This window comes from Tauraco erythrolophus, chromosome 5 (assembly GCF_009769465.1).
Source record: "Tauraco erythrolophus isolate bTauEry1 chromosome 5, bTauEry1.pri, whole genome shotgun sequence".
Taxonomy (NCBI): domain Eukaryota; kingdom Metazoa; phylum Chordata; class Aves; order Musophagiformes; family Musophagidae; genus Tauraco; species Tauraco erythrolophus.
The window spans coordinates 32,816,404-32,960,582 of record NC_141469.1 but is presented as its reverse complement, the minus strand read 5'-3'; the positions used below and the strand labels follow the sequence as shown (position 1 = coordinate 32,960,582).

Here is a 144,179-nt window from a genome sequence, read left to right as displayed (position 1 = left end):
GAGTAGATGCCGATAGATACTCATCTGGAAACATGTTTGGAAAAGCAGCTGTGAGTCACAATCAATACATTACTTTAAATCTTCCCTTCAGAAGTCAATATTTTTAATCTGGAAACTGACAACAATGAATTTACAAGCATCTCAGTAAAAATCCTACAATAACAATACAGCAGAAGAGTGGGGACATATTATTTATGACTTCTCTTACAGAATACACAGTTCTTGCCTGGAAATATTCTGAAAATGGATGCATATACGAATGAGGTAGGAAAAAACCTCTGAGAAGATAAAGAAGCTGGGGCGACACAAAACTACCCAAATCAATCCCTTCACTAGTCTTAATGTACATTTAACAGTTGTTTAGCTAGCTTAATAATGCTATTTCTTAGCCCTCACACTTGGAACAGGTGGGACGCAGCCCTCTGATCCTTAAATTAAAGAACATGCAACTTTATGCTGACCAAGCTTTTAATCATCCAGGACACATAGTCTACCACCATCAGAATTTTAATTCAGTGACATAATTCCATGGTGCGATCAGATAAAGAAAGGAAAATAATGGTATCCTCAAAAGCCCAGATTCTAGTAATCTTCGCTACTAGTCGCAAGCCAGCAGACAAGCTGAATGTAAAACAAGATAACGGCAGCAGACGATGAAAATTCTCACTCAAAGGGCTCTCTGCTGGCATTCAGTGATTTCCCAGAAGTCCTATTATTAGGGTCTCAAGTCCCTGATCTTTTTTCTTACTAGTCAGTGACAAAAATTCACTTGTCTACAGGCAGAGGAAGTGTCATTGTAAGCAGGGATGCTATTTCTTAAGCGCAGGCAGAAAGAGGCATCACTCTGATTATTAAAAAATGAATTAAATTATTAAATGCTGTATTAGGTTTACTACAGTATAAATAATAATTCCACAGGAAAATGCACTTTACCTGTGAAATCAGCAACCACTGAACATTCATTTTTCCAGGTGGCTTTTATCATTCTGTTCTTAACAGTTTGAAATGGTATTTTCCGTTCTGGTTTGGACAACTTCCATGGGTGAATGTGGAGAATCTGTTTCCTCCTTATAAAAATCTCATTGCGAAGAAATTCTCACTTTAATAAAGAAACAATGACAAAAGGAATTCAGCCTTTTCCTAGGTAGGCTTACGTCAGAAAATGTCCAATAATTATAATTTTAGAGAATCACACCATTAATACCAATTTCTCTAATTCAAGGAAAAACCTTCTTGTCACGCCCTTTGTCTGCTTTCGTGTAGTCATACCCTGACAGACTCCATTATCACAAAGGTACAGTTGCTCAATATTATTTTGTGCCTTTCTGAACGAGGGAAAAATGTTCTTTATTATTGACTGTAGCAAAACCACTCTCTGAAGTGCTACAATACACACAGAGCCATGCTTCGTTCCACCTCTCCCAGAGCTGATAAAAGCCTTCTAGAATTTTATGCATACTTTTATTTGCTCCATTGCACTCAGTGCAGCTGAACTGAACAGAGGAAGGATTATTTTGGCAGACTATTGTAGTGAAGTGAACTGATCCGGGCTGGTCATGCCCCTCTGTAGCTGACCCTAGTGAACGCAACCAAAAAAATTCGCACATACACGTGGAGAGTTCCAGCATGTCTCACATCAGTGAGATAACTCGCACGGCTCTTCTCCACTGCCTCGCTGAGAGAAGGGCACAGTCCGTCATTTTACTAGAAAACAGCATGGCGTTACGTGACACTGCTCACGTAAGGAGTACAGGGCGGTAAAACAGCAGGTGAGATATTTGCTCCATAGACTGCGTGACAGAAGGGGCAGGTGAGCTAATCTCTGTAAACTGCTGTTCAAAAGCGGTGTGACAAATGGTCTTATGAAGATAACACCTAGCATTATTCCAAAAATTGAGTTCCCTAGGAAAAGTAGATAGATACTTGTCTATCTCAGAGTTTAGGAATGTTCCTGAACTCATTTGAGTTGCAGGAGTTAAGATGAAAGCTTATAAAACAGGAGTGACTATAGTAAGAAAAAGGAAAAGATGCTATAGGATTCTTACATGCTTCTCCTACTCCTATGCATTTCATTAAAGTGAGGATTGCAGGTTTGTACTGAAATATCAGGAATGTTGAGGCACTAGCAGGGCTGATGAGACAGATGATCAGTGTATGAAAATCCTTACAACTTTAGTATGCGTTTGTTTCAAGCATCCAGGGAGATAAAGTCAGTTCTCTCTGCACCCTGAGCATCTGCCATTGCCAGCTCCTGCTCCTCGTCCCATCTCATGAAGTCATTAATTTTAAATGAGTTATTATCATAGAATCATAGAATGGTTTGGGTTGGAAGGGACCTCACAGATCATCAAGTTCCAACCACCCTGCCATGGGCAGGGACACCTTCCACTAGATCAGGTTGCTTAAAGCCTCATCCAACCTGGCCTTGAACACCTCCAGGGACGGGGCAGCCACAACTCCTCTGGGCAACCTGTTCCAGTGTTTCACCACCTTCATTGTAAAAAATTTCTTCCTTATATCTAATCGAAACCTCCCCTCTTTCAGTTTAAAGCCATTGCCCCTTGTCCTATCACTATATACCCTCGTAAAAAGTCCCTCTCCAGCTTTCCTGTAGGCCCCCTTCAGGTACTGGAAGACTGCTATAAGATTCTCCCAGAGACTTCTCTTCTCCAGGCCCAACAGCCTGTCTCAGCCTGTCATAACACGTAAAGAGCTGCTCTAGGGTACCAAGTGCTCTGTAAGTCACTGATGACAACTGACTAGAAGGGCACATGCTTCTTTGGCCATATATATGGCTCAAGCTATGTTGTCTCTGGGCCACTTTGGTTGTGGCTCAGCCAGGTGACTGGACCATCCAGGTGATGCCTCCTGGCCAAGATCGGCTCCACAGTCACACCTAGGAAAGCTGCGTACCTTCATTTATTGTATCTTTACTTTCTGATATTTACATTTAGGTCTTGCTCTGAGTTGTCCAGATCCTGACTCAGAGAAGAAAGCACTTAGAGCTCAGTAGGAAGCAGCCCTTCCCTACAGCGATGTACAGGGAAAGGGCTGGACTCTTTCCGAAATACTGCTTCCAAGTCACCTCCCTAAAGGGAAAGAAGAACTTAGCTAGTGTAAATGCAAAGATTGAGACTACTTACAACACACTCAAATCAAGCTAAGGTTTGATCCCTATTTGGCAGAGTATTTTTTTCTTTATTTGCTTGTTTTTCTTTAAAGCTGGCAGAATGACAACTTCAGAACAGCTGTTTTTTTGTAAGGGCTGGTATGTCAGGAAACCTAGCCCAAATGACCCCAAGTCTCAAAGACTGATTTCACCCTTTGCTCTCACAAAGTACAATAAACTTCAGGGCAATCTGAGTTTGCACTTGGATCTTGGAGCCCATAGATGTGCTGACCATAAACAGACAGGAATCCCCAAGTGCCAGAACAGCAGAGCTAGTCCCATAACACTTAAAAAGACATTACTGTGGTAGGAAAAAGAAGCTGTAGGAGTTGAAAAGGATTGAAGAAGTCTAAAACTCCCTAAACATCATACCTCTTCAAGACAGCTTTTCCCTTCCTTGTAATTTAATCAGTATTTCAGTTGTTTCTTTGGGGGCAAAAGTCACATGGACCTTCTATGCGTACCTGTAATTGCCCTTAGGTGGTACAGAGAGCTATTGTTTACAGGGAAGCCTCCAGTATAGCTTATTTTTAACACCCAAATTACTTTTAAAAGTCACATAGTTGGACTATAAACAAGAGGACAGAAAAATGAGAGATCTGGAGATGAGGTCAAAGGGTGACAGCTCTCAGCAAGATTTTCCACATATGCAAAACCTAGACTCAGCATTTCATAAACAGTAATAAAGAAGAAGATTCAAAGGGACGTGCAGGGAATTGCAGTGTTGGGAGGCTGTGAGGCTCAGTCACTGCAGACAGACAGACAGATGGGAACAACAGTCACGAAGAGACCGACTGGGACTTGAGTCAGGTTAAAATCAACTGCTGCATCTTTCTGGCTTGTTGGATACAGTTTGATCCAGATTAGGTCTGAGATCAGGCTCAGGACATGGCTGTCACCAGGGGGAAGGTGTATTGGTGGCTCCAAGCTGCAGCAGTGGAGGTTGGCGGGAGGGCTGCTTTTGGGGACAGCAGGCTGATGTGGGGTGGGCACACTTACACACCTCTCGAGCTGGCTAATCTCACCGACATCAAGTAAGAAGATTCATTTATTTAAAGCTGAGCACTTGCATAAACGCTTCGCTGAGCTCCAGGGAAAGAAGTGCAGGAGAATAAGAAGCTGCAAAAAGTGAACCAAGGACAGCACAAAGTCCCAGAGAAGATGAAAAGTTCACAAGTCACTGAAACAGACGAACTTTCCCAGAGAGGGAACAGCTCTTCCTTTCCCCAGAGGACACTTGTTTTGCTTATCTGAGAGTTTTGGTGTGTGCTTTCAGCTGTCCACATGTTTGGGGGCTTGTTTTCATTAATTTCTGAAGCGACAGACTTTGAGGTGTTTTGGTTTGTTGTTGGTTGGTTTTTTAAGGTCTCCAATGTTGTTGTTTTTTTTTTTTTCCTTTTAAATGAGACCTTCCTTGGTAAATATCCCTTTTTTCAGCATAACTAACTAACCTTGGAAATAGGATTGGTTTTGTAACCAGGTGGGGTCCCACCCATCTGCACTCAGCATTATTCACACTGGCCCTCATCCAGAATTTTCCCCAAGACTCTTCAGGGTGGATTTCATACCTCTTATGCTCAAAACAAAATGCCATGACCTGACCTACCCTTTATCTCCTTTCAGCTCTCCTGGTTCTTCCTGAAGGACCCACCATGCACCCATCATCCCCTGCCAAGGAGACATGCAGCTTTTCATGGTCTTAATGGTAAACACATGGTGCAGACAGAGGGATGGGGTGGGAAAAGCACTGTATAATCACAGAAGTTCCTCAGCTTGAATAATTTTTTTCCCCTCCAAGAAGCAGATCTTTTCATTTTCCAAAGGGTATTCTTTGATAACGTTGTGTGTCAACAGAGTTGAAAATCAGCTAGCCCCTAACATTTTCAGTTACTTCTTTTCTTCTGTATCTCCTACAGCCAGCAGCAACATCCAGTAAGTATTTCACTCTATTCCCCAGCACGAACTTGGCTTACAAGAATAAATCCCACTCTCCACAGGGGCAATTTCTTTCAGTTTGATCTACGCTAAGCCCCAGCAGCAGAACAGCATCAAAGAGCGGCCCCTCTGCAGCTCAGCTCTTGGCCACCCCCACCCCAGTGACACTCAGCAGTCCTGCTTCTCCTTATCTAATGACTTTGCCTTTTACATTATCTATCTTATTTTCAACTCCTGTCATTTTACCATTTCCTCACTGCAGCCCACCATGCTCGCAGGGCTGAAATTATGTCTTTTGTTCAGTCTACGCCAGCAGCAGGCAGCCAGCGGGTTTCCTGTGTGCTCATGAAGCAGGAGCCCCGAAATGATAACACAGGACTCGGCTCATGAGGCAGAATCCTTCTGGCAGCTTCCCCTCTCCTCCTCATCCTCCTCCTGGAATGGGACCACTTATGGCTTTGGCCTCTTAAAACCTCTGGGCTGTGGTGCCCGGCTGCTGGAGCTCATGGTCCAGCGTTTCAGCCTCTCCCAGCCCAGCCCCTGCCCAGGCGTTGATGCTGGGCTGGGACACGGGGGCTGACACTGGCTCGACAGCGAGGACAAGCACCATAGTGGCTGACAGCACCATCTGAAACCACCCAAGGATGTCTGTCTGTCAAACCCTTCCCATCAGCTGCCAAAACCCTCAGAGACAGCCCCGGCGTTTGAAGGCGGATGACTCGCAGCACCATTTCGGGCAGGCTCCGTTCCACTCAGGTTTGCTGGTCTCCAGGGCAGGGGCTGGGAGCTGTGGCCGCTGTCCTGCCTACTGTCACTTCAGCAGCTGGGGCCATAAAATCTGTCAAACTGACATGGTAAACACAGAGGAAAACCCTGAAAGTCATTCTTTCCATAGCCAGCTAGCCAATTCATGTGATTTTTTTTTTCCTGACAGAGTAGATAATCATTTTGCTAGACATATTTCACATTTTATGAGCACTTTCCTCACACCTGCTATTGCACATTTCTTATGGCATTTCAAGCTTCCTTGCCCAAATCTGGTACCAAGGTAGCTTCTGCCAAGAATTGGTTGCTTAAAACCCATGAATATTATAGATCGTATCCTGCTCTTGGCCATCAACACTACCAGTTTGAAGCTCAGGGTCTTTACCTTTTACTTGATAGTATAACAGTAAATATATATATTTATTAGCAATTAGCCATTTTTCTCAGAAAATATATGTGACAAAGGCAGCTCTAATAGATATCACTATACATACACACATTCTTTCGATATCTATCTATCTACATATCTCTCTATATATATATCATATATGCACATAAACATATGCCCATGAAGCAAGTCAGAATTACATACTAGCAATTCTGCCTGTCCCCAATGCTTCTTGCTCTCCCAGCTAACTGCTAGCTAGGACTTTGCCTGCAAGGAAGCCAGGCATGAAGTGACAACCTGTCACTGGGCTGAGCCCTGGAAACGAGGGCAGGAAAGTTGCCTTTACTGCAGCTGGCAAGAAGAGGAGAGCAAAGGAATTTGAAAAAGGCAGGGAACTCGATATAATAGTGAAAAAAAAAAAAATCTAAGAATACGAAATGGTTTAAATTTCAGTAAAACTCAGAAACCAGACCAAGGGCAGTAGGGAAAAACAAACACACATACACAAAACAAAGAAACAAAACAGTTACAGGGTGTTAATAATGTTTTGCATGGTTAAAAAAGGGGTGTTGCAGTTGATCAGCTGACCTTGGCCATGACATTACAAACTTGCCTCCAAAAGAGCCCTAGAATAGCCTGCAAAGGCACACGTGTTCCCACAAAAAATAGCAAACCGCTTAATCTGAGAAAGCTGCGTTATTTCATATAAGAATCAGAGAAGTTCGAAAACTCTTCTTCATTCCCTAACGTTTATGTGTGCAGAAAACACCTAAAATAATTGAACTGCGTGAACTCCCAGCTTGAGATCAGGACGAGACTGGAGAGCATTGACTGAGAAAGGCTGAAGCTGCAATGGCTTGTGAACGACTTGCCGATGCCATCGAGACTCAGTGGAAGTCTCTTCCACTGCTTTACAATCATCATATTTTATTTATCAGCCCAACAGCACACAGTAAACATTGTAATCTGCCTACAAAGTGGGCACACATGGGAAAATCTCACTCCTGGTTATTTTAAACAAAACCTACAGTATCTCCTGTTATTTGTTTGTTTTTCCCCCCAGACTAGACAGCATGTGGCTTATGAGCCACACTGATAGACGCGATAAAGCTCCTGCCAGATCTGATTGATGACCACACAAGGAAACACTGTGAAGGTCACACTGTAATTCCCTGTTTGCAGCTGCTCCCAGTAAGAAACGCCACAGCAAAATAAAATCTGGATCCGCTAATTGCTATTAACAGGGAAATTCCCTCCTTACCTCGCCTTCTCTTCTCTTCCAGATTGGAACAACGAGGATACCATAAGCATGTGTAACCAATGAGAGACCAGATAAGCTTCATGGAGATACTGAAACATACTTTAATGGATAAAAAAGATCCACCCGCAGCAGCTAGCCAAATATTGAGCCTTTATACATTTGAAGACGGTTCATAGTAGTTTAGCACAGAAGTGGCATGTTAAAGAGCTTTCACTACTTGCTTCTCTGCAAAACTGAGATAACATACCACTACATGTTCTCTGCGAAGGAGTGCTGTCCCTGATAACGTGAATTCACGAATTAAGCTCCTTTCCCAAAGTCCGTTCATTTTAGATGAACCAAGCAAGCATGCTCATTAAAAGTAGCTGCCAGTTGCGGATAAATTCAGCAAACCAGAACATCAGTCAGTCAAGTAGGACACCAAAATCTTGTTTTCCATAAATGTTCAGATGTGATTAGGACAGTGATAAGAGACTTTGGGGAATTCACGAACATGATATAATGACAGTCCCTTAATGAATAATATATATTTAGTGCAACTCATAGCAATTACCTCACATACACAAAGTGCTGTATTTCTTGGAGGTAAAATGCTGTTATCTTTGAGACATCAGCTACATTACACATTAAATTTGAAACCACTTGTGTACTGTTTTCTGGCACTTATTATTAACAGATAGAAATATTTTTATTCAGCATTTTGTACTCATAAAGATTTTGGCACAATAAGGACATTACCAACATCTGTGCTAAGAAGGACAGCCTTTATCACTCAGCTCAAAAATACATGATGGCAGAGAGATGCTGGCAGCAGAAATCCTCCAGATAGACAAAAAAATCCCACAACTATGTCATCAAGGAATGAAAGGAATAACGCACTGATTTTTAAAACGTTTATTTCTTTTTCAGCTTAGGAAAGAGATTTAAAGAAGACAGTCCTATGCAGTGTTGCTTATTTTACTGCCAAACACATACCATCAACTTTTAAGATACCACTACATGTAAGGAAGAGTATCTATACAAAACCAAACCTATAAAAAAAAGTCCTCTTAAGAGTTTCTCTCCTAGATTTCTTGATGGACAGTGGTAAAATATACAACAGATATTGATTCCTCTTTTTCACAGCCTAGTGTATTCTCCCAGGGCTACTCTAAGAGACGAGATCACCATCAGCTCATTTGGACCTTGCTGTGTGTTACGGGTGCTCAATACCGTGAGCAGTCAAATCTTACTATGCGCCATATGTCATGACCAACTTTCTGTTAAGGTGGCAGAGGGGTAATGGATGGCAGACAACTCTTTTTCCGCCATTCAGGATTTCATTTCTTACTCTATCACTGGAAAACAGAGCTTGTGTCCCAAAAGGTTTATTTATTATCTGCTATGAGATATCCCCCTTTCCACAAAACCCAGTTACATTCCTGCAATACTATTCATGAGCATTACTAGCACCAGCATGTGCTTCGTGACCTGGAGACTCAAGAGTTGAGAGTAAGAAATGAAACCTATACATACTATATGTACAATACTAGAGTGCTGTTGCATATGCCATACAAATACAAGACCTTCACGCTCAGGTAGTTGGGTAGGCACAGTCCCACAGTTGTGCTGGTGAAACACCTGCATACCACGCTCAGGGTCACCCCGCTGCAATTGCAGCTACGTGTTTTCCTACCAGCTCATAGTGTTGACAGACTGTTCTCAGTATTGCTCTACACAGACACTCCCCAAAAAGACATCAGGTATAATATTAAAAACTTATATTTGTTCTAAGGTCAGCTTAGGATGCTTCATAGTAAAAAAGCTAACTCCTCCTAAATTTCAATAGATAATCTTAGCAGATGTAGAATAAAAGCACGTTCAAGACGTAGCTTTTTCACTCCTGGTTCAGAGTTCACAGTAACTCTGTAGTCTTTTGGTTGACTTCCATTTTTCTATTATTTTTGTTGGGTTTGACTATTAGAGTTCAACTGAGAGCCTAAGAACAGTTTATATTAGAGTTTAACTGGGAGCCTAAGAACAGTTTATATTATATTATTCCAGGTTAATAATATGTAATATTATTAACCTGGAATAATATCTTCTGAGTGTGTAAAACACTCACCTGCCCAGCCCAGACAGACAGTTCCTGTGCCAGATGAAACACTATTTGTCAATAATCTGATGAATCAGAGGGAATCCAGGGTCATACCAGCAGCAAGGTGTCATTCACATCTAAACCAAGTTGAATTGCGTAACTGGAAGGGATGCATAAATTTTTTGAAAAGATGACACAGTAGGCTTTAGTGTGACTAAAACCATAATAACATGGAGTGAAGTAAACTGTAAGGGAGTTTGGAAGCGTTAAGTCTGTGCATGCGACACTCCCACTTCAGCAAGAGATCTCTTGCAAATGAACATAAAACGCATCCATTCCTCCTCCTCCCTCCCCCACCCCCCCTCGCACAACAAAGAGCACAGCTTCGAACAATGCAGTTAACCGGGCGCGCTCCTGGACACCACACTCCCATTGACTGACGTATCAGATACAAAACTTTTGAAGAGGGCCGGAAATTAAATCGGTCGACTCCAGATTGACTAAACCAGCCCTGAACCGCTGGCTTTTTGTCCTGGGGCAATGTCTCAAGGAAGTCTGCAGTGAGCAGCAGGGCAAGACAACTCCTGATCTGCCCTGACAGCAGGTTCGCTTTGCACCACTGAAAGGAATAGCACAATTAGTCATATGTGTACCAAATACAGCCTGCCCCCATTAAGATTTCAGGTTGGATTTTTTTATATATATCGGTGACAGTATCCCTTCAATTTTGAGAGCTTCAGGAGATGAAAACAAAAAACCTCTTCACTAAGGCTGTGAGATTTTAAAATATTGTGAATGGCTGACCTATTGAAGTGTCTTTGCATTTTACTCCTCCTTCTCGCCACTGCTTCAAGAAACACTGCAATTTCAACCTCAAAGATCTTCTAAATCCCTTCATCTACAAACTACCTGAGACTCAGGAACAAAGTGAGATACCACTTTGAATTTTGCTGACATATTCCTGGGAAACACCAAACAGTGCCACATACCACCAAAGGCAGCGAGTAACTGCTCATTGTTCTGTGCACGGGCTTGTCACTGCCATCACTGGGTATCCAGACACACAAAGAAAACTGTAGATGTTTCCTTTCTGAATCCATTTCAAATTCTTCTTAAACCCATACGGTATTCTATAGTTACAGAAAGATAGGACTGCTCTCTCTTTGGCTCTAATGCAGGACTCACTCTTTTTCCACCCCAGCTCCAACAGGAAAAAGGAATTGTTCCAAAGGAGTAAATAATTTTTCAGCTTTTCCCATGGAAACCACCAGGAGGCACAACGGATGACTGAGGGGCACCAAGTGCCCATATAGGAGAGCACTGATGGATGGATCCCTCTGACTGCCAAGCTGTTCCCTTGGCCCCCTGCACCTTGACCCCCTGCACCTGCTTCCCGGAGAAGCAGAGAAAAAGAACTTCGTAATACTGCTATTTTCAGAAAATAAAAAAGTGCCCTGTAACGCTCAGAGCAAACAGCAACAGAGCACCTGTGAGGGTGAGATACTACAGTTGCAGAAAATACCTCTGAGAGCTGAACCAAGCCATGCTGTAACATTTTTTCCCCCCGTGGAACAAAACAAAGAACTGCACAAAGAACAGCAGGATCTGTCAGCTTAGGAAGCCCTGGACTGCAGCACAATATTTAATTAGATCTTTCTGGCTTTGATATTTATTATTTTCTAGTCAAATCTCAGTTGTTGCTAAGGTATGATAAATAAAACAGGCACAGACACACCAAGTGTTTGCATCAAACCAAGCACATAGGATCCAGAGGGGAGATTAGCTAAATACTTCTCTGTTCCCGACATCTGTCTTGTCTTGCCTTTCAGAAGTGTGGATTCATTCACCTACACTGCCCTTCCTGGCAGGTGAACGCCTCGATTTCTGAGGGATGCCTGCCTGAATCCATTCACCTCCTCTGACTCCAGAGCTTATAGTTTATAAAGCGACATCTGCTTTTGGCTGCTCATCTGGCTCTTTTGTCGCCTATTATTTTCCTACTGGCTAAATCTTTGGCAAGTTTCCTCTCTCCACTCCTCCCGCCCTCCACAAGACACATAACGTGCACAGACCCAACAAAGTTAAAATTGAGTTTCCAAAAAAACCCTCAGTGGAAGAAATCAAAATACGTCGCTGTGAACCGAGGCGCTGCCTACCAATCGCAGGCTGCTTTTTCGTTTTAACCTCTCTGTTAAACAGGAAATCAAAAGGAGGGGGTCGGATGGGGAAGCCAATGGGACAGATCTGGAAGGATGGTTCTTCTTGCCTTTGCCCTTACTGAATTCAGAACTGTAACATGATGCAATCTCTCCGCTACGATGAAAAGGGTTCAAATGGCAAAGTCTGGAGAGAGACCACCTCTCCCCGCCCTAAAAGTCAGAAAATAATTCGACTCTTCAGCGGTACAAAGCAGCAGCCCGGGCTCTCCCGGCGGCAAGGCTAGTGCCTTTCCCCTGGAAGGGATGCGGGTCTCGGGATTGCAAACAGAGGGTTTCGCTCCAGAGGATCTCAGCCGGATTTTCGCACTTTCTAGGTCCGGGCATGGGCCGCATCCTGCGGCGATGCCAGGGCCCGGCGGGGAGCCGAGGGGGTCGGCAGCCGCCGGAGCTGCTGCCCCCTGATGCTCGGGCTGCCTCGCAGCTTTTTCCATGTGCTCCTCCCGGCCAAGAAAACGAGAGAGACTTTTTATTTTCTAGGCTTTTTTTTTTCCAGTAAGCCCACAGCTCTCCTAGCACGGGGCTGCCTAGAGCAGCCGCGGAGCCTCGGCAGAAAAAGCCCTTTCCTGAATCCAGCCCTTCCCCTCCCTCTTTTTTCTCCTCCTTTCCCTCCCCGCCCGCGGAGCTCGGGCGAGAGATGCTGCCTGGAGCTCGGGAGGGAGCGAGCGGGGCCCGCGGAAGCCGTCCTACCTTTCCGGCCGTCCTGCCGCGGCTGCCGGCACACAGCGGGCTCCGCGCAGCAGCGGGGGCGGGCGCAGCTCCGGCCGCGCAGCTCAGCGCCGCGGAGCGCAACCAGCACCGCGCCGCGCCGCGCCGGGGGCGGGGAGAGGCGGGGACCGGGCGGGAAGGAGGTACCGGTCCGCCCGCTCCCACCGCCCCCGGGCCGCGCAGCCCCCGCCCCGCGGGGAGGGGACAGGGGCGAGGCGGAGCGAGAGGAACAAAGGCGGGGGGGAGGGGGGGGCGGGTGTCGGTGCGGCATCCACCGGGAGGGGTCGGGTGCGGCAGCTCCCGGGTATAGGGCAGAAGGGGGGCACAGCATCCCCCAGGCAGGAGGGCTGCCGGGGGCGCAGCATCCCCCGGGGGCGCAGCATCCCCCGGGGGCGCAGCATTCCCCCGGGCAGGAGGGCTCTCGGGGCCGCAGCATTCCCCGGGGGCGCAGCATCCCCCGGGCAGAAGGGCTCCCGGGAGCGCAACATCCCCCGGGCCGGGGCAGGTGAGTCGGAGCAGGACAGCCTTGCCCCTGCTGCGAGGCAGATGCTGGCAGTTCAAACATGGGCCTCTTGCCTCTGAGTAAAACATCCGTGGTGGATGGAGGCTTTTGCCCCGAGTAAATGCTGGAAGATTGCGATACCATGAACTGGAGCTTCAGTGCGGTCCATCCCCTTTCCATTTATGCCCAGGAGATGCTGACACTGGTGTTCAACTTGGGGGGGGAACAACCCAAAGCATGGAGTAGAAGCACACTGAGCATGTTGCCATTCATCTGAAGTCACAATTTAAGCCTTTTTGCTAAAATGGTGTAAAATCATGCGCAGACCTAACGTTGACTTAAAACTGGGTCCTGTGCCCTTAGTTTAGCTCAAAATAAGCCAGATTTAAATCAAGAGTGCAGGGTGAGGCAGTTTATGCTGATTGAAGTTTATGCCGATTAAAAGTGCCCTCTGAAAGCTTAAAGCAGGCTCCAGTATTCAACAAAACTGCAAGTTGAACCAGTGCAAGCTTGCATATGGGCAAGGTGGGTAAACAAGTTCCAACTTTGACAAGTTCACATATATATTTTCTTCTCTGTCCATAAAGAAATTGAAAAACTGGGTCCACGGAGGAATGTTACTAAGGGAAGAACATCAATTAAGGCAATAAAATTTCTTCATCTTTAGACCATCTGGGTTTTAAAACGTCTTTTCTTTTACTTCAACTGTAACAGTTGGATGCACAAATGTTCTCTTGTAAGAAGTATTTGTGGAGCATTCTACATGCAAGTTCATCATTCTGTACAAGCTCGTAGCTTATGTCATCATACATCTTAGAGTGTACAACTTATTAAGCATCTTTAATTTTGGTGAATAAAATTTGGCTTAGTTTAATGTGGTCTTTTGTCCTGTTTTATCATCCTCAGCCATTCCAACATGGAGATACCCAAAGCAACAGGTTCAAGCAGGGAAAATTCTGTTTATTGAGCATTTACACTGCGTGACCAGCTAGGATATGCATGAGATCTTTATACCAGGAGCTCTGAATTTACAGCCTAACCTTGCCAGGACAAATTATTTAGCCTAAAATCTCACTTCCAGCTGTTCCCTTTCTTGTATGCCTTTGGGTATGGGCAGGGAAGGACTTGCCTACTGGATGAGCTCTTCTGACAGCAGCAGCCTGCTCCTACCTGCCTTTTTTCCTTAAGCTTATTGGGAGCTGGCAGAAGTGGCGTTTGGAGTAGTCAGAAGTAGTGATTTTTCTGGCAGTATTAAAGGGCTTAGTTGGCCTTGAAAAATTAACCGTAGCTCCTCTTCTCCACAGTTCAATTGCTCTCAGCTATTGCTGTCTTAGAGCTACTTGATTTGTATCATGACCTGTAAAACATGATCACTAGAGAGAACAATCCAAAAGTTTGCTGCAAAAGCACAGCCCTTGGCTGCTCTGGTGTGTAATCCGTGCGTAGTACCGCTGATTTGTATGCTTGCAGTGAGCACTGCCAGGATTTGGTGGCTTTGGTTTGACAAATTTTATTGCTCACATTACATTAAGTAACACTTCAGTGTTCAGCCTCTGCCTGCCCTAAGAGGTTGTAGGACCCTCTGCGCTCTGTAAGCAGGGTGCCTGGGTCTCGCAACACTGCAGGGTATTCCTTCCACAGAAATGTCCTGAAGATGTTAGGAAGCTGATCGGCAAAGAAACAAAGATGAGAAACAGTTGTCACAATACAGACAAGAAAAATAAGCACATTATGCCCTATGCCATATAAGAAAGTGAGATAACCAGGGGTTTGTCCTTAGGCTGTTGGACAGATTGGTAAGGACTACTTAACAAGACCAAGTGCTGGGTCCTGCACTTGGGCCACAACAACCCCCTGCAGCGTTACAGGCTTGGGGAAGTGTGGCTGGAAAGCTGCACAGCAGAGAAGGACCTGGGGGTGCTGGTCGACAGACGATTGAACACGAGCCAGCAGTGTGCCCAAGCAGCCAAGAAAGCCAATGGAATCCTGGCATGTATCAGAAACAGTGTGGCCAGCAGGAGCAGGGAAGTGATTGTCCCCCTGTACTCAGCACTGGTGAGGCCACACCTGGAGTACTGTGTCCAGTTTTGGGCCCCTCACTTCAAGAAGGACATTGAGGTGCTGGAGTGGGTTCAGAGAAGAGCAACAAAACTAGTGAAGGGTTTAGAGAACTTGTCCTGTGAGGAGCGGCTGAGGGAGCTGGGACTGTTTAGTCTGGAGAAGAGGAGGCTCAGGGGGGACCTTATCACTCTCTACAATTACCTGAAAGGAAGTTGTAGGGAGATGGAGGTCAGTCTCTTCTCCCACGTTAAGAATGACAGGATGAGAGGGAATGGCCTCAAGTTACGCCAGGGGAAATTTAGGTTAGATATCAGGAAGAATTTCTTTACAGAGAGGTTTGTGAAGCATTGGAATAGGCTGCCCAGGGAAGTGGTGGAGCCCCCATCCCTGGAGGTGTTTAAAAACTGTGTGGATTTGGTGTTGAGGAACATGGTTTAGGGACCCTGACAATGCAGGGTGAATGGTTGGACTCGATCTCGAGGGTCTCTTCCAACCAAATGATTCTATGATTCTACTTGACTTGTGGTGATAACTCCATAGGGACTAAAGAAGGGGCTATCTATCACAGAGACAAACACCAGACAGCACAAACAATTCCTCTTGAAGAAAAACTCTCCCTAAAGGTGAAAAAGAACTTTTTTCTTATTCAAATTCTTATTTTCCACAATGATGCATTTCTGCCCCCTCCCAATTATGAGTTTGGCCATATGCAATCTGTAAGCTACTTCAGCTTCAACGCAGACCTCGGTTATTCAGAGAATTTCTTTTTCATGAGTCTTAATGACACTATTTAAATACAAAATCTAATTTACAGAATTAAAAGGAACAGCATATAACTCACCTCAAAAACAGTATGATCAAAATAAATCAATTGATTACTAAGGAGTTTGTTTTATGGAAACTGAAGCCACGTCATTAATAGGAAATCTGTGGGTCACAGTAATTGTACGTCATACTTTGCACCCAATAAACTTCTTAAACTAATCATCTCCTAACATAAAGTAGCACAGGGCAACTTTGTATAAAATTCCCTATTTGAAACACACGTCCTCCGATGTTTGACAAAGCACCTTCTAGCTTCAAGTAAGACCAAACATCCACGCAATGTTCCACACACTGTATTTGTTCTCAATTACTCACAATAAATTCCCACTCTTAACAAGGATAACCTCACTATCATAGAAATAGCCTTCACAAGTTTTAGGCATGACTTGAAGCTTAGTTATAGGGATACCCTTATCTTCCTGTAATATTCTTAGTACTGGTTATCACAGAAAAGAAAATAATCAGAGCAAAAATAGAGAAAATAACCAAGTAGTCCCAGCAGTAAGGTATCCAAATATAGTTGTTTACAAGATTGGGACTTTAACCATCAGATAATCCCCAGTGTGTTGAAGGAGAAAAGTCATGACAATGACAGGCCACATTTATTATCTTTAGGATGTGCTTAGAAGAGTTATTATGCATGCTTTAAGATTATTTTTTTTTTCCCTTGGAAAATCAACATTGGATGAAATCTGAGAAACACAGGCATGAGAAAAAAATCTCCAACCATTTGTTGTGATTTATGTCTTGTAAGGAACTCCAAGCAATTTGGATTTGGCTCACTTAAATAATGTAAAAAGGCAGGAAAACAGTACTTTAACCATTTAAAAGTACAGGTCAGTTTTTAAAGATACACTCAATTCCGCTTCAAATCTGCCTTGGACTGAGTCCATAAGCAGACAACTCACTAGTTTAAGAGGCCCCAAAACCTCAGCAACATCCTGGTGAGAAAACAAGTATAAGAAAAGCTATTGGATGATGTAAGTGATGATAGGTATCCCCAAAAAATCTGCTCAATACTTTTCTGCTCAATACTTTTCAGCAAGACCTTTCAAGATGCCTCTACAAGAACATGAGTTTGTTTTTCAGTATCTTCAAGTGAAATCATAGCTGTAAGAGCCAGCCTGTAAGTTCTTGTCATTTGCTACCAGAAGGGCTGTCAACGCAATCTGCCTCTTCGGGTGTTGTTTTTTATTAGGGGGGTGGATTGAAGGCTTTTTGTTGTTTGAACAGACATAAAAAACTACAATTGGCAAAAAGTCGACTTCATGTAGAGGCCAGATACTGCCTTGTGCAGAAGACACCGAGGTGTCAGGCAGGGAAGAGGAGGGCTCCCCGGAGCGAGCCCTGCTGCGGCTGCCTCCCACCGTGTCCCACCTGCCGTATTGGCACAGGGGACACGGATGGTCTCAGGGAACAGCAAAAAGCAGGCAAATATACTGTGCAATCTGGGCTGTCAAGAGATGGAGTGACATTACAGTAATTGCCACTCTCTTCAGTAAAACATAATGATGGCAGGATTTCAAAAACAGAAGGCAAGTTATGGCTTTTTATAACAAAAATCTTCTGTTACCTTGAAACTGTGATTTTTGTGTAAGGAAAACATCAGTGTTTCTACAGCTGTCTCAGACGCTTGAGGCATTTACAAACTAGGAATAAATGTCTTTTATCCACAGCAGAAAGCTCTCAACAAAGGTTTATTTTTTACCTTTTTAATCATATACTATGATCCTGTTATTCTAGAATCTATTGTTATTAATACTCTAACACTCAGCACCATTCTGATTTGTTTTTTTAAAGAGTATCTTTCTGAAGCATCTCTTCAACAAGTGGTTTCTTCTTGGGTCCCACATACTTTTTGGGTTTGCTAGGGAAAAAAAATAATTCATATTTTACATACACTATCAAAATTAGTTTCAGGAATCTCACAGTGCTGAGTATGTATGTGTTCCAAAAGGACTTCTTATACAGGTAAAACTGAGTTTTATAGAAATGCCATTCACCTCTCTGCAGAAAGCAAATTTGAAAAAGTGTGTGTCATAAAATCTTCAAGAAGAGACATTATGCAGCTTTCATATAATGGATGTGCCTCTCCTTACTTTCTACGCAGATAGGTCTTCTCCTGTATAACAAAACTATTTGCAACTATCTTCTCTTCAGAGAGATGTAAAGTATCTTAAATCAGCTTCTTCATTCCACTACAAATTGATTTTCAATCAGGGTGAAGGAGAGAATACATAAAAAAGGGTAATAGATACTTTATAGAATCATAATGTAGCTAAAAATGATTACTTCCTATTTGTATACTTCTCTGAGCTAAACATAAACTACCAATCCCTCCTTCTGATTTCAGTTTTAGAATAAATTCTATATAACCTGATCTTTGTGGTTTTGTGCAGGTAAGATTGCCAGTGATTTCAGAGGGCTTAGCATTTAGTGCCTGACATTTTCAAAATGCTATGCTAACATCCGTTTACTCACCGCCTATTAAATCTCCAGCATCACTGAAAAGTAGCTCTACCTTTGGGTAGTACAAACTCTTTTTTTTTTTTTTTTTTTAATCTTAATCTTGTTATTTTTATTTTTATATTTATATTAAGGTTGAACACACTGGGACAAGATATCCTGTAAATCTTGGCTCCTTGTCTCCTAAGCTCCTTGCTTACTTTCAAGCAGGATTGGGCCAAAAATGGAACCTCAGCCCTTCTCAACCCCTCCCTGCATTTTTCAACAAGGTATGAAACTCTATACCTTCCTTCTCCTTTATCATCAAGATCAGGGAACAGCCAGGTCTTAAACTTCTCATCTGTCAAACTAATGTCTGTGTAATTCTGTTGAAAACCTCAACCATTCAGACAAACCCACTGTGTTGTTTTACGATATCATTACTTTGCACTTTTTTCCCTACAGAAGCACACTTCTGTAAGCACTGGAGAAGCTACTTCAAGTTCTGCCTTATTTACTCTGGAGTTGACTCCCTGTGATACAATGTCACTTTTTTACACAAGTAATTTTCTTACTCCTTCAAGAAAGCTTGGCCACATTCAGTTTTCACAGGTAACAAAGCCATACTTTTTCTGCTCCAACAGCCCTTTCCAATTTTTCCCTTTAAGTCAATGAATGAGAAGGATTTTGAAAAAAAAAAAAGACCTTATTTATGGCTGGGCTCATGCCACTTTAATACTAGCCTTTGGTACAATGTTTGGAAATTAAGGTCTTATGTCAGAGTTCAGGAGGACGTTCATTTGGGGGAGAAAAAAAAAAAACCAACAGCTTGCGATAGCGAGTATGGCTCAGGCAAGGCTTCAGCATAACACATACTTGTATTAAAAAATTCAAAGTCATTCTTACCCTTCTTCTTTCCCTGTAAAAAAAGATGTTGTCATGTTTGACATAACCCAGTGAATATAAAGCAAATACTGTAATGCCTTGATTCTGTCAGACCCCCTCCTACATACAAGGTACAATGGGCTGAGAGGAGCTTGCAGAATTGTCAAGGGCATTGCAATTTTTAGTGGAGAAAAAAAAGGGTGTAATAAAGGAGTGCATCATAGCAAGTGGGAAAAAGAGGTCAAGAGCAAATCATTCAGGACATATATGTAACAAGATTCAGAAACAGAAATCAAGGATATCCAGACTTCTAACAAATGATAAATGCATTATGGCTGAGACAGTAAACCTCTTCCCTGAAGCTTTGAATCATTATACATTTCAGATATCTCAAGTATCTAAAAAAAGGTAGTCACGCTTGTGAGCTATCAAGTAATCACAGCAGTCAAGGGTTAGTCTAGGTCTTAGGAAGCTAAGAAGAACATGACACTTTTCCTCATAAATGAGTCAAAGGGACAGGAGAAAACAAGGACACTCTGGAGCCCATGTGCCATACAGACAGCAGTGCCTGGGATCTCACCTAGCTCATCTGCAAATAGCAGAACAGTATTTTCGGGCAGATCTGTGAAAAGGCTAATAAAATGAATGGTCTGGCTTGGTCTCACTTGGGAAATGTTAAATAGATGGTTCCTCATCAGAATGAGGAATGTAAGACGAGGCATCTCTTGGTATGAACTGTTATCTTTTTTCTTCATGTAAAACTAGCCTTGTCTCAGAGGGTTGTTGGATTCCAGGTAGCTTCTCACAACTATGTATTTTCTTGTTTCTGCAATTCCAGTTTTCAGAGTTCTGACCTGAATCGCAAGAAAAAGAAATAGCAGAAGGTCAGACAGAAATGTCCAGCCTTCTCAGACAGCTATAATGATAATCTGGCGCGCCTGGTTTCCTATCTGGAATTGTTGGTCAGATATTCTTCCACAACCACAAAAATCCATGTGTTCCTTTGTCTCAAAGACTATGATGATGAAATAAGTTGGCTCTTTCATCGCTGTGTTTGAGACATGCCTCCTTTAAAATACATGAGGTGAGAATCGGGTCATACATCAGGGTTGTCATGAACAGCTAAGACATACAACTCAGATCCAAGTATAAAAATGAAATCTCTGACAGAATTCCCTTGCTTCTTGTGTACGTATCAAAATAGGTTCCTTCAAGAGTTATATTGATCCTTTTGAGTTTCATAGCCATATCCACACCTACCAAACTGCTGAGAGACAGCATTTCCTTGAAAACAAGACTATGGAACAGTATCTTAATAACTCTAAAAAGAATTATCTAAAAAACAGCCCATAATTTGTTGAGACTCTATTTGTTACTGCCAATGCTGGACCACACTATCAGATGGAATATTCTGGCAAAGATTTATCTTCTTACTCTGAAATGTATTTTCCATTTCATAATGGTATTTAAGATTAGCATATGGAACTCTAGAAATAAACCAGAACACTGATTATGCACGTTAGTCTACTCACATTTAATAAGATGCTTAAGTTCCTGAAAGAAGACTACATGACTAAAATGCCAATTTGCAGTTTTTAAATGAGGAAAATACGATAAATTTTAGAACCAGAAATGTTGTATTCTCTGGTTTATATATAGTTCAGGTGGTGTTCAGAAAACACTTAGCAGTGAAGTGAATTACAACACTACTCACTTTATGGCCCTTTACACTGGTGTATTTGGCTGATGCCAAATTCAGCACACAATATCATATTGTAAATGAAAATTTAGTTAGGTTAGAAAGCACAACTAAATAGGTCCCTACACAATATGACAGTAGATTCTTTAAATATAGAGTGATACACCGACATGTATCACCTGAAAAACAGGAAAGCTTATTGAGCTATGCCACCTTTGCACAGAACAGGCATCTGCAGACCATTGCAAACTTTCAGGAAAATGAAATAAGAAGGACACACAAGAGTACTTGTTCATCGAATGTCAGCAAAGGTTTTGTGTATGGAAGCCAAAATTCCTTTTTGGTTTTGGCTGGTAGTAGGAACGTAAGTTGATAAACTGACTGTCTTCTAAAACATTTTTGCGTGTTTGGCATTAAATACCTGCCTGTTTGGTGAAGAGCATAGTGAACACAAAGAATTACTGTGTGAAGGCATTTTGTAAGATCTGTGCAATTCAAAGTACTGTCCTGCTGGCTTGAAAGTAATTTTGCAACACGGTCCAGGAATTGCCAGCGGTTGTAAGACTGGTATTCCACCAACTTGGTAAAATCTGGCTTATTCTTTTCACTTATAGACTGTAGGCATAGAATTAATTTAATTTAAGATTAGATAGCTTGCAATGTATACTTCTGCAGTTGGATTGGCTTTCTTTATATTCAGTGAACAGAAATATGATAGTTGCAGTGTATAAAACAAGTTTTGAACATTAGGATGCGATTGAAGTGCTTTTTTTCTTTTCACTGACCATAAAAGGGAGTACAGAATGACGGACAGACTTGTGAGCAAATACAGATGACAGGGTAGCAACCCTAGGTACAGTTGTGCATTGAGACAAGAACTGATGCTCATGAGACAAAAAGTCTACATGGGGTTTTGTAAAACAAGAGTTTTATCTGATTTAGCTCAGGTAGGACAAGGACCTTCGGGAGACACTTTTAAAGCTGTTGACATTATAACAGACTAACTGGCTCACAACAGTGTAAATGGCTCAAACAGAGCTCATGTGCTCTCACTGTCCTCACTTATCAGCCACACATCTGCATAATACAGTACAGCAGCACGGAGGTGTTGATCATGTGTTGATTAGTAACGCACATTCTCCTTACAGCATAGATTGAATCCCACACCAGTACAATAACTGCTGTGGTTAAGTAATTTTCAAATTATTTATGAAGATCCTCATTGAACCTGATCTGCACCAGTATAAGGATTTCTTTGATCAACAAGCAATTTTTTTACTCATTGAGAAGATGCCTGTAATCAATCTGATGTCCCAGGAAGGTGTAGATGAGAAGAGTGGTCTTCACCCACATCAAACTTACTCATCATCATTCTCCAACCAATTGTTCTCCTGGATTTAGATTTTCATAGTACCAATGGACCTTGCTGACCACGTTTTGGATTGGGCTGTTTCAGTGTGCTGCCAGTTTTCACATGTAGGCAAAACATAACAAGTCATTCTGAGGTTGAAGAGCACTATGGATGCGGTCTACAGGTGATCAAGAGCTCTCAATTAAGATGATTAATGGTTCTGTACACTGAACATCACCATGAAGCAGCTTTTGCTTGGTGAAATGTACCAGTTGCTAGATGGATTGTTTAAATCATGATCAACTTTACAGTAACTTGACATTCAGAGGTACACTTAACACTCTCCTCCTCACTGAGCAAATCTAATGCAAATTACATATTATTTACATTAGTATCATGGGAAGACCTTAACCAGAGAAGCAATGCAACCTAAAAATTATACACACATTAGCAAAGTCATCCAGTTATGTCTTTGTTTTAATGGATTTTTTAAACATTTGTATCATCAGACAAAACATTTAGATCATGAGAAAATATTTATTTTCAACAGCATGGACTTTGAAAGTTAGTTGGAAGAAGGCATGATCAATGCTATGATTTTTCCAATGCTGGGTCAGTTGAAACAGTGTGTTGTAGTGCATATATTAACCAGTTACTTTAAGGAAATGCAAAAAGACATAGTGAAGTAGGAAGTGAGTACAAACATTCAAGGCAGTAAAAATGCAGAATACTGACACATGGCTGAAAAACGTACTTTCTGTAATGCTCTTTTAGAATCACACAAAACTAGCAACTCACTTTAAATCATTCTTTGTCAGCAACCATACTTCTGACCATATGAAATTATTAAATTTAATACAGTCTTTCAGCTGGAAGAGATATTAAGGTCTAACGCTCATATCAAACGCCTAGATTTTGTTAGCTTTGCTTGTTATTTAAGATATTTTCAAGGTACTGCACCAGTAGCACACAGTTGGTTTTTTTTAAAAATTGATTTGTATAGAAACATGCAAATAGTAATGCATGAGGGTTTCATATATTTGATTATAATTGGATGTATTATTGATAGAGCACACCAAGCTTTTTTTGTTACATTTTATGCTGAACTGTTCCATTTCCACACCTACCAATTGCCATCACAATTCTATGGCTTATCGTATAAAGCCAGAAAGTGGAGAAAGTAAGAATGTCTTTACTTAGGACACATATTAATGAAAATAATTCTTTTCTAGATAGATACATATAATTAAGATTACATGGTATTTTTCTCAGCATGAAATGTAAAAAAAAAAATTCTCCAAACATCCCAAACTAGTAGGAAAACACAGTCAACTGGCACAATACACTCTTAAACCAGTTTTGTATAAGGCTTCAGTTTTCCTGATGAATGGGACTAAATTTTTAAGTAGGTCTGTATACATTTTAGTCATTATAACTGTTTTATGTCACAATATATTCTTAATAAAATAAAAGCTCTTGTGTTGTAATTAAAGATAGCTAGTAACCTTCTAGACAAATATGATCTTTTAGAGAGTAGGCTGTGTCTAAAGTATAAGAAGTAGAATTAAGGTGCTTCCATGTTTTTGCTTTCATTCTTAAAAAGTACCACACATAAACAATTGCAGTAATTGCTTGCGGACATGCTTTTCTTTGGCTTTTACCATATTTGTAATAGCATGTGATCCCCCGTTTGAGAATTTTATATTCATCACTTACTTGATTATGTAAAAATTGCGTTATAAAACTTAATGGAACAAAATGTTGGATGCATTTACTTTGTCACAGCTACACTTTCTTCTCTTCCTTTCAGAATTTCCGTTTGCATCAAGCAATAACTGCAAGCAACAATAAATTTAAAGCTAGATTTTTTACACGTTGTAAACTGGGTAGGACCAGGAGTTACTGACAAAACCAGCTGGTCATGCAAGATTAGCAAATTCTCTGTATTCCAACGCGTTGCCATCTAATCTGTTCTGTTTCCCCCAACACATACTAACACAATGAAGCTGGACAATGGTTCAACAGCAAGTGCATGTGATAGTTCTGGCAAGACTATTTTTGTTTTGATTAAGCACATATTTTATCCAGGAGGGGCTAGAAAAGCAGGGCCTTTTTCTTCAGGTCATTCCGCTTCCAAAGTGCCAGACGATCAAATTCCTCAATGCTCATTTTGAAGACTTCCTGGAACTCTTCAGGGGACAAATGCCTCTTGAAAATGAAAATACAAAAGGTATCATTAAGCTCTTCTGTGCACAGGAATATTTCTGCCCTTTCTAAGTTTTAACACACACCACAAAATAATGTATTAGGATTTGCATTTAAATTCCCAAATTAGTTCTGGAAAAGACTGCATCAAAACCAAATGAGCTCAGAGTAACTGAGAAACAAAATTATTAATGGCAGTAGTGACTTTTGGAAAAAAAAAATAATCTTTTCAATATAGTTCCAACTGAGCAGAACCTATGGTCTTCAGCAAAAAGATGTGTTTTTATCTGGTGCTTAATGACAGAGCACACTGAGACAAGTTTAAGCTATTTCAGGACTTGAGACTGATAACAATGTAATTTCAGAGCCGCATTTGTTTTGCCTTGATCTTTAATAAGAGCAGTGGACACCACACTGGTCCACTAATAGCAGCCTTGTAACAAAGGAGAGAGCACACTGCCAAATTCTTAAATCCAAAATGTGCTTATCCATGGGGATAGACTCATATCAGAACTCCAAGTTGGAAAAAGCTGGGGTTTTTTTAAATGCCAAGAACTATGCTTCTATTTGATGTTTTCACGATTCAATATAAAAAAAAAAAAAAGAGAGAGAACTAGAGAAAAAGAGAATACCAACAAAGAATTGGAAGGAGGTAGGATACCAATTGCCTAACAATTATTAGTATACACACAGAAAAGATAAATGTATGAATTAGAAATTAATCTTATAAAAAAAATTCCGATAATTGTGGACTAACTCTTTTTCAAGCATTTCAATAGTATCAATATCTGTTTCCGATGTGTTAAACACACACTGCCTGAAAGGGACAGATTCACTGCAACAAGAATTACAAATTGCAGTTTTTAAACACGGACTCTCCTCTTCCACAAAGGTTTCCTTGAAATCTGGGACCAACCCTGCAATCTAACCCTCTCCTCCCCAACCGAACATTTGACTTGAAATTATCCAGATGCAGCTGTCCTTCCAGGCACACCCCGGCAGCCCCATCTGGAGCACTTCAGTGCTTGCTGAAGCACCACCTGCACCCAGAAACGAGGTCCCCCAAAGCTGCCAACCGCAAGAAACGCTTGGACATGCTTCACACAGCAGAATCAGGCTCATTACACAATAGATAACTGTGTTATTTCAAGGGAAGGATGTTGGTCCTTTCCTTTCATCTCACTGCTTCCTGGTTGCAGGACTTCCCAGGAGGTGGGAAACCTGGGTTCAATGTCCTCGTTACTTGGAGGAGGCTCCAAATTGCCATTTAATCCACATCATTCAGTCTCAAGACACATGCCAGCAACGCAGCTAGGAGAGTAACTTTAGAGAAGATACAGTCCTCAAGAACGTGAATAATGCTGCCTGCAAATGCTGAGTGCAGATGCTGGAGGTAGGTGGGAGCACAGCACTTCCCAGAGGCAGGAAAGCCACTGGGTCCTTTAGACTATGTTTTTACTGGTAATTCAAATAGGCCAAGGTTGTCTTATCATTTTAATTAGGTCCCAGCATCATCTGGAAGAGTGCTTGCTGCTATTGGCCAAAATTGTGGCAGGGAGCATGCTAACACGCCATCCCTCAATGGTTTACCCAACCAGGATGGACACAGCCTCATTGGCTTACCTTACAAAGCTATTTTTTGGACAAATTAGAAAGCAAAATTTTACTTTTCACTTATTAACGATGTATTTATCTTTGTAACGTAAATTACTCAAGGACAATCAATGAAATTGCTTATAAGAAATCACTACATTTGATTACCTTGAATGGTCATTATGGGCCCTTGTGGTTTCTTAAAAAAGGACAGCCTTGTTTTTTTTCCCTTGAGATTCCACACACTAAGAACAACACTGACTAAGAGTTTGGAACTAAGCCTTCATTTTTCATTTGACCAATGATAGCAACTCACCATAAGCACTATGCATAGCATGGAACAAACACGCCATGCATATTTGGCACAGGAGATTCTGTTTCGCATGGAAATGAGCAACATCTGACAATGTATTTTAGAAACAATCTCTTACTGACAGAATTTAGTTCTACTGGGTTTGGAAAGAAAAAGTAACTTCTCTCTGCATTGATTTTTTTTTCATATTTTCCTGGTAATCCAGTGAACAAATGTAAGCAAGCTTATATTCAGCAACTTCTCACAGCAAAGCACATGTCTGTAAATTGTGGGATTGAAAAGAAGTCTGGATGAGCAAAGCGTATCACATTTTATTTTATCTTGCTTTCTAGATTGTGGATAAGACTTGAGATGTCCCCTCACTCAGGAGAAAGCAGTGACAAACTGTAGTTCATACTCTAAGAGAAAATCATCATTTCACCATTTTTTTTTCTTGAATTACATCATGTCTTCCTAGAAACTGCTGTGGTCTCACCAGATTTGTTTCAATACTGAAAGTCAATGGAGGGAGAGTCAGCAAGCTCTATGTCAGGCCTCAGGACCTTTCTGAAGGGTGCTGAATACTTGCTACGCTTCGCCCTCGACAAAGCTCTCCACCAACCTCAGTACAAGCCCTGCAATTCCCCTTTCCTCTCCGAGACCGTACTTTGCCATTTGCAATTTTGCTTTGCCCTCAGGCTTAGCAAGCTTTCAGTCCGTATGCATCTATTCGAGCCAGTATGAATTAGACTCATGCTCTGCTCCTCTGCTTGCATCCAGATGACATCACCTTCATTCCTTGCATGCACTCATTTTCTAATTACATTGAAGCTCTGTTTTACACCAGCCCTGTGGTTTTTTTTTTCCTCACAGAAGTTCTCATTTGGTGCTGTCTGGTCCAAAAGCAGTTGAGAGTTTCCAGCCCAGGGATGCAGTAGCAGAGATTGAGATGGGGAAAGCACAAGCTCACTTATTTCCACCTCCCGTTCCACTAGGCAGTTTCTTTACTTCTAATTCTCCTCCACATACTGCCCCTCATCTCAATGACTATCGACCAGACTGCAATATTAGCAAAGTTTCTTACTCCATCAATGCATTATCCACACGAAAACTTAATTCTAGTAGAAGGGAACAGTTCCCCTTTGGTCGGAACCCTCTCTAAGGGCACCAGTTCGCGCCCACTGTAGCATAATTCCCAGTTTTCCCTGCATCTCAGAAACTTTCACTATCCCTTTCTTAAGCATCATGGGCTCTAGCTTTGGGACCGACCCGAGAAGCAGCAATGATTACAGTCCTGTCTGCAAATTTTGGAATAAACCTTGATCCCAGAAAGATGTCATCGAACTGGCGAAGCTTCAGATAAAATTAACAAATGTAATCATGGGTTGCAGAGTTTGATTTATGAGGAAAGACTAAAAGGCCTAAGTATGTATAAGCTTAGCCAAATGATGACTAAGGGAAAATATGGTAAATGTCTACAAGTATTTGAAGGGTCTAAACACCATGGGAATAGGCCTGTGTGGGAAGTTTATGTTCATACTTTTCTCTGTATGTGTGATGTTAAATTTTGTCTGCACTATTGTTGGGACTATTCCTAAACCTTATAGCTTTAAGACCTAGAGTTCTTTCCAAACAAAGGCAGAGGAAATGCACCACTAAGAAATCTTAGATTGATTTATCTTTCTTCTCAGCTATTTGTATATTAATTTGTCTTAACTGAAGTGTTACCTTGTCTCATTAGTCAAACAAAAGAAGGGAAATTGAAAATTACACGTAGGCAATAGGGAGGAAATTCATCTTGAGGTATGAGAGAAGATGTATGTGTAAAGTTATGCTTTACAATGCCAAGAACACGATTTCTTTCTTTTTTTCTTTTTCAGGATTGGATCATCTTAAAATATCCAGCTATGTTAACAGTGCATCATTGGGCCATTAAAGGAATGGCCAAACTTATTAGTAAAAGTAACATTCCTTCCTTTTTTTTATTAGTGTTGGCCTTGTTTACATAGGAAGTCTAGGTGTTTTACAGCTTACTAGGAACCAATTCTTAATTCCCTTTGTGACAATTTGGCCATATTCAGGCTGTTTAACTCAATCTACTTCTCTGCTCTGCATCAACGGCAAAACTGGGCACGTTGCAGACACTGAGGAGAGTACAGAGGACCAGATTAAGGTCCCCTTCTGCCCACACTCTGAACTGACTGTATTTAAGTGAGCTCATTTTGGAAGCTGCATAGTGATGTTAACATGATGCTGCCTGAAAGCCTTGCCAAAAGATAAGGTAAATAGCTTAAAGATGGTTCTTCACAAAAATGACTGATAAACTGGAGCTTGTAGCATCAGAACATGAGGATTTTGGATAGATTTAAGTGTGAAATTGTCACACTAGAAAGCACTACCGCACCATATTGTTTTGATCTGAATCTTGTAAAGTCAACAGCGTTCAATCTTTTATTCTGGATAGCATTTCGTGTCAGCTTACATGGCAAATCAGAAAAAGCAGTGAGATTCAAGTTCAGTAAAGTGCTGGTCCCACCAGATGTGTCCATGGGTCGCAGCAGTGGCTTTGTGTGGAAGAGGAATTATGTCTTCAGAAGCACAAGCTCTCACCTGCACTGACAGCATTTTGGATTAGAGAAATGAGGTCAGAACACTCGGATCCCACTTTGGGAAGCCTGAAGGTGGCCTGCAGCTTGGAAACTGAATGCTGCTGCTGTAGTTCCTCACCTGGATATTACCTATATGGGACAGTGCTGTGTAAGAAGGGTCACCACACCTTGCTGTAATTATGTAGCTAGTTCACTGAGTGCACCCTCAGCAAGTTTGCTGACGACACCAAGCTGTGTGGTGTTGTGGACACACTGGAGGGAATGGATGCCATCCAGAGGGACCTTGACAGGCTGGAGAGGTGGGCCTGTGAGAACCTCATGAAGTTCAACAAGGCCAAGTGCAAGGTCCTGCACGTGGGTCAGGGCAATCCCAAGCACAAGTACAGGCTGGGCAGAGAATGGATTGAGAGCCGCCCTGAGAAGAAGGACTTAGGGGTGATGGTCAATGAGTAGCTCAATGTGAGCTAGTAACGTGCGCTTGTGGCCCAGAAAGCCAGCTGTATCCTGGGTCGCATCCAAAGAAGTGTGGCCAGCAGGTTGAGGGAGGAGATTCTGCCCCTCTACTCTGCTCTCGTGAGACCCCACCTGGAATACTGCATTCAGCTCTGGAGTCCCCAACACAAGAGGGACACGGAGCTGTTGGAATGAGTCCAGAGAAGGGCCATGAAGACGATCCGAGGGCTGGAGCACCTCTGCTATGAAAATAGGCTGAGAGAGTTGGGGCTGTTCGGCCTGGAGAAGAGAAGGCTCCGGGAGACCTTCTAGCAGCCTTCCAGTACCTAAAGGGGGCCTACAAGAAAACTGGAGAGGGACTTTTTACAAGGATGTGTAGTGATAGGACAAGGGGCAATGGCTTTAAACTAAAAGAGAGGAGATTTAGATCAGATCTAAGGAAGACATTTTTTACAATGAGGATAGTGAAACTGGAACAGGTTGCCCAGAGAAGTTGTGGATGCCCCATTCCTGAAAGTGTTCAAGGCCAGGCTGGATGAGGCTTCAAGCAACCTGATCTAGTGGCAGGCGTCCCTGCCCATGGCAGGGGGATTGGAACTAGATGATCTTGAAGGTGCCTTCCAACCCTAACCATTCTATGATTCTTCTAAAACATAAATATGCACAATGGATGAATTAAAACACAAACGTTTCTTATTAAGATATACAGAACTACACAAGGGCTGAGCTAAACCGCTCTACTGCAGTGCAACCACTATAATGGAAAATCCTCATGCTCTATGAAACATTATCATTAAAATGAGTGGTACAGATGTGTGCTTATTTTTGAGTCTCTCAGAACAAAAGTAATTAAGTGCACATTCAAATACTTGCTCCACAGTGTTATCTCAGAAAGAAGTGATGCTGTTCACCGTAAATTAATGAAGCTTATCTCTATTTTTCTGTAGCCTGCTAAAAAGTCACTAATCGTTCTAAACAGTTATAATGTTTATTTAATTCAATGAGATTTCTTTTCCTCAAGAATAATTGTACATTTAAAGAAATTCAGAGATCTTAAAAACTAATACTTAGGAACATGGCATTAGTGTAGTAAGTCACTGGAAGGGAAAATTGCAATTAACCTACAGTCATACTGCAGTAAGCTGCGACCAGCTCATGCTGCACAAGCATGTTTATTCTGTGTCAGTAATTGGATGGGAGTCCTCACGTGAAAACCTGCTGATGTAGGAAATTTAGAGGATATCATACTTCTTCACGAGTCAATATTGAACCAATGAACCAACACAGTGGATAGCAGGAGGTGATGAGTTTAAGACAAGAAAAATCAAAGTCCTAAATTCCTAAAGGTCATTTAAAAGCTCAGTTTTTTTTCTCTTTTGCTTTTTTTTTTAAATGTTGTGTTAATAGGAAATAGATAGCTGAGCGCTACATTGCCTTTGTTCGAATCCATAGTGAATCTTTCAGCTACTCTCTCTCTGAAGCGCTACTGTGTATTTTATGGAGTGCAATTTTAAATAGTTGTCCAATTCATTTTTGTTCAGAGTCCTTGTAACGCTTCCAACTTCTGATCCACAAAATCCAGAAGTAAAATCTACAGGATCTTTTCCAGAGTCTTCAAAATGCAAACCAGTAAAACTAAACTGGGATTTACTGGGAAAGGTTTTTTCACAAGTAAGTGAGCATTCATGTACATAACCAGATCTTAGCTCTTTAGTGCAGGTAGGTGGTTAGTGCAGAGGCTTTGCTGGTGGGACATAGCTTTTTCCTATATTCAGATTTAGGATGTTAAAAGTATCTCAGCTGAATACATTTGCAACAATAATAGTCTCCTCTCTCCTCCAGTTTCTCTCCTCTCTCTCCCTATTTCCTTCTCCTGTGCCTCTCAAAGTTAGCCCAAATACTACTTTCAGATGCCCAGTAGTAATATTCCAGAAACATTTCTCTTGGAGCTACTGAATTTCAAAACCTCATTTTGCTTTCACAAGGCTTGCACTTTCCCCCCTTCTTTCTGTTGCGCTGCTGGGGCTCAGCAGGCTTTTCAGAGGTTTCTTCTAAGCCTACTGCATGGCTAATTACAAAGCTGTAATTAGCCATGTGCCACGTTCCCAAGGGAGTATTGAATGTTATGCTCATCTACGAAGTAATTAAGCTTCACGCTCAATAAATATTTCAAACTACTAAGTAATTATGTGATAGGGGAGGGAATGTTAAGAAGTGGCATGAGTTGCGACCTAATGAACTTCAAAAGGTATCAGAAGGTAACTAGAGCAACTCCATTGACCAGGGAATGAGGCAGTAGGTGCTACAACTGCGGTTACACCACATTAGGGCACTTAGTCACAACACTGAACAGTTGGAGCCGTTGTGGAACTGAGCCTCGGCAGGAGCTGTAGCTCCCCCTCTCTCCTCTGCTTCCATATAGTAATGTGCGTCCCCAAAAAGGCTCTCAGGAAAAGCAGTGTAACAGAAACAGTGAGGAAAACAATCTGAAACACTTCCTCATGCCAATGTCACTCCAAGCATCTATACAAGGCTCCTGGACCTATGGATGTATCTTGTTTAGTATCTCAGGGTATCATGAAACTTCACAGAGAAGCTGCATTCCACTCAGCACCACTACTGTGGGGTACTCACAATCTAACCTCTTGTGAAGTGTCGCAAGGCATGCACAAAACACTCTGTAGTAGCACTGTACATTCAATATTTTCCCCAGCTGAGTCATCCATAAATATGCAAGAAGCTGAAAAGATGTATTTATCTCAGGGACATCAATGTAATACCTCCAGAGCAGTACACATAAAACAACTCTGAGGATAACCTGTGCATCATTCTGGCATTCAACCAAATAAGCTTTTTCATAATGACATTTATGTAAGTAATTGCCTTCAGCAGACTGCTGATAAAAAATATTATCTAATTAAGGAAGTAATCCATAAGTAATACTAAAATTATGAATTATGAAAATATAGAAAATCTTGAGTTTCAAAAGTTTCATTTGATTTAGGTACAAAATACCTTATTCTTAAAGCAGATTTTCCAGTTTCCCTTAGTTTGGGCTTTAGTGCATTTGCAATATGAATGTTCCACATCTAATCCCTGTTCATTTCCACTTTGATAGGAATTAGCTTTCATATGTATCACATAATTTTTAATGCATATTTTCATTTTATAATGGCTCATTTCGTAAGGACTTTGAAAACTGATACAGACATCCAGCACTGATCACGACACAAGCATGTGCCTAGAATAAGAAACATCACACACACATTTCGCAAGTTAAACAGTGTGAAGTTCCATTGAAGTCAGTGAACTGCACTTTTTCACTCCAGGTTATGAACTTCATTGTGAAATGAGCCTGTAACCTCCAGTTCAGCCCCAAACTACAAACTGCACCTCTCTGTTCAAACACACAGCATTCCAGTTTTGCTCTGATTTCCCCCATCTGAGCTCCAGAGGAGATGGGACACACAACATTATTTGTATGAAAGACATCTAGGAGCTGGGGCTGTTATAAATTCAGGCACAATTACTGGAAACCAGTCCTAAAATGGTTGCAGCCCAAATGGCTAGAACCCAGGGTGATTGTTGAATAAAAAATAGTGGAAAAAATGTCATCTCTAAAACAAATCCAGACAAGCAGTTTCAGGAGGAAAAGCATGTTTGAATTAATGTGAGTGCTCTGTTCAAACAAGGCCGCACCCATGTTTAAATCTCTCATTTCTGTTTACAAGAGAACAAGGTGGCAGATGAAGGTTTGCTACTTGACATTCCAGAATATTTTTTTCCTTAGCAATCCTTTCAGTGTATCCTTGTTAAACAAAGAACGAACAGGCTCAAACAGAAGTGGAATAATATACTTTCTACTGTATTTGATAGGCATGAATGAATAATGCTTTTAACTCTCCTACATTCAAAAGAAAAGGCTAAAGAGGCTAAGACACATCAAGATAAGAAAATAAAATGAAAACACTAAAACATAGTTTCCAAATGGAAGACTCTATGTTGGCTTTCAAAACTAACAGCCTGTGACCGCAAGAGAAATCTTATACTTTGCGATAAAAGCAACTCCAGGAGGAAAAAAAAAAAAATCTATGCAGCTGGGCATGAACCATCAATTTGGATGTGCAAGCACTGAATCACACTGCTGTGACTGAGCAAGAGACAAACAATATCCAGTCTAAAATAAAAGTATCAAGTGCATGCTTTTAGGAGCCCAAGGCCTAGATCATAAAAGGTATTCAAGTACTTAAAATAGGTATCAAGATTTTCAAAAGTGTCCATAAGCCCAACTTGCTTTGGAAAAAAAAAACCCAGACCGTGTGGAACACCACTGGGAAACCAGCAGGTAAGGAATGTGCTAATGCGTACCACCCAAATCTCATGTCTTAGCTCTGGAAACTCATGACTTAAGTTGTCCAAAATAGGGAAGTTTGCTTCAGGACACTTACATTTAAGCCCTTGCATACTAAAATGAACCTTTAGAAAAAATGTTCCAATATACACCAAATTATGTATTTTTTTTCAAATGCTAATGTAGCAAGAGAACCGATTAATCCTATTTTGTAATTATATTAAGGCTTTGCCTTCACAGAATATACCAACCTAAGCAAATTAGGAACTTATGGAGGTCTTCAAAGCAGGGCCAACTTCAAAATTAGACCAAGTACTTCAAGACCTTCTCTTGCTGAGTTTTGCATGCCTCCAGGGATGGAGACTCCATAGCCTCTCAGGCAACCTGTTCCCGTGCACCACTCTCCTAGTGAGGAACTTTTCCCTTATATCTAATTGTAATTTCCCTTCCTGCATCTTGTGACTGTTGCCTCTTGGCCTTCCAGTGCCTACTTCTGAGAAAGGTATGTTTTCCTCTATAACCCCTTTGCTGCAAAGGTGAGCTGCTGATTCATGTTCAGTTTGTTTTCCATCAGGACCATCAGGTACTTTTCTGCAGAGCTGTTCTCCCTGTCCTGTGCTGATGAAAGGCATTATTCTGTCACAAGTGCAGGAATCTGGATTTACCTTCACTGAACTTCATGAAGTCCCTGTCGAGCCATTCCTCTAGCCTGGCAAGGTCCCTCTGTACATAGGCTCTGCTCACCAGAGCATCAACTGCCCAGTTTGTGACATCTGCAGATGTGGTGAGGGTGCGATTCCTCTTCATCCAAATTGTGTAATCCAATCCTGTTCTACTGCTTTATTTCTCTGCAACATCACCAGAATTAAATTGTTCTTCACCCCACCTGGAATACTGCATTCAGCTCTGGAGTCCCCAACATAAGAAGGACAAGGAGCTGCTGAAGCAAGTCCAGAGGAGGGCCATGAAGACGATCCGAGGGCTGGAGCACCTCTGCTATGAAAATAGGCTGAGAGAGTTGGGGCTGTTCAGCCTGGAGAAGAGAAGGCTCTGGGAGACCTTCTAGCAGCCTTCCAGTAACTAAAAGAGGCCTACAGCAAAGCTGGAGAGGGACTTTTTACAAGGGCATGTAGTGATAGGACAAGGGGCAATGGATTTAAATGGAAAGAAGGTAGATTTAGATTAGATATAAGGAAGAAATTTTTCACTCTGAGGGTGGTAAGGCACTGGAACAGGTTGCCCAGAGAAGTTGTGGATGCCCCATCCCTGGAGGTGTTTAAGGCCAGGTTGGATGAGGCTTTGGGCAACCTGGTGTAGTGGAGGGTTTCCCTGCCCATGGCAGGGGGTTGGAACTAGATGATCTTTGAGGTCTCTTCCAACCCTAACCATTCTATGATTCTATGATTTCCCTTTAGAACAGCTCACAGGAATGCTTCTCTGTTCAGCTAATGTTAGAACAAACAGCACTATGGTAGAGAGACACTTCTAAAAACATTCCTGGGCCAAATCCTTATCTAGTGTAAATTCCTCACATTTCTAAACAGCTTATACTAAATGAAGACCCAGGCTATTCATTCAAAAGTCAGAGTGCCAGTAACATATGTAAAAATCAGCAGGTTATTTATTGCAACTAGTTCTCAATGCAACATGTATTAGTTCACCGTTGGCATAAACATCTCCTCGAGGAGCACAAGGAACTGGGCTACTTCTGCCTCACTGCTGAGTTAGAATAAGCAAACAAAAACATGCCCAGTGTTTCTATGCTCCAATATATGTGCTTTTGAAGAAAGAATTCCTGTTATTTGAATGCATTTATTACCAGTTGAGCCTTCCTGATCTCTAGATACCTCTTGGGCTTAGAAAAATATGCATTTTTACAAGAAAATATTTTTTATAATCCTTGCATTTCTTACATAACGGCGTAATCTAAAAAATACTGACAGTGGGAGCAAAGTAAAGAAAACACTACCACCCATTAAAACCCCACCCTCCTGCGGTCCTTGACCATTAGCTGAGGCCTTCATTACAGCCTCCCTTAATTTGATCCAAGGAGCTAATGCCATTTTCTTGAGGTCACTTTTCATGACAGGAGCATTCAATATAGGAGACTTCCCTTTGTAACAGGGAATCAGAGACAAACAACAGTGCCTCTTCCATGACGTCTATGCTGGATCATTCAAAGTTCATAACAAACTGTTTCACAAACAGGAGCCTGCTTCAAGTCAACTTGCAAGAGGGTTGTTAAATAAAGCTAGCTCATGTAGATTTATTCAACTTATTGCTCCTAAGCAGACTACAAAATCAGAAACATAATGTGTGAGATATTGTAACCATACCGGACACAGTCAGACTGCTTTCAGGTTTGATGGCTGATATAAAACACAACGGTTCTAGGTGTCCATCCACTGACACCATCTGCACCCTGTCCACAGCCATCACACCCAAGAGCTCGTTCTGATTTGCAGCAGCGAGAGCAAGGTGAGGCTTCAGCCCACAAAACCGATCATAACAAACCCAGAATATTAGAACACGGATTTTGTCTTAAAAGATTTTCCTAAATAAATCACTCTACAGTTTGGATAATACCTAGGCTTAGCATTGCTATCACCTTCACCATTTCTGTAGGAAGAATCCAGCCTGTCATGAGTGACATTGGCTGTGCAGGATGAAAACAGAAGACCAGCTGGCAACCCATTCTGCTCAGAGAGAGCACCTGCCTCCTAGAGATCTGTAAGCATCGAACCAGACCCTGTAGCAAATGTGAAATGGAGCTGAAGAAAAGGTGAAATCTAACCTTAATATCGGCTTCCAGTATTCCCAGTGTTGCCCCTCAAATGCCTGAAGATACCAGAATACGTTAAGTAGATCCCCTACAAACAGGTTGGGGGGGTGCACGTGTCCAATCCTGTTGTGTTCCGTGCAAACCTATAAACCCAGGCAGTCTCGGACTCCTCGAGTCCTGGGTCTTGCCCAAGCCTGACATCTGCTGAACGCAAAACTCAGCAACTGAGTTACGATCATCTTCTGCCACAAGAGGAAATAACAACGAATGCTTTCCTATGCAAAGCTACTTATTTCCAGCAATTCTGCAAGGCAGAAGGAAGGGATGGGGAGGTGGGGAAGAGGCCAGCAGGGAAGGCAACGGTTTGTGCCTGTCACTCAACTCTGCCTATGGTTTGAATGCGTAGATGAGCTGCTGCCTCTGTTCTTCCAGTAGTTATAGTCCTATTAAAACGCTGCTTATTTGATTGTTTAAAAATCTACCAATCCCTATATAAACATCAGTTGGTCTCCAAAGGGGTCCTTCCTGCAGATGCACATATTTAACACACACATAGCGCAGCAATCGGCAGGATCAGCCTGGTGCCCTTATCGCTTGCCTAGTGCAGGTTTGAAGCAGATCTTGTTTATCGTTCTTTTTGCAAACCTCTGTGAGATCTTTGAAGCGGTCGGGATCTCTGAGCCATCAGGCACTGGGCTGCACCTGGTGCGAGGCAGATGGAGCAACTCCAGTGTTAAACAAACAGCGATCTCGGCTGAGGACAGGCTATAGGTTATGGGTAATGGCAGCCAGGATGGGCTTGAACCATCCAAAGCAAACTATATGTTGTCTTAAAAAAGCAATTTGGAGCTGTATTTGCTATGCAGATCACCCTGATGTGTTTAAATAAAGACTCTATTCTTTAATACACACATGTGTATACGTATATATATAAAAGAATCTTTTATAGGATGTGTGCAGATGAGTATCCCTCCAACTCCCTGCTCCTTTTTCTGGACTCATTATGCTTTTTATTATTGTTATCATGCTTTGCTATACCCCAGGCTTAAAACAGCATACGTTTGAGGCTCTTTTTTCCTTACAAACAAATCAATACCACTTGCGGGGTAATCAAGCGACAAGCACATTGAAGTATTTAAGGACATACATAATTTCCAAAATATACTACATGTATAAGAATTTGGTAAATGAATTTTTAAAAAACCCTTGACCTTTAATGAGGAACTTTCTGCTATTTCATAGTTTTTCTTCTTTTTTTTTTTTACCTTAAAATTAGTTTCTTTCTTCTTGTCACGTTATCAAATTAAAAATATAATACATTTATTTAACTATAAATCTTCCCCAAGGTCCAATATTGTTATCCACATAATTTTTACTGAAATATCTCTTCTTCTTAATAGTAATTCACACACAGACATGTTAGCTTAATAATTTAGGTGAGGCTTTATTCAGTCCTGTCATTACTCAGTCAAAAAAATCAACCTCATTAATTTTGCCTGAACATCAACTTCAGGATTTGGACTTTGGAAACTAAGCTTTCCTTTATGATAAATTATATCTGCATTTTCCCAGCTTATACTACTATTATATCTGCATTTTTCCAGTTTATACTACTACTCTTTGACAGAGATGAATGCTACAGCAAATCTATAGCACAGTGATCATGGATCACACAGCCAAAGGGAAGGCTGAGCAAGATAATGGAGCAGAAACATAGGTACATATATTTGTGGAGTAAATCAAGCTCTTTTCTAATACAGGTTATTCTAGGAGGGTTTTTTTACAGTAATTAAAAAAAAAAGTTTCCACCCACCCCATTCCAACTTTCAATACCCTGTATAATCATCCAAAACTAATAAGTTTCATCAGTATCTTTGTAAATTTGGCAGGGTTTTGGCTATTTTTTTTAGTTAAATTGCCTACATATTAGTGTTTTGAAATAAAATATAATATGTACTGTTATTTCTCTCTTCTCTCTTCCTTCATTGCTATTACTTGGGCACAGGAATATGTAAGATGGTAAACAAACAGGACAAAGACTTGCAAAGCCACCAAGCAAACATCATTCCTACCTCCAGTCTGGTCCTGTCCACATCCTTAGGCAATTTCACACGAACGCGGTTTGTTACAATAAGTGTTTCATAAGGATAAATCTGTTAAAAAGACAAGAGCGTATGAACTCCAGCCAAATCTGATTCTAATGTGTGGAATCGACAGTGTGGGGAACTTACTAAATTAAACGGTACATACTTGCATCCTGATTTGAAAAATATTTCACTGGGGCAAAAATTAACAAAATAAAATAAAAAAGGAACACATGTAACCTTGCTAGGAAGTGCTGAATCTGATTGTTCTTCCAGTGTTGGAAAAGCCCTTCTTACCTTGTATTCTGCAAGAGAACGAGAACAGGTTCACAGTTTAGAATTTATAGGCTTCTTTTGGAGTCACCGCAATGAACATTTAGCTACATCAGCAACTTGTTATGCTACTACATTTCTCTTCTCAATAGTTGTTGGATCACTGCATGCATAGTAAGCGTTTGACCCCCATGCTCCGAATGCCTAGAACACTGTCTATTATCAAAGCAATAGTCCTGGAAATCAAAGGCTTATTACAGAAAATCCATCTCCTGATGCTATTGGGTTACACAGTAAGTCCAGCAAAATTGAGAATTTCTTTTTACAGGCGGCTTTTGTGCAGAGTTAGGTCAGTCTGTCATCCAAAAGTCCTGCTCTTACTGTTCTTTACTGAAAATAGTTAAAATATATGGATTATTACAAGCATGTCGGTTTGGGAACATATATGAAAATCATTGAGTTAATACAATATTCCAAGATACCAACATCTTGCACTTGGGCTGACTGGAGTGGGAATAACAATAGTGAAAAAAAGATTATTTGAGGATATGGGACAATGACTCCTGCACCTAAACTAGCAGAAGGGTATCCTAGTTAGGTCAATATATGACTGTATATGATATGACTACCACAATGTCATCTATTCACAACAATAACTAAATGCAACCAGGACAGCCAATATGTTTTCATAAAACTTTTTATGGTCTGAAATGAAATCAGAGATAAGTCTACTTTTCAAAATCTGTATTTTAAACTATTCAAACATAGAGGCAAAGACTTATATCAACATAGAGGCATGAAGTGAAGCGGTAGTGTAAGATATTTAAAATGAGATTAAGTGTCTTGGAAAAATCCTACTCTTCCCTGTGAGTAGATGCATGTTGCTAAATTGCTCAGTTCTTTGGAAAATTCCAACTCAAGTTTCATATTAAGTTCACAGTCCACTTGAACTGTAACAAAAAAAAAATGAATGCAAATAAATTCTGCTTTTTGAATTCTGCACATTTTAACCACACTGTAACACAAACAAGAAACACAATGGATTTTTTTACTAGATACGTCTTGAAGGACTGATTATCTTAAATTTCTTCCTCTCTTCGATATGAGACCACCATCTGATAAGCAAAGAGCACCAGAGACTGTCGCCACATGTTGAGGATACCAGGATTGACTCAACATGGTTGCATCACTTTACGATGCAGGACTTCAGTCAGACCTTTATGTTTGGTCAGATAAAAAAAAAAATCTCTGTGATAAACGTGATACTGAGCTGGGTTTCTGTCTAGTCATTATTACGCGAACTATGAGAAGATCTCAGAATAGTAACCCCTTAGGGCAAAACGTGAATGAGCATCCTCAAAGGGAGAAAATATGAATTGGAGTGGAAATGATATTGCGAAGTACCTTTCATCCCCCAGCTCGCCTCCTGGTCCGTGTCATATTGGCCCATATTTTCAGGCTGAAAGAGAAAGAAAAAAAGCCATGTAGCAGCAAAACACACCGCAAAATCACTCTGCATATTGTTGAGAGAAAAAAGAAAACCATTTGGTATCACAGAATCATAGTATAGATCCTTGCAAGAAAGAAAGAAAATAAAGTCTCACTCAGACTTGACCCAATTGCTCAAGGCAGGAGTCTTGAGTGCTTGCAACACGCATCGATCTATGACTGCAGAGATGGAGCCCTGCCTGGAGGCAAGGATGGAGTGTCAAGGGAATGCCTGGGTCCTTGGAGGCACTGCAGGTGCAGTTTGCTGCCTATGCTGTGAACTCCACAGACCAGTAAAAGCTGCAGCTTGGATGTCACTCAGAGAGGCAGTGTCATACCAACCCACCTCACCCCTAGACCACTGGGATCTTTTCAAGCTCTGATTTCTCATAGCTTTCAATGAGGCAGAAAGGTGTCAGAAAGCCACCAGTCACTCCCATTTGAAGACCTCGAAGCAAGGGTAGATTGAAGTTGTCACATGCCTTTCCCTGTGATGCAGATGTCTTACTGCCATCGCCACAAATCCCTTACACTGTACTGAAACTTGTCTCATCCTGACATTCTGATTCTCTGCTTCGCATTGCTGATGCTGCTAAGACCAGGCAGAACTGTGCGTATGCGCCATAGCTTTGTTTAACCCACTACCTTTTTCCTTTGCTGGCAAATGCTATAACGTCAAACATTACAGGAGATCAGAGAAGCACTGTTATATGATTTTTTTTTTTTCCTGAGTCTCATTTTTGCCTGTTAGGGTATCAACAGTGTGCATAGCTATGCTTACAATAACCTGCAATGCTCCTTATTGGGTTTTTTTTTTTTTTGGTTTATTTTGTTATGCAGCACTGGGATGGCTGATTAAAAATAACAAACCACAAAAGCTGGTATGAACTTGCAATCCAAACAGAGGACATCCATTCTGAGAAGAATTTTGGCCTCAAGGATTTGACCATGAGCAACCTTTTCAACTTCCTAATAGTTTTCGGCTGTGAGGTTGGACCCTTTAGGCAGGGCAGATGCTGCCATCTGCTGCTGTCAGATCACATTGCATGGCTTCAGCCTGCAAGCGCGGCCAACTCCACAGCTGATGGGTTTGCCTTGGCTTCATCGGCGTTGAGCATTCTGATGGCTTTGGTCCCTCACCAGCACGGTGGCTGGCCGCTAGTCGGTCCTTTGCTCGCTTCAGGTTACTGGTAAGAGTTATTCTGAAAAGTTAGAAAAAAGCTGTTGACTTCTAAGTGGGGACAGATTAATCTAGATCCTTTCAAATTCTTAAATCTCATTTGAGACTCAACCAGTCATTTGAGTGCCACTGGTTTCTTCAGAGAGGAATTCAAGCAGTTAGGTGTTGAAGCGACACAGACACAATTAGTCTTTGCAATAGTGACTCAAAGGGATGGACACTTCAGTAGCTGCCAAACAATCAGTTTAGCTACTCTCTGACAGTTGCCTTCTTGTAGGTCCTTCCAATGACCTGCAGTTTGACTGTTATCATTGGGGAAGTTTAATCTTGCTCATGTACTTGTGCAGCTTTCGCATCTTCCTTTGGAGAAAGGAGGGAATTTCAATGAGGTCCTATCCATGTAATTTAGACACAAATCATTCTTCAAAATCTAAGTGCTCATGCATCTATGTATTGCCAGGTTATCACTATTGACCATACTGGGTTTGTATCTAAAAATATGAGCCATAGACTGAGAACCAGTAATGCTGGATGCCAGAGACAAAGAGAGACTACAGTGTCAAAGGTGTCTTTTTTCCTGAGGAATTGTAAAAATTATAAAAAAGGATTAGAAAACGAACCCCCAGTTTGATCTGATCATAATGCGGTTATGCATTTTGCTTTCTAGATTTCTGCCTGCCATTCTCTCTATATTGCTCCTTCTCTGCCTTAAAAGTATGGTGTCTCAGTGTCTATCTATCTATCTATCTGTCTCTCTCTCTCTCTATATATATATACACGCATACTGGAAAAAAAGAGAACTGATGATTCAAGAAATGCAATGCATGTGGGCTGCTGTGTCATAGAATCATAGAATGGTTTGGGTTGGGAGGGACATCAAAGATCATCTAGTTCCAACCCCCCTGCCATGGGCAGGGAAACCCTCCGCTACACCAGGTTGCCCAAAGCCTCATCCAACCTGGCCTTAAACACCTCCAGGGATGGGGCATCCACAACTTCTCCGGGCAACCTGTTCCACTGCCTCACCACTCTCAGAGGGAAAAATTTCTTTCTTATATCTAACCTAAATCTGACCTCTTTCAGTTTAAAGCCATTTCCCCTTGTCCTATCACTACACACCCTTGTAAAAAGTCCCTCTCCAGCTTTCCTGTAGGCCCCCTTTAGGTACTGGAAAGCTGCTAGAAGGTCTCCCGGAGCCTTCTCTTCTCCAGGCCGAACAGCCCCAACTCTCTCAGCCTGTCTTCATAGCAGAGGTGCTCCAGCCCTCTGATCATCTTCATGGCCCTCCTCTGGACTCATTCCAGTAGCTCCATGTCCTTCTTGTGTTGGGGACTCCAGAGCTGAACACAGTATTCCAGGTGGGGCAGAATCACTTCCCTCGACCTGCTGGCCACACTCCTTTTGATACAGCCCAGGACACGGTTGGCTTTCTGAGCTGCCAGTGCACATTGCCGGCTCATGTTGAGCTTCTCACCCACAAGCACTCCCAAGTCCTTTTCCTCAGGGTGTCTTTGCTCTAAGAATATCACTGGCCTAATTATAGGCCTACTCTCTCTATCATTAATTCAAGCTATACTGTGACCTATTAATATGTGCAGCCTGTATATTTTGGACCTTCATTTGTTTTGGGAGGAGAATCAAGATTCCTAACACTCATCACAGACATATTTAAAAGGAGAAGCCTCAGTCTGTCCTACTCTTGCAGACAGACAAACTGTAACCCACATAGAGTATGAATTTGTCAGACAGGGCTGGCAGCCAAAACACCTTTAAAGTGTTATTACTGTGTAGATTTTCAACTAGTTACTAAGGTGCCCATTTATGATACACTACTGCCTGGAGAACACATTTAAATATACACCTACCTGATGTAAGCCATTCTTTCCATAGCCAGGTAGAGAAGCAGATTTAGAATACGGAAATCCTGTAAAAGACATAACATACAGCTATATTTTTTTCTAAATTCTTTACAGTCTACTAAAACATAGAATTCAAGAAAACAACCAGAAACAGCAATTACAAGATCAGTATGTCCATTCTATTAATGGGATGAAATCTAACTGAGCAATGCTTATCTTTTCTCTGTATTTAATGTACATGAACATGTTTAACAATGTCTATAAAAGCATGCCAGGGTGCAATCACCTTACTAGGCATGACATGAAGAGAGTTGTAGCACTCATGTTATGGAAGCCTTACTCAGCTATGTGATGCAAAGCAGATATGAGAGCTTGTGAAATCTTTGCCCCCAACTTGGTGTTAAATCAGGACTTGAAAATGGGATTAAAGGTACCATCATTTTAGAGTTACACCACTTCTGATCATGATGTATGTGGCCTGCTTTTGGTTTTGTTTCTTAAAAAGAAGGGTTGGTAACCTACCACTTAAAAAAAAAAAAAAAAAAAGAATAATTTTGTTGTCTTTACAGCAACTTCTACTGCTTCAATGAAAAAAGCATAAATGAAGATATGGCAATGGATAAAGAAATTAGTGAGAGTATAAACACTCAAGAGAAAGAAAGTTTTAAGATAGGCAAAATTGTCAAAGTGGAGTTACCATGAACAAACTGGATGTAATATGGTGACAAAACTGTATGCAGTCAGTATGAAACAACTGACGAGCCTTACTTTTAATACTGAGAGTCTAATAAGAAAGTTTGGAAGTTTCTTTTGTCAGTCAAAGGACAAAAAGTGTTTCAGATTAGGTTTTGGTTAATAAAAATAATGCTGTACAGAAGTGACAAGCTGAATCAGTTTAAATTAAACAGAAGACGAATAAACACATGTGTAACAACCATTCTTGATTCCAGTACAGGAAATTTTGACAAATCATTGCAAAGAATTAGAAAAGTCAGCTCAAAGAACTGAATGTACAACGCTTCTTTCTCTCAAAAACGTTAGCAATATGTGTCCAAAGGGGAATGCAGGAAAGGAATCCAGACCCCACCGGATTAATAAATACCCTAAGGAGATGATTAGGAATAATCATACAGAAAGAAAAAACAAAAGACGATCAGCAGAGAGCTCACGATGTGCTGAGATAAAGTAAGAAATGCCAGAAGTCAAGCTGAGTTAAACACTGAAAATGATATTAAAACAAATAGCAAAAGGTTCTCCAGCTATCCAAACAAAAAGAGAACAAGGAAAGAAGAAACAGGATCACGGCGAGTTACGCTATGTCAGTACACAGCAGAAATGAAAGGTAACCTAGGTAGGGCTCCAGCACTGAAGGAGTATTCTACCTTCATTTTTAGGAACAAAAGGTAGAGTACTGAGCAAGGAGGGGAAGCTAACGGAATAAGGGTACGCCAATGAATCACAGTCGTGATGGAAACACAATTCAAAGCACTTAATGTACTTAAAACAGGGAGCAATAAGCTCACATCGAATTGCAAGTCCAATACCTCTTACCACTGGAAAACAGCAACTACAGTTTTTATATTTAAGAAGGGAAAAAGATAATGAGGAGCTATCAGTTTGCTTTCAACAGAAAACTTAAGGTACAACTGAACATAAACATTGAAGTAAACAGAAAATTAATTATAGTCACACAGATTTTAATTGGTTTGACATAAGTTAAAGACACAGTGCCAGACTTGCTTGGTGGCTTGCTTTGTTAAGAGAAATGACTTCTGCACAACATAAGTTTTATTTTATCTCATCTAAGGTGATATCATTGAAGTGTGTGGTATGTTGCCACACATGAAACTAAATGCAAATCTGGAGAAGATGGAGTTTATCAGAGGAATTATAGGGTCAGTAAGGAAACAATGAAAAGTAAGAAATGAGTAGTGAGAACTGAGCAGTGCTGATAGAGAAAAGTGTCAGTATAGACTGGTGCTGATTTGAGATTGCCTGACATTTTCACTAATCATCTGGACACCAAAAATAGTAATGGGCTAACAAACTTTGCTGTTGAAACAAAGTTATAAAGCACTGCCAATATAGAGGAGGATTGGGACATCATAAAGCACTGGGATAACCTTGAACATTAGAGTAATAGAAATGGGATAAAATGTAATAATTCATGGGAGATCCTGGAGGAATCCTTTGTGCTGTTCTTGTTCATCAGTGTTCAAGTGGATTAAATTAACTCCACCAGACCACTGGCCTACAGGAAAACTGAGGCAATGAAAGCTCATCAAAGGAAAGAAGACTTTATAAGCTTGACTTATGTAAGCTAGCAAAATGAAATTATCTATAAAAGCAAGAGATGTTTTAGAAACATAATCAACCACCATCTGAGGAATGGTATAAACTATGAGCAGAGCTTCTGTTGTTGACCCTGCAGGGGTTTTCCACATCTGATATAGGGACGTAGTGATGAATACTAATACTAATAATACTACTTCTAATACTATAATACTAATACTTATAATACTATAATACTAATACTTCTAATCTAGGTGGTCCTGCTCAGGCAGGGGGATTGGACTAGATGATCCTTTGAGGTCCCTTCCAATCCCTAACATTCTGTGATTCTGTGATTCTGTGAATACTAAATTAGATGGATCACTTCGCTATTCCAGTTTAGAAATTGGGAACTTATCATTGCTTGCTATCTGAATGATAATGACGCCAGAGGATAAGGAGTATATAGCACCTTTGAGATAGAGTGAATGGATCTGCAACAAAATTGTCATCTATAGTCCTGCCTGGAAAAAGACGCTGGTGTTGAACATCAGTGCAGAGTTCAATTTCTTGGCCTCTTGGCTACAGAGAAGGCAGGTGGGATGGTTTTGTTCTATTACCAAACAGTATTACTCAGATACTAAGGAAAAACGCACTAAGGTAAAGACCATGGTTTGAAAACAAACACAATTCTCTTTAGCATGTAGCAGTTGAGGAGCTGCCTCCCAGGCTGCCAGGACCAAGCCACATCCACAGGCACAAGCAACATCGTGTGGCTGGCTGGAAAAAAAACAAGAGGTGCATAAAGCCAAAACAGCCCAAAACAAGCTAGCAAGAAAAGACTCACTGACTCCAGTGGGAACTGTATTTCACTTAGCTTCTTTCCCGTGAACTTAGTTACACAGTTAAATACACTTTATTTTGCTGCTTTTTTTTTTAATATAAAGAAGAAATAAAACATTAAAAGCCAACAACCACATACTGATCAGTATCACATCCAATGGCAGCCGTGATGTTATGGTAAATTTTCTGTAGTAATTGGTCAAGATAAAGCAATCTTTCTCTTTAATTAGGCACTATCTGAACAATAACTACTCTCTGCATGGATACGGCTCCTGCTTTTTCCAGTATGACATTTACTCTAACCTGATATTCTGAGGTTGCCTCTTAGCAAATCAGGGACACATGAACAGCAAGGTTTACACACCTTGCTAGATTCCTGCTTTCCTACATATGTGACAGATAAAATCATGAATTATGGTAAATGATTAACTACTAAACATATACACAAACAGAAACAAGATACATTTACACAAGTGGATGTAGGAGATGCAAGGTCCACACTGGATGCCTGCTAATTACACAAGCCTCATATTGATGTGCTTTGCTGTTAGATGTATCCTTCTGGGCATATAGCTAACAGAATGTGGCTAAATATCTTCTTGAGCAGAATACCCCTCTGTGGTTTGCACAGAGGCAGGACAGATGAACGCAGGGCTGTTTGCAGAGTATGTTTGGACACATCACCAGAGGTTCAGTCTCATGCTGGCTAACCCCTCCACTCTACAGGTGACCGCTTGGTACCAAATCTTTACCCAAAAAGTTTATTTTCACTGATACTCACTGACTATGCCACAGAGATGGGACTGAATGTCTGAGTTAAAGATCTGGCTGCTCTCAGTCATGAGTGCAAGAGGCAGAGAAGCTACTCTTCCAGGGCTGATGTGGCATGTGACAGACTACAAATACACTAAATAGGGAAACTCAGTAGAGAAGGATCTACTTAGAATGTCCATTGGTAATAAAACAGTCAAGGAGCTGAATAAAATCAGAAAGAAAGGAAAAAAAAATATTGTGAATGTCAGGAAAAGAAAACTTCCTCAGTGCCATTTCTGTTTGGCTTCTAATTGGGTAACACTGCCAGCTTCCACGAGGGACAGAGAAACGCTGACAAAAAGCAACAGAAAATGAACTACATGACCTATACTGCATTGGCACACAGGTGGTCTTGACCCTGACAGAGGTGTGTACCATCTTTTGCATTTCTAGTTTTAATAGCTCCACATTCCCAAGATAATAATTAAAAAAAAAAAAACAAACATAAAAGAAATGCTGGTATAGAAAAGTGAGGGGCGTAGCAATATGCTCATGAAAAAAATTGACACAGTACATTGTTCCTGTATAACACAGTTCTTGGTGTGCTACATAGTTCTCCTGACTCAAAATTTGCACACAAGGACTATTTTCTCAATACCTATGTAGAAAAGCATCAGATCAACTCCAGAAAGCTTCCAAACATACCTTAAGTCTGCAACACAACAAAAAGTTTAGGTGTTCATTTCTGAGTGATGACTTACAGATGTTAGGCATGGGAGGTGGCCAGATTTGGCTTCCTCTGCACAGAGAATCCTACAATACACCCCATGCATGTGTATGTGATGTCTAGTGAGGATGAAGGAATCAAATCCTTTCAGGTTAGACCAGTGAAACTGATGGTCCAAAATAACTTTTATTCTTTATCTTGTTACAGTCTTGTGACAGACTTTGTAGCATCTGTTTTTCCTCTTCCTTGCATAGCTAAGCCATAATTTCCTTAATATAAGTTGATGGAGCCAGCTATCACATTACCAAAATGCCCACAAGACTGACATCCTAGCCCCGCTGCCAGACATGCCTCGCATTGGAGGCATTCTTTTGGAAAACTGCTTCCCCAACTTGTTTACCCTGGATGACCTGCTACTGCTGTATGGTGTAAAGAGGAGGAGGCAGGGAGAGGAAAGGCCCAGTTATCTGTTAAAATTCATTTAACCTATTCTTTGTTATTTATATAATCTAAAAGTAAAATTCAGACTCACTTCTGATGATCATTTCCTTCACCTCCTGACTTGCTGAAATGCGAAGTAAGAAACATGTAGAATGTGCTTTTGGCATTGACAGCAAACATAGACACACGGTCTTCAGACCAGTATTTAGCAACAAAATTATCCCATTATTCCACCTGGCTACTCAATGGCTTATATATCTGGAAGGTTTCTGTGAACTTCGAGGTATAATTGTGAGAAATAATAAAAAATGCCTACTCTAAATTAATCTATGGAGCAAAGTGTTCTTTATGTTTTATATGATACAGATGAAATGGCTCTACTAGCATTCAAAACACACAGATTGTATCAAGAAGTAATTAGCACAAGTCAACCAGCAGGCTGATACCACCATCCTGTGTCTTGAAAACAGGTAGCAGTACTCACGGGAGTAGCTGGCAGTTGTGCCCTCCTGTGCCCTCGGGAAGTTTTCTCGGTCGGTTCCGGCAGTAAGAGACAGGGACCGGGTGTCTGAATCCGGGGAATTAGTTCTGGTGTCCATATCCCCTTTCAGAATAAGCCAACTGGTCTTTAGCTGGACAGAGTAAAAACACCCATTATAGAATCCAGGATTTAACGTCTGAATGCAGTTCTCCTACTTCACATATTTGAGAAGTCTCGTGAAATGATCGTATTTTATGCTCCTTGTAAGTTACATCATCCTTTACCAAATGATAAAAGTTGACTATAGCATGAGACTCCCTGTTAGATGTCATAGCTACCAAAAACTTTAAACTTTCAGATGGGCTGAGGATAGTTTCTCCGTTAATTAAGGTGCTCACTCCACTTCTCTTTAGAAGATGCACTATACTGTTTTCTTATAATTCATCTTCTGTTAACGTTTTTCTTGTATGTTAACATACACTCTAAGTAAAAGTCCACAGGCTTAGCTGAATCACCAGTGTATATATTGAGATTGAGTGAAAATCCATGAGCTTATTGCTCTTAATCTCTATATCCCTATTTCTTTCTTTACTATAGAATTTAGATTCTAAACCCTCTGGGTGAGAGATTAAGTGTTTCTATATCTTCTTGGAAAGACCTAAAAGTAGTAATGATTATTCCAGTTAAATGAAAGAATACCTTGACATATTAACATGTTTTAAAACACAGTTGCTTCAAGAAAGATCAATAAACTACTCCCTTATGTTCTTTCTGATCATTACCTTCTTACTGTCCTGATCCAAGCTTCCATCCTCCCCTTCTGATCTTCTTGCTGCTGGAAGATTAAGTTAATTTTAAAAATTAGAACAGATTACATCCTTTTTGTCTTCTGTTTTGACTCTAACTATGTCCAAAAGATTTTTAAAAGGGGAAAAAAAAACAAACCAATTAAAAAAAGACCAAAACAGAGCTGGGCAGAAAATTCGATGTGTAGAGCTATGTTCTTCCAGAATTACTTAAAATCATTTTGAAATTATTACAGTAATACTCATCCTTCAGGCATACTGTGAATTTAAACAATCTATTCTTGCTGGAACCTATCTTTTTTTTAGGAAGAAATTACTGTTGGGGAATGATTGGTGGGAAAAAGCCTACATCAAAATTTAGAGACAGATTTATATGGTCACTGCACCACTGCAGTCATTTCTCCATTCTTCTGTGTTACCATGACCAGGAAAGTACATATGGTTTCACAGATGTTTTGTGGTCTGCACACTTGGGCTTCCTATGTTCCCAAAAGGATAGGCAAAGATGGTAAAGAAGATAGCAACAAATTTCGTAGTACCTCTTCATGAAATCTGCAAGAAAGGCTATGTCAGACTCTAAAATTCACAGTTCTGTGACCAACCACTTTTTTGACTATATTGCCCTCTTAAAGAGTATTTTAACAATAAAAAAAAATATTGCTGATATTTTACTGTTGGTTTCTTTTCTTCTAACTTTCCAACTTGCTGAAAAGAAAAACTCAAACCTGAAAACCTAAAAGCTATTCATTAGATAGTTCTGAATCATCAAATATGATTTTCATTGTCTTTTACGTCCCAGCATATTGTTCTAGACACTGAGTTACACCGCAGAACCTTACAGAAAGATTCTGTGCTGAATTTCACAAAATTTGAGTCCTACTTGCCTTTATATCACTCTATGTTGTTTTGGAGAAAGTTTTAATGGTACAAAACTGGAGTAATGCAATGATCTAGCATAATTTTAAGCTCATGAGAACTTATCACAACAAGGGGGTTGTCCACAATGCCCAAGGGCAACACAAGAGCTCCATGCAACACAGTGCAGCCAGAAAACATATTAATAATAAAATAGTATAATAATACAAAAGTTAAGGCTCAGATTAGACTCTCAGAGACAGAGGTAGGGAGGAGATCAACTTGCACCGTTAGAAGGGCTGTAATGCTCCCAGCTCTGCCCTCTCCATTTCTTCAGCCAGCACATTTGCAGAGGATCTGCCCTGCATCTAAACAACATGGGCAAAAGGCCATTACCATTAGCATTTCAGTGCTATTCAGTTTTATTTTCTGGTACCGTTACACAGCTCACATCCAGACCTTAACTGGTTTTCCTGAGGAGGTGATACTTTAAAAATGACAAATTGCACTAAGGAAAAAATCTGTGGGTTAGAGGTGAAAATCTGTAACTGTAGAGCTTTTTTTTTTTCTCAATTTAATGCGGCAAAGTGAAGTTGCGCCATAAAATAAAAACAGCACTATGAAAAAACCCAAAGTTTTTGCAGTTAGCTAATTGCATCCCAACCAGGGCATTTTCCTGAAATGACAAGCTGCTTCTTGAGAAAGAACTAGAAAGAAATATCCACATATGAAAGATGAAAAATAAAGTCTCTACATTGCAAGAAGGACTTAAACCTGGTTCACTGATATTTTGGGAGCATATCCTAAATCACCAGTCAATAAGTCATTCCAGGTATGATCATCGTTCCATATGTATGGTTCTTGCTCTCACTAAATCAGAAATCCATATAGAAATCTGATGCATTTTTTGAAATTGTTTTTGTTTCAAAACGTTAATGTTTTCAAACTAAAAAAACAAGTTTAATCCAAAGCATTATTCAAAGATTTCAAAAGTTCCACGGGATCTTGAGAGCATCTGACTTCAAACTACTTAACACCAAGGTTTTATACAGAGAGCCAGAGGAGTACAAGCAACACTGATGGGGGCCACGAAGGCCTGCCTCTCCCAAGATCCTGAGAGTCCTTTATACTCCATATCGCTGGCAAATGTGCCAAATTCAGGCCAAGTGGCTCATGAGAACTCATGTGGCCTGAATTTCATCGATACTGAGCACTAGCTTCGTTGCTACAAGGGATACTCAGTTCTGCTGCGAACCCCAACATGAACTGCATGTTTCACATGGATGAGTGCTAATATTCCAAAAAGCAAACCTCTTCTATTTTTTTTTTTAATTTGAATGATGGTAAAATATTTCTGAAACATGAACACACACAAAAGAACAATCACGCAGGCTCCCTCACTCTTCACTTTCCAACCCCAGCTCTCAGGCTGATCTCTTGTATGCCCCATTTTTCCACCACTTTTTTTTTTAACTCTGAAGTTGGGTGTTTAGAATAGAAACACAGAAGCTGTAGCTACAGTAAATCTGTTGGGCACTGCTGTAACTGAAACCTTTTAAAGCCAAATGTTTTGGAAGAGCTCCTTGCACTTTTTGTTTTAAAGAACATTTTTGTGCTTGTTTGTTCAAACTTAGTCTCTTCAACGAAGGAATGTTCTCTGGCTCCTTTTCAGCATGTATCATCAGCTCAGTGTCCCGTTAGCTTGAGGAGCTGAATCATCAGTTGATCCTGTCTTCACACTTTAGCCAGCAGTTCTTCCAGAATAAAAGGTAAATTTTATTTATTTAATTCTAATTTTTTTGAAGGAAAGTTCATTGATTTTTTTTTTGTTTTGAGTTAATTATGTTTTGCTCTTTAGCAGAAAAACAATGTGCACGTATTTTCAACACAACCTTTCAGAACCTCTACAATCTATAAAAGAAAGTTTAAAACATATATCCTTGTTAATCTAGAGAGATTGCTGACTCGGTAATTTAATTCTCTGCTCACTCTAGTGATTACGAGGAACAACTCCATAGAGCAGTGCAAAATTGACGTAATCCAGACTTCGACTGCATATCTGACAGACAGAAAATTTATCTAAAAATGCCTGGCCTGAAACAAAAAAACCTGCTTATTAGAATCCTCTTTGCAAACCAAAAATATCTATAAAATTAAATGACACAGCCAGGATACAGGACATTGAGCCATACCATCAGCTTGTGTAAATCAGTGAAGCTACGCTGATTTACACCAGATGATAGCAACTTTGCATTTGCTTATGATCTTTCCAAACACCACTCTAATATTCAACTTTTTCTTTTGTCAGTAGATTTTTTTGCTCAGCCTAAGTAGTTGCCTCAAATGATTTATATATCTAAAGACAGGAAAGAATTAGAGAGCTTGGGCAGACTATAAGCTTGGCAGATTACATTAAATCAAGCACTAAACCAGATACTATCTTTCTGCCTTGGAGGTAACATTAGTTTATCCAAGATTAGGATATTGTGAGCAGAAAATGGCTATCAAAGACCAACACCTAAAGTGCACTGAAACATCAGCAAGTCTGACTTTGCTCAAAACCATACCCAGAAAAATCACAGAGGTTATCTAAATCTGGATGATTTGAACATACAGTTACTTTAGCATGATGCACTGGTTACCAGGAACATGCACAGCCTGACTCGCTCAGTTGGGAGGCATCAGTTAATGATTTTCTTTCTCCTATTACTGAATCGGATGCAAACTAGAACTTCAACCAAAGCAGAAATAACTGTAGATTTCCGCAAAAGAAAAATGATAACTACATAACAGCATCATTTTTAAAACTATTGGATATTTTAAAATCAGTTAAAGTCTCCTGTTAACACAAAAGAAAAACAGGTAAAATGCATTTTCCTTGATCTGGCTATGAAGCCAGTGGCGTATATGCAGTTTCCTAACTGTTCTCTCACGGAAAGTTATGAGCTATCAATCAGCTAGAAGTCTATGTATGGGAGAACAGACACACGGAGCCTTGTCACTCTTACATACAACATGGGAAGTCACCTCTGCGCGGACAGCAGTGCAGAAGGTAAGTCGCAGGAGGAGTTGCTCCACCAGAGGCATTGTTCACAGGCACTGCCTAGATCTTCCCTTGCCGTGAAGAGTGGTGTAGCTTCACTCTCTCATTTGCGTCCCAAAGATACAAGCTTTCATCCCCAACAGGCCTTAGCTACATGTTTCTTTTATTCTCTCATTCATTCCCAAGAAGGAGAGTAATCATGATTAAAATACAATTTTTGGTTTGGGGAAGATTTATATTACGTATTTTATTTTTATTTTTTCCCTTTGCTTCTGAGTACAGGAAAAACCCAGTCATGACTCTTAATCAGAAGTGTACTTCTGCACTTTTCAGGCACCCTATTGCAGCAGAATCCATACACATTTGATTCAAAGATTAATAACGGAATTCTGTTTAGAAAAATGAATTCTGTGTTACTAAACCTGCATCACGAACCAAGATCATCGTCAAACATCACAGAGATCACAGTAGGAACTGACATCAACATGGAAATTGTATTGATCATAATCAGTGAAATATAAAGCAAAAATAGTAACAGAAGAATGCAGACTTTATATTTCCTTTTTTTTTTCTTATATTTACTAGAGTCTTAAGTTAGATCTTCAGTGGTATAAAACGTCACATAATTCTTTCTATTAGAAACTCAGACAGCAATTTTGTTGCTGAGTTTACCAAAGTTTTTCCAATCACATCTTGCCAATGTTATCAGCCACTGAATTTTTCCTCACTGCCATGGTATGATTACATTTGTTCTTGATATTTTACATCTTGAGGAACTTGCAGATGAAAAGTAGATATTTCATATACACCACTTATGAATGAACATTTTTTTCCCCAGCAATGTAGAAGTCAGAATTATTTACAAAAACTAGACACCCAAGGCATGGTCTGAAATGAGAAGAGCAAACTTCTATATTTACATATTTTAATGCCAGTTTTAGAGAACTTACTGAATACCTGGTTAGCATACAAAATGTTGTCTAACTTTCGCATTACTTTTTTCTTTTTCTATTTGAGATTATGGCGACATAATGAAATGCGAAGACTACAGCAAACTAATTCAGAAGTCAAAATGCATTTCCTTACAAAGACATGTAGAGAAAACTGCAACAGAGAAAAGCAGACTGTACCATGCTGTTTGTAGATAGGAGGTTTCCTATAGATGTTATCTTTTACACCAGTGTCTGAGGAAAAGGAAAGAGAAAGGAAAGAATAAAAGAGTAAGCAAGTAGTTCAGACCATGCTGCTCTTGTCTCCTCTCAACAACACTAAAATGCAAACACTTCATCAGAGACTATGCATTCATTCAGTGGTTTGTCATTCACTGGCTATTACAAGAGAATGAAGCCTTACCTATCATCTTTATATATTTAAAACATTAGCTATGCCTACTTGTGCAGCATAATCTTCCTTAAGTCCCTCAAAATGCCTTAAGACACCTTGAGTGGCATCCATTTGCTGAAATGTAGGTGGTTATATTTGCACTACTAATTTATATTTCATAGACAACAAAGAGAAACTGGCTAGGCTTCTCACTAGTTAATGTAATGGTACAAAACCATTACAATAGACACATGTGGAAACAGACTTTCTTGATCAATTACGAAGAAAGTGTACATGTTCAGATATAGAAGTTGATACTGGAAGTGCCTAATATTCTTATAGGAAATTCTATAGCTTGTCTATATTTTGAATTGTATAGCCGACTTGGTCTTCCTGGAATTTTGTGAAAGCTCCCAGAATCACAGTCCAGGGTTCCCTTATCATGTTGTATAGACATCAGATTTACTTAGTACTACAGACTTGAGTAATTCTTAATTACGGTGTGTTCATAAAAATATTAATCCCTGAAGCTAAATGTAAATAAACAAACTATTCCACTGAGCAGGTACATGTCCTTACATGTGCTTAAAGGCCATGGACATAAATTTAATGTGCTTGTAAACTGAATGTGAACTTGAGAACAGTATAGCACATATGCAAAGACACAGCCACAGCGAGCTTCCAGGTGGGCTAAAGTCCTTCAGCCGTTTTTGAAGTCTATGTTAATATGACTCTTTAATTCTGAGAGTAAACAGTCAAGGAAAAAAAAAAAACAAAACCAAAACCTCCTTCAGCTTTCCCTCCTGCACAGACCTATGCAACTGTGGCACTACAAATAATGGTATCTCTGTAAGCTTAATAACATTTGTCACTGTGTGCCTCCTCTAACGCAATTTTTTTAAATATACATAAGCACACAGTTCTCTCATTTAACAGTTAACATATATTTACTCATCAGACATTTTCTTCTCTTGCACTTTGAAGTTCACAAATCACCGCAAAAAAAAAAAACAACCAACACATTACGAAAAGAATAAACAGGTGCCAGCATTTGAAGATCAAAAGCTAAGCAGTGAATGCCTACCTGGAATATGGAAATGCCTAGGAGCCTGCTGATAGACAGAAGGTGAAGATTTGCTGTCTGAGTACATGGATAAGCTTGGAGTGCTCCGACCACTTTCACTGCCTCCAAGGGGAAGAGCAAAGAAAGCAGATAAAAGAAAAAATGGAAAGCAAAGTAGAGTATTTCAAGCATAAAAGCTTGTTCCGAATGACTTGTTAATCCAACGGTTTTAAATATACGTTTTTTTTTGTAAAACCTATTATTTTTCAGCACAGTGTCTTGGCTTAGTCTCCAAACATTTCATCAATAATGAATATCTGATAAATAATATCAGATTAAACTGCCCCAATTTGAAACTAAAGCTTCTCTATTTAAAACACTTTAATGAAGAAAATAAAAGGATAAGAACACCCACAAACTTGTAATGTGTTTTGCTTAGCCTTAACTGAATAATCTACCAAACAAGTTTCTGAAAAGTTTAATGCTATGGCTTATAGCCTGCCCCTGAAACCAGTAATAAAATCATTCACTAGTGTTTAAATTATTTCAAAGCCGGACTAGACCAAAAAACAGATGATATGGTTAAGTCAAAGATTCCTGCAGTGACAAAAACAGATGTTGAAATTTGTTTCTTAATTGCAAACTTTTCCCACAGGTAACATGCCACAGCATTTTATATTTATGCAAACAAGGTTGGATTATCAAGTCATGGATCTATAATGCCATAGTCACTTCACCAAATTTCAAGATATACATAGGATTGACCTGTATTCATTTCTCCACTTGTTTTGTCAAATACGCATTAGGTGCCATTCATTTCCTCTTAGCTTATTTCCCTGAAGCACACTCTATGGCATTATAGTGCTGCTTGGCAAACAAAAAAGTAAAGCTGTACTTTTTTGGGACTTGTAAAATCCAATTAATTTACAGCACTGTTAAGCAACTGGAAGCCAAACATGACATTTATTCTAACATAAAACGGCTGTTAATTCACTGTTATTGTTTTAGTGGGGATGAAGCACAAATTTAATGGCTAGTAACGATGAAATTATAGCAAGTTTTCTGGGGGTATAAGAAAGTGCAGCAGCTCAGAGCGCTAGATCTGTAACCGAGTTCAACGTTCAGGGAGGGGAAGTTTTATGACCATAAAACTACTGGATTAGCATAACTGTCTAGGCCATGCCCATGGAGGTGGTCTCTGCCGAACTCTTGTCTCTGTCAACAAGCAGTGGATGCATGGTCATCGGTCTGTCACCAAAGCCAGCCCTGACATGCACCATTGAAGTCAACTGGGTAGTGCCACTGACCTCAATGGCAGCACAAGCAGGTCAGACAAGGTGAGAAGAGTGTGCTGTGAATCTCATGACAACACACTAACCAACTCGTTCTAAATTTTGTGTCTGTTATTTTCACAGTTAGTGAAAAATTAAAACTCAAAAACTATTCAGTCATTACCACTGTGTACTCTGTAGCAGTGATTCTGCATTAAAAAAAAGTAATCAGAGCAGCTGAGAAATTGAAATCATATCTGCAGTTGATTATATCCTATGGTCCTTTCAAGAAGGAAGGGAAGAATTATGGCATTACTAAAAACCTGGTGTGTCACCACCAGTTTGCAGTTAACTCATCCTCAGACAAGGAACCAGGCGGTTATTCAGTTTGATTCCCGCTTTGCTCTTGGAAGGAAAGAAGTGGTGACAGGTTTTCACTGCCCATTTATTAATTCCTTCTTTGCTGCTTGCTGCCCAGACACTTGGCCATCCCTACTAAATGGAAAGAAGCCTCCATGTCACTTCAACTTTGAACACAAAGAGCAGCGGTAGTTACCTATTTAAGTAAAGTCCCTTACACTCCAGTGACCTTAAAAATCTTGTAATGTCACTCACCCCAATGTGATGTTACTATTGGAATGATTTAATTTGAAAAGGAAAGGAAAGTTTTCAAGTGATTTTCACAGCAGAATAATTTTCACACAGAATAATTAATTCCTTATTTATTTTAAAATTAGAATAATATTAAAAATCATATTCATATATGACCTGCATGAATAATCACTTCATTGAGCAGTGACCTCAAGGTGCTGGTATCGTATACATAGTCATTCTTCAAAGACAGGGCAGGGTGTCAGTAGCATACTCGGGGAATCAGGAGGAAGTATTGATTAAGAGGAATAAATCTGTAAGAAAACAGGATGCAAGCACAAGTACCAGAGGACAGCAAATCTGCAAACTGCTTGATGCAAGGATCACCTGAGTGGAGCTGTTTGCAAAGCCATCACCTCTAACTTGCTCAAAAGGGAAGAATTAAGGATGAAATGAGGGAAAAAGTTCTTCCAGCAGCCCACTCGTACAAGCTGATGCACATTTAAATTATAACTCTGCCACCGATTTGGACAAACACAAAAGAGTAGTTGTATTTGACATTTTGCACACAAAAATACATATTTAATAATGAAGCAAATTGAAGACCCATGTAAAATGTTCATGTGTAGGAACTCCAGACAGTCATTTAACCTAGTCTATAATTAAAATTTCTAAAATGAGACTTCACCAAGAATTTGTCTCTTTCAAGGTTTGCCTGGTATACATTGAAGAAGAACTCAGAGAAAATAAACTACCAGAGAGTGATTTTTCAGAATTTTGGTTTTATCTCCTGCCACAAGCAGCTGCAGGCTTGTGATCTGCTCTACTGGTCAGTGCAGAGGAAAAAAAAAAACAGAATCATGAACTCTTCTCTGGATTTTGTTTAACTTGGAAAGAATCTGGAAACGCTGACTTTGAACTCGATTGTCAACCACAAAAACTTCCTTGTGTCTTTTGGCTGCTGATGGGCAGGCTGTTCTCTTAACCTTGTGTGTATGGAGCCAACTGACCAGAGCTCAGAACACGCTCCTTTCCAAGGGATTGTCAGGGAAAGTATCACATTGTTTATACCTCCTTCCCAGTCAGCTTTTCTCTTATCTGGGAGGAAGGGAAATCTGATAACGAGTTACAGTAGGAGCTGTCTAAGTTCGGGGATTGAACAACAAACAGATATCACTGGCCTAACGAGGGAGATGTCAGAGCCTACTCCCGAAACCAAATCCTTTAATATCTCTGCACATGGTGCATTACACTAGACAAAGTATTTTGAAGCTTGATGACTAATTCTTTTCAAGCTTTCAGAGCCAAATAAACGGGCTTTACAAACTGTGCTCCTGCACTAGAAAGGGAAGATACTTTCCACCACGTTTTAAGTAAGCAGTTTTTCACTCGGGCTTGGCACTGTATGTTCACTGATTCTATCACCTCAAGAGGAAGAGCTGCACCAAGCGCAGGTACTTGGAATATCGCACCCTACGATTCGCAAGGGCATGAACTGTGAAGCTTTCTTGAAGCAAGGCTGTCATAGGATTTATTTTGAAGATGTTCTAAAGACAAAAATCCCTAAAAGAGCACAACCAAATCATTTGTCTGTATGATAAATAATAGCTCATCCTATTACACTTCATGGAAGCTAGATTATAGTATACTGAAGAAAGAACAGGAACTCAGTAATCATATTTTTTTTTCTGAAAAACTAATGAACCATGTAATTCTCAGAAAGAATATGATGCAAACTCAGTGAAATCAAAAGGAAGATTCTGTGTGTTTTAATTTCCCTAGAGTAGTAACATTTCTGTCTCCTGAAAGCTTAAAGAGATATTTTTTAATGACGATTGTGGAATGCTGGTTTCACAAAGATTACTTCTAGTATTGTTAAGCATTGTATTATTTTTGGATTTAATCAAAATTTTTCAAATGAATATGATTTAATTTTTTCAAAACTGAAGTAGCAACATTAACCTTGGTCTGGATACAAAGCAACTATTCATACAATCCTACTCTTCCCACACTAACCACTTTGAAGAGAAAAAAATAGCACATCGACGCCCTCAAAAGGCTTCTCAAGATAAGGAAAAAAATACAGTCTGCAACATAGAGCAAAGAACTCAGAGAACTTGAAGAGGATGGGGGCAAATCTTCTTACTCCTTTTGGACTGAGACATTAAATCAGTGCAAAACAGCAGATAATCTATACCACCTCTGAAGGGCTTAGGATTACCTATATAGGAAAATTATAACCAGGCTCACCTGCCTCACAGGAGTGCTGTCAGGCACTCTAAGCTCCTGCTTGCAAAATATTTTAGCTCCTTGACAAAAATTGCTGCAGAATTGCAAAATATTACAATTTTGATCACACTACTAATAATTGTTTGGGCATAAGGAGCTGCCACTTGAGGATTTCTTCCTCCAAACAGCAGCACATAGTAATTGCTGCTGCTCTGAGCAACAGCAGGTAACACTGAACAGAAAGTCATTTTAACGGGAATGCTGCTAAGCAACTGCAGGTGGGCTTTCGAATAAGAGCTTCCCATACAGTGAGATTGTGCACTGCAGAACATGAACGAGGTTTTTCTTACTCAGTACATCAGGTTGGATGATATCGTCCAAATTTGGAGGACAGATCAGAAAATTGTTCACGCAATGCCTCAGGGAATACCAAGGTGCGTGCCAGCCTCCCAAGAAATGTTGGAGGGGAGGCTGGGGGTTGAGCACTTGTAGGTGTGGGAAGGAGTTTTGCATGTAGACTTTAAAATGGCTACAATCAATTTAATCTCATCGGCTTTTTCTTTCAAAATTTTCTCTCAGGGATCACATTCGGGAGACTCGAGCCTGATTCCGTTCCTGCTTACACCAGTGAAACTCTGACCAGTGAACCACCGACTGTGGACAGAACTGGTTTTGGATACATCAGGGCCCAATGAAGATGCGTTAGTTATTTTTCCAAAGGTGATGAGTGCCTGCTATTCATTTGAGTTTGCAAGTCTGGCTCCTGCAGAGGGTCACTTCCAGTTCTGTAACGGTTACAAGAGCAAGAAAAGCTTTTGCTTTATTAAATCAAACAGTACATGAGAGTCAAGGAACAGACAGTGAAAATGTTTGGCATTCATCATTCATATCTCCTCCCCACTCGTATTGTTACTAGAGAGGACAGACTCAGGGGAAGACACGTGGTAGCTGAACGTCTTCTCTTCCTGACATTTAAGTAACTAGCTAAAAAAAAATAGTCTTTGCCTCAAAAGTTCATGGCATTTCTCATTACTGTCTCACATCTGCAACATGGTGGTCATTAGAAGTGGATAACCACTGCAAAATAATTTAATGCCTAGGAGACTAGACTCAGTTATTCTGTTTTATAACACTATTTGCTAATGAGTGCAGGTATATTGATTTAACCAGCTTATTCTGCATAATTTTTGGTAATACTACAAATGACATGAAGAATCTTTAAATGCAGGTAAGAAGGTTAGATAACTGATCACCCAACATTGGATCCAATGTATAAGCTTGTTAAAATATTTATTTAGCATCACTAAAATAAACACTGTATTTGAGAACAAATAGACTTGAAAATTATTTCCCTCCCTCACTTTCATTAGAAAATCTAATTCCTTCCCTCCACCCCTTTGAAAAACACTTAACACTCACTGAAAAAAAAAGCAAAAATAAAACAACCCATACCCACTCTGTTCTTAAAACTTACACAGTACATCAAGAAAGCACTTGCACAAAATTAAGACAAATTTTATCCAAGTGGAAGCCATGCTTGCACAGACATAAAAGTGAAACACATCTGAATAAGTCTACAGTATCACAGCACGGTTTTGCATTCCTGGACCTTACCTTTGAAGAAAGGGATGTAATGATGTCTGAATGTAGATGTAGGGCTTGGGTGTTGGGGCAGGGAGATGCAGCTACTGGTACCAAGACTCTGAGTACCAGCTGGGGGCAACAGAGAGTAAGTGAAAATAAACTATTTAGTTCACTTACTGAAAGCCACAAATTACAATGCCATCCTTTTTCTCAGGAACATTTTCCTCCTGATGCTTAGAAAACATATAGTTTATGTTTAGGACTTCATCTTTCTCTGTTATTGCTAAAAACATCACACTGGCCATACTATGTGGTTGGCCAAGGGACACAGGCTTTCTGCAGACAGAAAGACTATCATGTAAAATGCTGATAATGTAATGCATCAGAAAATATTCCAGAAAAGGCACCACAAAAAGCATAGCTGCACTCAGGGGATAATCTGCATATTCAAAAGCTGCAAGAGGGAATGATATATGCTCATAATGGATCTAATGGAATGAAATGGGGAGAGCCTTGTCTCTGCTGAGAACTGTGCTATGAGTTGGTCCAGTTCTCACTGCCGTCGGTGCACACTGTTAGGATTTAGTTCACAACGCACCAGGGCACTCAAGTGCGTGGCTAATATAAGCATGTGAAGAAACATCCTGAAGTTATTTGAGCTCTGAAAGTTAGACATGTGATTAAGTACTTTGAAAATGTTCTCAAAAGTCACCTTTGTTTACTTTGTTGTAATAATGTCCTGATAACATCTTTTGCAGGACTAATGGCAATTATTAAAAGCAGCAATTATGATGATGATGTACTAAATTTTCAATGAAGTTGTAAAACACTAGAATTAATTCAGAATTTCTTGTCTTTCCTCCTTGCTTTAACAGCGTGCAGCCGAGCTTAAGCATGACACAGCTGCCAGACGTTCAGCAGAGACTAATCTTTCCTCTCTTTGGTAATTTCATTTCCACTTCGTCAAAGACTTTATATAGTACAAAAATTAAATTCCTGTAAAAACTGTTTCTGTTATCCATAAAATTTTCATTTCCACTGGTGAGAATAAGAACTCCCAATCTTCCAAACTAGTTTATAATTATAAAGTATCCCCAATGAAATTAAAAGACACTAAGAAAGTAACATAAATGCTCTGTGTTTTCCACCCAAATGCTGGAGTGGAGAAAAATCAGAATTAATTTTGAGCAATTTAGTTGATTATTTTTAAGGATAAAACTCTGTACACTACACAGATATGAATGGACTTTTGTAAGGGATCCCCATGCAAAGCTCAAAAAGAGGTGATCCCTTCCTTCTGTGCCACAAGAGCACCAACACAGCTGCTACAACAGCCCAAAGCTGCAATAAATATCTTTGTATGCTTCTCAACTAAAGCAATTTTGCCTCCAAATTCTGGCCATTAGAACCACTAGTCACTCCTCCAGCTCTTGCACTGTGGAGAGGAGACACAGACCATAACCCTGTGGTACATGACGGGATACAAAGCCACTCGATCATCCTCTTGGCTTTGTGCACATTCACTGCTGCCACGTCGCACCGTGAAAGAGCTGTGGATTGAATGTGCAGCTTCAGGCAGGATGGGACCAGGACTTTTAAACTGTTCCATCTTCTATTTACAGATACATAAAAGCAATCTTTCTAGATACCTGTTTTTGTTTTCTTAGATGCTCATTCCTGAAGCACTTGTTTCCTTTCTCCCCATGGCACTCTGTTCACAGTAAATAAATCACTGCAATGAACTGTTACTCCACCTGAAATCCCTGTCTACTGGACTCCACCCTACTTACAACATAAGACAAAGTAGTGGAAAAACCTAGAGAATAAATAAAGCTGCTTTTCAGTTACCTGGCCTGCTGTAATGCTGAGGAGAATGGGAGGTTGGAGTGTAGCGACCATAGCCGAGTGAGCCAGCAGAGCTAGGACTTGACGTCCTGTACTGCTTGAAAGATCTGTCATCTTGGTCACCCTGAGAGGAAGAAGAGATGAAACACATCATTAGGGAAGAGAAATAACTTCCGAAACAGGCAGAATATGCCATTTTGCACGTTTCTGTGCTGTGTAGATGGAAGTCGATGCTGTCGTAACGCTCCATGCAATCCCAATGAAATGAGGCGGCTTTCAGCTGTAAGCACTTCCACCACAGTGTGACCAAAGAGCTCTGCCAAGTATCAGAGAACAGTCCTGTTCCCAGGAAAGTCAGCACATACATGAATTTAAAACGACAATATAATTTGAAAAGAACATAACACTGTAGAAGTGTTGTTTCAGGTCAGTGTAACTCCCTGAACATACACGGGTGGGTGGAAGACGAGATCAGGTTAGCATAACAGTACTATGGTCACTTTGTACCCATATGAATCGATGCATGATGGTTACCAGCAACACAAAAATCAGCATTTGTTGGCTTCATTACATCACAGAGGCAACTGTGTCTGCTATATAAATTGCTCAGTGTACCATATTACAAAAAAGTCATTACTAGCTAGGTAAAAACTGATAAAAACACTCATACATAGCACTAGCATTAATACTGCAGCATTGTGCAAAGCAAGTCAAACAACCTATTTCCCACTAAACCTTTGGCTTCAACCATTTAAAACCATGTACACTCGTTCCAAACCCCTCACTCTCTGTAGCTAGTTAAATTACAATTGCAATTTGCATGTAGTGTCTTCTTAACAGTAAAAGTATTACTGAGTGAATTAGATGTGGAAATTACTTCTTGTAAACTAGCTATAAAAGCAAATTCCAATTTCTTGTTTCTTTCAATTCAGGCGAGAATTGCCTTGAGTTAATGTCAAATGAGAACAAATGAATGTAACCTGCCGATGTTCCTTTATAGAAAGTCATACTCCAAGAAATGCTTCCTCTCTCCCATTCCAGTAGGAGTGAGTGAAGACAGGCTATACCATGGTAGGTGTTAGTCACTTGTCATGAATACTGGGACATCTTTAGGTATCCATGTGACTCCCACTGGATCATTCATCATTTAAACACATGGGAGATCCTACTTAGCCTCATCATTATCTCCCAGATTCCTATCAGGACAACTTAATTATATCCATCCACTCATCTTTAGATGAATGTGGTTTGCTGTTTGGCTTCTTTGGGATTATACTTGACTCTACAGAGATATAGAATGTTCTCCCATCATCAGTTTTTCTCCTCTGGTTCAGGTGTGCTCCAACCCTTCCACCTCACCTCCGACTCACTGACTACATATTTAAAAATGGAAAATCAGTTTTGTATAGTGGTAAATAGCATTATTGCTTTAATATTCATTTCAGAAGAAATGATACAAAAAAGTGAGCCCAACTGATGCATTCCCAAGCATGCAGTGTTCTGTAGGCATTCTGCTCTATGCTCAGTTTGAGATGTTTCCAAAGTAGCTACGTTATTTAATACTCACTCTAACCCTTGTGAAGAGATTTACAAGCAGTATAGCAATGTCTCTAGAAAGTCTTGTGGTGACATTTAAATATCATATGAGTGTTAGCTAATGGTCTATGATGTTTCCAACTGTATGATACAGTGGAATCTTCCTCTCATAAAAATCCCTGCAACAAAACTGGTGACAAGTTTGCAGATGATGATGCCTGAGTACCTGATCATAGATTCTTTAAAGAAAGACAGTATGGCAAAGCTGGATAACCTGGAGAATTCACAAAACATGAATCATGGCAGCACCAACCTTCATACCAGTGTGACTTCTGGAATTTAACAGTATGACTGCTAGCTAATTTAAAGGAAATTATTATATTCTTCCAAAAGACCAAGATTTCATATTGATTATTTCAGATCTTATCTTTTGGTAATTTGTGTCTCTGTCAGGAACAATCAACCAAGTTCATGTCAATTAAATTACATTTCTAGTGGTTAACTTTTCTGTTTAACCAAGGCTCATAGTGACAGTTGGTCATTTACAATCCTTAATGAAAATTCACAATTCTCCACTGTTACCAACATTTTGCAATACAGTTCTCTAAATGTAAAATTGAGATAATGGAGAAATTAGTCAGGCCTGTGGTATGTAACTGTGTTACAACCTAGGAAGCTATGTGAAATGCTTCCACAACTTCTTTCAAGGTGATGCCTCTTGAAACAATGACAGGCTTTGATCACTAATGCACATCAAAAACCACAGACCTAGAAGTTCAGGTATGTGCAAATGATTTAACAGTATGTGTGCACAAATAGTATAAGTAGTATAAAAAAAAAGAAGAGTAATTAATAAATTAATTAATTAAAATTAATTAATTAAAGTCAACTTATGCTGGCAGCTTTAAATGTAAACAGAAATTGTATTTCCGACCATAATTTATTTAGTAGAGCTTGAAGAAGTGACCACAATACAACCTTTATTTTGGAAAGCAGAAACATGGATGACAGTGGAGACAAACGCATACAGATGACAATCCAGAAGCAGAGCACGTATTCAACACAAGTAACACTGTGAAAAACATAAATTCTAAACCCCCATGCACTACAGAGGCAGGAGGCAAACCCCACATTTCAGACGCTACTGGTTATCAATATGACCAGGTTTATGCATCACAAAATCGGTCAGAACAGGAGAACAAAGGCATTGGGGATTACCTCAGTAGGTGTTGGAGAGAGCAACTGAGGTGACTGCAAACAGCAACACACAACAAATTAGTGATACAAATTCATGCATGATGTTACTTGTGAGAAGAACTACTCTTAAAATATCAATATCCGTGTATAACACATGATACAGTTATGAAAAACACCTGTCAATTAAGTTAGGGAAATTTGTATTTGTTTTTAAAGAAGTAAATACGGAATAAGATCTAAGCAATTTCATATAAAGCTTTTGTTGATTTCTTTACTACAAAATCCTGGAGGCTGGTGAGGCCAGTACTGTACCACAGAGAGCGCTGCTAGAAGGGAAACTCACATTTAAACCAACTACCTGAAACTAGACACTAGCCCTAGTTAAATCTGCATTGAAGCAGCTCAAAAAACTGGACTAGAACTTTGTTGCTCACAGCTGGCTGATTTAAGGGAAAGAAAAATATCTGTACTATCTAATTTTTAATTAAACATCATGTAATTTGAAAATTTGCTGTTCGTTCATTTTCCTTTCAAAATTAAAGGCTAAAGTCAGTTAGGTTAGCAGAAATCTACTGTAACTATTGCTGCTGCAGGTGTACCTAGGATGCTGAAATTTGGAAGACAAGATATACGTATGTACAAAGTAGGGTACAAAAGTCTGGAGAGCAGCCCCACAGAAAAAGGTCTGGAGTTTGGGTTGATGGCAAGTTGAGTACGAGTCAATAGTGTGCCCTGGCAGCCAAAAAAGCCAACCACGTCCTGGGGCGCAGCAGGCACAGCACAGCCAGCTGGTCAATGGAGGTGACTGTCCCACTCTACACTGCACTGGTGCTGCCCCACCTCAAGTACTGTGTGCAATTTTGGGCACCTTAATATAAGAAGGACATCAGACTATTAGAGTGTGTCCAGAGGAGGGAGACCAAGATTGTGAAACACCTCAAGCACAAGACTTACAAGGAGCAGCTGAGGTCACTTTGTTCAGTTTGGAGAAAAGAAGGCTGATGGGTGGCCTCATTGCAGCCTACAACTTCCTCAAGGGGAGCAGCAGAGCAGGGAGTGCTGATCTTCTCTCTCTAGTGACCAGGGATAGGACATGGGGAAATGAAATGAAGTTGTGTCTGGGGAAGTTCAGATTGGACATTTGGAAAAGGCTCTTCACTGAGAGGACGGTTGGTGACTGGAACCGGCTCCCCAGGGAAGTGGTCATGGCAGCAAGCCTGTCAGAGTTCAAGGGGTGTCTATACGATGCTCTGAGTCATATGGTCTAGTTTTAGGCAGTTCTGCAACAAGCAGGAAGTTGGACTCAATGATCCTTATGGGTCTCTTCCAACTTGAGATATTCTATGATATTTTTTCCCCTGGCGATATCAAGGATGTAAATATCTCAAGCATCATGAAAATGTGCATGTTGGATTGCTAGCACAGCCCAAAACCCCCTCCTGGTTTAGGTACCTAGAAATAAACGACTGAACTCCACTTTTTATTAAGATCTCACTAAGGTCTTGCTGACATAAATGCCTACATTAGCACAGACCTACCAGAGGCGGGATTATGCTGGTGGTGCAAACACTGTAGATGTCTCCTACAGTCCCAAGGGAAAAAGTTCTCATTCATAATGTGATCCCTTTTATCTTCTGTTAAGTTATATGTTTACTGAAAAGGGCAATGACTCCAATTGTCCCAATAAACTCCTCCTGTTGTGTTCTCATCAGTGAGCTAAAGCAGGTGACATCACTAAAAGCAGGTGATAGCAGCAATACTCTCTTTGCTGTGATTTTATTTCTTTGGTTAGGATTTTTTTTTTAGAGCTCAACTGCAACTACATTCTATCCCACCCCTGAAAGTGCGATGCTGAGGTTCCTACAGTCACTGCTGCTGGATCCCAGCAAAGGCCAGGCTGCCACCAAGATGGGCAGTTCCACTGCCCCATCAGGCAGTTGTCCTGCCTGTGGGATCTCCAGCCTTCGAGTGACGGCACAGAGTCAGATCATGCCAGAGGTTCCAAAGAAATCTCCGTCCTACCACAGACACATGGACACTTGCTCTGGCAAAAGAGAGTGGCAGAAGCAAGTGGCCAAGGAGATGCTGAGGGCAGGATGGGGGAAATCCTCCAGCAGCAGCACAGATTTATGCTGGGTGCGATGGCTTTATACCATCACCTTGGAGCAGGAGCAATGAGTGAGTCTTCCCAGGACCTGGGTGGAAGGTTGTTTAGTCTCTGCACCTCTGCCAAGCCTAGATGTCATCTTTGCCAAGTACATGTAAACAAGCAGTCAAGGAGGGCTACAAACATTATCAGCACCCACAAATCTTGATGAAGAAAGGAAATATTTATACTCTGTATATTCAGGGCTAGCAAGAAGCTTTCGGTTTTATGAATTCAGAAACCTGAATACTATTTAAACTCTTTACCAGATACAATCTCAATTCTTTTAGCATGCGTTATAATAGAGCTACTGTGGTTCAGCACTGTGCAGAGGAGGTTTTGGAAGACAGTCTGCAAGACCTAACATATGTCCTGCACTTCACCTGAGAGTAGTAGATTAAGTGTAAAAGGTGTAAGTGATTGCAGGACTGGGGCGATTCTAAACAGTATGGCTACTATTTATAGTATTTATTTCTACCTATTCACTTACACCTATAGAGAACAATGCAGACTTCCATTCTAGACCATATATATGTATATTGATAATATACCTAGTATAAATATATATATAAAAGAGGTTTGATTTGTAAAAAAGTATCTAAAATTATGAAAGAAATCAGAAATTAAAACAAAAGGTAGGTACAGTTAGGGAAGAAAAGCTAACTTGCATGACAGGAGTTATATACAAAAACGCTTCACAAAAATCAGAATTAGTAAGATTATGCTAAATTAGATTTCATTAGCACAAACTGCGAAATATTAGCTCTGCATATGAACAGGTTGAAATGCATGCATAACATGAGGATGAACTTTAGTAAGGGACAGTTGAAAGAAATTTGCACATAGGAAAGTGATACCATTGTTGTCTTACCAAAATAACATGGTACACTTTAAAAAAAAAATTAAAAAAATCATGAAAGACATTTGGCTTCGCTTCTGTTTTTTACATTATAATTAGCAATGGCTCCTGTTTCCTAACGCATGCATTTAAGAACTCCTCTCATAGAAAAACATACTTTAATTACATGTCATCTGTTTAAAAAACAATCCTAGAAAGAAATTCTTTAATTTCCACAAACTAAAAAGTGAAATGAACATCTCACTTGTTTTTGGAAGGCTAAAATGCCTTGTGAATGGATGGATGACACGACTCAACTGAAGCTGTAATTTTTTTTTTTAAATTATGCACATGTTCAAGAGTGTTCAGCAGCACGTTTAATGATGCATGTAAAATCTCAAATTCACAGTAAAAAAAAATACCCATGTTTCAGTACCTCCCCGTAACTATGCCTGTCATCTGAAGAGTAACTGATATATGGAGAATAGGAGATCATATCTGGGCGGTCAATGTTATAGATGGCTTTATTTTTAGGAAGAGCAGCCAAATCCCTGTAGTCAAGAATTTCATCTCCAAGCTTTGCCTAAGGAAAGGAGGAAAGAAAGCAGTAAGAATAAGAAAGAATGTGATCAGCACGCAATCAGAAAAGGACAGACTCATGTAAATAGAAAAGTCATAATCATAGTAATAAACCAGTTTTTCTGTTTGTTCTCATTTAAAGCTCGTATTTACTACACAATGCTAAATATTACTGCTGTTTTCTTTTTATATACTGGTGCTTTCTACTTTCCTTTGTCACTCATATTTGGCTAATAGGAGTAGCATGGCATCATTCCAGTTTCCTTGGTTATGCTCCGCTTACTGCTAGCTCGCAGAGACATGCAGGACAGATATTTTTCAGTCAAAATGCCCTTCATTTCAAAGTGGTTTTGGTGTACAGGGTTCCCCTATCACAAGCAGTAGTGAATAATCAAATACATATTCCCAACATATATATACTCTCCAGATGCTGAAAAACATTATTCAGGTCTTCAATTTTTTTCATTCAGTTCCGTCCCACAGCTTCATCTCCTTTCCTGTCTGTGTCTAAGTAGCCCTTAACTATGGGTCACAAACCAGGCAATGATGGATTTAGACCACCGTGGACTAGTTGGAAGATCACAGATGTCACTTAAGTAAAGTTCCAATCCTTTCATGGGACTCACATAGCCAACAGAGGGAAAGGGCTGTGTCACTCCCCATTCTCCTCTTACTACAGTTATTTCAAAATTATAATTTTCAAAATGGTACATTTACATAGATTCCCTTAGGATAATGGTAGCTTGCACCAAAATCATATCCAGTACATACTGTTTTGTAGATATGATGACAAGTAGGCCACATGGAGAGTGGAGAAATGGGCAGCATAATGCCTCATTCCCAGTTCAGGCTTTGCAGAATGGTAAGCTTTTCATTGGCAACAAAGTCATGAGTGAATCTCACTGTTCTCTGAAAATCTCAGTATGATCAACTGTAAAACTAAGAATGTTTTCCACATGCAAAAATATGAAAGTATCCAGGATTTATGTGCGCAGTGATTATATTTTTTTCTTAGTAGGAGCTAAGAAAAGTTCCATAGATTTTCCAGGGAAGTTTTCCATTAGGTTATACGGGAAAAATTTCATGTGACAACTTTCATTTATCCCTTTGTCTAAAACAACGTATGAATTCGTACAAACATAAGCAACATGGAAAGGAGGAAGATTCCTCTTAACTAAGAAAGTGAAACAAAGCTGCCATAACCATCACATAGTCTCATCCTCAAAACTAATGAAAAAAGGTGTTTTAGTCAAACACGTGATTCTTTAGAATCAGATCTCACCTTCCTTGCCGCTACTTTTAGAAGCTAAAGAGCAATGAAAGAGCCTTTGAATGAAAACAAATCTCTCCCTACTGAGAAACGAGCGGCAAGCTCTGATGCAGGAACAGGTCATGCAAAGGCAAGGAGTCTATCAGGTCTGTTCCAGAAAGACTTTGGGCAGCATTATACCTACAAGGAAGACCAAGGAAGCTATGATAATTTCTTTTTTAAGGTATCCAGGGTTGTGGAGATTATTCTAGTGAACCCAAAGTAGTTCAGAATTTGGAATACTTAAATGTGAATTACAGTAATTTTGGCCCCTGTCTCTCCACATAGAAGTGCAACTTCAGATCCTCCAGTAGACTTCAGACCTGTCAGGAGTAAAACTTCTCTAGTTACATAATTCCTTTCAGTATAAATATCAAAACGTAGGCAAATTTGGATGAAAAAACACCACAGAGATACAGTTGCTTTCTAAACACTAAATTTTACAAACATTCAGCCTACATTGATTTTTATTTGTTTCGCCTACTTTCAAATATGTGAGTGAAATTCAAATACGCTAGAGAAGGCTCAAGTTATAGCTAAGAGGCTTTAAGCCATTTCTTCAATAATCTGGTATTTTAGATTCTGTTAAATCCATGCTTTAAATTTAGAGTATCTATTTCATTTAGAACATGTAATTTTACAATTGTATAATAACAAATATGATCTCTATAAAAATACAATGTGATTTCTATTTCTAGCATGAGAACATACAACACAGTTGCGTACCTAACCTAAACCTTCCAGTTGGATATATCTTTGCAGGGAGCACCTAATTCTCTCTTCATAATATTTAGCTAAGTATAAAGGAGGACTTTTCTTTAAGTCCTATTTAAGGGCACAATTTAGAAATTAACTGATTTTCAAGTGGTATTTAGGGACTCTGAGGAGATGTCAGTACTGGAGCAAATTTCAGTCTGGATATAATGAAGTCATCACTGAAGATCATTAAAAGATGCCCACTAATTTCTACAGGCATTTGCCTATGCCATCTCTCAGTGCAAGAAGACACCAAAGTCTGGTATCAACAGATGAAGAAAAAGTTCTGTGGCTTTAGTCAACTGTCTGCATGAACCACATTCAGGTTTACCCAAAACATGCTTTCTTCATCTTTCCCGAGCTGAGCACTCAACCGTGACCCAGGAACATGCCTCCCAAGAGATGGCATGTTGTTCAGAATAATTGCGTTGCTCTGACTTGATGCCTTTGAAAATATGAGCACCATGAATTTACAGTTCCTAAGCTCTAATCGTTTTCTCTAAATTCACTTCTGTACAACACGATACTTCATAGAGCTCACCAGTTGTTAAGGTTAATGACCCAAATTAATGCCGCTGCTAAAAGTGGCTGTCCTGTGTGCACCTTCCCACTCTGTCCTGCCTTCTACATTAGCTTTAGAGATATGTAGATAGCTGGGTCTTTTTTTGCCTCTTTGGTTGGCTGCAGGTTTTTCCTGGGTTATTTTTTTGCTGAATTTGGTCTCAAATCTGACTGATCATACCTATGTGTACCCACTAGTGCTAGCACCAAAGAGGAGACAGGAAGACACAACTGGAGAGGGACAGGGCCACATGTGAGCGGGACCTTCCTTTCAGTGGCAGCATGAATTTAGGTTTGGTAAAACCAACCATAAAAAATACCCAAGACAAATCTGTGTGTTGTAACACTCCTGTAATAGAAAACAGATGCAAAAGATAGCCAAAGAATCATTTTGATAATATATAGAGGTCCAGTAACATGTTTTTAATTCTTTTTATTTTCCTGTTTGTGAAAGCCAAAATAGGATTTTATCAATCTCACAGCTTGGACAATTAAGCAGTCAGAGATGAGACAGATAGAGCAAGAACTTGCATGCCTCTGGGGAATCTCTTTTCCTAACTGACTCACATTTGCTAGAGAACTTTATTTTTTCACAGTGCCAGCTGCCTCTAAAGTATATTCATAGAATCATAGAATGGTTAGGGTTGGAAGGGACCTCAAAGATCATCTAGTTCCAATCCCCCTGCCATGGGCAGGGACATCTTCCACTACACCAGGCTGCTCAACATCTCATCCAACCTGGATTACTACAGTAATAAACATTAGAGTTGTGTGCTGAGTTAATTATATCCTTTGAAAAAAAAAAAAACAAAACCAACAGAAAAAGAGAACAGAGGATTGTCTTTCACTTTTGACAGCCTGTGAAGCATACTTAAAGCTATAATCACAAACATCAAGAAAAACAATACCATCCAACAGTTAAATAAATGTCACTAAAAACATATAAATCTCACAAGAATGCTCATGCTTATAAAAACAACGAAGTGATGCATGGCTGGAGAGATAGAGACCATGTGGCCAAAGAAAGAGATTACATGATAAGTGGCTCTACTAGGAATACAACACTAGTATCCACCAGCATGGAGCTCTGCTAGTAGGAGAACTCAGAAACACCGATGAGTACTTAGATAATAGGCAGTTCCTCCAGTTGTAGTTCAATCTTAGTCAGACAAAGGGTATACTGCATTCAAAATAATATTGAAGAAAAAGGACAAGTTTGCCTTCAAGGCACTATTGCTTGTCTCAGAAGCTCCTAATCAGAGAAAAGCTCCTAATCTTTGTATAATAACCTCTCCAGCAGTCAATCGCATCTCCAGCAATCTCCTCTGCATACGGTCCTGTCCGACACGAATGACCTGCCTACCTGAGGGATACTTGGACAGGACAAAGAATAGCCCTGGGAATACTGAAGGTGTCCAAGAGATGTTTGCAGGGAACACACCACACTTGTGGGTATTTTTCACCTATTGGCGGTAGCCTTGGGAATTTGGCCATGAACATTGGATACAGCAATTATGACAAGCAAGGTACACCTGGTATTGAAAAAAATATACTCAGCATAGGCTTTTATCATACTTGTCATTTTAAATTCTCTCTATGAGCTTTCCAGAGCTAGCGCTTCTTAGATCATAAACACATCAAAGGTCCTCTGAGGTTAGGGACTGCCATTTGTCAAGGTCTGAGTCCTGCAATCATACACACAAGTGTTTTCTTAAGCAATCAGATGCAGGCTGAAGGGCTCGATTTAGACAAGTTGTGTTCAAATCTAGTCTTGTAATCTACTTGTGGGCTGTACTGTTTACTTAAACTTTTGTTTTTAGAAAGCACTGTGGTATTTTGCAAGCTTTGGTACAAGCCAGCTTTAGCGGTAATGTAAGTGCTATAAATACACCACAAAAAATAACAGGAAACTGCCAGAATTCTGTTATGGTAAATGCAGCATTGAAACATTTTAAATGTGAGAAAGTAAATTCTGTTTCAGAGGAATCACCAACTGCAGTGGTTTGGAGACACTCACTTTCCATACAACGTGCTAAACGGCAGGAGGAAGCACAGGGTTTTCCCTATCCCCCAGAACCGTTTTCACCATGAAATACTCACATAGATCACACGGCTTGGGGAACCTGATGTACTTGAAGCAGGTACAGAAATAATACTCTCAGATGAAGTCCTTGTTTCCTATGGCAGGACAAGTGAAGTAAACAGGTAAGAAATAGAGGAAAGAGAGAAAATATAACTGTTACTTCAAAAAGAGTGTGCAAGACATTTCCTTTAATTCAACGTTTTCCCCTCAAAAATGGCACATTACAGCAAGCTCAAAACATACAGACATACCAAAGAGTTGAAAACAAAAGAATACCTTTAGTCAATCAAATGAACCTTTGGAAATGCAGAAAATCATTTTATGTAAGAATTTCTTTTTCCCTTCCTTCAGAATGAAATGGCCTGGAGCACAACTAGGCTGCCAGGACAGTCTTTGGGCACTACCAGGGGTAGCTCCAGTTACAGCAGCTCTGAGTCTGGGGTCACAAGATGATATGGTGGCAGTATTTTTACTCTAAGGTTATACCATCAAACCAATCTACATTGCTTCTGGAACGTATCACGCTACCACGTCATTCACTCATAGCCAACAGCATGACATCCTGCAGAGCATCTTGAATCAGCCACTCAGTAGGTTAGCTTTCCCCTCTCTGATTGTAACACTACCAGATTCATTTTAATACTCAACTGGTTTTGCTCTCCTTTTAATCATTCCGGCATTCAGAGTGAGAGAACTTTACTGCTTTCTTTTTGGTAGATTCCTTTCTGATGAAAAATATAACTACTATTAAATAATGAGTGATGAGACCTAAATAAATCTTACTATGAAATCAATGGGTTTATCCCCTCTTTTACCCAGATATGTTAATTCATCATAAAATACTCTTTCCTATCTATGGAAAAATCTGTCTCTGATTTCAAAAAGTACATATTTTCCCATGGGCTCTGAATGACCACCATTTACTGTCTCAACGAAGGCTGGCACTTCTCAACTGAAGGTTACGACTGTTCAGACCCTTAAAAGAATTTTAGCGTTATTAAGCCGCCAGGTCAAGGAAGGACCTTCCTACTACTCCAGTCTTTGCTGGAAATATTTACTGGCTTTTAGAAGCAATACGTGAATATATCTGTACTGCACTGTGTTAGCAGAGCAAACAAACTCAATGGTCACAACCATCCTTCCATAGACTTTCTTTAGCCCAAATAGTCCTATGGACTTCTCTGAGAATGTGGAGATACTTATCTGTATAAAAAAGATTCCATGTAATTGTTTTGCCATATCTGACTGGGATTGGGAATTTTTTCCCTCTCATTTTCAGTTGTCTCACACTGAGGGTCTGGACAAGCTCAGAAGGTCCAAGGGGACAAGGCAAACACTGGCATGGAAATAAGAGTATTCTCTGAGAAACACTTGTGGCTGCCGTTGAGATGATCATTCAACACAGACAGTGTAATTGCATTGATCTTTTGCATAGTTAAAGCATAGTGCAATCTTCTAGAACTTGTGTAAATGACATGAAAGTGTCATCAACACATTGATGTCACATGCAAATCATACTTCTCTTTCATGACGTCCCTACAGGAGATCCAATGTCATAGAGAAAAAAAAACCTGACTAAAACTGCACTATTTCAATGTTTTAAACCCTGTTAAAGTCAAATGACAGTTTTGGATTAATCTCAGGACTCCCTAGATTAAGCTTCAGAGCTTCATGTGCATGTCCTGTGCATCAGTGGAGTGTGTTTCAAGATCACGCAGTGTAGTACGACCTTAAAACACATAACATACTTGGCTGAAGATATTTAATAACTCAATAAACTCCTGGAGTTTTTTCAGGGGCTTTGCTCAACTTAGAGGTGCCATCTTGTTTCTAAGAAGAATGACAACTAATTAACATTTCTAACTTTTGCAATCAAAGTGTAGAATGACAACTTTCTAAGGTACTTCTGCAGATTGCATCTATGCTTCTTTATGCTATTCAGTTACTCCCCTAAATTGTCCCATTTCTCCTCCTGGTGATTAAAACCTGCTCACACCACTTCTCACACGCGCTCTTTATTCTCTGCACAATCCATCAACCCTTTTAGCACCCCCAATCCATGTGTGCCGCACATAATCTCCTAGCTTTTGCAATAAAAACTCATATCTCAGTTGATTCCATTGCTTCTGTTAAGGTCTTTTCTCCATACTGTGCATTTTTATTCTCCCTCTACCTACCTCTTTTTCCTTTATGTCTTTTGATAATCTTTATTCTTTCTCTTGCTACTTTGATTTCTTCTGTCTTTTCTAGCTTCATCCCTTCTACTTACAGTGTCACTCTTCCATCACTTTTCTTTTTGCTGTCACTCTCTTTCAAAACTTTTTTCCCACTTCTACTCCATCTCCAAAGTTTTGGAGTGTGCTGCCACTTAGTCCTTCTGCCTTTGTCACCTACTAATTACATGCTGTGCATATATCTATGTAAATATGTAGAAAAAATAACTTTTAAAACCAACAAAGTGCAAAGGTTGACCACAAAATTTCTCAACCAGTATATCCCATTCCCAACTTCGCAAGTCACGTTGAAAAGTCCATTACTACCCTCTTTGAAACGGCATCGTTTCTTCTTGGTTTATTTTTTCAATAATAAGCCTAAAGACTAAAAGTAGAGAAAAAACCCAAAGAAAAGGAAAAATTACTAGACTTAGAAAATTCTTTGAGCTCCATTCTGTTTTTTTTCCCCTACTCAGGAAAACTCCCACTGATTCTCAGATACAGATGTCTTCCTCTCTGCTGGGGAAGGGGCAGACTCTCAGTGCTCAAGAAAGATGTGTTATAAATGAGTCAGCCTTTACACAATACCTTACAGGTACACATTCTTTTCCTTTGTGAGGAAAAGGTAGCTAGTAGGAGCCCAGTACAACCTCGTCCGTTGTCTTTCTTTGAAGGAGGGGGGAAAAAATACCCAAACCCCTACTACATTTCCAATAAATTACATGGGGTTTTAGCCTTGCAATTTCAGTTACTCAGCCAGAATAAAATCCTTAGGAAGCCTGAAATAGTGCTTAATAGTATTTGGCTGAATCATTAGCACTTACTAAAGTAATGTATTTTGACAATTTTAAATACACATGTATTAAACAATACATATTATACTGAAACACTACTTATTTGATACTCAGAACTCGCCATGAAGAATACCAGAGCAATTGCTTCCCAAACACTTCGGCACAAAAACCACAAGCAAGATCCTTCAGGGTAAAGCCCAAATCAAATTTTTTTAAAAACTGCAATTTAGTCAGTGTTCCACTTGCTAACACACCAGATTTGTAAAACTCTTTTTATAGCTGCTGCCTGCTCTTCTGACTTGTCCCGTGTGCCTCTCATCCAAGCCTTGATAAATCAAAGCAGAGCTTTTACAAACAAGGATACCAGGGTTCAAGGATACAAGGATGCCACTTGGAGAATCAGAGAACAGCAGACATGAAAAACCCCATACTTGGCCTCCACATTAAATGAGATAGCTGCACCTCAGTCCCACCACTTCAGAGAGATCATTTCCCCAGCTACAGATTAATTCTTCATTTCCTAGGGGCAGCTTATTCATCTGCTAACCTTGTAATTATTACAGTTGCCAGAACTCCCCCCTTTTCCCCTTGCACACAGACAGATGCATAAATCATCAAATTTAAGGAGGTACTTAAAGCCAGAGATTAAATTAAGTTGGGGCTGGCTTGCCAACATTTTACGAACAAATAATATAAAAGAAATTCCAAGGAGAGATTTTTTTTGAAAAAACAAATAAAGTGAAAGCCCTCTGATCTTTTAAGTGCGGAGCCACATAAAAAAAGAAGAGGTTGTGCACTGGTCACATCATAGCCAGACAGAAGTTAAAAATTAACTTTTTTTTTTCTTACTCATATTTTCACATTTTTCCTTATTCAGCATATACATGTAACTCTTAGGTCAGCATCCTCCTGAAGCTGCAGCTTTAATCACTAGGTAAAAGCAGAATATTTATAGTACATTATTACATTACATGAACCTACTAGATTTCTGTCATTTAAAATTACAGTAGTGAAAAATTTCCAAATCCTTCTATCCATGCCGGATGCAAAAAAAAAAGATAGAGAATAATATGACAATGGAATAACACTGGGTAAAAATAAGGTATTTTTACCTTGTTTTTTTCTTCAGCCTTTGCAGCCTGTCTACAAACTGGATGCCAAATGGATGTACCTGGAAAGTAAATATAAAGTTCTGCTTAATTTAGTTCCCCAATAAGAACCTTATTAAACCTTTCTATAAGGTTTTATAAGACACAGCACACTGGTTCCACTGCAGTCACTATGTCATGGATACCTTCAAAGCTAAAACTGACAACTTCTCAGTATCAATGAGCCTGATGACATACACGCTAAAGACTAGGTGAACTTCAGAAAGCTACATGGACTTCTATACGCGAGATCAACATCAAAACCTGAGTCCTAAGGAGTGTGATATGGGATCTCTGGAGCAACTCCAGCCCGATTTCCTGCTCAGAGCAGGTCCCAGTACAGCAGGCAGCTCAGGGCTGTGCCCAGTTGGGTTCTGCGTATCTCCAAGGATGGAGATCCCAGAGCATCTCTGGGCAACCTGTTCCACCTGCTTATTTTTTTTCCTTACAGGTAGTCAGAATTTCCTGTACTTTTATTGTATATAGTCTGGCCGAGGTCATAGTAAGTAGCACACTGTGATGGGATGGAATAGCATTGCAGCATTTAACACTAGCTGAAAATCCAGTCTTTCTTTCTGAATTACTCACTGTACTGATCTTCCACTTCCTATATGTTTGTCTCTCATAAGTCAAATAATAAAGAACTGCATCAATTAAGGGGAATATCCATCCTGGAGGAAGCAGGCAATACGGAATGAACTAATATACTGCACATATGTATTGAAGAGAGGATTATGAACTCTAGAAACGTAAGTAACCATAAGTGTGAGAAAGAAACTTAATAATTTTGCACTAGTCAAAGGAAAGTAAAAACTTTTAAAAAGTTGAACACAATGTTCAATATTCAGTGTTCAATGGAAATGGAATGCATGTAACTATATAAAATAAAAGAATTATTTGTAAATTTTAATAGTAAAAAGGAATTTTTATGTTTATGTCAGTCTGAGCTCGGACAAGCCACAAGCTAAAACTCCACACGGTTAAATAATGTGAGTGCACTGCAACTTCTGCCTGACTAAATGGGAAGTTGAGAACTTTGTGTTATAAATATTTAATGTTTATACTGGGTGGAGAGCACCAAGAAGATTTATTGGAAATACTTTGTTTTCACAGCAGTTTGATAGTTTTCTAACCAGTGGATTTTGGAAACAAGATAGAAACAGAAAGTCTATTTCCCAGAAGACAGATGGAGGTCATTAGAATTTGTTTCACAAAAATAACCCAGATGAACACAGACTCAAGCAGTAAAAGACTATAAGTACAGACCAGATAAATTATGTTTACTAAGTTATTGAAGTTTTTTGGGACTGAAGAACTAAGAAACACCTTTATAGTACCTTTAAATTCAATACTAATTTATCTTCCAATTATGAGCGGGTCTGAGCTTGCCCACTGAAAGCGTTTGTCCCAAGTGCTGCATAAGTTGATGTAAATCTTCCTGACGGTTTTAAGAAGTATTTACATCAACTTTTTTTGAATTACTCTTATCTGTAGTCAAGCAAAACTGGCTGGGAAACTTTTTCACACAGAAGAAAAAAAAAGTCCTTTCACCCAAAAATCATCTGCTGGGTGACCACTGACAACTCAATTTCTGCTAAGGAACATGCAACACCAAAAGGAACTTTACAGTAGTTTATTAGGAGGATGAAGAATAAGTTCTAGAACCCTGGGGTCTGACATTTTTTATTATGTAACACATCAGGTCAGGCAGTCTAAATACCTAATCACAGATCTTTCATGAAGTTAATACCAGTTTCTAATAGAAACTGCTCTTCATGTAAAGACAAAAAGTGTAGGTTTGTAAGCTGGTACAAATGTTTCATGCATCAGAAAATAAAGTGAGTAAGGTGCGTCCAAATTAGCAGGACCTGAGTATATTTTTTGAACAAAAATCAGCACAAAACGTAACAAATATCCACTCTTATAACAAACTGAACTTAAAAAGAAGATTCACTTACAACCCAGTTTCAGATGGTTTGAAATCTAGAAATGAATTTGCAGTTTGACATCTTTTTTTAAAGCATTGATTTCCCAGAGGAGTTTAGCACTGCTAAGCTACTTTGCAATTGGAAGAACCGCAGCATTTTTTGGCTCCTGAGGGAGAATCCATGAGCACAGACAAGGATCATTATGTCCTTTAATGAGCTAGCTCTTGTTGCAAACCGAGGTGACAATAAAATTGCCATTTTAAATAACGTACTAAATTATAATTAGATATTACTGAGACCACTGTTGTGTTTTAAATAAAGTCTAACTTTTCCAGCTTAATGAATGATTTCAAAGTACACTTCTAGAAAACTGTGGACAATCGCAAAGTTGTAACACGGATCTGGCCAAACATGTGATTTTAGGATAAAACACCAGCCTTGCAAGTTCCCACTCCTACTGAATTTCTCTTTTCTGTTCTCCTTTGAAAAGATACTGCCAGTCAAAGACATAGGCAAAAGCCTTCATTTTCTCTGGTGTCTGACTCTGTATTTAACTGTGTAGACATTGTTTTCTTTGATCAGTTTAGTTCAGCTAAAAGTTGCTACATACGAAATACAGATTTTAGCTCACATCTACATTAAATGACTTATTTTTTCCCATCGAATAAGTTATTATGCAAGTTGTTCTCTATTACCCCTGAAATTCCCTGACAAGACTGAATTTCTCTCTGCATAGCTTTCTCCTAAGTGATGCAAGCTTACAGCTGCATAAAGTAGAGGCATCTTGTCTAGTCACGGCTTCAGCTCCCTGGCATCCTCTTCTCCACCCTGAAGGCAGTTCGGTTCAACTGTGGGGAATTCAGGTAAGGACCTTCAGATGTTCTCCTTATACCCAAACGGGCAATGAGTACAGAACTGCGCTTAGGACTGCAATAGCAGCTTTAGGGAACCTGTTGTCCCATATGTGTGTTAACTTTCATCTGGACCATTTATCATTGCAGAAAAATCACTTTTTTTTTCAGGAAACGGACAGTTTTATAATCTTCACATCAAGTATTTCCTCCTGCAGAAAATAACTGCTACTGCTCATCCTTTCTGTGATTCACACTTGCTATTGGATTTGAACCAAGAGAGAAGTAATAGTGAGTAAGAAGCAACAAGGGTTTGGTTTTGCTTCTCCTTAGTCTACACGTTGCATTCTTCACTTGCTTTGCTAGTTATGAAGTGAGAATATGTGCAAAACAGCTCAGCCATGGTAGCAGGTACAGGCAAGAGGGCCACGCTGTCAAGCATAACTGGTTTGGGTTTGTTTTTTTTCATTTGTTTGATTGATTTTTACCTTGAAGATACATTTCTTCTCCTTCTGCAAACATCTGACTGCACCTGACACATCGTGCGCACGTTGGGTGATAATGTTTTTCTCCTGCCTGTTTGGGAAAAAAGGTACAGATGATTAAGTATATGGATCAATTTAGCAGCTTCACTGTGAGGAGTTTTTCTTTCGTCTTCTAGAATATGACTAATGGGAATAAACTAGTTAATGCCAATTAGATCAACAATCTCCTATAACCGTGATGCTTATTTTTGATTATACACAATTCATTATTTAAAATGTAATTATGGTCTTGCCTACACAAAAATGTTAACAAGCAATAGTTAAGTCTCTGAATTCACACAATGGAAATAATTCTATATAGAGAACATATTTTCCCAGAAGACAACCATACCATGTACCAAGTGCAAGGTAGCTTAGGACTCACCTGCAGAAGGAATCTGGGAGGTCATAACCTGGAGCATGCCCTGGAAATTCACTGTATGTTCTTCATGATCCCACTGAACATATACTCTTAACACAGAGAAAGAACCATCTTGTTCCAAGAATGATTGTATCTGCTTTGAGAGTGGCTTTCAAGAAATGGGTACTAAAGCGTTTCCATGAGGAATATGAGTGGTGTGTCTATAGGACTGTAAGTTCAGAGCTGCCACTTTTGGGTACTGTGCACTAAATCTCTCAAGTAGACAAGGCAGGAGCTTTGCCAATATTTTGAGATTAATCCTCATGATTTAATACCACCATTTTAATTGATTACAATAAGAATAGGAGTGGGCCCTAAATTTGCTCAGAACATCTTAGTAACTCAATCTTCACAAATTTAAATTTCCTATTACCTTATAACCCCATTAATTTAAACTGTTCCACCATTGACCTCAGTATGCTTTTCAAGTGGAGACACCTACCTGCTAAAAGGAGCAAGGGCTTGTCTATGTCAGAACATAAATGTGTAACACAGACAAGGCTGAGGTTAACCTCAAATGACTATCAGAAAAGAAAGCCAAGATTCTTGGATCATGGGAGTTATGCAGGACTCCATTTTGGTAGCTTGGCCAAAATTCCATTCTATGGCCAGCAGTGGGCAAATTCGTTCCCGCAGCTCTGGTTCCCACAAGCAAGGACAGCAGCACCACAAGGAAATGTTGGCTTGAGCCAGTGACAAAAATAGCATGCAGGGAGTTGTGCTCTTCTGAGTGAACGACACGGGCCAGCCCCTCCAAACTGCACCGCTACCCTACTACCTTTCAGATGACACTCACAAAACAGAGTTCAACAGCCCGAAGCTCTTGTGTATGCTCACAGCACTCTTCACTCTTCAAAACCCCTGCAGAACCGAAAGCTAATTCTTGGCATCTCCTTCCTCCTCTTTGACGCCACATTCTTCTGTCATAGACAGAATGGCCCATGGTTTACGTAGCTTAAGGTCAATGTCACTTCCATCATGAACAAAAGCTGGGAGACAAAGTAAGTCTAAATCTTAGAGCTAAGTTAAACTAAGTTTAACTTACAGTTAAGCTAAGTCTGACTTCAGTAGAATTTCTCCTGGAGTTAAAAATATGCAAATTTTCATCCATGTAGAATGTCTTATAACCTATGTATCTGGAAAAGGTTGAAAGGGCATTGCATGCACCTTTAAGAAATTACTATCATGTTCTGCCCCACTGTTTTCAGCATGTATATATGCTCTCACAGCAGCGCACTGTAAATCTCCCTTCTATTAATCTAGAAATTTAATACTGTTACTACAGGGATGACTTGTCTTACTCTTTCACTGACTGAATGTCGAAGCCTTCAGAGGTATTTATATTAAAGAACACAATCTGTGTCTGGGGGCTATTTTGCCATTCACAGTATCAAATACAGGAGTGTGATAAATTTAAGTTAAAGAATCACTGCTTTTTCTTCATCAGTGTTAACTTTGTTCACCTCTGAAAACCTTTTGCTGTATCTTCAATCAGCAATAAAGAGCAGCAATGTATCACATTGGAGTTGCCATTTTGAAAATAGTTTTGTTCCAGTCCACTCTTCTTTTTCAGGTATCATTTGTGCAGACTGCTGGGTGATTTCTGCAACTTTAGACATGGAAGATGGTCACTACTACCTATGTTGACACCTTAAAGTATGAGACCATGGAGTATCGGCACCAGGTTTAAACCTCAGGCTTAAAATTGCTTGACTGAATGCAGATGTTTAAGCACAGAAGGTCATTTAACTATCATGAGATAAACATAAATTTGGAATATCAAGTTGAAAAGAAATATAATTTCCCTTGGAAGATTTGTACTGCACAAGCATTGCTAATGCAAAGCATAGCCTCAATAATTCAATTGATTTAGCACAGCTGATACAATTCCCAGGCTAACACTCTCTAGAGGAATTCAATTACTCCTTTGCTAAAATAAACTCTCAGAACACATTCTCGGATAACCTGGATGCATCACAGAATAAAATCAATTTCCCTAAATTTAACACTACAACCAAATACATCTCTTTAACTCACTCTGTATAGTAAGTAATATCTAGTGGCTGTAGAACAGCACAGAGAGACCTCTTTTTGTAACTTAGATACAAAAAGATCAGGAGGGAAAGGTGTAGTGATCCTTTTGTTGATGCTCGCACCAGCATAACTCAAATGGATTTTGCATAATTACCTCTGAATTAAAATGGGACACACTCAAACTTTTCTATATGAACTCTAAGTGCTGATAGTCTTCTTTGTTCCCCCTTTTTAATAACCAAAGCACAGAAGAGAAGACATAGCAGACTCTTCATCACTTTAAATACTTAAAGCAGATCACATCATCTTTCTAAAGGAGAGGTGATAGCTGAATTTGAGGCTAGAGACTTGATGCAGGAATTAACTAAAAATATTCCCTGATATGTTTTTACAGTTGGCCTGATTAGATCCCATAAATTATATTCAGACCTGGGTGTGTTGGGTCTGAATGCAAACTATAACCCCACTTGGGTACATGCCAAGGAGGCTTTCACCAGTGCCCTTTTCTCCTCTCTCTTCAGACTATTGCAGAGGCTGCATCTCATAGACGAACAATCAGTTCCAGCAGAATCCAGAAATTTTAGAAGCTTAGGGCAGCAACTGTTTTATATTTTCAGTTTAGTTGCAACGATGGACTTGTTATTTTTTGTTTTCTTGGTTATATTGATGTGATGGAGTCTAATGCACCAAACAAATTCCTAACCATATGGTTACTTCTTCTTTGCACAGTTTGAAAGCATAGTTTGACAGATTGTTGTCTCAGTGTTTAATAAAATATCAACACACACATAGCACAGAAGAAGCAACATTCATCTCTGAGAGATCTCTTATGGTTCAAGTGGATTGTAAGAAACCTTCTCAATATCCTACACTCAATTCAGGACTGCATGAGTTCTTTGTGCCCAGGCATCCAGATGCGAAGATAGTATTATTATGAAGATCAATTTAAAGATTAATTCTCAACTAAGATTTCCTCAAACCTGAATAGCAAAGCATGTCCTTAGGAACACAGTACACTACCAACAGTTTAATTTCTCTCTAAGTGACTACACAAGCTCTCCACAATCACCGAGTCAAAGTCTTAGTGTGTAATTTCAAGGTAGAGCTAAAACAGTCCTTAACACTCTGAGACAAAGTATTAAGGATTACTCCATTCCCTTTGGGTATGAGGGACTGCTTTGAATGGTAAGTCTCCTCTGCGCAGCAGGCAGAGCCTTCTGGGCTGGGTCAACGTGAGGAATGCTCTCCCAGCAGAGCCAAGGACCTCCTCATGCTCCCTGCCCGAACCATGGAGGGCACCGCAGTATTGCTACCTGTCCCACAGCACATCGACGAGCAAACCCATGCTTCACTTAAAACAGGATCAGAAACCTCTGCAACAAAGTACGTATAACCACCTTTTCTCATTTCTCATAACTTGAGGGCTTGAACTAGATAAAAGAAGAATGAACCTAATGCGACAAATATGAATCACATAATTTAAAGCATAATTTGAAGACAGTAAGGGGGTGTTATCCCAAAGTCTTCAGAGCAGTATGAACACCAGGTCTGGGAAACATGCAATGCTAGCAAAACCAGAGTAATTCATACCAGAAGGAATAATCTGAAGTAGTTAAGGTTGGACTTTAAATTAGCTGTCATCACTCAGAAAAGGTAATACATTATTGCAGACAGCTCAGTGAAAATCTCTGTTTATTCTCTGGGTATGGCTGCAATAACTGATGAAGTGGTAGAATATATAAAAGATGATACGTATAATAATTGTAACTCTATCAAAATGACATTGCTTGTCTGGCCTCTCATGTCATTGCTAGGAGTGTGATTGATGTAATTTTTTACTGCAATTGATGAGTGACAACTGCTTATGGACTGACACGTGAGGGATTGAACCAGAGCAGCCTAGAAGGACCTAGAAGGTCCCTTCCAACCCTAACCATTCTATGATTCTATGATTCTAGAGCTCAAAGCACAAGCTGAGTCCTGGAACAAGACTCAAGATTTCTGATGATTCTTTCACCAGTGAATTCTAAGTACATCCCATCTCACCACATTACTCACTTAGTAAAGTAGCTAGTAAATCATAGAACGGTTTGGCTGGGAAGGGACTTTTAAAGGTCATCTAGTCCAACATCCCCTGCAATAAGCAGGGACATCTTCAACTAGATCAGGTTTCTCAGAGCTCCATCCAGTCTGACCTTGCATGTTTCCAGGCATGGGACATCTACCACCTCTCTGGCCAACCTGTTCCAGTGTTTTACCACTCTCATTGTAAAAAATTTCTTCCTTATCAAAATCTACTCTCTCTTAGTTTAAAAATATTACCCCTTGTCCTATAACAACAGGCCCTGCTAAAAAGTTTGTCCCCGTATTTCTCATAGTACTGGAAGGCTGCAATAAGGTCTCCCTGGAGCCTTCTCTTCTCCAGGCTGAATAAGTCCAACCCTCTCAGCCTTTCCCCATAAGAGAGGTGTTCCATCTCTCTGATGATTTTTGTGGCCCTCCTCTGGACCCACTCCAACAGGTCCATATCTTTCTTGTACTAAGGACTCCAGAGCTGAACGCAGTACTCCAGGTGGGGTCTCACCAGAGCAGAGTAGAGGGGCAGAATCACCTCCCTTGACCTGCTGGCCACACTTCTTTGGATGCAGCCCAGGATACAGTTGGCTTTATAGGCTGTGAGCACACATTGCTGGCTCATGTCCAGCTTTTCATCCACCAGTACCCCCAAGTCCTTATCCTCAGAGCTGCTCTCAATCCTTTCATCCTGCAGCCGATATTGAAACTGGGGGTTGTCCTGACCCATGTGCAGGACCTTGAACTTGGCCTTGTTGAACATCATGAAGTTCGCACGGGTCCAATTCTTGAGCTTGTCCAGGTCCCTCTGGATGGCTTCCCACCCTCAGGCATGTCAACTGCACCACTCAGCTTGGTGTCATCTGCAAACTTGTTGAGGGTGCACTCGAGTCCACCATGTTATTGATGAAGATATTAAACAGTACTTGTCCCAGTACGAACTCCTGAGGGACATCACTCATCACTGATCTTCATCGGGACACTGAACTTTTGACTGTCACCCTCTGGATACAACCCACCAAGCAGTTTCTAATCCATCAAACTGTCCACCTATCAAATCCATATCTCTCCAATTTAGAGGGAACAAAGAAAGTAGGCAAAATCATTTAATGTGTTAAATAAACTCGTAACTATTTGGTTCCTTTCCTGAGAATGAAAAGTTTTCAGTAAACTTTTTCCTGATAAAAAAAGAAATTATTTAAAAAATCTGTTTCGTTATCAAAATGCACCATGATAATGGATATCTTTTACTGCTGAGAGTAAAGAATTTGTGGAAGTGAGAAAAGGTTAGACTGCTGCAATGACTCAATTACAACAAAGAATATTTTCCATTTTAAGGGTATAATCGGTTGCTGTAATAGTGTATTATTACCACAGAGCATTTGTTATTGAGGTAGGTCCAAATCCTGCCATTCTCATACTCTAAAATCTCCAAATGAAGTCCTGACTGTATCTTATTCTGAACAAACATAATGGAAGACAGCCTACAAAGCACTGAGCCTGCTGGTATGCCAAGGCACAGTGCAGTTGCATGACCCAGAAACAAAGCCAATAGAAGACTGGTATAAAGCAATCTTAGTTAAAAGCTTTTCACATGGAATAAATTTGTCGCAGAGTTGGGTAACCACCAGACAACCACCTGTTCAAGCAAAAGGAAACATAAGAAAGCATAAAAGCAACAACAACCAATAAGCCTTTCCATCAGGCAGCTTCTCACCCTGAAATAAAGGGCTAAAGCTCTTCTGAAAGACATACAACTTTGCTGCTAACCGTTTAAGTGGAAGGGAGTTACTATTTGGGATGGGAAGGGGAAAAATACTTAGGTACTGTAGTGATGGGTAGAAGTTTAAAACTTCAGTTAGACAATAAATTACACTCTTTTCTATACCATGTCTCCATTTCCTGATTAATTTTCATTCACATTCATTTATTAAAGGGCACTGAGATTTCTTCAGGTGCACTTTTTAATAGTAGAAATATAATTCAGTTTAAAGTCAAGAAGAGTGCAAGTGCACCACAGAACTATAGAATAATTCAGGTTGGAAAGGACCTCAGGAGGTCATCCAATCCAACCTTCTGCTCAAAGCAGGGTTGATGTTCAATTCAGAACAGTCTGCTCAGGTATTTGTCCAGTCAGATATGGAAAACTTCCAGTGACGGAGTCTGCACAACCTCTGGGCAGACTGCTCCAGTGCTTAGTTATCCTTACAGTTATTTTTTTGTTGTTGTTGTTTTTATCCAGTCAGAACTACCACTTCCCCTTTTTAAATTTATAATAGTTGTCTCCTGTTCTCCCACCACGCACATCAGTTAGAAGCTTATCTCCACACCCTTGAAGGCCTCCTTATAGGTATAGCAATGCTGCTATTAGGTCCCCCTGAAGTTATCCCTTCTCCATACTGGACAAGTAGAGCTCCCCAAGCATCTCCTCACAGGAGATGTACTCCAGCCCCTCAACTATCATGGTAGCCCTCCACCGAACTAGCTTCAGTTAATCAGCATCTTTTGGTATGGGAGGGCACAAAGCTGGATGTAGTATCCTACACGTGGTCTTGCAAATTCTCAATAAAAGGAGTCAACTTCAATCTACTGGTGATGTTCCTGCTGAAACTGCCCTCCATGGCACTTATAATTGAATATAAGACATGAAAATAAATCAAGATGTGCTTGATGTACATTATACTGAAATCAAGACATAACTCCTTGATAAATGAATCCCCTACCACTTTCAGCTTATGTCCATGGATTCATGAGTAGATCTGACGAGAAAAACATCTTAACAGTGGGTAAGGGAAGTTCATTATCTATCATTTTGAATTCAACATTGAGGAGTACATACCTTCACTGCGAAATCTTTTCAGAGTATGCAAATCGAAAAAGGCAGAAAACCACTGAACTCCTTTAGTTGACATTTAATTAACCCTGTTTTTATTTCCTCATTCATTCTCTAAATGACTGTTTTTACTGTGGCATTAAACTATTATGTGAATGAATTGTTCTTAGGTGGTGGAAATGTACAGGAAGCTGATAAGGAAATACAGGGATAAGAGGGAACTCCAGATATTTTTCTTCATGAAATTTAATAAAGTTTTTGAACAAGATACAGCATTTCAACTTTAAACAGCTCAACCAGTCACTGCACTGATTTATGGAGGCAAATTCACAATTTCTCTAACTAAATGCAGTTCCCTGACTTTGGCTGAGCTAAGATTCTAGTTCCTGCTCCCAGAACTAGACTAGTTATTTAAAAACTCTCTGATCTAACAGCACAAAACTGGCCCAGAAAATCTTCCTATTAAGTTATTCCACCTACTAGGCTGAAATCAGGGGTTGTTCTTGCTTATTCACACCTGGTAACATAACCCTCTCATTCTTGACCTGTGCTTCCACATGAGGTTGTACGATGTGGGTTTAGCCCTAAAGACCGTGTAAAATCTAGAGCCCATGTGTTTGTCCTCCTGTCTTTATCTCAGAAATACCCTGGAGAAGGTGCACAGCATTGCACCATCAAGTGTTGTTCAATGGCCACACGCTCATAACTCTGCCATTGCATCCATCCATTGCATATTTTTTTCGTGGACTATACTTGCTCCATAAATTGGATTCTATGGGGTATTTTCAAAATAGAGTGATGATATTCAGAAAATCAGATAACTTTTGCTGCTCAGAGTAGAAGACACTGCTTAGTTACTGGCTTCAAGTGTAACCACATAAAATCTCCATTCACATTTATAATAAAGCCAGAGTTTTGCATATGCTGTGGAAGAACTTGAAGGATTACTCAAGTAACAGTTGTATACAATACTGGTTAAGTTAGTACTAACAGCTGTCATGTCATCTACTGGTTATCGAGGGACAGGCAACATTATCAAGGCAGAGGTATTTGGCAAAATATCCGTTATCTGTTATACAACAGTGCCAAGGAGAGAAAAGTATAAGAGCCAGGACACAAAGAGAGAATTATATGGAGGAAAACTCTTACTAATTCTCTTAGTCACAGTGGACCTGACTCACCACTGAGTCACTCCAGCAGTGTGCCAGGGCAAATGAACCATTTTCAATGGGGTTTACACGAGCGTAACTGTAGTGTAATGTTTTGGATCAATCCTGCTCCTCATCTTCTCTTACTGGATTCATTTATCATCGCACTAGACGCCAAGAAACAGTCATGTGAAACGTTCAACACATGCACCTGCAGCATTACTTACAGCTTTAGCTGTCTCACACGTATGGTTATTTCGTATTGTCTTGCTTCTGGCTCATCCCGCTGCACTTTGCAGAGCCTTGAGACTTCCCACCCACATTTGAGTCATTTTTACCGCCTCCCACACACTCTTTATTCTTCCAGGTATAAAGTGCAGATTGAATGTAACAACAGGGACATTTATTTCAGAATGATAGTAACTTGCTATATACTGGACTCTCAGAAAGAGAAGTTTTTAACGCTTGTGGGAGAAATAAAAAAAAATAATTAAAAAACCCTAAAGGGAATAACTAAGAAAAAGAAAGACCAGAAAGAAAAATCAGCACAATTATAACTGTAATCTCATTCTGTGACATCTGCAAACAAGTTCTGACTCAGGAGCAAATTCAGTCCTGCCACAGTCAGGTAAAAGCTGAAAAAGGCCAACTGTGTGTTTTTTCTACAGAATTTGGTACATGATATTGTAAACCAAAATGGTCTGTTATGCCTAAACCCACTGATTTTGCACTCAGTTGCTTTTGTTGTACAATGAGTGATCTGCCCCTTTTGTCTTTTTCTTCTCAGCTTTGCAAATTTTTCTTGCCACCCACTGAGACTGGAAGAGGCTTCTGTTTTCCATTTGCTCAACAACCTCCTCCATTTCTTTTCCACTTTCCTCTCCTACTCCTTAAAACCCACTTACGGGCCAAGACAAGCTGCAGCTGGCTCTCACTTCTGCTATCCCTTGATAGGGGAGAGGGAGCAAAGGAGAAAGATGACTTGCAGACATATTACTCTTCCTTTTTGACTTTGCAGCTGCAGATTTAGACCCTCTCATTTCAGATGGGAAGAAAGAAGCTACAACTGACACCGAACGGCCCTGGAGAGGCAGCACGATTTATCAAATGAAACCAGCACAGCTCTTTTCACGCTAGTTATGGTGATCCAGGCTACAAACATTTGAGGACAAAAACCGTCTCTCATTTTGTGTCTGAATAAGGAGTGGTATTTTGGATCCCCAAATTCAGCTGGGACTGGAAATGCTGCTTTCCTATGCAGAACTGACATTAGTAGTCCTTCCTGGAAGCAGGAAGTTGCTACATTTCCAGTGCAAGGTACCATTCAGATGTTCTTACTTCAGGAGGAAAAAAGAAATTTGAAGAAGCACAAAAAATGCTGAAGGTTGGGAGGATGAAAAACCTTAAAGATACAAGAAACGAGTCACACAGGCTGCTTTCCTGCTATTAGCAGACACATTGAGACGTTGTCACATGGGCCAGATACTTTATCAACAAAGCCAATTGTTACTAAGTGCACTAGCTGCTGCACCACTGTCATGGTTACAGGAGAGAGCTGGAGGGAAGCACTTGTGCTGTTGGCTGGATCACGGGTAGGTACAGGGCACTGCAGAGCCGTGGTCTGGCCAACTGCTGCGTGCCTGAGGCATGAATCAGGAGACCACCAGAAATGAGAGAAATTATGCAAAGAAATAGGATGAGGAACTCAAGACATTCAAAAACTGCAACGTTTCACATTGTGAAAATACTCAAATGCCGGCAAATAGTACTAGATAATAATGCATCACCACAGCAACACATCGCTTAGAAAGTCATTGTAACTGGCACACCATATGCTGTCTGTGTCTGAGGCTCACAAGGTATCGAGGTGACTATTGGAGTCACTGCTTGTATGCTTTAATCAATCAACTACAACAGTTTAAACTAGTTAATTGGTACTACATTTTTGCATAATGGGAAAAGGCAGCGGACACCATTCACTTGTCTGCCAGGCTCAAGAGTCAAACTATGCACTAAAACTCTAACATGTACAAAACCACACAGGCACAAACGCACAGCTGCACTACTGGGGAGTCCTTTCACACATACGAGAGAAATCCTCAACAAAAAAGCAAGTAAGCAACCAAAAAAAAAAAACCAAAAACCACCAAACCAGAAAATCTGCAGTAGTGATCCTTTCTTCTCTATCAACCAGTTTCCCTCAAATTCTGAACTTCTCTTTTCAGGTACTCAGAAACAGCTTGCAGAACCCCTTACTTTGGTAAAAATACAACAGGCTTAAGCTATGACCAAATGCTACTCGGTGCATTTCCTCAATAAACCTAAAAATTGATTTACATGGTAAAAACTATGCAAACAGTTCATTTTTCTTTTCCTGACATGTCAACAATTGTGAGTTTTTAACAGTTCAGATAATAAGATGGACAGGTGTAGCTCTGTAACTCTGGAGAGAAAAGGTGGCTGAAAAACGGAAAGGATGAGGGTGAGAAAAAGATAAGGTGAATGTAAACCAACACAACTGGGCTACAGAAAAGGCTAAAAGCTAAGGTCAAAAACATTTGCATTGCTATTTATATGCTTGTTGATAGTATTTTTAATGATCCTTGTTTTAAAGCAGAAAGTCTAAGTCAACTGTTAATTAACACTTACCCAGCCAAGCTCAGGCACTACGCACTGATGATTAACCTGCCTTTGCAAACCAGCAGCCCCCGACAAATGCAAGTGGCACCGAAACAGACCGTTTTCAAGCTGCAGAATGCCTGGCATCTCTGCACACACGACGCATTGAAAGTGTTAGTTAATGTTTCCTACCTTAGACGATTTCCTTTTGCAAGAGCTAACGCTGATTTATTTAGATGTATCTTCTTCTGGTGATGGGAGAAAACGAGCGTCAGGAACAGTTTCTAACTGAAGATTAGTACTGACACTTGGATCCTTTGGCTCCTCTGACAGCCTTCGCAAGGCTGCCCATGCTACTGGAAACCCTTCCTTCGTATAGACAGAGCCACTTTTATTGCACGTTTCAGTATTAATGCTTATAAGCTGCTCAAGTACCTTTCACACATCACTAGGTTTTGTTGTTAGCGAAACAGCAGGGTAACCGACATTTCAGAATGAACCATTCTTCCCCACTGCAGGCAGAAATTTGTACACCCTGCTGTAAAGAATTAGTCTCGTCTCTCTGCTATACTGAGACTTTTGCAAAGGGAAAGGCAATTGATTTACAAAGTAGATGTGGGTGCAAACAAAAGCAGCTCAACCCTAGGGCAAAGCAAAAAACAAACTACAAAAAATGAAATAGTAAGATTCGTGTTTTAATTAATAAGTCACTGAGGTATAAGTGGCATTTAATTGACATATACATAATTGACATTTCTAGTCTCATTCCCGTCTAATGCCTACTGCATTTGTTCCCTTATTTTAAAGTAACATACGGTTATGATTAATAGATTAAAAAAAATATTGATTATGCTTTTCTAGACATTTACACATACATATAACCAGAAAAAATGTTAACCCTTTCTTCCTTCACATGTACTGAGTGCTGCGATGTTGGGATGTCAGATACAGCAGTTGGGCCCATCTTTATGTTTAGTAAGAGATAGAGCTCTTTTCACCAGCACCTGTAGGACACACTTACACCACAGTTGTGTAGCGGTAAATCATGGGACAGTAGTAGACAGAAGTCTAGTCAAGTGCTGAAAATACCTCTCAGTGCTTACAGAAGCAGTTGGGTTGCACGTAAATAAGCCCCAAGAGACTCTTCCAAAAGCATAACGTCCAACGTGCTACACCGTCAACTTTTATTCACATGAAATTCAGAACACCAGCTAGTAGTGGTAGAGATCCAGTTTGTTCATCACTACCAGTACAGTTGGTCATGGAGACCTGCTAAGACCCGCAACTATGCCTGGCCAGCACTGGGCTGTAGTTGCCTATCCAAGCAACCCTCACAGCCTATACTGCATTTGCCATCAAAACATCCCCAGGAGGTTATCTATGGATATGAAGGCTTCTTCTAACAACCTCAGCTTCCTCTAACATCACCATTATCTGAAACAGCAGATGAAGAGAATCTCCTCCCGTCAAATCTTATCTTGCTATAGGCTGTCAATGTTAACAAAGCCACGGAAAAAAACCATACTCAGTGCGAGATATACCAGGGAAAGTACTTTCTTTAGAAACAGTGGAAGGGGTTACTATCACTGCACAAGGCAGTGGTGAGGCATCATTTGGAGTACAACATCCATCCATGCTGAGAGAAGGTGGTTCCAGCTTGGAATCAAACAGTGAGAAGGTCCACCAGAAAAGCCTGGAGATGACTTTATGTGCAGAGGATAATTTGGTTCATTCAGTTTTGCAAAATGAAAGCTAGGAGGAACTACAACTGTTCTCCATAAATTCTCCTTAGAGTTCATCAATTAAAGGGGAGAAGATCAAAAAAGCTGAAAATCAACCTATATTAGAAAAATTAATAACTATACAGAGACCACTTATAAATAGAGAGTTTGCTGGAACTGAGTTTCTGAATATCAGATGTTAAGGAAACCCAGGCATGTTCCCCAGGAGAGGACACAGAGGAGTCACTGGCTGTCACACAGCTCCTCCACACACCTCAACAGCCTTCCAAGCCTCTGCATGGCTTGTCATGTGGGAAGGACCCGGAGGCAGACAACCCTCCTTCGAGCAAAACACAGCTAGAAGACTGATTAAAGATCATGAAACAAATGGAAAATGTTTTCTTGATTGAAAAGAGTTTGTATCAGGCTCTGAATTATCATGCAAAATACAGTATATTTTTAGAAAAAAGGCAATTACACTTATTTTTAATATTTTATGATATGCTCATTAGCACAAGTTGTGATTTTACTTAATAAATAACTGCTTGTGATAGAAAAAGAGAGAAAACTATTTTTAGTGCTAAATGTAGAAAAATAGATTGCAACACATAAAAGGGAAATGGCTGGTTATAAAAATCAGTAGCTTATTATTTTAAAATGTGTTTCCGTGTTATTGCACGATTTTAGCTATTGCTGGACTGGGAACAGAGCTATAGGATAAGCACTAAAATAAAACCCTTTTTCTCCCTAAAGGTTTTCAGTCGCACTGCATTTTAAGTCAAACTATAAAGTAAACTTCAGCCACCTCTTGCTCCCCATTTAAGATGGTAGGTTTATCTATATACATGCTCAGGGGAAAAACATAGCAATTTCTAGGAAAGGACTGAAGCTGCATTAAACAGTGCTCTGTATGCTTCACGAGCAAACCAAACTTTGCCCATAAAAGCAGTGGTGGGCATGGTTTTTGTAAAAAGAACAGCAAAACTGTTGTCTTTAAAGCAATAGAAGAATTTATGGTCTCCGTAAATTAGCTGCTTAGCCTCTTTTGTAGCTTTTCCAGTACAAGTTCCCTGGGAGACTAGGGGCAAGCCAAGGTGGACTGGAGAGGAAAAAAGAAACAAGAAAGGAATTATAAACAGAGCTATCCTGTGTTTAAGCTCATTTACTACATGGAATGAGTCTGGTCTTCAGAAAATGGGCTGAGGGAAGAATTTAAGTATCTAAATCATTGTATTTGGCTGGCAACCTACAAAAACAGCCATATTTTTATTAGTTATCAGTAACTCACACTAGTTGACTCTCCCTTCCTCCTCTGCTGAATAAACACTTAAAATGAACAAGTGTTGGAAAGGGAGACAGTATTATAAAATCTGGGCACAGAATAATTGTGGAAGCAGCTGTCCTCCTGACATTATCACAGAAATCAGAGATGGAAAAAATCCTCTTAGGTCATATAGTCCCTCCCGTTGTCATTGCAGGACTGCTTCCTAACGTAGATTTTCCAGTGCCTTGTCCAATCTTGTTTTAATATGAGCTAAGTGATGGCTTCCAGCAGCTCCCTTGGGAGACTATTCCTCTGCCTAGTGAGTATTGCTGTCAAGATTTCCTCCACTTTAATAGCAATTTGCCCTATTATTTCTGTTATCTCCAGATTATATCCAAGATGGTAAAACGAAATACTGAAGTTTTGAAAAATGTTTCAGGATTCCAGACAATTCCACAAAAAAACATATCTCACAACAAAAAGCAGTCATTGCTACTTTTTCTTTTTCTGTCCTCCTAACCAGGAGATACACAAACATACCAGCAAGCTGGCCGATGACAAACACACACCGAGTTTGATTCCAGACAGACAGAAGAACCAGCCCCAATTCCAAACCTTTTGAGCAAGTCCATCTGCTGCAGACGAGCAACAAATGACTTAACTGCTTTAGCTATGGATACTGTCTCTGTGTTCTTTCAGATCTGCTTGCTCAGGTCATGACTTTTAGTCTAGGTTCCTAATGAAACGAGGCGTGTGTGCTACCTCCTCATCTGACTGCTCTCCATGGTCAACACTGAAACTCAATGGGTTGATTAAGTGATCCCTTACAGAGGTCCAAAGGCTCATGGAAATCACAGGCTGACCACCATGGAGGGAGCCTCGCACTACGAGGAAGTCACCTCTTGACCACGTATACAGGCAGGGGAAACGTAAAGAAAGCTCTCGAGATATGTCATGGGGAAATAGAGGGGATGGGAGAAGGTATTCCAGGAGATGTCATGAGGAACAGGACCTATCGTGACAGCAGAATGCTAGGACAGAGAGTATTCACCCATATTCAAGCTTCATTAGTTTTGTTGCACACAAAACAACAAATTGTTTTATACAATCTTATGGAAAGAAGGTTATAGACCACAAAGTTTCCAGGTTGTTATAACAAGTCTCTAGACATTAAAAATCATTGTACCTGTTCAAGTCCATTGCCTGCTTCATACTAACTTCATCCTATCTTTCCTATTTGAAAGTGACACTATCTGACAGGGCTGTGCTTTTACAGATTGGAAAAGTCCTTTCTCCTCGTTTGTTTTTTTTTTTTAAGGTTTCAGAATCTTGCATCAGCACTTTTTCCACAGTTAAGTGCCACAGACTTCAAACAAAGTTGCTCCCAGCCTGCACTAGTACCAAAGTAAGAAGAGAATCAGTGCTACAGCAACCTTGGGGAAGGGGAGAGGAGGGGGGAACACACATGCACTAACGGAAAACATCCCCTAGACCTACAATGACAGACATAATCAGTCATGGTAAAATTCCAACAACTTTAAAGAATTCATTTTTCTCAAGCTTGTTATTGGTCCACCTATGATAAAAGCAAGGAACTCTCCTCCTATTCAGTCCGCTCTAACCAAGCAGTTAGAAGAAACAGATAATGCCGCACGTGTCCCCAGGTCCCACAAATCCAACTCAGCACTGTTACTATGCAATTTTTCTTTTTAACTTTTCTTTTCATCGTCCACAGAGACAGCATGGACCTAGTTCTTATATCACATCACATGCTATTGTTTAACCATATCGCAAGTAAAATATTACACCAAACAAAAGGGGTATTTTTGTGCACATCTCAAGGCAAGAACCAGGACAGAAAAACACAATATTGTGAAGCCAAGAGTCAGTAGAGAAATTGGAGCTTCTGCTCTTCACCCATCTTAGTATTAATCACTCCCTATAACCTGCTATGGGTAAATGCACCCCAAATTTGCTCTAGTTTTTACCATGACACTTCCCTCTGCATTCACCTCTCTCTTCTTTATCACATCAAATGTAAGTTAATTAGCTTCACCTCCCAAGCCCTCCCCCTCTTACTACCTTTCATTCCATGTGAAAGGCTCACACCTCTGAAAACATGCAGCAGCTTCCCCTGGTCAACCCTTAAATTTTTAAAGCTTTTTTAATGTTTTCTTCTGGTTTGCCCCTCCCACTTGAGAAAGCTGTCTGTAAATAGGGAGAAAGCTGTCTTTATACTCTTTCAAATCCCATGAGAAGCCTGTTTTCTGAGATGTCTGTAAAAACATTTGATAATGGAAAAGCCTCCCATGCCTAACCTTAACACCATACCACACCATCTAGTATGGACTTACTGTTTCCTTTCACTTGCTTCTCAGTCCCTTCCACAGCTATAATTGTCCACCATTTGAATACTTAAGTCTGTGCATGACTCCTAGCAGCTTTCTTAACTTGGGACCTCTCCGAGCTTTCTTAGCTGATGAAGAGAAAGGAGTGAATTAAGCAATCTGGGGAACCATTTCCTAACTCCAGTACTGCTAAGGCTTCACAAGATACAGGGAAAGGGCAGAAAGAAAAAGGATAACCATACACTTAGATACAAGGATAAATTCTATTTAGATCAAAGGAGCATATCCACTTCTAACCGTGGGTCAGTTACGTGGAAATCTCTTTTGTAGAAAGTACAAGCATTCACCTACACTAAACAACCTCCTTCCTTTTTAAAACCACAAACTCAAAAAAACTCTGCAACATAGCTCATTTCTGGGTGCAAAAATACACTGCAAATGATTAATTTTAATTTTTCAGCAGCTTCACCCTAACTCTGGGGAACATAAAACAGAAAGAAAGAGCAGACTTCACAAAGGAATTTACTGTATGTATTAAAATGTGTCTGATAAGCCATTCATTTTTTACTTCTGCTACCTGAATATGCTCCAGTACCACAAATATCCATTTAGGGAGCATGTGTATTATCAAACCATTAAGAGAAGAAACAGAAAAGAATTATTGAAAAACTTCCTCATGTTTCACAAAAGTAACGTTAAATTGCTGCATTAACACTCATTTGTGAGCATATGACTAGACTCAAAACAGCAAGACTCTTTGTACACTTTGACATGTGTTCGAATGACAGTTTCTCCTTACCTCAAGCACTCTTCCTGTGATATACTTTTCACAATTGTCACATCTGATACCAAACTTCGCATGATAGTCCGTTTCGCAGTATGGAACACCATCCCTAGGGAAGAACAGGCCATAAAGAGATTGCTTTAGATAGGCTTACAGGTTTACTGGGAGATTATACAGCTAAAATTTGTTAATGCTTCAACACTTCACAAGGTGTTTATGGACTTTTCCCCTTCCCAAATATTTGTATTTATTAATTTTGTAAAGAATTGTATAGTTAATGAGCTATTCTGGCCCTTGAGAGTCCATCATGATCCCACTTTCCTGCTTTGTCACTGAATTCAGCCATCGCCTCTCCCCTAGTCACAACACTCGCTCTCCGAGACTCTCACACCATTTGTTTTGATTGTGTTTCTCATTAAATTCTTCCACGTGTTTTGTACTCTGGAAAAAATACTTATTTCGATGTATTATTCTTTCCCTTTTTTCTTTATCATCTAATTGTGCGTAGCTTAGACTTCAGAGTAATTTCTCAGTGACTGACTATCTTGACTGTAAATCAAGTTTTGATTAAGTCTACTGACATTCTTGACTGGACTTGTTTATAGACAGTCATGGATTAACCAACTCAAGAACTTGCTCCGTGGAAGCCAGTAATGACTAAGAGACTTCAACCTGAGCAGCGGAAGAGATCTCGCAGTACGTTCATAAATGATGTGAACATTTTTTTTCACCACCACAAGTTATTTAAGGTAGTGTACAATTTAAAAATATGAAGAACAGAATCACAGAACCACAGAATCATTTAAGTTGGGAAAGATCTTTAAGATCATCACGTACAATCCTTAACTCAGCACTGCAAAATCCATCACTAAACCATGTCACTAAGGACCACATTTACACATCCTTTAAATACCTCCAGGGATGGTGACTCAATCACTTCCCTGGCAGCCTGTTCCAATGCTTGACAACCCTTTTGGTGAAGAAATTTTTCCTAATATCCAATGTAGACCTCCCCTGGCACAACTTGATGTCATTTCCTCTCATCATATCACTTGTTACTTGGGAGAAGAGACCAACACCCACCTCACTACAACCTCCTTTCAGGCAGTTGTAGAGAGTGATAAGGTCTCCCCTCAGCCTCCTTTTCTCCAGGCTAAACAAAACCAGTTCCCTCAGCAGCTCCTGGTAAGACTTGTGCTCTAGAACCTTCAGCTTCGTTGCTCTTATTTGGACACGCTCCAGCACCTCCATGTCTTTCTTATAGTGAGGGGCCCAGAAATGAACACAGTATTTGAGGCGCGGCCTCACCAGTGCCAAGTACGGAGAGATAATCAGCTCCCTAGTCCTGCTGGCCACACTATTTCTGACACAAGCTGGGATGCTATTGGCTTTCTTGGCCTCCTGGGCACACTGCTGGCTCGTATTCAGTCAGCTATCTATCGATCAAAAACCCCAGGTCCTTTTCTGCCAGGCAGCTTTCCAGCCACTCTTCCCCAAGCCTGTAGCATTGCATGGGGTTATTGTAACCTGAGTGCAGGACCCAACACTTTTCCTTGTTGAACTCTATACAATTGGCCTGAGCCCATTGATCCAGCCTGTCCAGATTCCCCTTTAGAGCCTGTTGATCTACCCTCAAGCAGATCAACACTCCCACCCAACTTGGTGTCATCGGCAAACTTACTGAGGGTGCACTCGATCCCCTCCTCCAGACCATCGATAAACATACTAAACAGAACTGGCCCTGATACTGAGCCCTGGGGAACACCACTTGTGACCGGCTGCCAACTGGATTTAACTCCATTCACCACAACTCTTTGGTCCTGGCCACTCACTCAGCTTTTTATCCATTGAACAGTACACCTGTTCAAGCCATAAGCAGTCAGTCTCAGGAGTCTTAGCTTTTAATTTGAAAAGTCAGAACCAGAACACTTGGGCTATTGCTCTGAAATGATCTTATTTGTTAATTTTGCATTTAGATCACAATTTTACAAAATTTTATATTTAGATTACTAAACAGATAAATGAAAATAAGTTACTCTAGAAGAAACTGGAGACACTTCTCCTGTTTCAAAGTGCAAATTAAACATAGAATAGTTTAGGTTGGAAGGGACTTTTAAAGGTCATCTAGTCCAACTCCCCCTGCAATAAGCAGGAACATCTTCAACTAGATCAAGTTGCTCAGAGTCCCATCCAGTCTGATCTTAAAGGTTTCCAGGCATGGGGCATCTACCACCTCTCTGGGCAACCTGTTCCACTGTTTCGCCACCCTCATTGTAAAAAATTTCTTCCTTATCTGTAGTCTGAATCTACCCTCTTTTAGCTTAAAACCATTACCCCTTGTCCTATTGCAACAGGCTCTACTAAAAAGTTTGTCCCCATCTTTCTTATAAGCCCTCTTTTTAAGTACTGAAAGGCTGCAATAAGGTCTCCGCGGAGCCTTCTCTTCTCCAGGCTGAAAAACCCCAACTCTCTCAGCCTTTCCTTATAAGAGAGGTGTTCCATCCCTCTGACCATTTTTGTGGTCCATATTTAACACAGTTAAATACATTTAGAGTGCTATGCTAAAACAGTCCATGATCAGATTTATTAGCAGAGGCATAACTTTATTGGACATTTCCCTGGAGAAACATCAAAATTCATTTTATAGCACACAAGTTGGATTGCTTAGAGAATAACCTATAAGTTATCACAATAAGTAATTGCATTAATTGAAGCAAGGATCTTTCTTCTCTTTTTATTTTGTTTGGCACTTAGCTTTTTTTTAAAAGAGTATTTCATCATAACTATATCTTTACAATTTATGGGGTTTCTATTATTAAATAGCAAGCAAAAAAAAAGCACTGTACCAAAACACAGCAGAGTAGCATAACACTTGAGATAATGCAAAACCTTATTTAAGAACACCTTTTTATTAAACTGTTTTCTCAGCCTCCAGTGCAAGCTGTGATATTAAATGTTATACTTGCATTAATCTAAATCCAAAGAATTGTTGAAGGTCAGTGGGACATCAGCTCTGAAACTCCATCATCTCTGGGCACTGGTGATTGAGTTACTTAGCTGTTTAGGAAAATTTCATCATATCAACATACTTCTCTGAAGCAGAAATTAATCCCAGGTGCTTTGGCCAGTGAAAGCCCTGTACCTCACTGCAGTGATATAAGTGTTGACATGGGACTTGGTCTGCGTGTGTGCTTTGTGCTGCCTCTCATTGTTGTCATCACGTTCAGCCCAAATCTGACAGCACGAGTGTTTGGAGCAGCGCAAAAGCATGATATGTACCTCCTTAATGGACTTTTTGAGAATATTTTTGCTTATAGGAAACACATGGAAAGGATAATAACTGTTTGTTCACATTACGGCATTGCATAGAGCAAAGTCAAACAAAGACAACTAAGGGCATACTCCACCCATTGCCTTTCTATAGCTTTGGCAAGTCCCATTCCGGGTAAATGGACAAATTCTACTTTTCCTAATTTGAATTCTTCTGCTTTTAATACAATTCAGATAATAATTTAGGTCCTAATCTCTAATCTTTTATGTATCTCCAAATACTGATAAACACAAACTAAAGGATATGCAACAGTGAATTAATTATTTAGAGCTAAAAGAATGCTAAAAAAGAGTGAAAATGCTCCTCCACTCAACTTACTTGCTGATGTACTCTGCATTCAGTAGCTTGCCACATGTATTGCACTTAAAACAGCCCAAATGCCAGTGTTTGTCCAAGGCAACCAATGACTGCCCATTTTTTATTTCTGATCCACAGCCCCCACAATCTGCAAGAGAAAAATCCAATATGAGTGAATCACGTGCTTTAGATGGTCACGCAACAATGCTGGTTACTGCAGTACGAGGACCCATGGTTGTCCTAGTAACAGCTCATGCAGGCTCTAAAGCTTGCTGCTGGCTGCTCACTGATGGATGACAAGTGGTGCTACCCTAATATTGTCCTAACATTGCTAGAAGATATGAATCATTCAACGAAAAAAATAATGACTTAGGTTTCCTAGTGACTTAGGTTTTAATTCATTTGTACTACACTTAAAAGATATGAAGTTTTGCTGATTGAGTTTTCAAGCGTCACAGATCAGTCCAATAAAATTATTTAAAAAAGACCTGAAAGTCATGAGATTAAGAGAAATAAATGACTTTGCTTCCAAGTCTGAAAGCTTTACTCATAGCTCAAAATTCTTTTTGCAGCTGGGGAAAAAACTAAGTCAAAATTCTGATGTGAACTTCTGTAACCAGGAAAAATACATCAATACTTGAGAGGCATTTCAAATTCCTGAGTAGTGTGGCATTGTAACATGTGAAAGCGTTGGCTAGCTATGTATTTATTATTTATAGAAATTCACTTATAAATTTATTATTTATGGAAATTCACTTATATAAAACTCCAAAAATTTATAAGGAAAATAAAATGCAAAATATGTAATAACTGGATAACAAAAGTTAGGCTATGTTGGTTAAACAGGTTATATGTAAAGTAGCTATACTCCTCAGAAAAAGTAATTAAGGATGACTTTTTTAGGGGGGTTGGTTGCTTTTTTTTTTTTTTAAATGATGGACGCTTTTGATTATGGTAGTAAAAGCTGAATCCACACAGATTCCATGCGAACAGTCCAGCAGTAAGGAGAATGTTTAGGGAAGCTATACTGACATGGGATTTGAAGCTGCACCTCTGTATCCTAAGGGAATTCTCTGTTACCCTACAGGGTCCAGCTCTTATTCACTCTTCACTCTCTACAGATTCCAATCTATGTATAATATTCTTACAAAATATTAAAATAGTCAGAATACATGGAAAAATTTGGATAAACATCAGTAATAAACTTATTCTAGTGTTGATATCTCAGTAACCCTTCTAATCCTCCATATGATTATATCTCCCATTTTATGTGAAAACATGTATTTTTTTTTAGGAATTCTTCATGCATACCAACAATTTGCTAGAGAAAAGACAAATCGTGAAAGACATTTGAAGAAGCATTTAGAGATGCCAGAAGAGGAAAAAAAAAAAAACAAAACAAAACAAAAAAACAACAATGTCTTGCATGGAAGAAAAAGATACACATAAGCATTTAAAAAGATTTATCTAGTTATTAAGAAAGAACTTCAAACATAAGATCTCATTAAAAGATCTAAACAGCCCTCTTAAAAACTTTTTGATTTAAGATTCTACTTAGCTGGTTACGTGACCCTAATGAGACACTCAGTGCAATTGTAAATGTTTAATTTCTGAGTGTACAACAATAAAAGATAGTTCTTGTTTTCCTTTAGTGGATTTGTAATGGATTAAGGGAGTAATAATATGTCTCTCTAATATCACCCTGTAGAGCACCAATATGTGGAAACAAGCCCAGCACAAAAGCATGTGCACCATAGATCAGAACATTTGAGTTTTGCTAATAAAAGAGAACATTTGGGTGCGTGCCTGGATTTAGTCCCACGAGACAATAAATACTGCAGAATCTATTCTTCAACTGCAATCAGAAATTCGTCTGTGATCTCCCCTGTACTGGGGGTTCATCCGGTAATCTAATTTAATCTCAGTGGTTGAGGGTTTATTTCACAAACTTAATACAATACTGTGTGCTCAGATGTCATTCACCTTTCATCTGGTTTAAGCCTGGGTGGGCAAAAATGCAGCATTTTATGAGCTACTTTTTTATTCCTAACTGCTGTTTTCTCTGTTAAGTTCCAGATAATTAAAAACAAATATTGTGGTTGCCATGCCAACATTGCCTATGGATGAAACGTCCTTGTCTTCCTGTCTTGGATGCAGCATTCTTTGGTGACTCACCTAATTTCAACCAATAACTCTGCAGAACACGTCAATTTGCTGCTACATGTCGATATTCTTCCCCAAGTACTCTTTCCACATCAACACTGCCACAAGAGGTTTTCACAGCTAGCATTTTATAAACAAAACAAAACAACTAGGTAGGTATTTATATAATAATAAAAAAATTCAAGGATTCGGGCAAAAAGCAAATATTTGACGTTCTTCATTTCTTTCAAATGCGATGCTTAAAGGAAGTCAAAACCGAAGTGGGAAGATTAAAATAGAAGGACTGGTTAGAGAGGGCAGTGACGTTGGAAGCTTAGTGAGTCCCCAGGAGACCTCCTGAAAGCATCCTTGAGCTCAGATCAGAGACAAACAGGCTGACAAGTAACATACATAGTTTGTACCAGGCAGTTCTGAGCCAGGAGCAAAACCAGCATAACAGTGGGTCAACATATTACTTGGTCCTTGACTCAGCTTGCTTGAAGTCACTTTGTTTTGTGAACTACTGTCTTTTATAAAAAGAATTGTTTGGTTAAAAAATTAAAGTATCTTCCAAGAAGACTGTTGTTAAAACAAGGAGACATGCCATTTACTGCTTTGTGTAATATGTAGCATAGCTACAGTTGGCCACTCCAGACTTTCAATTTTCCAGCTGAACCAAGATGTCTCTGGTGCTGCTTGTTTATTCCTGAAACACTGGTTCTAGCCTAAGGATTAAGTGCTCAGAAAACAGTTGGTATTACATATTGCTCTTTCACATATTACATGTTAATCTGAATGTTTCCCAATTTCTTTATTATCTTTTTAGATATTTTGTAAATTTACTGTTTATTGTGATTGGTCAAGCTCTTAGATATCCTGCTACACATACATGCATGTACCTCCACGTATTTGCAGCTGCAGTGCTTCCCATTGACCCACCAAAGCTCTACTTCCCACAACAAGGAGGGATTATACCATTGCTGTCCAATTTCCTAAGTCCCATGAGCTCCACAGCTCCTGGGTCAGCTGGGTGCTGCATCTCACCATGAAATCAGAAAACGCTGGCCTGCAGCTGCACTGCAGCACACCGGGGAAATGGAGTAAGGAGGAGATAAGAAAGGATATAGTCTATGCAGGTAAGGATGATATTTATCTGGGATCCTGGCAACATCATGGCACAATTCACCTGCAGGCCAGATACAGACTTCAGTTTGCCCTTTGAGAAGTCATTATATCTATCAGCTCACCCCCATCAGTACATCGTTTGAAAAGCAGAGCAAAGCAGGTTCTCAGGTGAAGACAAGAGCAAGTTCCTTTAGAAGTCTGATCTATAGTGTGGCAGATATCATCCAAGTTTGAACCAAGACTCTTAACCAAGACACTGAAACCTATGGAAATACTTCATCCACTTCTAATGGCATTTAAAGTAGACCTTTATTTGAGGTTTAAATATGTATGTTTGAGATTTTATTTGGGGAAAAGCTAAACTTTTGTTTTCCAAGGTCAGGTTTTGCTACAAAGACATGCTTCCAGTGCTGCTTCCCGTTGAGGCAAGTGGTTTGCTGAGGTTTGCAGGTACCCGTGCACCAGGGAGACTCGGTGCAGCCACCAGAAAGAGGTGGGGAAACACAACGCAAGAAAAACGCTCCATGGGGGGTGTGTGTGTGTACAGAAAAAGGGAATGTAAGTACATTAAAGGATTCTGTACCACAGATAATCAAATGAACTTGTTCTGTCAGTGCTCAACCAGGCAAATAATTCCCATTAAAGTCAAAGCCACTTTTCCCGTATGACAAGGAGACAAACAGATGATAGGCCATTAAAGTATGGATCTGCAAATGCAGCCAGCCAAGACGGCTGAAGATGATCCATCTCTGGAAAACGTGACAAGAGTAAGTACCTAAGAGACAGGGCCATCCCTGCCCCAGAGGAGAACAGCATTAGAAAGACAGGAATCAGCATGGCATCTCTCACTGCATTCACCCAGCAGCTTTTGCTGACAAACTGGAGAAAGAATATGGGGAAAACTACTGTAAAAAGAGAGACATAGGGGAAAACAAAGAAAAAAAAAAGAAAAAAAAAGCAGAAATTTCTCCTTGAAGTGGGCTGGATTCCTTATATATAAAAAAGAGCAATCTATGGGGTGCTTCCTCAGTCACGTTGAATCCAGCTCGATGTGACGTGATCGTCATTAAAAACATTTCTGTCATTGCTGTTTAATTGAATTGCTGTTGCAGTTTAATTACATGAAGGCATCGGTTGAATGTCAAACCGTGGCAGCTCCTCGCAAACAAATCAGCAGAACAGAGTTCAGAGCAATAACACCACTCTATGATCTGCTGCAAAAAAAAAGGTGGGAGGAAAACACCACAATTCTTCTCTGCAGTGTTTGTATCTTCTGATAGTAGACAATAGTACTGAGGTCAAGGCAAATGTCCTTCTGGTCACGTTGCACGCATTAACCTTCCCTGTGTAGTATTTAGCCCTGCAGTCCTGTCACTGATATTTTCTGAAGCAATACTGGAACACGTACAAATTATTAAATCTCATGTTGGATTTCATTTTAGCTGGAGTTCGACTAAATTCTCAAAAATATTAACATCTACATTACACTTTTCTCCAAATAATTCTATTTACTCCAGTTTTAATCAATGTTTTGAGAGGTTCTGTGTATTGTTAACCCTAAAACGGCACCATTTGTGTTTCTTTTTAATTTCAGACTTTCTTGGAAAACTACCTTATACTTTTTCACATGACTACATTGTATTTCTTGATACCTTCTATGCAGCATAGTGGTAGAAGTTCCAGTTACATATATTGGTGTAAAACTGTGCTCTTTAAACCTGTGCAGACTAAGAGGTACCAACAGAGAACAGCAGAAACCCCACTTACTTCGCAGGTTCTGTACAGGGAAAGAGCCAGTGCTACTGGAAGGGGGCAGAGAGCATTTCTGGCAGATGCACTCCTTCCCATTAAAAGTCACCCGGTCGCCCGCGGGGAAAGGCAGCCTACAACAGAGCAAACAAAAGCACACAGGTTACAGTCTCACACCTTTATCAAAATTAAATATCTGTCCATAAAAGAACTGATTATTACTCTGGTTTGTTTTCTCTACTTGCTCAGTTCTCTTTCACAATTTTTCAGCCACTTGGAAGTATCGGAGGGACATATCAAACTGACAATTGCAAATGCAGATGTTACAGCTCCTTAGAAAAAAAACAGTATCTAAAGATACAAAAACACACTGAGCACTCAAGTCCAAATCCTTGTATATCTAAAAACTGTTGTATCAGCAAGGATTGATCACTAACAGGATCAGTTACAGAATGAAAATAAAATTGGCATTACAGGGAGTAAGTACAGGCAAATGCAGCTGCTTTTATGTTGTTAAAATGCTGCATGAGAGTGATGACTTTTATATATTAAAGAAACAGCACTTGTCCTCCCAACTTAGATCATATCAAATTCCTTCTCTTAATCTATATGCTTAGAAAGCAAATGTCAGTGAACTCTCATAGGAGATAATCTATCCCAGTTATAAACCCCAAAGCATCTACATTACTTGTTTGCTCTACTCAACAACAGCTCTTCTTACACTTTATTAAACCTTTACTTTTTATCAACGTCTTTAAAACAAAAAGCTTTCTGTCATGAGCTTTGCCTGGGCACAGAAACTGCTGAGTATTTTTTTCTCTAAGAGGACCAGATGGACAAATCACTTTATAATGCAGCAAAGGATGGTGAGGATTTAGAAACACATTTCACTCCACCCAAAGCTCATGTCCAACTAAATCCCAAGCGAAATATCAAAGCATGGCTTAAGTGGGGCACAACCATAATGCATGCCTTCTGCCTCATGGTGAAGTCCATCTGATCAGATTATTTCATTAGCATTTCTTTAAAACTCTGCATGACATTCCCTCACAAACGCTATCAAATTCATACCAGTTGAGAGATTGTCTTCACTACAAAAGCCGCACAGATACTTCTTGCTAAGAATAAACATTATTTTGCTCCCTAAACAGCCAAAGAATGGTTTAGTCTACATTTTTGTTGCACTTCAAAGAAAATTTTTAGTACTTAGAAAGAGAACAAAAGCAATGCTGTCCTTTGTTTCTAAACAATGCTACTAAAATCTGTTTTAAGCCAGCCAAATAAGTGTTTAGGACTGTCATCCATTTTGAACCACAGGCAATACTTTAAAAATCATGAGGACACATGGAGTTTAAATATTGTTAACGTCTTCGGATATCTGATAATGGATTCGCTTCGCACCTTTTTTTTTTTTCCTTTATACTCCAAATACTTACTACTTTCTTACTTACCTGAAGTTAAGACAAGGAAAAATATTTTATGGTAAAAGCCTTTAAAATTGTCTTGCTCTTTGACACAACCAAATGCTCCATGTGCCATTCTGGTACGAACAGGCCTAACGCCATGTGAGATCCAGGAGTCCTAAATTTCCACCTGTTCAAGTTAGGATTTTCTACCATGAATTTTACTCGATAACCTGATCAGAAGACACCAACACTGTCTCTAGTATAACAGACAGAATGTGATGGAGCTGCACTGCTCCAGTGAGCAGCAAGTCTGTCTGGTCTTGCAGCAGTGCAGCACCAGCAAGCTCCTGTGTTATGTATAAAAAAAATTAAATGTTCTTTTTAGGTCATAACTGTTACTCACAACAGATTTTTGTACTGCTTAAAGTCTCAGAGCCTCCTAATATATGGTATAATAAAAGCGTTTCATGAACATCACGGAACAATTGAGGTTGGAAAGGACCTCTGGAGGTCATCTGGTCCAACCCAGAAGTTTATTCAAGGGAACATACACACATTTGAATAAAAATTAGTAAATGTGATACACTTCTATATAGATAATAAGAATTCATGACTAATTACCAAAAACTGTCTCAAAAATGAAGTGATATAATTCAAATGCTGTCCTAGTTTTCTACTGCCAATGTGAAAGAAACCATTTAATCATGTTTTCCTTTGAACAAAATATTACAAAGTAAAGTCTAGAACTTAGCACCATTGATTGACCTGGAAAGGCACAAGCCAAGGAACTTCAGCTGTTCCAGAACAGACAAGAACTTGTCATCAACATCCTACATGTTTTTAGGAAGACATCTCATCTTGATTTATAGATACCCATAGACTTATAACCACTGCTCCATTAAACTCCCCCCAAAAGGCAACCTGCTCCACAGATACAATCACACAACCAAATGGTCATACAACTACGCCAGCTTCTTTCATTCTTATGCACAGTTGCATGCCCTGGGCAGGATATTACCATCTAGTACGTTTTGCCATAGTCTTTACGGGGACCAAGACTGGGACTCAGCTCATGACCCAACCGGACTCTCATGAGATGTCTCAGCACAAGTGCAGGCTTTGCACCATTAATAATCCTGGAGATGGTGATGTAATAGAAGCCATGAACGATTCACTGCTCTGAAGAATGACTGCAACTACTGAGCATTCTTGTATCTAGTATATTAGGAGCACCAGCCAGAGGGAAGGTTAATATATTTTTTTGACTCAATGATTTATCTAACAAAAGTCCAGCTGAACTTCCAGCTGAACATTGAAGCCCATCTCAAACAGATGCATCAAGCATCACGTAAAGCAGAAGCAGAGTCCAATCACTTTGAATTGGCTCATCGATGTTAGGCAATCAGACAATCTGAAAGAAAATGAGTTAAAACTAGAAAAGAAGAATAGGATAATTGACTTCCTATGGCACAAAGACAGAATCAGGTAGATGACACTCACTCACAAAACATGCCAAAGCTCACAGCCACCACGGCATGCCACCGAGCCTCCTCAGAAGGGAGGGCATGTGGGGGCTTTCCTAGCATACGAATTTATCTCACTTGGTTTATTTTCTAAGAGTTTAGTAACTCACCACAGTGTCCTTCCATTCGGATGGGAGAGGGCAGCAATTTCAATTCTCTATTAAATTTCCACATCTGCAAGATATCTTGCTCTAAAAAAACAGGTAAATCCTCCTTGGAAGTTGTCTGCCCAAAGGTACAGGTTGATGTTTCCTTCCCTCGCTGGTCTTCTAAACCTGTAATTAAGTCTCAGAGCTTGCTTCACTATCTTGTTCCTTGGGAATCCAGAATTCATACACAACACATTTGTCCCTATTTCTGTAACATCCGAACTCTCCCTCTCACAACCAGTCCTGCTTGAGGATTTCAACGTTGGTACGAGTGAAGGCACCACAGAAGGTGGTAATAGTCAATTAACAAGTTTCAGTTTCTGAGCTCTTTAACTTGTGAGCAGGACTATATATAGGATTGTAGGTTAAAAGTAGCATATCTGCCTTCGAACACAATGACATCTCACCAACAGTCACCCACTGAACACTGCTAGGTACAGGTTTTAATTAGCTGCTTATCCTTTTAAAAATATTCAGTGTGATTTTCACAATTGGATAATCTATTTTTAAAATGAGAATTAAGAGCATCTCTAAAGCAGCTCTCTGAAATGACTCGTAGGATTTTAATACATCTTCCATGATTCATTTCTCAATGAATTTTGTTTCATCCACCTGTCTACAACATTTGTAAACCCAGAAACAACTGGAGCTCACCAACAAATTCATATCGTAAAATATCAAACCACCATCAGCCTAAGCTAAGGTAACTGTGTGCTCACACTGAAAGGTGTGATTCTGGTCTTGTCCTTCTCTGCACCATGCCTCAAATCTATGCAGCTGTGGGCAAGCCATTCAAGCTTTATGGACCAAAAGAAAATACTCAGTTTTTTTCAGAGCAGATGGATGGCCTTCTGTTCTTTAAGTTGCCGATCTGACCCTGTGGCTGAACCATCAACTAAATTCGAAATAAGAAAATTAACCGAAGCATATGGTCAGGGTTGTGAGGAGAGCAAAGCTCTTCATTTCAGCAGCAGACTGCAGTTACACTGGGTCAGGTGTAATGTCAGACTGCAACCTAAGGACCTATAGCATCAAATACTGCTCCAACTTGTATCTGGTACAATCACATCCCTCAAGGTTGCTCCATAGGGACGAATTTGATCCAGGGTGTTAAACTTGATGATACAAAATGGACATCACTTGCTATCTACTGCCTACACGAATTTCAGCAAGGCAAACGCTAAGTCCTGCACCCAGAGAGGAATAACCCCATGCAGCAGTACACCTTGGGAGTCAATCAGTCGGAAAGCATAAAAAGATGTAGGGGTCCTGGCAGACACCACATTGAACATGAGTCAGCACAGTGTCCCTGCAACAAAGAAGGCCAACCGCATCCTGTGCTGCGTTAGTGTAGTCAGCAGGCCCAGGGATGTGATCTTCCCCTCTGTTCACCATTTGAGAGACTGCATCTGGAGCAATGTGTACCGTTTTGGGCTCCTCAGGACAAGATTTACTGGAGGGAGACCAGTGGAGATTCCTAGGTCCAGAGCTGCAGCACAGGACAGGGTCTGGAACAGGCTGTCCAGAGAGTCTGTGGGATCTCCATCCTGGGAAATATTTTAAATGAATGCCATCAGCAGCCTGCTCAAACTGGACTTGCTTTGAGCCAGGGGCTGGACCACAGGACCCCCACAGGTTCTTTCCATCTTACATGACTCTAGAGCTAAGGGAACACTCCCATATGCAAATCTGAAGAGCAGCACAGCAAGACTCCTCTGTTCCGGAAGCATCATATATTGATAAATATACTTGGTTTAGAATCAAAATGCCAAGAACAACACTGTGTAATTTCAAAATTTTGGCCTCAACATCCAGATGAAGAAGTCTGTTTCATTAGATGCTTTAAGAAGTACACAGTACTGCTTAAGTGGAATCAAAGTTTTCAAAATTCAGTAGCATTAAAAATGAGCAATTAAAAAGGTTTAGCATATTCCAAAAGTCTGAAACGATTGCTACATTTCAGAACAAACTGAATTTGAACTTCTGATTTTCAGTGTTACCTTAATACAAAAGCCCTCAGTTTCTCCCTAGAAAGAGCAGTGTTATACGTAGGACTATGAAATGCTTTGTTGAAAAACACCCAAAAGTTTTCAGTTTTCTGATTTTTTAGATTCAACTGCCTGGTCACAGTGAAATATCTTCTTGAAGATACTAGAAATACAAATGGATTGAGAGAAGTTTTAGATCTGGATTTGGCACAAAACTCCTTGAAGAATATGTAACTGCCTCTTGTCCCTCCACACATTATTCACTTCTATGTGTCATGTATTCAACTTCTGTCAAGACGCTGTTTCAAGAGAAAGCTTCCTAAATTCAGATAAAATATAGAACTTAGATATTTGAATTCTGCAAAGCAAACATAAACCTGTTTGGTTATTAACCTGGAATGTATGTGCTAATCTACCCCTCAGCTAAGAGTCAAATTGTCATTCTCTCTTCATCATGTACATTTCACAAAACACTATATTTTTCTGACTTTTAATGACAAGAATACTGAAATTAAAGAGATAATGATTACATACATTCCTCCAACTAGATGAATAAACACGCCCACACACACACTTTACCAATTATACTAACTTACAAAACCAAACCCCAGATTTTTGATACCCCATGCACACACAGCCCATCAGTAACACTGAAATGAGAGTCTGTGTACAGTACAATATCATGCAGACCATATATCTTATATATGCTTAAGACATCTATATAACTTACACACTAAGACTTCTGAAAATTCCATTTTCAAATGTATTATCACAGGTATGATTACCCATTTCTTTTTGAAAGACTGAATTTCCATTCCTTTCCCATTCCACACGAGATAGTCCTGAGAGCCTTACAGTCCCCTCTCTGACAGCCATATAAGAACTACATGCACAATTTTAATATAATTCAGCTTCTATTGCTACAGATAGCTTTAATTTTCTCCCACCTTCTATTTTCTTTTACAAACACGTGAACCTTTTGGAGGAAATGTCTTGGGCAGCCCTTTGAAGGACACAGCCCCTTCCAATTAATGAAGCTGTAAGAATAAGACTGCTCACTCACTTCCCGGGAATTCAGAGTAAGCAGTTAATCTGCATCGTTTTTCAATCCATGTTGTTATTATTCTACTCATTCCTAGTTTTAGGCATTATCATCACAAAACACAACAGCAGAAAACAGTGGACTATGAACAGCATCGGAAGAAGGGACTAAGCTCTCAATCTTTACGCCAGCAGAGCAAACATGCAATTAAAACCTGAATTTGTTTAAGAGCCATCAGGTCAATGCAAGATAGGGAGAAACAATCACATATGACGATATGTTATACTGTACTTTTCATAGCTTTTCTCTAAATACTAAGTCATTTTTTTCACACTTTGACCTGTGGCAGCCCTGGGCAATAGCACCTGAGTCCCTGGGGGTTCCCAGGGATGAGTTGGGTTTCTGACACAAAAGCTTCTTCGTAGAGGAGGATGGCAGCTCCTAAACGTGGAGCAGAGGCCACCAGGGAACACAGCTCTTTTCTGTGATACTGGGCCACGTGGCATTCAAAAGTAGTAACACCAGGAGCTCCAGAAAATCAGTGGGCTTGTGTTACTGGCTTTTTCCCACTGCTCCAGCTAGCTGTATGCACATTAGATTTTCTCACCGATTTTATCATCTGAAGAAATATACACTTCCCACCAGTTTCTATTCAAATCTTATCTTCTCTGAAAATAAGAAAAAAAGGAGTTGGTGCTCTGACTCGTTTACTATTCAACACAGGAACAGTTTAAAAGTGTTACTTCAGAGTTACAGAAACACAGGTTATAAAAGTGCCCATTTAAAGCACTTAACAATCCTGCACCACTCTGGAGACCCATGTTAGGAGTGCAAAGTGCCTTCTGCTGCCAATGCTCTCCTGCTGAAGTTGGTAAGAAACTCATTTGGTTTCCATTAGAGCAGGATCAACCCCTCTGTCAGGCCATCATCACCTCTCAAGTTCACACCCTTCTGGAAATCAGATTCCTAACAGAGCACCCACATTAAAGCCCAGCTGTAAAAGGCAATGTCAGATGCAGTTTGTGTGATCAGCCAATTCCCTCAGACAGTGTGCTTTTGGCCCATTATTTAAGGTTTCTGCCCATCTGTAAGAAAGGAGGACACAAGTGGTACTCCTGACTCTTCCCACCAAAGAAAATGCCAAGGCAGAGTGCTTTACAATCCAGTACCTCAAATCAAATGGCTCTATTTTTCTGCCTTTAAATATTTTGGTTTTTAAAAACAAGTAAACAAAAAAGTTCTTTTTTCTGCTTAAACCACATGTATTTACATTCTACCCACCTTATTTTTACTGAGGATATCACTCAGTAAAATACATGCTCATGATGTTTAGATAGGACTCTCCTTCCCATAAAACCCATAAATTATGTCTGGCTTGCAAAGACTGGGGTAATTGAAGCAACACTGATTTAAAACTGGTCCAGTTTTTTTTACTATAAACAGATGATAGGATTCTTCTCTTGCTCTGCACCACAAGTCAGTGTTACAGCCCCCCTGAGAGACACTAATTGAATCCTGTCACTCAGCAGGGCATTAGTTGGCTCTTATGAAAACAACATGAATTTGTGTGTCCTTCTAAGGAAAGCAGTGGGAGCAAATCCAGGTTTTCCTACTGAAGTTTTAGATGGCAGCAATTAGAAGCTTCATCAGTGAAACAGCTTTTAATCCAACTATTTAGTTATACAGAAGGTTAGGAAACATCCCTGATTTTATTTTATTTTTTTTTTATATGAAATACAGTTGTTTCAGGAACTTCATTTTTAAACCTTTAGCACGTCTTCGACACACATGACATTTGTAGCACATTCTAGTGAGTACTGAAATTCAGCTCACCTGAATTGTTAGGTACGGAAGAATAAAATGACACAGTCACACAGAAAATTACTCCTAATTTCCAGGGAGACAAGACAAATTGTACCACCAAGCTCCAAACTAACGGCCGGAGGACTGACTAAATACAATAGGAGGTTAGTATATTCAATGGTCTGACCGAAACCTGAGTTAGGTACGAAGCTGCTAAGTACGGAAACACACAGGTAAATAATTTATGCCTGAATGCTACACCCTAATGGTGTGGCTGAGGATACAAGCACATTTAGCAGGAAAACGGAATCAACCAGTTTTTCTTGTTCTCTTAAATTAAGTACCTACCACCTCACTTTACAGAAGGTACTGGTGCTAAGAAGGTACCAAGAATTAGATGTGCTTATCTGCAGAAGAGCTGTAATACTGACAGGCTACAGGTCGAGACCATGTGTGGCCAGCAGTTAACTCATGAGATCTATAATTACCCAATAAAATCATTTTTCCTCCTATTTAAAAAAAAAGTAGGCTTTTTTTAATCTTTACTCTTCATGTTTGTTTATAGCATTCAAAAGGAAAAAAAAAAATCTCCTTTTAAACATACTAAAACTTGAAAAGACAGAATTTAATATAATAAAGGCTTGTCAGTGTCAGAATCTTCCCCTTAACATGGCTATTTAATTGTTCTTTAATTGTGTTCCAGCACAGGAGGACATCTGAGCTCAGCAGCCCCACAAGCTCGGCAGGTTCAGCTGGCAGATGGGCACAGTGACACAGACATGTTGGTTTTGAGCTGCGCAGTCCCCTGAGTGCAGCACCAGCACATGCAGAATCTACAACATGGTGCATGGGTGCCCTGTTGTGCTTTCCCTTTGAACGTGGGGCTACTTTTCTTGTACTGCTAAAGGCTCAGTTTTAGCCAGAAATAATATCATGGCATTTCCATTTGCTCCAAACTGCTATAACAGTGCATTTCCTGAAGATTTGCTGCACTTAGAAGTTTCTTCTTGAAGTCTTCAACAGATTTGTTTGTGTTATTTCCGTGGAAGAGGATTAAGACGCAGGCCAAAGGGACATCCATCGCTTGTACTGCAGAGCCTGCAAACATCGCCGCCAACCCCCGGTCACAACATCGCATGTTCCCACGTGGGAAATGATCCCACTCAACTACACTGGGTTGCTCAGGGTGGGGAGAAACCTTGTGTGCTGTGTCGCTTGTCACCCCCACGGGTGCTTGAGATCCTTGGTGAAGTCCAACACACACTTAAGTGTTTGTGAGCCCAGGACCTTTCTGTCTTTTAAATGACTATCAGAGTTTCTGGAAAGCAGCACTGTGAAACTTTGGTTTCAATCGTATTCACTCAGCCTGCCAAAGCCTCAGGCACTGGCATTTGAATCCTTTGTAACTTCAGTCAACAAAAGACAAATTAGCAGACACTGGTAAAATAAAGCAACACTTAAGGCAAAAGGTGTGACAGCAGAGGCAGTGGCAGTTTCTCAAGTACTTTGAAAACTTCACACAGAAGATACCATAAAACAGAAAAAGCATTTGAAAAAAACCGAGGCACTCAGAATTTGCATTTTTTTTAAAAAAAAAATCTGCTACTTTTTAAGGAGCGGATAATAGAAAACAGAACTACTTTTTTTTCCATCTATAGGCTGTAAGTTTGAACACTTGGCATTTGTCTTTCAAAATCTGTTTTTTTTAGAAATATAACTGCACATAGAAAACATACCTGCAGACAGCACACACAAAACAGTCTGGGTGATAGGTTTTGCCCAATGCTGAGACCACTTCTCCCTCAATGAATTCATCACAACTGAAGCACCGGGTGCCATAGAGTCTCTGGTAGTCCAAAGTACAGATGTAGTCTCCCTGTCTCACAAAAAATCCTCCTTGAGCCAGGTCACATCCACAAGCTGCAGAAAGAGAAAATGCAGACTCAGAAAACTGGAAAAGGAAAACTCACTCTCTAAAACGGACACTGATTTTTCAACTACGATCAGTGTGGTTCCTAGCGGAGTATTTAGGCACTTCAACATACGGGCTTATCATCAAAGAACAGTTGTGCATCTGAAAAACACTACTTTTTGCATCTGAAAAACACTACTTTTACAGTAAATTACATCAGTAATGTATTTTGTACACTAATAGTTTGGATTTATTCCACGTAAAAATATTAATCTGTACAGAGTTAAGCCTTTAGGCTTAGCCTTTAGCCTTAGGAGTTGTGTTCAGGGCTAGCATATACAATACCTGTTATTATATTTAATAGGTTAAAGGCAATGCATAAAGGATATAAACCTTCAAAATCTAAAAGCATCAATGTTACAAACAAATGTCTCTGTCACGTTACGCTACAAGTGTCTGACATTCCTCCTGGAAACAGAAGCGGTTAAAACACCACTCCCTCTACACAGGGGGTCTGATGCACACGGTAACCACTGTAATCTTCCACAACAGTTTACAAGATCCTTTTTTTAAAATCAGATCTTACGTTTACCTGATACACATTACAAGCCAAGCATAAATTGGAGGGATCTCCAGAACCATCTGCTCCTGGCAAAAGCAGAGTTTTTAATCCTAACTGTCAGTTTACATTTTCAAAGCTAAATCTACAGGAAAGGGTTAAAGTTGATTTACCCACTGTTTGCAAGACTTTTCAGGGGCTTCCTCATTGCACCAGGGATGAAGCTAGGCTGGCATTTCGAGAACAGAGAAGATGGGAAAGGAGAGTACTGGCTGAAGTCACACAGCAGTAGAGAGATGCAGAAGATAATCCTCATCCATATTGATCTTTGAAAACAGACTTGAATTGATTTATAAGGAGAACTGGAATGCAAACTGTGATTCTGCTGCTGTGCTGACTACAACTTTAAGTCACAGCATCACGCTTGCTACCACGTACTTCTGCCCCTGGGGATGTGCACATAGGGAAGCGCTTCTGGCAGCAAATGGCACTTACGGTCAAATGAGGCCGAACAGACGACCACAGCAGTGCCACTACTCGAATGCAACACACAGAAGAAGAGTGAGAACGTTGTTTATCAGAATTGGGTTGCATGTACAAAACACCACAGGGCTGCTCAGTGCCTTGGTCCCGAAACAGCAGAGGTACCTAAACATCTAAAGTTCCAGACTGAGATTTTTGCTTAGGTACCTGAGAATCACAGGCACTTTGGTTGTTAAACATAAAGCCTCCCAACTCACACCAAAGCCTGTTTGCACTGCCAGAATCCATCACCTTGCATCTTAACCGTGAGGAACAAGTCTCCAGCAGGCATGCTCAAGGCACAAAACAACACACGCTCACAGCACAGAAATCCTTTGAACACGTAAGATCCTGTCATGTTCATTTAAAAACACATCCAATCACCTGCCTTTTTTTATCATCTTTCTTAGTAGCCAGAGACCACAGCACAGGAGGGCTGGGCTCAAGGCTCTCTTTAAACCCTGAGGAATAATATTCTTGCTACAACAAAGCAGATCCATAGCAATGAAGTGCAATAAGGACCCAAAGTCCATAGGTGCAGAGGAGGATCCGGATAGAAGGGGAACTGACTGGATACCTTGAGATGTGGAAAAGGGATTTACTTTAAATGCACAAGGTGAAACGTCTTCCATTCAAACAGGAGCAACAGAAGAATTCCCTTCTGCATCACAGAAGGAAAGACTTGCAAATATTGGTGATCACAGGACAACTACAAGTCATTAATGTTTTGAAGTAATGAGTAAGGATGCACTGAGGCAAGCAGGTCTCACAGAGCTAGCTAGTACTAAAAACAGAATTGATGATCTTAAAGGTCTTTTCTAGCCTAAATGATTCTATATCTTGCTCAGTTATTTTCACAGAAGACTAATTCACAGTATAGCAGGGCTCTCAGGATGACATAAAGAATAAAAGCCTATTTTAAGAGACAAGCAAAACTTGGCTTTTTCAGCATAACAAAAAAAAAGACATCTTAGGAGACAACGAATATCTCAACACACATCTGAGGTTTAAATAGAGAGTTAAAGAAAAGATGAAGAGCTAAAGAAATCCAGTGAGAATGTTCTCACAAGAATAAGTGAGAAACCCTGGTCATGAATAAATAGAGGCTGCAAATTAATGTAAGTGTTTCTAACCATCATAGGAAAGAGGTTGTGGAACAGCATCCCAGTAAGAAGGTAAAAAGATGGGAAAAAAGGCTTCAGATATCTATAGCTTGGGAATGAAGCCTGAGCAATGTTAAAAAGGGATTTTGAGATATGGTTAAAACATTTGTTTAAAGAGACTATCTTTTAAAGGATAATGAGAGAGAGATCACAGACCCACAAAAAGTATCAAATGTAAAACAAACTTGGATGAAATGAGGAAAAAAAATGTGGGTTTTTTTTTTTTTAAATTTCCTCGTGTTTGAATACCTGAAACCCAATACCATCCACAAAATATAAATATCAACATTCAAAAACAGTTCTTCCGTTTAATCCTTCTGCTTAATTAAGCAGATGCATCCGTCTCCCTCCATAAAATCAGCACTTAGCAAATATTACAATATAACAAGTATCTAGCAGTTTTATTTAACTGTTCCCTGATACTGCACAAAATTTCAAATCCTTGAATTCTATGGTTAGGAGCAGAAAATGCATGGGAAATAAGGAAAGAAGCTCTTTCTTTTTCACTGACAGTACTACTTTCTGTGTAATACCGTAGTAGAAATAAACTGACATATAAGTAGGTTATAGTATAAATTTATTTGGAACTAATTAGATCCGTAACAAATTGAATTGAGACTAGTGGTCAACATGCTTATTCTTCTTCAGAGATTTGATAACCTCTTCCGCTCAGCAAGGCTATTAAATCTCCTGCTGTACGTCAGTATGACTACTGATTCAGTTTAGTGCAAGAACATTTTTATGGAAGACTAATTCTCTTGAGTATTTCTTTTATAAAGCCAGCCACTTTTATGCCACTAAAAACACAACTTGTGAAGATTTTAGCCGAAGCAATCTTACATGTGCCATAATGAAGAAAAACTTTTTTTATTTCAGTTTTTAAACAAAAACAGGCTTTTGGTGCAAAAATGTTATGGCTTTTTTATTTCAGTTTTTAAACAAAAACAGGCTTTTGGTGCAAAAATATACCTTATGCAAGGTATGTTGTAAAATATTTCTTCAGAGAAAGAAAACAGATTTCAAACAGGCTCAGTCAGCACACAAGTTGTTATCTGTACCAGTGATCCAGGGTTTTAGTGTTTTTAGCATTCCAATAGGTTTCAAAAATCATTTGTATCAGACCTTGATGCCACATTTGGCCTCTTAATCTCAATACTTGTCAATGGACATTAGCTCTTCTAGAGTTCCCTCCAAAATGATTAGCTGTAAGCAAGGTTCCTAAGAAAAGGAGTCCATTAATGCATTTTTTGGCACAGAAAACTGAGCAAGGTGGACTTTTGGCCCTTTCTTTGCATCTTATTTTGGCATATGCCCATAACAAAGATCACGTACATTACAGTTCAGAGAGGCGCTAGCCTTTACAAAGTCCTTAGATTTACTCATTGATTTAGAAAAATCTAGCTCATGAGTGAACCTGGGGCACAGAAGGGATTCTCTACGGTTACACCCTCCCTCTTACCCACCACCTCTGCAGGCTGGGGGAAGTCACAGCTTTCCCACAATCCAAATAGCCCTGCCCTGCTCTTCACACATCCCTCCATCCCTCCACCATCAGCTACACCTCCACCAGCCACAACCCCAGTCACAAACCCTCACGTACTCCCACATGCATTGAACCATCTGATGCGATTTAACTTGACACCCAGTTGACCAGCGGAGAACACAAGGATCCCACTTAAACTTTCTTGGATATTAAAATAGTCCTGATTTAAAGCTGACAAGAGTAACTCTGAGAACAGAGCCAGTAGCCACGCCTTGGGTGAGACGCTGTGCCCCTCGCCAGCTGCTTACGTGGACAGAGAGACACTGCCCAGCTGAGATGACTCTGCACAACCGCAGAGATGAGAAAACAGGGAAAGGGAAGCTGTAGGAAGTCTAGGAAGCATATCTGAAAGTAACTACCAGATCTTACTCTCCTAGGATAGGAAATCAGCGTTATGTCACAGATCCACTCCCACCCAACACTTGTCATCCAAAACGAGTATCTGGAGGTAGGGTTATTTAAAACTTAGAAACAGTTTCCAACCAGTACTGAAGTTCATCTTAGTGAAACAAGAAAAGCACTGCAAACATAGCACTTATGGTAATGAAGAGACTAACACTGAGTAACTCAGCTGCTTGTCTTGATATTACCCTGCGTACCAAGGCAATAACCCATGCAGAACAGTTATAAACTTCAGCAGTTATTTTTAAGTAGGGATTAAATAAGTGTTTGTCTCCTCTTATAGTATTTGGCAGCAAGCCGACACCTGGACATGCTGTGGGACTTGAGATGGAAGATATCTGCACAACTTCCGAGGAGGGTACCTCGGGACGGCTTCTCTGACAACTCCGTAATTCCACTGATTAAGATGGTTTGCACTTACCTGACACTGAAATACCTCTTCTAGCTCTAAGGGGTTCCTCTACGTGCTTGGAATAGGATGCTTTTTTCCCCAGACCAATGTCTGTAATAGCACTGTCATTTATGCTGTGTGATTTCACAGTCAATCTAACGCCATAATTCTTTACTGCCTACAGCCTATAAAAATAAATAGCAGCAATAGCAATTAATTAATGCACTTTAAGCACATTGCTAGCTCGCTATTTTATGTCATCAGTATTCCATTTGCTCTGCACGCATATAAAACGCATGTCTATTTTCCTTGCTGGAAAATGAGCCTATTTTGCGGCTGTGTGCTGTGCCTGAATATCAGCTGAGTATTGAAAGGCTTGGAGGATGCTACGCTCACTGTGCTGCTGTACACTACAGCAGGTTGGAACAGTAAAATGCACTGGTCTTCTTGTCATCCGAACGGTGCCGTTGCTTTCAGCCTGCCAGGCAATCAAGCATGTTGCTTATCAACCTGCAACCACATGTATGAAGTCTAATTTTTTCTCTCATTTGTTGCCTGATGTAAACAACCAGGCGTGAATCCAACACAGGAGAGAAAGGCAGAGACTTTGAAAATAGAAGAAGGAACAGAGACCCATTCGTAACGTTGTTAACGGAGGAAACAAGAAAAGATCTCTGCTTGCTCAGAGCTAAATAAAAGGTTTCTTCCTCAGCACTGCAGCTTTCTGTCCATTTCTAGTATTTTCCTCCATCTCAGAGATGGATGCTGGTGGCTGACTAAGATCCCAAGAATGACACGTAGTGTGTTGTTGACATAATTCTCTTTTGGCAGCTAAGCTGCATGTCTTCATACACCGTTGGTGCATCCTGGGAGCCTATTCTCCAAAAGCCCATCTGAAACATTTCTCCTGGCCACAATGCCTGTGAGAAGCAACAGCAACCACTTGGCAAACTTCCACCGCTACAGCTTTGACTTCAAACTGACCCGCAGTTCATCCGAAGCAGTCTAAGCCCGTTTCCAGAAGACAACCGTGACTGCAATACTCTTTTTGTTGGTGTGCTCTGGTGTCGATGAGTCCAGGTGAGGTTTTCATGATCGTTTTGGGGAAGTCTTCCCCAGCTGGAAGTTTGCTGACCATGCAAAGTCTACATGGGAATATCATCTCACTCACCCTCTTGGACAATTCACTCCTGAAACTTCTGTTGTATAGGTGAGGCAGCAACAAGACGGAAGGAACCTTGTGATGGTATATAATCCATATAATCTAACCACTCTTCCTAGGCAGGAGTGATTGCATCTAAATCTTTCCAAGCAGATGTCTGTGAAATCAAGAATACTCAAGCCTGTCAGTCACAAGCAGGATTTTAGCTATAATATCTGAACTACTAGCTATAATCTCAAGGATTGGAATCTCAACTCATTTTGTTACAATCCAGGGTAAATGAAAACAGGAGTACGCTGGACCAGGAAAGTCTGGGACAGGCTTGCTGGCCCCTTCCCCAGCTCCCAGCCAGGAAATGCAGGAAAGCAGACAGGTCTGCCAGAGGAAAACCAGACCAACTTTCTGGAGCGGGTAAGATACAGAGAACTGTGGGCTACATCTTACCCATCTTACAAGACTTCACCATGCATGTGTAGCACTGATAAAGCTACAGTAGCTTGAAGACAGTATTACTGCCCTATAAAAGCTCTCCCATAGTGTTAATGGTGAGACAGATCCTCACAGCACTATATATGTGGCTGTTCTAAGCAACTAAAACAACCCCCAGGAAAACTGGAAAAGTTGTCCGGTTTATATTGATTTATAATTTTAAGGAATCTGGTTATCTAAAATTTACAATAATGTTAAAGAGATTTAAGAAACAGAGCAATGTGCTTTAATACATTTTTAACCTAATAGCATCTTAAGTGTTTATGATAAAATACTGCTGTCATTCGCCAGACTAATTAAAATAGTTTGCTTTTTTTTTCCTTTGAAACACATGTAAAGCAACAACACTAAATATTTTCTGATTTTTCATAATGATGCTTTGGGTGCCAGTTACAGGTTTGCAAATTAAGCGCTTGCTCTGACTATGAAGATATGGCAGATGGTCTCGTGTTAATGAGGTGCAGAAAGCGGGAGGTGGAATAACACCACAGTGGCAGTGATGAATTTTATGAAACAACTTTCTCCAGGTCTCCACGCAGGCTTCACATCACCTTAGTGCATCAAAACACCCAGTAACTACTCCAGCGTGCTGGCTGTATCCTTGCTGTATCCCCAGGTGAAAGAGTATGATACAGACAGAAAGTCCCCCTGCATAAAGGCATCCTTGCACTGGCATTTTTTGCGTGGGGAAAAACTTCACCTTGAGAAGAGAACTTGAGTAAAGAACTACAAGCTCTTCGTGGGAGTGACACTATCCAACGTGGGATGAAATTATGTATGCTCAAAACTGCCTTATCTGCCTGCAAAGCATATGTTTCCATCCAGATCTTTATCTAACAAATATCAGGCATAATTTTTAAATGCACTCAGTTTTGTCCCAGTTCTACTTTGATTTCAACCAGGGTGAGTTTTACTACTCTCCACTTATTTTGTGTCTTTGTCTAAATCTGCCTCGGCATTCCCAGCATGGTTAAGCACCAATCCCAGTGAGGATCCAACCCTCCGCAGTGCCAACATCTTCTGCATGTGGCTGTATCTGTAGTTTGGATCATCCTCCAGAAATTTCAGCAATTACTTATTTGAAAATCCTATCCATGTTTTTAATGAGCACTTAACTTTCGATCATAACTTCTCGGTCTTTGGACTAGAAGGATGTAAGTAAGGAGAAAAACAAGGCAATGAAAAGACTAAAGAAAAATGTATTTGCCTATTAGTAAGAAAGTAAAGCAGGGGTATTACAAAATATCCTGGGTATAAAGACTAGAGTAAATATGTATAGCTTTGCTATGCCCTAAAAACTTAAAACCACTGAAACTTTGTGTCTTTAATGAGATAAATGGAAATCAGAAATTACAGTTGCTTGGCCTCCTGTAGTGGATAGTTAGGTAACCTTTATGGAAATGTTAGGAAGATATTCCTTTACCAGTACTCGTAACTGCGATTCCTTCCCTGTCCCTTTCACTAAACTTTAGTAACATATAAATTCATGAAAGATACTTTGAAAAAAATTCATCAGACTCTGGATGAAATATATGCCATGAAATAAAGCTTTCACTAGAGCGCTGATGTGACTGGTATTATTATCATTATTATCATTATCATAGTGAGATAAAATATTAAACTAACACGACATTGGTAAGTCAGCTCTAAACTCACCATACTGTCCAAGCCAGACTCCAAGAGTATTGCGTCAAAAGCATAGTTTTTCCTATTATACTGAGCTAATATGATCTGGGATTGCAAACTCCTAAAGTACTTGGGAATCAATGGGCACATTGCCGAGAGTGAGAAGCCCCTACAAGAACAAGAGCCCCTATGCTGCATTGCCAGTGCCTAAGATGCCACACATGCCATCAACCACTACCACTTGGCTAAAAGTTGGGACTCGGAAATCTTACTAGGGAGCTTCCAGTAAATGACTCCCATTCCGAAACATGAAACCCCGTAGCTATGTTCAAACACGAGTCCCTCAGATTACAACACAGCATAGCTTTTAACGTATTTATATCCCAGCAGATGCTTTTGAGCTAACGAACAAATCACTCCTATTACCGAGTTACTTGATTTTTTTAACCTTTTCACCCAATATTCTGTGTTAGTCCTTCTCATCAACATGGCTTCATGACAAGTGATATAACCCCAGATTGTGTTGTATATTCTACTGAAATAATGGGATAGAAGTGGTATATCCAGCCCAGCGCTTTTTCACAATTCCCGGGAAACCGTAGTGCCACAAGAGTCAGAAATGCTGACCCACAGCAACACATACCCAACTCTAGCTGAAGATGTGATATGTTCTAACTGGTTAATTAAACAGATGAAAATTCATGGGGAAAAAAGTATACTTGAAACTGCGAGCTGTGCCAACACGGATGACTGCATGTGCTGCATCCATTGCAAGACAGCAAGCCGGGGAATTTTGATTAGGGATAAAACAAGACAGACACATACATAGCGAAGCTGCTACAGCACAATGGTCACGTCTTTACATCTGTGGCTCGGATAGCAAGCTTATTTCATCAAGCTTTACTTCAAACCAGTAAATGACAAAGATAGGAGTTACGGTTCTCCTCACATATGACTAATCTTGTACAAAGAACAGCTTTTTGCAGGATTGCATGGATTTCTCCCATTTAACTAGGGTGGAGACTGCAGGATTTTTGCATACAAATAGATTTGCAAATGCATTATGGACTGTCCACTATTTGGTCTGCTAGAGTGACTGTATAAAATACGGCAAAGCATGTTTTCTGATTTTATATAAAGCTATAGTAACCAAATTATCCAGATCCCTTACAAATACTGGGCTTTGAGTCACACTTCCACTATTTCCTAAATACTGTGTTTGACATCAGTTACTGCTACTTTGGAAATGCCAGGATGTTATCACATCCAGGAAAAAGAAATACTTGAGAAACACTCTTAAAACGAGGTAAATTCTATCTTTCATAAAGATCAAAGAGGCTACCCAGGATAATATAATTGCAGCACCTACATCTCTCCTATCTACAATTCTGTGTTAGTCTGTCTCTCTACTGGCTCACTAAATTACACTGGTGTAATCAAGCTCCAAGTTAGTATTTGCCTACTACCATACCCTGTATGAGAAGCAGTCCTGACCTGGTAGACACCCTCAGAATGAACTAGACAATGCAATTTGTTTTAATTTGGTAGTTGGAGTCATGAACATTTTATCATTTTCCTTGGTGCTTTCATTACAGTGGTAAGAAACAATGAGAGAATTCACAACCATGGGAGTTTGCACTCTTGAAGTCTAACAAGTAAAATGTTTGCCTTATTATTTCAAGGGAATCTACTTCTATTATAACTGCACTTTCATTAAACCTGAAAAAAATGGAAGATATTTTAAAGTAAAGACTGAGTAAAAACTTGAAGTGAAAACAGATGGCATGTTCCCTACAGCCTTTTACTAGCGGATTAGATGTGCACCTTAACAGGAAATAATATATACAAATATATGTGAGTATAAACCTTATTTATAATCCCTATTTACCTCCATAAGTTCTATTAAATTATGATAATGAACAAAACTAGCACATGCTCACAGTATTTCTATTAAAATTTTTCATCTGGTTGTGTATCTCAATCTTGAACAATAAGAACTCTTTGATTTTTAAAACTTTTCTTACGATTATTTAGAATAATTATCTGGGCAATGTAAGAAGAACTGGATGGAAATGAATGACTTTATACTAACCTTCCTTGGTTATATAACTTAATTTAAACACAAAAGGCACCTACATACTTTACTGTTACCATTCAGAAGCTCACAGTCCCCACAGGAATAATGAAATGGCAGTATGGCAATATACAAAAACTATCTTTCTACTCTAAAAAAAAGGAAACAATTAAATGTCTCTGCCCCCCTGAAACCTCATAATTTATCCAACGCTATCAAAGAAATGGTTTCACATTTCACATATGTTCAAAAAGGTAAGCCTGGCTTTTTCCAGTGTCACTGATTGAGTCATTCAAACAGACCTCAAATACTTCTAGACATCCTCTCAGGACATGGTCACTCGCAATCTTCATGAGCCTTTTGTCACTTTGTGGTCTCCACCATCGTACATCCGTAAAGACTGAGAAGGAACACAACTTTTGGCAGTCTTACAAGTATCTAAGGTTTTCCTGCTGAAGGCTATGAGATGGTTTAACACAGAGGCAGTCACCCAGAGCGGGCAGGCAGCAGGCAGCTTAGCAGGGCAACACAGTCAGCCCACACGTGGGATTATCTGTCCTGGGACTGTTGGGCAGCTGTGCTGGATGCTGGACACATCGCCTCTTCCGTGGTGCTATCTTTGGCAGATGAGGTGAGATGGGGCAAATGGCATCGCTGAGTACCAGCAAAATAAACGCACCGCAGGGAGGAGTCAACTGTAAGGTAAATATATTTCCAGGATCATCACCCTGCCCGTGCACAACAGCCTAGCAGCATGACAAGAAAAGGGGTTCAGGAAAGGGGTTGCAGCACCAACCTCTCCTCCAAGGCTGAAAGAAGGTAAGTGGTCAACCGACCAGGAGAACTGAGTATCATTTTATTGCTAAATCTTAACACATTAACTGTATTTCTCATCCATTGATTTAAGCACATGATTAAAAACCCAAATCACATTTGCCTAACCTGATTTTTTTCCCCCTTTATGTTATCTGGTGAAATGTATTTTCAGTGTTCTGTTCTGTTCTTAAGCTGTTCTCACGTAAGAACATGGTAAATCCACACTAGAAAGCAACTTATGCTTCTCAAGCAACAAATAAAACCCAGAAACAAAACAAAAACAGCTACCAGAAGGATGTCAGCAAGTTGATGGAAACCCTTGAAAAGTGATAAAAGGAATTATGGCATTTAAATAATGAGGAGAAAACGAACCCAAGCATGTGTGCAAACTTAGCACTTGGCAAAATTATGAGTAAGGAGGAACAGAAGTACTCCAAGAGCCCTGACACCAAGCAGCAGTTTAACCACGCATCTCTGACACTATCTCCTGTGCCAGCTGACAGAGGCTATCCTGCTTCTTCCTTTTCAACATAGTGGCTTTGTTTGTTTTTTCTTTCTCATTTATTCCAAGATCTGCCTGAAGTGAACAAATTCCTCCTTATCTCTTACAGACAGGTAGGGGTAATATAGCTTCTACAGTACATTCTCATCTTCTGCATAGGGATGGGAAAAAAAAAAAAGCCTCTGCACTGCCTAAATTTTGGATCACTGAATAGTTTCAGACTCCACTTGCTGCATTTCTGGGTGATCTGGCAACATCTAAAAAGAGATGCCCTATGAAAATGTGGATGTATAACTGTGTCTCATTCCTTCTGTAGGACTTGTCAATGTTTTCTCATAGCAGATCTGTATAAAAGAGGGCCTGGATTTCATCCAGACAATTATATGGAGCACATACCAGCATGTCACTGAGACTTCATGCAGGAGACAAGACTCCTGAATAACAAGTTAGGTGCTCTCTTCCTTAGTTAGGTCTGAAAAACTAATTTGATATTAAAATTTGCCATAAGAACAGGAGCCTTTGAAAGAGTTTGAAAGCTCTATGTACGGGCTGTGTTCTGCTTTAAATACCATTCTGGTTCTGAATAGGTGACCACAATGTTTTCGCTATGCGAGATAGTGCATGACATTTATTCTTCTTGCTGTGTAACTTTGCAAAGAACAAAATTGAGCTGAACATTTAATCCTGTCTATCTAACTCATTAAAGACCAATTCAGGTGTTGAATACTATATACTTAATCCCATGGGACTTATAAAAATATCAGTGTAGCTGACAGATAATGACAGTTTTCTTCCTGATAGTTTCCTCTAAATAGAAATAGAAACAGTCACATTAACACAGCTGGGATCAGAGGCATGCTCATGTTTCTAGGCTGTGCTATAAGGATTAATAAATGTCATTTGAAGTACTGCTTAATAATGAAGTAAGCAGGTTGTCCAATAAACATCAGTTAACATTTACTCATCTGTATATTCAAAACAAATTGGATCTTTGCAAGTTCTAGATAACCTTTCAAACAACCAAGAATCTACAGAAGGGGGGTGTTGAATCGGTTAATTCCCTGTTTCCTTGACCGTCCTTCTGCCATTCACAATATGTCAATATTAGATCACCAGGCCATAACCTGGAGCAAACCGAGCAGTTTCCCCCCCCCAAAAATGGAAAAGCGCAGAGGGTCATACATCAGGGATTCAAACATCACAGTCCAATATAAGGAAGTCAGAACAGATGTGGCCATGGCCCATCCCACAGCATGCATTAGCAAGCTGGGAGAGGGATACCTTCTGAATTTCGTTGTAAATGTTGATTCTCTGCTAACCCTGCACCATGTTTCACTACCAGTTCTTTCAACCTGTTCTTCTTCAGGTCCCAGCTTTATAGTAAACTGATGGGCTTATATCAATTCAAAACATACTTCACTTTTAGATTTCAGAATATTTACAGACTTACAGTAAGCAGTCACAGAGTTTATAGTAAATCCTTTTAGGCATGGATTGCATCGTAAAATATGTTTGTGAAGCTTCCAGGACCATGAAGTCACATGCCCAGTTCCAAAGCCCTACTCATAGGAAGAGCTGTCACAAACACTTACCTTTGCAAACAAAGCACTTAATATGGAAATATTTGTTCTGAACTCTCAAAACTTCTCCTTTGCATGGGTTTCCACAGTTATTGCAGAGAATTGCAGTACTTGATGGCTTCTCCAGTTGGCTATGTACAGCCTGTGGTTGTGAAACTGCAAGGCAAAACAAAAGGTAGAGAATTTTAAAGGCCATCAGATGCATCAATGAAATAAAACCATTTTCTTTAAAACCTACAAATAAAGACAATTAACATCTGAGACAAAACAGGTCAAGCGGATCAAACAGTTTTAACTTTTGGTACTGGCCAGCACAGGAGAAAGGATCTGCTAAAGGAGCTGAGCCAAGCTTCTAATTTCATAACTTCCAAAGCTCATGCCTGCAAACATTTAAAACATAAATCAGAATTGCTTAAAGGGGAAAGAATCCACACGAATAAATCTTAGGAGCCTCCACCTGAATTTCAAAAAATGCTTTGTTGCATTTTCTCTTCAAGAAATCAAAGACTATACATAAAAGCTATTGTTTTTATCCAAAATACTTTTAATGGGATTTAGTAACTATTACACTGTAAGCTACTGATACTTAAAGTTCAAGGTAATTGCCTTTTTAATTGATTTTAAGATTGAAATAGACTTCTTTAGATGTTTTGACTTAATACTTCTGAAACATTGACATCTCTGTGAATACTACATACATCTGATCATTAAACAAAGGTTGCTGACATTTTGTAAGAAAACCATGATTTCAAGAGATTAGTTTAGTAAAATATTAAGTGAATTAAAAATTTGCTGCCATCTTGTGATGTAAATTAGAAACTGCATTTATTGTGCTGTTGATAATAACAATATAAATTGGCATCCTGATGTGTTAAGTGAAACAGGTGAGATATGACCTTATTCTTGCAATTCTGCTGCCGTACTTGTATCAATTTTTTTATCACAGTGTACGTAGGAATCTAGAGAGGTAACATCAAGGCAGTTAATTATGAAGAGGCTATACTATAACTCAATAGACTTGGCTTTTTTCCTGTCTGAAGAAGGACTAATTATAGGAAAATATATCAAACGTTTTATGTAAATTACATTCTAAATGACACTTTTCTTCTGTAAAGTGGCATGCTTACTCTAAGGTTGGATTGCTTATTTCAAAGTCTTTGATTTTTTTTAAATTTTAGCTTCAAAATAAACTTACCAACCAATCAGCCAAGATGGAACAATCTCTCATAGGCCACTACACTATGTATGAATGGGAATCAGATGTGTTTGCCCTCAGTGTTTAGTTGAGGGATAACACCAGTGCTATATAAGCCTTGTCTTTCATGAACATTCAAAAAAATAATTGGGAAGTAACTTTTTGTATGGGACTACTGCAACACAATGAACACATTTATAAAGGGCTGGGTTAAACTCAAATTGGCCAAGATCTTTAGTTTCTATTCCTATCGTAGTATCAGAGTTGCTATTTCAGAAAAAAAGGCTTCTGAAAGAAAAAAAAAAAGAGAAAACTCACAAAATTTATTCTAATTTAAAAAAAACACCACCCAACAACAACAAAACAACAGTAATGTCTATACCTTCACCATAGGTAGGGATGATATACAGAGGCAGTGATGGTACTGTCACTATGAACACACATGATAACAGACAATACTGAAATCAGTAAGCAAACGTCATCCAGCTCTTGTTTTCTAATATCCAACCTTGCTGCTCTTCTTCCTTTATTCTCACCCTCATCCCTATCGCCAGAACCCAGTGGTGACACCTAAAAGGCCTTTCCACATCCACCAACTTTGACTCAGTATTTCAGTGAGAGGCTGAGCCTCCCCACCAGGTCTTCCAGGTGAGTTTCTCTAAGTTTTGCCTAAACTGGCACTTTCTACTCCTATAAGTAAAGTGTTTTGTTTTCTTTTGTTTTTTTTCCCAAGGAGACACAAGAGATTGAGCTGCCCGTAGCATTATTCACCACTCATTTGTGTTCTGCCTTGTCTGTTAAAATTATGCATTCTGGGATTGTCAAAAAAGACCTGCCCAAGGCAATGTGAACTCTGGGAGCTATTACTGAAGCCCTGACTATAATTAAGTACATCTCCAATAAAAACAACACAGCATGACAGGTAATTAGAAGTTTATAGAAAGGTGCTCAAACTTACACAGGGCAAATGGCATGTATAGTTCAAGCTAAGATGAACGTCTGCCTTATTCCTCAAAAGGAAACTCTGAACTTTGCAATACTTAACTTTTGACATGAGAATTTCTCTGTACTGTAACCTGCCCAAAACAAACTGTCCACCCTGAAAAAGAATCAACCCTGTAAGAAACCAAAACAGAGTATTCTCCTGAGCTACTTAGCAAAGTAGCTGCTAGAAGTTTATAACTATGGATAAAGAAAGTTCGCTCCTTCCAGAATTACAAACAAGCATCAAATCTGTAGCATTTTATTCACAGCAGACTTGACTTAAGAAAGAGCAGACCACATCCAGAACATTTTGGCCTAAAAACTTACATTTGAAATACAAAATTCTGATTGGAATGATTAAATATTTGACTTTTTTTTTTAAAAAACACTTGACTCTTCCCATGTCTAAGGCTTTCCGAGCAGCATCTCTCCAGAGGCATCAGCATCTGGCCGGTGAGGAGGCACACAGACATCTGCAACCCCATGCCATGTGTGTCCCATGGGCCGGGCAGTAACCTGGACAAGGAGCCCCAGCCACAGTGTCGGGTATGTGATGGAGGGACCCAGATGCGCCATCAGAGAGTCCCGAGGGCGGCCTTCCATGCCAAACATACCCCCCTTCCCTAAAGAAACACCTCCAGCGAAAACTTTATTTTTCTGTTTGTTTTCTTTCACCTGGGAGTTCAATGCCACAGTCATTGCAAAGCAACAGAAAATGGAAAATTATTGCAATTTGTTTTGTGCATTGTGAAACAATTGTGAAAATTGTTGACAACTGAAAATTGTTGCAAAGTGACAGAAGCCAGAAAGTTTTGCTTTCCACATTGCATGTGATGCTCAGTGTCCTGAGCTAAGGGCAGGACTATTTAGTGCATCCGCCTCTCTTCAGGTCTCTGGATCAAGAGTTACAACTTTTAAAAAACCCACAATTTAGCTATAAAATACATTAGAAAGGAAAAGATGTAGTATTTCTGTTGGAATTCTTTCATTAATCTTGAAGTAATACAAATCATATTTAAAATATGCATAGTAGATGAATAACTCTCTTGCTTTCCTCTCAGTTCAGAACTAAGCTAATCAATATTTCACACAAAACTCCAGTGGGAATACATTGCCTTTCGGCTCATTATAAAATTATGCTTCTGAAGACAGTTTTAAATACTTATTCATTCATCTAGCACAACAAAATGATGTAATTAATGATATATTAGTTTAAGTTTGAATATTTTAAAATATAGTGTGCTTTATGTTGAAATTGCAACTACTGGCACAATTTTGGCAAACTAACTATATTAGTCAATTTAAAATTTCAGCTTATGTTTCAAATAATTTTTAAGGAAATACGTTTACATGGCAATTTTCAGCATTCTGCTTTTATGCCTTTATGTCTTTGAAGCAGCGGAAGATACAATCAACATATTTAATGAGTAAAATAGCGAATTACTGATAGAATGTAATGATCTGAGACTGCTCATAGGATCACAACTGCCTAAAGAGCTCATTAAAAATTAAATGCTTACAGTATACCTCGATCTGTAGGATTTAATGAAACAAAAATTTTCCTTCTTAACTTTAAATGACTTTTTCTCAACAGAAATACAAATGAATGCCTGATTCTCCAAACTTCCCTTCTCCCAGACTGCATTTTGCTCTACCAGAGGTATCTCTATCAATCCTTAAACCTTAAAAAGATCTGACTGCACGTACTTTTTGACAAGGACAAAAACTGGCAAGAAAGGAATTAGCAAATTTCATCAGCGCACAAGACCTTTCTGCTGGGGACGGCACTGCCAATAACCTTGCCAAACGTCCAGTGCTCACGTATTTCTGATGTCAAGACTCAACCTCTCTCCAACAGGCTATCCAGTACATAATGCTGTAGTTCTGGACAAAGTAGGGCTTATTGAATTAGCAACGGTTTGTCAAACAAATTGTCAAGTAAGATACGTGCCTCAGATTTACTTCTATACTGTTTGCTTGAGACATACACACTTGCTTTAAGTATCTCAGGGAAGAGAGGACAGTGGTAGCGCTCGTTATTAACCTTATGGCAACTGTAGAACGATGCTTTCAAAGTGCTTATAACTTTGCCAAACTTACACAGTTTATATTGACATTCTTCATGTTTAGTGCTCTTGAGCTCAATTCTTCAGCGAAAGCTTCAGACAAACTGTTTAAGCTTTTTATAAAGATGGAAAAAAAGGATAAGACAAAATATACTGGTTTTCAATGTTAAAAAGAAAGCGTATCACTTTGGTTTTGGAAGTACTTTGGAGTAAAGGCTGAAGCCTGACAGAGATGGACTTTGTAAAATGTACACTGGATCCATGAAAATTCACAATATGTGGTAAAAAAAAAAATCCCCCTCTGAATAAACACAGCTCCTTCAGCATTGCTAGACTAAGCAGTATTTAACAGCTATGGGGACCAGGATGAGGTGCCAGGATTGAGGGTGAGATTTGGCTGACCAAGAGTGTTTTGGAAACAGCTCAAGACAAGCTAACGGTGGTGGCAGAAGAAGAAGATTCACGAGACCCTGGTCATGCTCCGCTCCAGAGCCTGGGACAGAAAATGTCACCACGCTCTCGTCATCTCTCTGCTGTGAGCAAACTGCTGAGGGAAATCAAACCCTTGACAAACTCGTCTAGGACCAGTTCACGCAGAAGATGACAAACCCCTTTGTTATCAGGCTTCTGGTAGTCAAAAGAGAAAAATCTTCATGGTAGATTACAGATCTGAGGAAGAAACACATGGCCAGAAACTGTAGAATTCGACACAGTCCTAAGGCTTTTGTTTGGTGCCTTTTGTTTTAACTTAGCATAAAGACACGTAGAAGCTGTTACTGAGCTTAGAAATTAAGTACTGAAAAGTTAAGAAGGCTCGTGCTTAAGAATATACATTCAATCTTGGATCAAACCTCCAATAAGAAGCTTCAAGAGTTTCACCTGCTTTGTTCAATGTACGGACTCAAAAAAGGCCACGTATCCCATTTACTCCACATTATTTAACTCAGTTCTGAAAAAAGTTTTCATAGAATTTCTAGGTTGGAAAAGACCTTAGAGATCAGCCAGTCCAACCGTCCCTAATCCCCCACTAAACCATATCCCTAAACAGTTCATCCACCCTTTTCTTAAACACATCCAGGGATGGGGACTCAACCACCTCCCCGAGCAGCCTATTCCAGTGGCTGACAACTCTTTCAGAGAAGAAATTCTTTCTAACATCCAACCTGAACCTCTCCTGACTAAGCTTATACCCATTTCCTCTTGTCAGTTTATTAGGTTTACTGCTTTTGGGGACTACAGAAGCCTGAAATGACAAAGGGCCAAATGACACAATTTAATATTAGAATCATAGAATGGTTTGGGTTGAAAGGGACCTTAAAGATCATCTAGTTCCAACTCCACTGCCCTAGGCAGCAACACCTTCTACTAGATCAGGTTGCTCAAAGCCTCATCCAACCTGGCCTTGAACATTTCCAGGGATGGGGCAGCCACAACTTCTCTGGGCAACCTGTTCCAGTGACTCACCACCCTTCCAGTAAAGAATTTCTTCCTAATATCTAATCTACATCTATGCTCTTTCAATTTAAAATTGTTACCCCTCATCCCATCACTAGACCAAGAGTCCCTCCCGAACTTTCTTGTAGGCCCCCTGTAAGTACTGGAAGGCTGCTACAAGGTTTTTCTGGAGCCTTCTCTTCTCCAGGCTACAATCCCAACTCTCTCAGCCTGTCCTCACAGGGGAGGTGCTCCAGCCCTCTGATCATCTTCATGGCCCTCCTCTGGACCTGCTCAGGCAGGTCCACATCTGTCTTACGCTGGGGGCCCCAGAGCTGAACACGAGGACTGACAGGTGCTTTCTGTCCTGTGATATTTCACACAGACATTTTAAAGAGTACTGTGAACTAAACGAAAGTGTAATTTGAACAGATAGACAACATTTATGCAAATAAATATTTTAGTCCTAAATAACAAGTTTTGATAATTCTCCAGATTACGTCTCAATACAGAAAGTGCTAATTCCTCTCCAAGGTTTCTGGATAGATAGTGCAGAACCAGAGTCTAAATATAATGGCAAAAGGAAAACCAAAGGGACTGAGAGGTGGTTCCCTCCTCTGTTCTTTTTGTGTTTTGTTTTGGATTTTTCATCCTGTTCTCCAGGTTGGGTTAAAAAAGTGGAAGCCTTTCATTTCAGGCTCATACAAATATAATATCATTTGACTTCAACAACAACACTCCATCAACAGAAAAGCTCCATCAATTTTCTTTAGCAACTCTCAGCACTGCTGGCTCCTCTATAAATTCACCAGGAACATCTCTCTTCACAACCCATTACATTCGCTTCATGAGATGGAAACATTTTGCTGGAGCAAAACGACATTAATATCTAAAATTATCTATATCAGCTGTTTAGTTCATAAAAGACACAGGCCACATTCCAACTCTGAACCAAAAATGCACAGCTCTGGTAACGGATATTATTCTGCGTGAAGGAATTAGCAGAAAATTATCTCTGTGTTGACACCGAGACCTTTCATCTCTATAGCTAGAGGTGGTGACTGAAAATCAAAATAAACAGATACGAGACCTAAATGCCAATTACTCACAAAGTATTTGAAAAACGGGACAAAGTATTGATTGCTGAAATGCTGTATCCAGCGATCTGGGGAGGATGTGGTTCACAGCAACCTGAAGGGGAATTAAATTTGCAATCTTCTCTGAGCAGGATTACAAGGGAAGCAGCTGAGCGCAGCAGCACCCGACCAGAATCACAGATTGGAGTTCGAGTTGTTTTTTTGCCAAACTCTGCTTGTGTCACCTCGGTCAAAACACTCGGGGTTAGATTTGAAAACACCCAGATGAAAGCAAAAAAAACAAGCATTTAAGGGCCTCTGAATATTCCATGAGCATTATTCCTGGTTTGAAGTGCCTAAAGCTGGTCTCATCCCTCCCTGCCTTGTGCCTGCGTGTAAAACTCAGTGACGAGGAGTTCTTCCAGCGCTGGCATGAGGGTAAGGATAACACAGTAATAACTAATATGGTAATACATACAGTGTTCAGAGAACTACATGTTCTGTGTAAATGTACTACAGATATAGATAACTCTAGAGCTATAAATTTACTTTAGATAAGGGGCTTTGGTTTCTTTTCTTTTTCCTAAGAACTGGTATTCCATTATGGAGCCTTGTGGGGGCCTGAGACCTCGATGGTCTTTTCCATGGAAAGGATGAGAAAAAAAGTGATTGTGAAACAAGGAGTCCAGCAGCTTTCCCCATCCATCCTTCCGACCATGCTCAGCAGGGGGGAAGAGCAATTCCCTGGCCCCAGCCCTGCCCAGCCATGCACCCTGCTGCTCCAGGCACCAGGACTGGAGGGAGCACACGTACCCAAAGGGACGGGCACCAAACGTGCCCGAGCAGCAGATATGTTAGAAACAGATGTTCTGCAACAGCACGTGAAGTATCTCGTAGTAACCTGTTTCACCGTATTTCTCAATTAGCAGCTTGTGTCAAAAGCAGTTTCAAACATGTTTGCACACCTTTTAAGGTGCCTTGTCGTTATAATGCAGTACCTTTTTATTCCATGCATCTCACAACAAAGCAGAAGACCACAAGGATAGAGGGAAAGCTAAAGAAGTTTTGCCTTGAATGTCCACATTACGCAGTCCCTCGAGCCCCACAGGTGGCCATGGAGAGGGTTGACCTGTCCCAGACCTGCACACCATGAGCTCGCTCGCTTCCCCAACGGGGTTTCCTGCACCAAGTCGGTCCAGCTGCCCCCCAGAAACACTCACTGCTCTTCCCAAGACCTCCACTGTACCTCTTGTAGTAAAGCACAAGTACTGCTCCTCTCTCTAGTTCCTATACTGTAAGATAGGCAATTCAGAAAAATTCAATAACTTTTTACATCAACAGGTCTCTACTTAATTGAATTCATTCATGTAGTCCAAAAATACAAAGTAACACGGTTCAAGAATCACATTCCTTTGTGCAATGTATACCTGCTTCTACTCCTCATAAACAACAGCTTTCATAGTGCCTTTCCATTGGCACTGAGAAAAGGATTGCTTGCCTTTTCCAGCACTACCTATGGATCATAATCAAACCAGAAACCCATATCCGATATGTGAGAGCAGGCAGACAGCACAACTGAAGCAATCTGTGCTTTTACTGCTAATTACAGAGTTTATGGGGTCAGAGACGAAGGAGAGGTGTTATCCAGAAGAACGTGAATAGAACCATACAGAAGACATGCAACACAGCACAAGCACCCAGCACACGAGAGCTCCAAATCTCACCATCTGCTCAGTGCAAAATTCGTGTCACAAATGAGCCTAACATAAGCTAACCTCCTGCCCTCGTTATTACAATAAAATATTTACCAAATCCAAAGGCAGTTAGTAAAAATCTCTGCTGAATTTTAGGAACCATTTCTGCAGCAATGTAAAGGCTATTTTTGCACTGGTTTAGCACGATTACAATGAGAAAGGAGATATATATCTGCATAAAGCAATAGGTATTTTTTTCATTACAAGCTAATATAAACTCTAAAGTCAATTTAAATTAAATAAAATGATGAAAGTTTTCAAACTGAGCTGTCAGCTAAGCATCAGTATCATTATAATTTCCAAACCATCACTCATATAATCAAAAAGAATATGAAGCATTATTTGAAATCAATGTTTAACCATCTTTCTCCGCCCTGCTGCATTTCCACCTAAACACAGAATCATTATTCTCATGACAGTATCACTGATTTCCTTACTGCAGCTCCAGCTGAAAAACAACTCATTTCAGGTCTAGGCTCACCAAAACGTGGAGTCATCACACCATACCTGTATCTTCCGGCATTCCCGCATTAATTCCCTCCGAGAGGGGAAAGGCCACCAGAAGCAGGGCTACTGCACGGCCGGCCGGCGGCGAGGAGCCCCGTGGGAGCTGTGGGAGCGCGGGAGCCACGGCAGCCGCTCCGGCACCGACGCACCCCGGGCTCAGATGACTCCTGCAGCACCCCCGCACAGGCGGGAGGCGAGCCAAACACCTCGCCACCCGGTAAAAATAGCGTCCTGCAGAAGCCTACATATTGTCACGTCCACGGGGTAGGCCACCGCTGGCGGGGACCCGGAGGGACGGGACGTAGGACGTGCCAGCCGACGGCTTGTCTTCGTGTCAGGCGCTGCGGGGTGGTGCTGGGCACCAGGGGAAAAAGGCTTAAAGAAGGAAAATTTGCAAACTGCCTGGCCACAAAATTAAAAATACAGGCTGGGGTAGCTGGTAAACCCCTTTAGGCGTCCCCCCAATCCAGGCGGTCCCTGGCCCCCCTGGTGCAGGAGGGCACAGCGCTGATTTCAGAAGGAGATGCTGTAAGTATGTCTCTCTCCCACAGGCAGCCAAAAATCTCTCCCCTGATTGCTCATATGGAGTTGGACTGTGTATCACTGGAACAACAGCGATGCATTGAGCTATTTAAAGCAATCCTTGCTTGCACGTGAATACTCCATGAGGAGTAAAATCTGTAGCTCTTACTTTGGACTAAATTAGTATGAAGGTAGTAATGTTGCTCGTGTATTGGAAAGGGGACTGATGGCTTGGAGAACAAATTGGCTAAACCCAGAGTAAATCGCTGGGATAGGAACAGGACTGCACCTCCCTTTTTCACAATGCAGATTATTTTTTTTCCCTGCAGGCTTCACAGAAGCCAAAACACTTTCCCCTCTCTATTGCTCACCATCCTTTACCCAGTCATTGCCGACTTGGTTACAAAGCAGCAAAGAAAGAGCTGTTTCTGTCCTTCAGCAAACAGAAACTGCTGCGAAAACAGGTCTCTGCAGCTTCTGATGCTGCTGAGGGAGAGCTGTGGAAGCAACACAGCTCGCGTAGCACCGTGCGCAAAAAGCACAGCAAGTTCACTCTGCTACACAGCTTGAAGAATACTTTGCACTGAATCGCAGTAAAATGAACTGATCCAACCTACATGTATGCTGAAGGGTGAGTCTCCATCCACTGCAACAGTCGATGCCGAATCATTTCACAGAAAGTTCAGTATCTTCCAATTGCCATCAAAAAACAAACTATTTTTCAAAACTTGAAATACTGCTTTTTTTTTCTTTGTTTAAAAAAAAAAAAAAGGTCTTATTTCTGTAGAATAAAGTGCAAGTTTTACGGCTTAGTGACACTCTTACCAGCTCACTATTGATGAATTTTTATAAGCACAATATAAAGAGGGGATGGAGCCTATTCTCTTTTGAAAACAAAAAGTATCGATGCTTCGAAAGTATCTATATGCAATTATGATCAAGTTTGAAAACATTTCATGATGAGAAGCCAGAAACAGCTGACAGTTTGTAGATCTTACAGAAATGCCCATCAACTAAGGCAGAAATCAAGAATTCCCCCAAGTTTCAGAATGTTTCCATTACTTACAGAAAACTTCTTTACGTTTTGTAATGGATATAAAACAAAACATTGTTTGTCCAATATTGACTACTGGAAATAGAATGAGCATTTCTGTAAGGACAGTTGAGGAGCTCTGACTTCAGAAATCCAGATGGTGAGTACACCACTGTCCTGGGCCATGCCAGACATGGTCTGTAATTTTAAATAGTCCTGGCTGACATGGCCCGAGCCCTAGAGAGCAGATCTGAAGATCCTAGGTTCTGCACATGGAATCAAAACTATGAATTATGCCAGTTTTAAAAATTCTTCCATACGCGCTATCTCACAGCAACGGACTTTTGGCATTAAAACCTTATGGCAATATTTTATTTTGTTCGATACTGTTGTGCCATCTGCATGAGGCCAAACCTGTCCCTGCACTCCTTTGGATGCCCATCAGCCACCCTGGCTGAGCTCTCCAGATATTTGCAGAGTTTGGCCTACTTAAGTTTTTCCCAGCAGCTACTTCAGCTTGGCAGAAATGCAGAAGGCACTTTTCTAAATAGCAATGCTCCAAAGGAACTCAAATTAATAGGCAGGAAAAGTGAAAGCGCTTTCACACTAACGCAGCCTTTCCCTCTGCTTGCCAGGCTTTCTCCTTTTCAAAGCTAAACGCTATATAACTTGCATTTTGATATTATACAATCACAACGCAGTCACATAGTGTACTAATTTGTATTTACAATTCTAGGTGTGAGCCCTGAGCCCCTCCTGCGGTCACACCGCTTGCAGCAAAGGGAAAATCCCACTGGAAGAGCCCCAAGGGTTTTGACAGTGTTGCTGTGAAACTCCAGCAACATTCACGGGCTTCACAGGCACGAAGTAGAAGACTATTGCACTTTATTAGCATGATGGGCTGACTCAGGGAGTGTGACAAGAGACAGTGGTGACAGCACAGGCAATGCCTGCCGACAGTCCTGCTGCAAAGGATCCAGAAAGTAGAACAGCTTTAACCTGATTTCTCAAATCAACACAAGCCAAACACCTGCAACTCCCCTGTTTTAAAGATAATAGCAACACACTGCTCTTGGGACAGAAAAGGATGAGGCACTTGGCTCCTCTTACAACTTTAAAAGAAGTTGAGGTGGCCACAGCACCGGTTTTAAGTTTCCTTTCACCAAGGTTACGTTACCGAGGTCAATGCCTTCAATGATGTCTTTGCAAACAGCAGCCAGACAGCTTAGCAACGAATTTAGGCCACGCTGAAAGGATTAGCTGGCTGCAAACTCTTTATAGCCTGGGGTACCACTGGTTGTAAATGGCATTTTTAAGATTTCAGATCCGTTCCTAATTAACTCATGTTGTTTTCCTGTACGTGCATCTCTCTTCCCATTAAAAGTTAACATCAACAGTAACCGAAGGTGATGGTATAAGGTCTAATCCTGCTCCTTTCTCCCATGCTCACAGCACCTCACTAGACCCAGTTTTAGCTTTTTCCATAGTCTGTCTTTGAAAACGTTTAGAAACATTTATTTAATTAAATATGGCAGAACATAGATGTTTTTCTTCACTACAAAACATGAAGTACTTTCTAATCAATACTTTTTTAAAAATCAGAGCTAAAACAAAACCTGATATTCAGAGATTTTGCAATATACTACATGAATGCACCTGTTTGCATACAGCAATACTCACGCTGCTTAGGATCTGCATATTGTTTTAATTCTGGTTTGCTCTGTGTGGAGTCAGGAGTTGGACTCGACAATCCTTGTGGGTCCCTTCCAACTCAGGATCTTCTATGATTTTATGATTTTACATCCCTGGACATTAAGTCACTCAACTAAGTTTCTAATCAACTGTGTATAGGACCGTTTGCTTGCGAATGGAGACTAGAGAGTCCAGTCTCAAAATGGGTTAAGAAACTTTTCATAAGCAATCTATAATTAATGAATTTGACTTTGAAAATGGTGGAAAACACAAGAAATCATCACAATTCACAGATTTTTCTCAGTATGCTTTAAGGTATCTTTCCTTCTGAGTCACAAAAACTGGCTATAGTGCTGCTGCATGTTCTTTCCGCCTTACAGTGGTTTTGATCTAGGTTAGTGTTTATTTGGCTTTTCCATTGAGGATAACATGAACCCAAACAAACAAAAAAGCAATAAAATTAAGTATATCTCTGAACGTAATAATACAGATTTTTGCAATGCTTGATCTCTAGGACAAAAACAAAATTAAGAAACAGATGTTTCTTTTTAACGATTATCAATTTATTAATTGAACTGATATATTCCGTAGTGGTTGTGTTCAAAGTTGGCACTACTGCTGAATGGTCCTTGCCCTCAATCACTTATGATCCAAATAAAGAGGACAAATACATGCTAGAAGTGAACACTAAAAGGGTAAAGGCTTAATGAGAGTTGGATAAACAGTGTCTCTACAACTAAACCCATGTCTTCCAACTTTCTGCCCAGCCTCTCTTGCGTCAATCCCATCCCTGCTGGGAATGGACTTGCAAAGTCATCCAACCATGCTCTCAGTGACCAGCCGCACTCTGCCAAGACCTGTTCCGCTCAGAAAGAGCTTGAATTTAAACTTCTGGCTCTCAAACACCTCCATCTTCAAGTCCACGCATGAGAAAACATGTCTCATCACCCGCACAGTGATGAGCTGAATATATGGGCATCTTTAACTGAAACACACACGCGCAAGCCAAGTCAGAGAAAAATAACAATTTGTGGGTTCGTGTAGTACAAGGCACTGAAGTATAAGACACTGACAACGTTTCATATTTAGAAGGCAGGAAAACTTAAAATGTGAGATCAGGTTGAGAATCCACTCTGAGCTCTGCATAATGGAGAGCAGGCAGTTGAGCTTGCTCCAGAGGTAACTGGGTCATGAGTCCTTCTCTGCTCTGTCTCACAAATAAAGAGCTTCCTTCAGCCCTAAAATTGATGATGACAGCCCTTGTCTGCTGGCCAGCAAGTCAGATGAATGAAACCAGAACTTCTCCCACTCCCAGCGGGGACCTCTCTAC

The 144,179-nt window shown here is 40.0% G+C and overlaps 1 protein-coding gene across 1 annotated transcript; it reads right to left on the bottom strand.

Moving 5' to 3' along the window:
- Positions 1-24,381: 24,381 nt before the first annotated feature.
- On the bottom strand, positions 24,382-139,618 carry ABLIM2 (actin binding LIM protein family member 2). The gene is made up of 22 exons (XM_086612043.1): positions 139,603-139,618; positions 130,599-130,742; positions 117,582-117,765; positions 107,953-108,068; positions 102,940-103,066; positions 99,306-99,399; positions 82,010-82,097; positions 78,707-78,765; positions 74,605-74,682; positions 69,736-69,882; positions 63,586-63,706; positions 61,768-61,866; positions 56,084-56,185; positions 54,807-54,860; positions 49,755-49,807; positions 48,976-49,123; positions 43,463-43,521; positions 43,147-43,149; positions 40,334-40,388; positions 38,954-38,961; positions 38,645-38,725; positions 24,382-24,495 (listed from the first exon to the last, which is right to left on the bottom strand). The coding sequence occupies exons 1-22, from the start codon at positions 139,616-139,618 to the stop codon at positions 24,382-24,384; spliced, it is 1,950 nt and encodes a 649-aa protein (XP_086468169.1).
- Positions 139,619-144,179: the final 4,561 nt, after the last annotated feature.

Excerpts from the sequence above, each read along its gene's own strand:
- ABLIM2 (XM_086612043.1), bottom strand. Across the intron at positions 103,067-107,952 it reads CCCTGTACAGAACCTGCGAA|ATTGTGGGGGCTGTGGATCA; the intron begins GTAAGTGGGGTT and ends TTTCTCTTGCAG. Across the intron at positions 63,707-69,735 it reads ACAGGCATAGTTACGGGGAG|GGTGACCAAGATGACAGATC; the intron begins GTACTGAAACAT and ends TCTTCCTCTCAG.